General features: G+C 32.3%; 4 protein-coding genes across 5 annotated transcripts in view; 2 read left to right on the top strand and 2 right to left on the bottom strand.

Moving 5' to 3' along the window:
• LOC139483252 (uncharacterized) overlaps positions 1-47,262 on the bottom strand; it is a 63,070-nt gene extending 15,808 nt beyond the window's left edge. The window contains exons 1-6 of the mRNA XM_071267282.1: positions 46,905-47,262; positions 31,385-31,481; positions 19,938-20,068; positions 12,198-12,294; positions 8,732-8,896; positions 6,206-6,413 (exon numbers count right to left, since the gene is read on the bottom strand). Of these exons, the coding sequence (XP_071123383.1) occupies positions 6,206-6,413; positions 8,732-8,896; positions 12,198-12,294; positions 19,938-20,068; positions 31,385-31,481; positions 46,905-47,225 (1,019 nt within the window). The 5' untranslated portion in view covers positions 47,226-47,262. The remainder of the gene's footprint in view (positions 1-6,205; positions 6,414-8,731; positions 8,897-12,197; positions 12,295-19,937; positions 20,069-31,384; positions 31,482-46,904) is intronic.
• On the top strand, positions 39,253-42,474 carry LOC139481871 (uncharacterized). Its single transcript, XM_071265383.1, has 2 exons — positions 39,253-40,140; positions 42,345-42,474. Exon 1 carries the CDS (start codon positions 39,383-39,385, stop codon positions 40,127-40,129), a length of 747 nt encoding a protein of 248 aa, XP_071121484.1. The 5' UTR covers positions 39,253-39,382; the 3' UTR covers positions 40,130-40,140; positions 42,345-42,474.
• Positions 47,263-64,371: 17,109 nt separating the features above from the next.
• On the bottom strand, positions 64,372-76,694 carry LOC139481882 (ATP-dependent RNA helicase DDX55-like). The gene is made up of 5 exons (XM_071265400.1): positions 76,191-76,694; positions 73,066-73,550; positions 68,442-69,016; positions 66,865-67,126; positions 64,372-64,540 (listed from the first exon to the last, which is right to left on the bottom strand). The coding sequence occupies exons 1-5, from the start codon at positions 76,576-76,578 to the stop codon at positions 64,487-64,489; spliced, it is 1,764 nt and encodes a 587-aa protein (XP_071121501.1). The 5' UTR covers positions 76,579-76,694; the 3' UTR covers positions 64,372-64,486.
• Positions 76,654-131,239, top strand: LOC139481879 (histone-lysine N-methyltransferase SETDB1-like). 2 transcript variants are annotated; one of them, XM_071265396.1, is made up of 33 exons: positions 76,654-76,747; positions 81,958-82,142; positions 82,704-82,859; positions 84,910-85,003; positions 86,514-86,717; positions 87,806-88,022; positions 88,914-88,999; positions 89,551-89,653; positions 92,574-92,685; positions 93,628-93,709; positions 98,037-98,110; positions 98,963-99,036; positions 100,405-100,463; positions 101,146-101,266; positions 102,965-103,091; positions 104,711-104,989; positions 105,988-106,089; positions 107,882-107,953; positions 109,303-109,408; positions 110,149-110,332; positions 111,129-111,314; positions 112,496-112,617; positions 114,972-115,076; positions 116,018-116,111; positions 117,348-117,535; positions 118,239-118,298; positions 122,971-123,069; positions 123,984-124,246; positions 124,744-124,815; positions 126,331-126,444; positions 126,874-126,977; positions 128,575-128,663; positions 129,552-131,239. In XM_071265396.1, the coding sequence occupies exons 2-33, from the start codon at positions 81,995-81,997 to the stop codon at positions 129,667-129,669; spliced, it is 4,014 nt and encodes a 1,337-aa protein (XP_071121497.1). In that variant the 5' UTR covers positions 76,654-76,747; positions 81,958-81,994; the 3' UTR covers positions 129,670-131,239. The 2 variants fall into 2 exon arrangements, with proteins under 2 accessions (XP_071121497.1, XP_071121498.1); XM_071265397.1 differs by having other exon boundaries at positions 76,658-76,747; positions 122,971-123,045.
• The last annotated feature ends 12,940 nt before the right edge of the window (positions 131,240-144,179 follow it).

The raw sequence follows: 144,179 nt of genomic DNA, 5'->3' as shown, positions 1-144,179 counted from the left end.
ACCATTATAGGTACAAAAAGCATGTTATTTGTAATTAATTTCATAGACAGGAATTGCGCCTTTTGTGTTTTTTCATAAAGTACTACTAATTTTCTTATGTTATTTCACAGTTATGTTGAGGAATTTTAACAAATTTTGACAGACATATTTTTTTGTTCGGATTTGTTCCGCGTTTTGAAAATTAAGCGATTTTTTCAAAGATTCTGAACTAGAATTTAAATTAAATGTCTTTCACGATCCGTTACCAGAGCTTTCACGATCGTCTCTCAATACTTGACCGCCGTTAGATATTCTTTAACGATCATTTCTCTCGTTAAACCGAATGACGCCCGTGAATGAGATTACACATAGTCCTTAAGATTCTTAAAAGGCAAATTACGAAATTATAATTTTCAAAACAAAGGCTGTTTTCATGCCTTTTTTATGTGTTTGTTATGAACACAAATTAAAGATAAGATAAAGATTTAAGTATAAAATTTCAACACACATTTCACATTTTGAAAGATTTAATCATACTAAACTCATAACATATACATGATATACATCAAAATACATCAAACAGTTCCGAAACTTGTGTACAAATTAAATAATCAATAGAAAAATCCGAACTTATGCAAATAAAGACGTAAAGATGCATTCTGTTTGTTATCAGAGCGTTTCAGGTGAATGTTACAACAATAAACATAAAAAATAACAAAACTACACATTTAAAGATATAAGGGAGAAGATATTGCGCCTCACTGACAACATTGTCTCATTTTGAAATATTCAATATGAAATTTTAAAATGAGCTACTACTTAATCCAAAATGATATTTTGCCACAGGGCGTCAGGTACAAATTTAAAGAGTTATATTATTAAACGCCTGTGCGGTAAAGTTGTTTTCAGGCAAAGCTGTATAGAAGGAAAAAAATATTTGAAAAAAATGTTTTTTATTATTTTTAGGAAATCTATTATAATGACCTTTTCTTGACAAAAGTGACAAGACATTAGATATTAAATCTGCAAAAATAAAAGAGTAAAGAAAAGGTTTCAGAACTTACGATTTCCAAAAAATATATTTCATTATAATACCTTCTTTTAAATATAAAGTTCTTATAAAAACAATCAAATAACTAAACCTTATAAATTGCAATACACATTTCACATTTTAAAAGTTTGAACTATAATAAAATCATTGCAAACACATACAGTTACATTGAATATTTATGTACAAACTAATCAATATAACATTTCCTTAGATTGTTATATCGATGGTTTGCTGTCTTGGTGATGTTGATTCAAAATTTCCTTGTCATTATGGATTCGTCCTTTTAGTGGGACATTGAAGAATACAATTAAAGGCAAATAAAGATGTAATGTTACATCATTATTTTATTATTATAACGACACAGGTGAGTATTAAATCAATGCACATGTAGATGGCACGGTATAATTTGCATTCCAGAATTTAGGTTGCTCTTTTGTGTACCCTATAGCTACCTAAGTCAATGTATCTGAACAGTGTGATTGGTAAACTAACAGTATCAACTAAACACACTTGCCCAAACTGAGGGATGAATCAGGTTTAGAAAAATATGAATAATATTAAACCAGATGAAAATGATTTTTTGAGATTTTTTTTAAATTGTGTATTCACTGCATGATAATAGACATAAAAGCACTAGTGGCCTTAGTTTTTTTTAAATTAACAAAAAAAGGTAAACGGTCATGATATACATTCAAATTCATTCCTGAATAGTAAAATGAAAGTACTTCAGTAAACTGTGGATGTAGATTTTTTTTTGCGGTGTTAGAAAGTGGTAAAAATTCTGAAAAGGCTATCATTATCCCTTATGGACCAGGAAATACTGCCGTGACACCTTAAGGGGTATATATATGTTTACATTAAATCAATGAAGGATTTTTTTTTACCTATGCAATTTGTATGTTTATCAATAAAAAGTTGATTGAGGGCAATTAAAATAAAAATAGCCCTTAAATTCCACCCCTGAGAAGGAAAATTGATGATTGAGCAAATTTTGCCTGATCTGTAGGTACTAATGTAGAAATTCACCTAGAAAGTAGAACTTCATTATTTCTAAGTAACTTGCAGTACTTTTTCAATTACAAATGCTCGCTTTAACTTTTCGCACTGTCTGACACATGTGCAACCTCTGGAATTTGAGACGCCACATATGTTTGCCACCTGTACAATATTTTAACTAAAACCATTAACGGATGTAATGGAGAAGGTATGATTCCACAACTTTGCCATTACGGCCTCATTTACAAATCTTCAATTTGAAATTTAAAATGAGCAGCCTAACCCAAAAAGATATTGTGCCACAAGGAGTCCGATACAAATTTGAAGATGTTGAAGTTATCTAGCTTTATGTCCAATTTTTGTAAAAGCAAACTGTATTTTTTTTTTATTGAAATCTTCGATGACATTTTCGCGTTAAAGTGACAAGTCAATAAATATTAAAAAAAAATGTCGCATAAACTTTAAAAAAAAAAGACATAATCATGACACTATTTTAGAAATTACGATTGACAAATGCAATGAAATACTATCTGTTATCATACCTTTTTTTAACCGTTATAAAAACAAAAAGTACAAAATTGCGTTACACTTTATACATTTAAAAAGTTGGAATAATACATAACTCATTACAATAAAATTAACGGTACCAATTCTTGCACCAGATGCGCATTTCGACAATACATGTCTCTTCAGTGATGCTCGTGGCCAAAATATTTGAAATCCAAAGCTTATATAAACATAAAATACATCAAACAATTTTAACACTTTCGAAAAGATTTATATTTTACGTAAATATCTGACGTATCAAACCTAATGAAGTGGCTTTTTTTTAAAAATAAACCCTTAGTATTAGACCACGTTCAATCCACCATTTTCTACACTGAAAATGCCTGTACCAAGTAAGGAATATGACATTTTTTATCCATTCGTTTGATGTGTTTTATCATTTGATTTTGCAATTTGAAAAGAGACTATTCGTTTTCCCCGGAGTTCAGTATTTTTTTTTGGTTTTACTTTTAAGTAAACGTTATACCATTACCAATCTTTTGCCAAATACAATATGCAATATGTGATGTACTTACGTTAAGTATGATTATGTATACGGTTTTCTGCAAAGTATTATTGTCAGCAACTAACTAATTGCAGTACATATTTTAACGATTCAACATTAGACTAATTGGTTATTCACTTCATATTCAAAGTAGTACATGACCAAATTTTAGCGTCCAATAAGAATGTGGATTCATTTATTTTCGTGGGTACCAATTTTCGTGGAATAAGGAAAACTTACATGTTAGTGGATATTTAATTTTGTTGTTTTGCCATAGTGTGTATACAAGCCTATAAGAAATTTGTAATTCGTTGAATATTTAATTTCGTGGTTTATCTGTAACTATGAAATCCACGAAAATTGCTTACCAACGAATAATCATTATAATGAATCAGCAGTTACTGGGTTTGAACATTGTAAACCGTTGCATTGCATGGCTGGCTTTTAGGTGTCACTATGCTTGATTCGACTATAATATCGACGTCATAGTATTTGAAATGACGTTGACAAGCACAAGCGAGTCGCAAAATATTATTTCCTTGATTTGATGGTAAAATAAAGAAAAGAAACTTTCTATCATTTACATCAAACAAATACAATCTAATAAATCGACTATCAGATTTTAACCATATTGATGTTGTAAGATGTTTGGAACTTTTGGGAAAGTAAACTCAGTCATAGCAAACAGTTTGCAATATCATTATGCAAAAATAAATGATATATACCGGTATAATATATTGTTAATTGTTCATGTCTTTTGATTGTTAGCGTAGATGGATTGTTGTATCTTTGAATTACATTAAAAATATGTGTGTGTTCATCTTTCTAAATTTGAAGGAATTTCTTACCGGAATGTACATTAATAATAAAGGTTTGTCAACACATCTGAAGTACTTTTTTTTTATTTTAGCCAAAATTTAAACAATGCAATTTAGGCAAATATTTATGTAAAAGCAAAACTACATAGATTACTATATATGTGATAGCAATAACGTCAATAAACAAGTAAACGTTTCTATTGAAAACTTTTTAATGGAGAATGTAAAACTGAAAACTAGAAACATTCCCACATTTGTCAAATACACAGATGCATGTTAAAGTTGCTGTTTGTATATAATTCTACCAAAAATATGTAAAAAACAAACTGGGAAAATTATGCAATCTGCATCACTCTTCGTATAAGTTTTCATTTACAGGGCCAATTTATCTCCTTCTTTATCTGGTTAATAAAATGACTACAAATAATGAATTAGTCTTAGAGTAAAACTATACATTTTTAAAGTTTGAATCATACTTAATAAATATTATACACAAGTAATAACATATATACTAAAATTAAGACGCATTTGCAAATACTAAATCTTAGTCAATTCCTGATTTGAACATCACGTTTATCTAACTTTTTAATTTCTGACGTATTTCAAATGCATATGATACATTTGTATTGTAAAGTTGTTTTAAAATTGAGATTTATTCAGGTTATCAAAATCAAAACTCAATCATGTTCAACGCTTTAACAAACGAATTATACGCCCGATACTCATACTATAAATTATGTATAGTTTCATGGCAAGTCCGGAATTCCCTAATTTGTAATAGTATGAACAACAAACTTTTATACAATATTCAGTTTTAATATATAGCATCTTCATATTCCTTGTTGAACGTGACAAATATATTCGGGTAAACCAGCGTTTTGCCTGCACACGGTGACGGTGTTTTTTATGTCAACATGATGTTTTTGTCTTGCTATCAATTAAAATTCAACAGTTTATTATAAATTATCAATAAAAAGTAGTTTATGGCGATTTTTCTTATTGGACCAAAACCACTAAACCGGGGACACCAGGTAGGCTTTCCAATGGAAGATCTTTTTTTCTTTGAGTAAATAATTTACAGTACAAATATTTACTACGTAACGCCAGTTTTACCTTTGTAACCAGAAAAAAAACTTAAGTTATACAAAAGTTGGACAGCTTGTATAACCGAAAAGGTCCAAATCTGGACACCAAATAAGTGATATGCGAGAGGGAGATATATTTCCTAATGAAAATTCTAAAAAGAACAACCGATTTCAATAATACAGCCTCCTTACTTTTAAATAGAATCGTAAATATTTTGTGCTCTTTCGTTTGTTTGGCTTTTTATTTTCATTTCATGTTATCTCCAACAGTAAAATAGATTAAGGGAGGTCTATTTTAGAAAGGTATTTTATTCTTCTTCACATCCGTTTCTTTTTTTTTAAATTCAATATATTGTTTTACTGTACTAAATACCTTCCATTTAAAATATTCAACATTTATATAAAATAAAAATGGGTAAATAGATAAAACATACAAAGGCACCATATGCATTCCATGCACAAATGTTAAATAAAGAAATACACAATAAATGTATAAAGTATATTTAGCTAAAGTTTGTCCGTCTACACAGCAAGACAATTTTATGATTACATAGCAGTACTCATATAACAAGTGAAATATGTTGCATTACATGCGTTTTATCGTGTCAATTTAAAAAAATATGCATTCCATTTTACATGTATAGAAATATTCACTTTAATGATAAAAGAGTTATTTTTAATTCCATCATTATTGCTCTTTACACACAAAATGACAATGGTGCAGTTACCACCTGAACATTAAAGTTTGTTATCTTTAAAAACCGGTTTGTCAGAAAAATATATACTGATACTAATATTTTCATTTCATCTGAATATGTATATCAGTATTGCTGGCTTTTATAATAATGCAACTGCTAAAAGGAGAGGAAATGTAAAAATATCAGAATTTTGTAGTTTTTTGTGTTTATAACAAAACAATAGGACAACAGAACACGGAAATGCTTGAAATATTTTACATGTATATCATAGAATAAATGATAATTTGTGCTGGTTCCGATTATTAACATATTACTATCCTTGATTCTAGTTTTTCACCTGCCTAGTTTAATTTATTGAAATCTATATTGTATGTTTTCTTTGAACAATATTATAGCAAAACATATATATAAGACGTATGGATTTGAAACTACCATTTCATAATTGAATCATGTACTATACGGAACATGTTTGCAGTAATCATTAATCAATGGGTTATCGTGGATGCATTTTGGTGTACATGATTTACATCCTTTGTATCATCATTACTGATTTGACAAAAATTGTGGTACCCCATTGCATATTGTTAAAGTCGTTCTTGTTCAAATCGACATATAAGCATGGGTAGTACCATCCAGCCCCGCTCGATTGCGAGTAATGGACAAAACAATGATGTAAGTATCCATAATTATCACGGTCATAGGTGGAAAAACGATACCCACTGGCCATACAATTTCCTGAAATGATTTTCAATATGCCTATATTAGTCAAACATTTTGCCACTGATCTTTTCAACACCCTTTTTAACATTATATTACCCTTTTAAATATATGATGTGTTCTTTTAGTAGATAGTCTTGTAATGCATATTGTTTTCGTTAGCAATCTAGTATTGCATTACATTGTTTCATTGAATTTCTCATATGAATTGCTACACATTTTAACAGCTTTCTACACGCTCTGGATTTTATCATTGTTGAAGGCCGTACTGTGACCTCTTTTAAATAGATAACTGCATATCATATCATATCTTCTTATTTCTATTTATAGTCTTCTTTGTTGTATGTTATCTTTTGTTTACTGTTGTTTGTCTGTTTGTCTGTTTGTATTCATATTTTTAACCTTGGAAGTGTAAGTTTATTTTCGTCTTATGAATTTGAATGTCTCTTTAGTATATTTCGTCTTTTATAGAAAATCGCAAAAAAAGGGAAATTTAGAAATGTATGGGTACCACTCGCCTGAATAACTCTATAAGCAGTTACATGTTTATATAGATTCTGTTTCAGTATTTTCTGATATTTCAAAACATTACATAAGGAAACATGTATTATATCAGTTTTTAATTTATTCTAATTATTCAAGAATTCACTGCTTGAAATCTGTCTAAATTGTAGTCTTCTGGGACTTCCAAAACTGGATGAGCATATATTGTTATATATGAAAAATTTGATTTTGGATGTAACGCTTCTTCTGATTGGCTGACTTTATTTTGTTATCAGCCCATAAACATAATTAAGTCATGTGACCGTGACGTCATCACCGTTTTTTCATGGTTTTCTAAATTACAAGAAATGACTGTAATATTTATTCTGTCTATTCGAAATACCATAAAAAAAATGTGGTGCACACTGTTAAATAAGCCGGTACGCGCGTTATTCAGTGTGCACCATTTTTTTTTTTGTTATTTCTTCATAGACAAAAAAAATATTACAGTCATTCCTTAAGTAAATTTGCAAACCGCTGATGGTTGATTGTTTCTCCCTGATGCTATCACTTGCATAATAAACCCATGCTCGGGTAAGGCATGATATTTTGAATTTTCCTTGGAGTTCAATATTTCTGCTATTTTACTTTTAACAAAATGGTAAATTTTCAATTTATAAATTATACACGAAATTCTGATTCATTTCCAATGCCAAGATTGCCCGGTCAACTAACCCCTTATGTATTCCTACGTAAAATGATTTGATTTGTTTTAGGCAATCAAGAGTTATAAGTATGTGCGCAAGATGAGGGTCATTTCAGAAAGTTGTGTAATGAGCTAATAACAGTTTCATGCCTTTTAAACAATTTTTAGAATTTAGCTTCATATGTTTGCAAAAAACAAAGGCATATAAGAAAATTAATCATAGCAAAATGAAAAACCGGTGTTATTAAAATATAGTGCAGATAAGGTAGGGTTACCGCTGGCATTTTGCGAGAAAAATATTATTTGTGGCGATTAACTTCCTGATTAACAAAAGGATTAGGGAAAATAAATATAACGCGTTGACTTTGTTCATTCGGCTTCAGATTTCCGGAATTTTTCCCTGAAGAGATAATACGCGGATTTCACATAGAACTAGTCCCCCGTATCGATATTGAAAACAAATAAATACTCAATTGATGGCATTAGATAGCAACCGACAATAATGGACTATTTCATAAAGGAATTAATTGTATTTTCTTTTACGAGTTGGTCGACCGTTTTGGGATATTGTTTTATACAGATAACAACGCATATGTTCTAAAAATCATAACCCCAATTCCATTTGTCTATTCATCAAATTTCGCCTTCCAAATTAGACTTGTGATATGATTTGAACTTATATTAGCAACACAAAGGGTGCAGCATGTGGTGAATTATCTCCTTACCTACTCTGAGTATCTGCGATCACCACCGGTTTTGTTTTGTTCGTACTGCTCAGTCTATATTGTTCTGTGTTGTGTTAAAAAGACTGTTGTTTGGTTTTTTTGTCGTTTTCCGCTTTTTGCAATAGGTATATCAGTCCGTTTTTCACTTATGAGTTTGGTTTGGTATTAGCCCCCTCTCATTTTAAGTTCAAGGTTGGTTGGCTTGAAATATTACAACAACCAATATGACAAAGAGTAAAGCAATTCAAACGCAAATACCAACGACTTGATTTAATATGAAACAATGAACGAAAAACAGATATGCAACCAACGAGTATTGTCCATTTAAATTGTATCTTCTGGCGAAATTCTAGCGTAGAAGGGGTTTTTGTTTTTGTTTTTGTTTTTATTACCAATGTTAACAAGGGAATCAGATAACATACCTGCATTTCCGCTGTAACCAGTAGCTGTTAATCTATAACTTGATGCTGCATCACCCACAACAAAGTTGCTGTACTCAGCATACACGTTTGCGCCGTTGCTGGGAACTAGTTCTACCCTTAGTTTATACGATCCGCTGTTGGTTAGAAGATGTAAGTATTTGTTACCTTGATAAAGAAATATAAACATATACAGGTTGCACAAATGTTTGGTACCATCTTGGGAGTCAGTCATTGTGTAAAAGGAATTGATAAAATTACATTAAACTAATTGTTGTTAGTATGTTGTTAGTTAAACATAATTTTGATATGAATTATGAAATATGTGTGAATTTATCCCCGTCTTTGGTGATCTGTTTACTTTAGGACGAAAATTTTTAAAAGATTTATCTAAATCAAAAATCAAATATATTGTTTAGCGGCGTTTTTTTTGTGTGACAAAATGGACAAGTTCACTTCTTCAATCGGTATTATTTTCGCTTTTTGGGAAAATACACCCACAAAAAAATTACTGTAGGGCATTACGGTGTACGCAACATAAACTTGATTAATATGCATAGACTCGATGGCAAATAAATACGAGTAACAAAAACTAAAACACACATAATTCGGATATTATTCTAGGAAAGTAAATTATGTACAATGAGGCATACCAAAAATGAACGTTTTGATCTTTTTTATGATTGTATGATAGAGCATTTATGCAAATATCTGTATAAATGTGATCATTCTCCATTGTTTTTACATTGTGTGCAAAATGTTGGGATTTGATCACAATCAATTGAAAGTCGTTAACTAACCTCAATGAACAGTCCCTGATTGCTGTGTTGTTATAATGATTTACCAATTTAATTATTATGACAATAGTGAACTTAGTATATGTAAGAGAATGATAATTCCTTTCTTTATGATTAAGTACGAGCGTTGTAAAGGGATTGTTATTCTCATACAAACTTAAAAATTGTAAATTGCTAACGGCTCAAATGACCTCTTAATAAATTTGAATCAAGAATTGATTTAATGGTCAGTTCATGTCGTATATGCATTTCAGTTTACTAACTTGTCTTGGTGATGTAAGGGGTGCATTACTCTTTGGGAAAATATGATAAATTATGTTTTAAACACTTGATGATTTAACAGTACAGATGGGTAGAGAGTGTATATGTTTCTTTATTGTGAGTATGAATGTTAATCGTCTATTCCTTTAACAAGGACTTAACTTTTGTGTATTTACAGTTCAAATCAACAAATTCAAATTTGAGTTGCAGCCATTTTTATGCCATATCCAATGTCCCTCTGTACATCAAATACTTTTCCGTTGTGCGAGGTTGTCTGAGGTAATAAGCTGTTGTTAGAGTATTCATTCAAAAATGAAAATTAAAAGAATAATCTATACCTCGGGAAATTTTTACTTTCAGCAGTCACTGTATTGGCAGATTTGATACTGGTTCTCTTACCAGCTGCGGATTTAGTAAGTTTAGTTTTGGAAACCTATTATCTAGATGTTAAAGTTTTTATGAGATTTATGTCTGTTTTTAAAATTTGAGTCAGAGTATTGCATTTTTTTGTATATTCAATTGAACTTAAATATAGGGAATCATATTTTATAGTTTAAAAATTATTTTAATAGATTTTGATCGAGATCCTGTCATGCTAATAAATTTGCTTCAAGCTAGCTTGTAACTCAGTTACAGAAACTCTTTGTTTTGAACTACAAGTAAACAATAGGAAAAGTATATGTAAAATAATGATAATCCCTTTCTTCGTGATTAAGAATGAGCATTAGCGAGTACTTATCATGAAGAAAGGGATTATCATTCTCTTGCAAACTTGTAATATTGTAAAGTGACCAAGGCGTAAATGATAGCTTCATTTGTTTTCCAGAATTAAATTTCATTGCCAATACAATGTTTATGATTAATGCCTGATTTAATGTAAGACTTTTATTGATTCGTTTAAGTGATGCAAGGACTTTCTTATAAATTTCCAAATTATAATCAATTGCAGTTTAGAAATTAAATAAAACAACAGTAAGATGAAACTGTAGGAATTGTATGAGTTTCCTAATTGTGAGTACGAATGTAAATCATTATAAATTTAAGTGAGGAATTATCTGTTTGTTTATTTACAGTTCAAATCAATAAATTCAAAATTTGAGATACAACTAAATTTTTTTCCACAGCCAATATTGTAGTCCTGCTCTTTACCTCAAATTCTAATTCATTATGTGAGGTAATTAACTAAAGCTAAATGTTCAAATAAAGTGCTTTTTATATATATTCGAAAGTTAAATAAAATTCATGCATTTTTCTTAATGTATCAAAATATTGGAAATTACTGTTCTAAAATTGTATCAACAGTGGATCCAGTTATCTGAGTTTTGGAAAACGTATTAGCTAAATATTTAGGTTATATTAAAATCTAAAACTTTTTTCATTTTATTGCACTGCTTTGATATTGTTTATTTTTTAGTAATTTTGAAGTTATTAATATTCTTATAATAACATAAATGATACCTATTTCACTGCAATTTTTATTTTTTTATTTTCTTGCTTTTTAATTCAACTTTTAGTCATTCTTAATCACTTATACTTTCAAGCTGATAAATGTTCTTCGTGGCATTTGTAACGCATTTATAGAAACTCTTTGTTTTGAACTGTAAGTAGGCTTAAACAGTAGGATAAATCCTTACTAAAAACATAATTTACATTCATTTTTCACAATTAAGATACAACAAATTCTACAATTTCATTGATCGAGAACACTTTGCTATATTCTAAATTAATATGCACATTCTTGTGAAGTGCCGATCAACACAGAAGTCTAATTTTTCAATAGTATGTTAAACCACCTTCAAAATGAAAAGAGTTTAAATATTAATGTTGTGAAAACTCGATAATTCATTGTATGAAATTTTGAAACAACGATAAATCTTGGATTATGCAGATCAATTTACTGTGCGTCAAATTTTCTCGTTTTTTTTTTTATCTGCCGCAAACATAGCAAAAGTTAAACACATGCGAAAAAAAACCGTTGTACGGTATATTTACAGTTTGACGTAATACACAACAAGTTTTATATAAGAAAAGTTATCCTGTCTAACTATGTTCGGAATTTATGCGATTCCCTCTCATTTTATTTCTTTTAAACAGTTTTATGAGTTCTGAAAAAGTTGATAATTTGAATTAAATGAGGGACATTCCCTGCAGTAGAAAACATTCTTCTTTCTTGTGTTGGTCCTCGGTTGCTGATAAGTGGTCTTAGTATTCTATCTACAGTATAACTAGCCTGTAAACCATGAGGATATGAGCTCAAACACCGCACGTAACAGGTACGTTCTAAACTATCTTTGATGAGCAGGTCGTCCTACCAAAGATCGATAATTCTCTCCCGAAGAAACAAATTATCTGCAGTTTCGTAGAATTTGACAAACGTACATAAACATTTATTTGAAGCAAAGAATACTCACCAAGCCAAAACTCATGCTGAAGGTCACCAAAGCCATTTTTATACTCAACCCAGGTCCTATTAAAGTTTTCTTTTCCGTCTATTCTTTTTTGAATAACCTATAAGTATTTATCTTTATAACTAGACATTATATTAATATATTTTATGTAATTAAGAAACAATTAAAACTTGAAATTGAAACATTAATTTCGTGTTATGTAAAGACTAAAATTTGACAGCGGGGTCATTATTTGTTTAACTGTACCGGTATTATTATAACATGTTTATGTTGGATCTCTATAAAAATTACCTTCACATTCCACGTTAATTAAACTTCTTGAAAAGAACGAACGTTCGTTTAGTTAATATAATAAAAAAAAAAACTCATAAGGGGTTCTGCGGAACTTTGTGTCTCGCCTGTGATTGCTGCTGTCAGTGTAAAAGTGTAATACTGACTTAATTAAAAAGTGGGTCCATTTATCAGTAGAATACTGAATTTAAAAAAAAAACAAACATTTTCTTTTGATGCTCTTTCTTGGTCTTTGAGATTAACTCTTGTCCAATTTCATAACAATCTCATACAAATTTATCATGTCACAAATATTTAATCCCAAACTGTCTGTAAATGATAACTGTAAAAAACGAAGTCCATCTATCAGGAAAATACTAAAAGTTAAAAAAAAAAAATAGGTATTCAAAGTTTTGCTTCAGACATTATCTATTAATCATTAAAAAGCTTTCATAAGTTTCATAAACTCTACGAAGGTTCGACAAAGTAATTGCTGTGTAATAAACTTTAAGCCCAGACTATATCTCAATGTTAACTGCAAAAATAAAGTCCATTATCAGAAAAGAATCGGAAAAATAAAAACAATATTTTTAAAACTAAGCTTTGGATACTGTCTTTTGTCATAAACAAGCTCCTGTCCAAATTTGATAAAATTCCGTTATGGTTTGAAAAAGTAATTGATGACTGAAAAACTTTAACCTCAGACTTTATATGGATGTAAACTGTAAAAAAAAACTAAGTTCATTTATCAATAATTACATTAGATGTATATTTTATTATAATACGTTATTCTGGTTGGCTAACTCCACATCACGTGTTATTCCTTAAGCAATTGCATTACACAATAAAAAAAAACTTATCATTCATGATGACACGAGGTCCCATGATAAAATGCACAGGTAAATCAAATAAAAACTTGTTGTAAATCGTGTTTTCATGATCCTAGCTAAATAATGTTATTATAAGTATTGAATGCTTCTTTTTGTAGCTTCATAGGGTTGTAAAAGCGTTGACCGTGCGCGCTTCATACAAAATGTACTTCGGTCAACGCTTTTACACCTCAATAAAGTTACAAAAAGAAGTATTCAATTCTTAAGAAAAATATGGAAAACAAAATAAATATTTTCAAAATTTTGCTTTGTATACGCTTTTGTAGTTATAGACAAGCTTCTGTCCAAATTTCATAAAATTCCATGAAGCTTTGACAAAGTTATTGATGACTAGAACACAGACTGAACCTTAATGTTGACGACACCGACGTCGACGCCGACGCTGACGACGGAATCTGGGAGGCTTTGTCTCGCGTTCGCGAATAAATTTTGCAGGCTCGGAAAAAATTAATTAGGAAATGAAACATGATGAAGTAGAATTATGATACATAGAGAATGTCCTATGGCTTTTTCGATATCACATTGAATTTCGTATCAACCCGAGACACCAAGATGACCCTTTCAATGGTACATGTATTATACCCCAAGTAGATGCTTTTCGCGAGAGTTGTGATTCGACGTAAAGCAGTTTATGGATTTGATAAAGCCTTTGCAAACGTGAATAATATCAATGACGTGACGTCATACAGATTAAAGGTTTGATAAAGTCTTTGCAACTGTGACTGCTATTGATATCATCACGGATAACTGATACAGCACGATTGTCATTGATTGTATTATACATATAATTTTTTTGTTTCTTTCTCTAAAAAATATCTTTATTGCACTTTTCTTTGCTTTAATGACAATTTACTCGACCTACAGCAGTTGGCCGAGTATCCCTGTGAATTAGTCACTGACTAACCAGTGAATACATATATTTAAGTAATTTGTTTTATAACTCATAGTTAATACATACATTTTTGGAAAATATGTAGTCACATGATTACGTAAAATGTACAGTTTTGTCCGATTTTGTTTCTAAAGATAAGAACTTTATGATCATTGACCTTAACCTTTTGCAAAGAACCGTTAATGCCGGTTGATTAGTTGTCCTGATGAATTTATGCATCTAATTGACTGTTCTCGCGAACAGCTTAAACTTTAATTATTGCACCCTCAACGGAGTTAGGGTGACATATTGTTATTTTACGTTTCTTTTTTTTCATATTATGTCACCCCTATGGAAATAGGGGTGATATATTGTTATTGTTCCAAATTTTTCTTCCACACTTTTTGTCCAGCCGAGTTCTCGGAGATGACTTGACATACATTGATAAAACTGTACCATAATGACAATCCCTATGTGCAGATGTGCAATTAGGGTCTGGAATTCTCAAGATGGTCGCCGTTACCATGGAAACGTCAAAAATGTGAAAAACCGAAAAATGGTCCAAATTAAATGAAACTTTCAGACATTATAACTCATCATTCGAAAGCGTGAAATCCATCTTAAAAACTTTCAAAATGGCTACCGTTGCCATGGAAACAGTCCAAACGTGAAAAAACTTAAATCATAATAATTCCTTAATTAATTCATAGTAAATCAACCGTTACAGATACGACTCCAAACCTACCCCGCGTAACAAGAGTATGAACTGTAGAATTCATTGCCGTTAGAATTTTTTAGATTGCTGCTGTTACCATGGAGATAAGGCTAAAAGTGCAACATTGACCCATATGGAAAAAAACGTCAAAGTACCATTTTCCTGCAAGTTTTAAGCTCATTCCCGGTTAAATGATATTGAAACGCCATCTGTCCTTGAAATTTTCACAATGGCCGCCGTTGTCATGGAAACAGCAAAAAAAAATCGCAAATTTCAGGCAAAAATATGTAATCATGAGTATGTGCATACGATCAAATACAAATCTGTACTGCAAAACATCTTCTAGAATATGCTAGAAGAAAACTAATATGAATTTAACGTGCTTCTATTTTATACGAAAATCGTGCTTTGAAGAGAAAATTGCCACTGAGAGAGAGAGAAACACGAGAGTACACACAAGTGACATTTCTGCACTTGCATTAAAGTACACATCCGTAAATCACACACCTGTTAAAATATAGACATTAGCTGAAATCAATCGTTGAACGTGTAATTAAATTGTACACGATAAGATACATGTATTGTGTGATACGCGATCTATTGAAGAATAAAATTAACAGTTAGTATGCCGCTCCGTCAATATATACACATATTGTCTGTCCAAGGTCCCCTCTAAAAAGGATATTAACTTACTAAGTCCACGATAATATACTTCAGTGTCACGTGACACCACCTTTCTTCCTCACGCGTGTGTCTAATTTAAGATTTTAAAGAGTTCCCCAACTATATATAGACATCAATCTTATTCTACGAGAAGAGAAAAAATGGGGGGTCAAAGGCATGTATACAATATACTAGACGTGCCCTGTGACTTTGGTACATTCAAACTGGTTGCTGCTACTGTGACAATGTCCAGAACAGGGTGACATCCTCAGCTATTGCTTGCAATGGCAAATCTAGTTATTTTTATTTTTCTTCCACACATTTTGTCCGCGCGAGTTCTCAGAATTGAACGGACCAATGTTTATGGAACTCAACTATAATGAGGAACCCCATTTGAAGTTGTGCACCTTGCTATGGAATGATAAAAGATGTATCTATGGAAACAGCAAAAATGCGAAAAAAATCAAAGTGTTCCAAAATAAGAAACTCCACAGGAATGGTAACTGGCTTGTGCTGATTTGCAGTTTGACTTTGGAATTTTCAAAATGGCTGCCGTTACCATGGAAACAGCTAAAATATCAAAAATCTAACTCTTTCGTTATATGATCCAACTGGATGAAACTTTATGAAATATTATCCAGTATACCAAGATGTCAAGACAATTTTTGGATAGTTCAAAATGGTTGCCGTTGTCATGGAAACTGGGGGCAAGTTTGGCATTGACCCTATGGAAAAATGCATAAAATCAGCATTTTCTCAGAGAGTATTGCTCCAAAGTCAATGAAACTGTATTGATATATAACATGACATGTGGCAATGAGATGTCTGCTGTTAGAATTTTGGAATTATCTACTCTAACCATGGTTGCAGCAAAAATGTTCAAAATTTCAAAAAAATTTAAAGTGCTGGATGAAACTTTACCGGAATGGTACCTGACATGTGCAGATTTGTATTTTAAAGTTGGAATTTTCAAAATGACCGCCGTAACAATGTCCAAAATTTCAAAATGCTCCAAACTTAATGAAACTTTACAAAAATGATAATTTGCATGTGTAGATGCACTCTTTGACTTTGGAATTTTCAAAATGACTGCCGCTCGCCTGACAATGGGGGACGAGGGTGCCATCCGTTATTGCTAGCAAGTAAAAATATAGTTAAATATTGTAAGTGGTAAGTCTCGACATTCCAGTTGAGCTGTCATTTGATAAATTATGCGTATATGAGTTTGGAGACAACTACTGTACTTTCTTTTTCAGTAAGCATGCTGTGTTAGTATATAATACAATCCGTTCATCCTTTTTTGACTCTTTAAAATTCAAGAGTCTATCCTAAATTGAGGTAAATTAAATGGCCTTCCAAATACTTTTCGATCCCTAACATCACTGAAGAGACATTAATTGTCAAAATCCGGATATGGTGTAAAAAATTTAGCACCTCATGTTGTGGTTTACCATCTTTGCCGCAAGTTTATTGTTTTCTACTTGGTATTAAATATAGGGATTCATTTTGTTATACTTGTGATTAATTTATTTGGCAATCGTCAATGGCAGTCAGCAGGGTTTAAGAACATCAGTCGTTCGACCTGCTTGTCAAATGCGTTTTGTTTAAATATATTTTTTCACTCTTTTGGTCTTTTGGAAAATGTTGTTTGTGCTGTATTTTGACCCTTCTCCATCGAAATTTGTTGCATGCACACGTATTTTCTACAATTTTTTGCTGAAAAGTGACAATTTAAGTAAGCCCTACGTAAATATCGGAGATGACATTATTCTGGGGAATCCTTTTGATACTATCTGTTTATATACATATTCTAAAGGATCATTCAATGTTATGGAAATTAATAGACCAGGAGGGTCTCATGATTATTTAAGCGATCTCCAGTAGGTTTTCAAAATATATTATGAACATCAAACTGTCACTTTGAGCCCTACGTAAACATAGAAGACAAGAAGTTTACCCAAATGCCTTTTGGCCTGAATGTCGACGATTTGTAGCTGAAAAGTGACAATTTAAGCCCTCCGTAGATATTGAAGATGACATTATTTTTGGAAATCCTTTTGACACTATATGTATATAAATATAGTCTAAAAGATCATTCAAATTTAAGAGCAGCCGTTGTGAAAAATAGAACATCAAATTAGTAAACAAACCAAATCAAAACAGCTCACAAAAACAAGATGGCGACCTCAAAATTTTCAACCACCACTCATTCCTGACCGATGGCACAAAATTATTTAAATGCTCACCAATCACCTTCGGGCACCAAGCCGACCGTGCGAGGGCTGTATAGCCAGTCAAGGTCGTTTAACACTTCGGAAACCATATATACATTCAAATTTATGGACATTAATAGACCAGGAGCGATCTCTGGTAGGTTTGCACTATATATTTTTGAATATCAAAATGGCACTTTCAGCCCTCCGTAAACATAGAAAACAAGAAGTTTACCCAAATTCCTTTTTTCTTCATTTGGATCTTTATATTTACTAACTATATGCATAATTTTATGAAGATTGAGGAGAGTTCAGAAGGGTCTAGCCATTGTGCTGTGCCCTAGGATACAACAGATATTTCTGTCTCATATATCCGTTTTCTCGAAATAACTACTGATGGTAGGTTGAATACCAAAATTTATCACAAACGCGATGATTTTAATTTTCCTATAGTCAACTTTCCATTTCTGTGTAGCAACATCCCAGTGAAACCAGCATATGAGTATATGTGTCTCAATTGATACGTTACTCTAAAGCTAGCTCAAAGTACGTTGATTTTGTTGAACGAGGAATACTGCTTTCTCAAATATTGCTAAGACAGGGCTATGAATCAATCAAATTAAGGTCATCACTCAAGAAATTTTACGGTCGCCATCATGAGCTGATTGGCCATTATGACAAAAGTGTGTCAGAAATCATATCTGATAGTCTTCCTCAGTCATAATAACCTTCCATCACTACCGAACTGAACAAAGAAATAACACCACTGGTGCCGTATACGGTGGAGGAAATGCTTACCCTTCCGGAGCACCTGATTTCACTCCCGGTTTTCAGTGGAGTTCGTGTTGTTTCTTAAATATCATTTATAACTGTTGATGTATATGTCCTTTGGTTTTGTGAGTCTTTGTTTGCTCCTTGGTTTTGATTGTTATTGTCTAGAATCGTATCTAGAAATTTACAAAATTACAATCATTTTCATTGCTATGTATTCCAGCAGCGCCTGCATATGAAGTATATATCTCTCACTGTTGATACGATATTTCAGATCAAGTGTTTCCTATCACGAAGTTCGTGGTACACGGCTGTTTCTTGCAAGGAAGAAATTGCACCGAAGGTTTCATATGGTAAAACTTGAAGTAATTCCTTCGAAGATTTTACGGCTGCCATTAACATGGTAGACATTTATGAAATATCTGTGTCAGATATGTCCAAACTGTCGTAACCACAATCCGGTTATCTTGTTCTTAAATATGGCATCACCAAATGACATTGATTTCCTAAATTTTACTTACAAAGAGAAACATGGCATTTGCCACTAGTGGAGCACGATCGGCTGACTCTTCCATAGCATCTTAGATCACATCAAGTTTGCTAGGTTCGTGTTTCTCAGTCATAAGGTTCTATCTAGTTTTTTTGGACTTATTTGTCGTTTCGCTATCTATCGTTTTCTCATCGTGTGGTCATTTTCTCTTTGACTTATACGTTTTAAATGTTCTTTTTATATCTGTAGCCTCTTTTATGCAGTTTTCTATGCATATAAAGGACTTATCGTCATGTCTTGGCTTGACAGTGGATTTATTATTATACAATATCATACATGCTTTTACAGAATTATAAACTCAATAGTTCATGCAGTAGTTGGTTCCTGTTTGTTTCATTTTTTGTAATTTTTTTTTGTTATAAATAAGCCATTAGTTTTCTTAAATGAATTATTTTCATTTTTTTCATGTCGCGGCCTTTTTTGGCCAACTATATTGAATAGATTTTTCTCATTGTTGAAGGCCGTACGGTTGCCTATAATTGCTTACATCAATTTCATTTGAACTTTGGTGGAAAGTTGTCTCATTGGAACTCATACAACATCTCCTTATTTTCATATTCATGGTGAATTGGGTTCATATACGTTTCCTGCTGGGGTTTTTTTCGTTAAGAAGGAAACACAAATGTCATAGCAAATCATGTCCATTCGAAACAAAATCATTGTAACTGTTTTCGATTTATCAACTTATAATAGTGAATGATATTGGGAAGAATACTGAAAAAAATCTGACATGTTTGACTTTCAGAAAAATTATACTGTTTTCATGGGGGTTTTCTAGCACATATTGTTGTATATAATACCGTCCAGCCGCCGTTTGTCATGTTGCAAAACACCTTTACCCCCTCGTCGGACTTGGAAGGATATATTGTATATATTCCACTTTTGCGTTTGAATTCAAACCATTCAGTACAATCTCCTACTTGCATATTTTCTAAAATGTAGAAATTACATTATCAGTATAATTTATGAAACATTCAGTATAGTATTCATTTTTTGCTTCATATGGTTACATACACTATACAATGTTAATTAGACCAATTGGGTCCAATTTTATGGAGATAATAAAACAATGGATAGACATATGTATACGTCAATGGATCATACATATACATCTTATGTTTACAACGGTTGTCTATGAAAACTACGTATCTTATCTTATCGGTCGTCCCTCTGTCTGTATCACTCTGCTCAACTCTTAATAAAGGAGTAGGGGCATAAAGGCCTAGTTTTTGCCCAAGAAAATAAAATGTTTGATAACCATTTCAAATTGGCACATAATGTTTAGAAATGCATCGGGTCAAGAAATATAAATGCAAAAAACATAAAGATTTTTATCTGATGACGTCACAATGACGTCATCATATGTACTGTTTCAACAAAAATGATGAAAAAATACAGAATTTATGCAGTTTTCTATCGTTATTTCCGTTGTGGAAACATCCTGCGAGCCAAGAAACAACAAAATAATTTAACAGAAGCTTTATTATAAATATTGACATAATCTCACCAAATATAAAGTTGTTTCTTGGGTACGCACATACTTTTTCAATCTAAAATATACTTAAAATTTAATGAAAAAACAAGGAAAATCACGAAATTTAACATATAATGCAAATTAAGTCATGATTTGTTGCCATGGTAACTTGTTCAATGTCAAATTTGTTTTGTTTTTCTTAGTACCTCATACCTTAGTCAAATTTTCAGTTATTTAAGAATATGTATGATAACTTTTTAATTTGAAATTATTTTTGGGCCAAATAAGGGTCTTATTGCCCCTACTCCTTTGCATATCACGGCTATGTGACGCCAAATACGTTGACCCGGCCTCAATAACTTTGAACTGGACATATTACCGACGTCATAATATATGAAACGACGTTGATAAGTTTGACACGAACTTATCAAGTTATCTTCCGGTTTGCTGGTAAAACAAAGAAAACACTTGTTTCTATCGTGCAAAATACGCAAATATAACCCGATAAATCGATTATCTGGTTGTATGCATATTGAAATTGTAAAATATCAGCTGCTCGACACAATATGAAGCCTTTTGGATCTTGTTCGCTACGCTCACTCGACAAAAACCGTCATATTATGACTCGCAGCTGATATTTGACGATATTAATGTGCAGACAACCTGATAATCGGTACTAAATAGTATGAAAAATTTATGTGGCTTACATCTAATTCAGCATGATCAGATGTCTATTGTTTTACTGTTAGATGGGAAATGTTTAATGCGTCCTGTTTTTCATATGAAATATACTTATGATTAAATCATTATATAAATTGGAATTGATTTAAAATCACGACCTGACGTCTGTAACAGTTATTTCAACCTACAGAAATATCCCCATACATAGATAATGACGTAACTTTGATACTACGAAGCACTCCGTACCGTTTTCAAACGTTTAAACTTTTAATAAATAACTTTAATGAAAACAATCTATATAAATAAGGTTCGTCGGAAAAACAAGGAAATGGAATAATCAAATTAGAAAGGAGGAACTATTTCAGGGACAGATATGTAAAGACGTTAAATCTTTTAAAGAGCCAATCCGCCAGAAAACCATGCAATATTCAGAAAATCGTCCAAATCAACAATCACAACTTGACAAATTCTGATACATCATTTTAATCTTTGACATTTAATAAAAGAATTTTACCACTTAATTTTTCCAAAAATCGTATCTATTTTTAGTAACCGTCTCATTAGCATAATGCGTAAATTCATAATGACACCATATGGAAAATCCAACCTTTTTATGCCTTTTAAAAATGACCCAGACGCATTTGAAATGGGTAGTTGAGTTTTAAGAGTAAAGTCAGCAGGAACACATCCATTGTTCTATGTTATGATCAATCAAAAATGAAAATTTAAAAGATTTGGCACATTGCAAGGAGCCCGGACATAAAGTCGTGTTTTTTCATACATGAATTTATATGGTTGTCATTTGCTTATATGTTGCAAGACCTGTTCCCGATATGTATGCAACTTATATCAGTTTTAACATTGAATATGGTTTATATCATAACAAAAAATAAAAGTTGGCAAATGGTTACTAGATGTACATTAGTACAAATTGGAGGAATGGTGATTTTAGTCCTAAATTTACACTTTTTATCTTGATTTGAATTAAATTCTAAACACAATTGGAAAAAAAATGGCACATAAAATAATCTAAAAGACTATATAATCAATTTGATAAAAAAAAAATGTAAACACGACATTTATGTACTGCAAGTGCAAAAATCAATCAAATGTCTGAAACCAGTGAGTCCATCTTTTATGCTCTTCCATTGACTTATCTCCCTTGATTAAGATCTCAAAACATGTCAGCTTCCAGTGATGGTTTGGCAGACAACGTCTACAGTGAAGTTTGAGACTTTTTTAAACTTGAGGGGTCATGTGGGCTATCCCAGTATTTTACATCAATATATAACAAACTATTTAAAATATTTGAATGCACTAAAGATCAAAAAAACATTTCCCAAAAAAATAATTACTGCCAATAAATTTGACAATTACCAGACAATAATTTAGTGAATAAATATTGTGGAAAATCAAGTCAAGAACAACATCAAGTGTTTTGAGATTTCAACGACCAAAACATAACAATATTCTAAATCATTCTTAGTTAAAACAGTGATCGAGTTGAATCACCTGGAAGACACTGTATATGGCAATATGCTCGCGCCGAGCATTGAGAGCGTCAAAACTGCTCTAAGGCACCGTCAATAATTCAACGACACTCTCTCTACCGTTGTATTACAACCAGTTTTGGTATCCAAACATATTCATACAGATACAGACTATCGTTCATCTTAGAAGTCCGAGGCTGAATAATACTGAAAACTATGTTGGCGAATTTCCTCCAAGACTACTTATTCTATATAAGACTAGGAGTGGTTTATTTTCCCATGGTTGTTACATCATCTTGTTTTAGAATATGCCCGAAGTACAGGGACTTTTATGGAATTCATTGGCATAACAGTCACGCAAGATGTCAACATCCCGACCAACCCTCTTTCAGCAAAGCCAAGGCTGACCGAGGATCTTCATCCTTCATAACGGGTTGTATACAGGACGAGTTATTCCAGTAGGAACAGGTATAAATCTTACAATCAATTTTTATTTATTCCTGACGGGGGTCAATCTAAAACTAGGGGACTCTCGATTAAAAAAGGGGGTAAAGGGGAATGTGAATATTCATTTACGCCTGTTTCTAAGACTTCTTATTTATTTCCTATGGCAAAGTGCAAACAAAAAATATCACTTTTATATACATTTTTCTGTGTTGGACAGGGTAAAGGGACGACCATTTGAATCTGAGAAAAGGGACGGGGGAAGGGGTAGAATGGTCAAAATCTTTTATATCCTTGCCAGCTAATGACAGAATATTAATTATCAAGCTACATGTATTAACCAGGGTAGAATATTTATGTTCTGCTTAAAAAAATGTTTTAATTGAATTTCTAGACCAGAATAATCAAAATTTATTTCAACATGTTTAACATTTAGCAGGACAGGATTTTATTCCATTTCTCTAATATTTTCAGTTCTGACTTGGCCCTTCTTTGCTAGCCAATGGTAAAGATCCGCTCCCCTCCTCTCCATCCTTGGCGGATTAAGATAGATTTCGGAGACACAAGGTAATGATTTTCATTTTCACGTGTAAATGTAGAAAATGTAGATAAACAATTGGCACGTGCTAATTGTGCAGGGAATCTTATCCCTCGAAACATACGACGATATTAAGTGACAATTTAAATGTTCTTAAGCAACTTATAGAAGTTCCTGTGTATGTTTTTGCACAAATGTTGGAATGTAATCGTATATTTTCGTTTCCTGCTTCACCAAGTTTGTAAACTCTAGACGCTACCATGTTTTCACCTCCACACTGAAGAGAGTTCAAGTGCTACCATTGGTCAAGAATAATGAATTCGGAATGGGCGCGACTTTAATCAACCGAAAGATGGCATAACATTGTTATCACAAATGTTGGCTTAATCTGCCAAGAGTGGGGAGGAAGGGAAGGGATCGTAACCCTTGGCTAGCGAAGATGACTTGGCCAGGATAATCTTGTTCAAAATACATTAAAATCACATGTGAATTAGGGACCTTGTAAAAATTGTAGTGATATATTACTTTAAAATATTGCTTCAGAATGTAAAAAAAATGTACACATTAATTTAGAAATCAATTCAAAACTTCTTTGCATTTGTGAATTTTATCCCTCAGCTTTTGATAAATCTTCAATAAACATGTGAGAATTCATAATCAAAGACACAAAGGTTGTTCAGCTCTTTGTCTACTAAAAAAAATTTAATCTAGTGGAAAATATCCATACTAATACATCCAACAAAACACTAGACAACTTTATCCAGTGAATAATCTTTTCTAATGAACAACTGGGCCATTATTCTATTTTAGGACCCTATAGCTACATGTACATGTACTGATACATGTAGATCCCTTTTAGAAGAAAGAAAATACATTTAAACTACATGCGGTGTTATGCTACACTACCCTACATTTCCTGCTTCATTGACTTTGCTTTGACTTATGTCTTAAATATTTTGTTGCATATATAACAAAATTAAAGAATTGTTTTATAGTTTTACACTTTTTTTATTTGTAGGCCTATGCAAGCAATGATCAATGAAGATGAAAAATTTTGTAAAAGTGACAATAGCCAGGTCAAACTAAATACATGTCTAGAAGAAAAATATAGGTAAGATTTTTTTAACTCATTAATTTTATCTGTTTGTTTAATATGGTTATCATACAAAGTATATGTAATCACTTAATATATAATTACATAATTATACATCAGTTTTACTGAACAGGTTCTTTTTAACTGGTTTTCCCATAGAAAATCACTTTACTAATTTGTGGTACTATAGTGGGCGGCTCCAATAGTGTCCATGCATAAACTGATGAACTTTTCAGACATTCCATTTCAAATATAAAAGGGGGAGCTTTTTATTGGTACTTTTGAAGATATTTCATCTGTTAGATTAAAGTCATACTTGTCCAAATTTAGAAGATTTTTTTTTAAATTATTGGCTTCCCAGACAATAGTTCGCCGACATGTTTTCCGTATGCAGTGAACTCAACGTGACCTTTCTCGTTAAAATCCGATGATCGCAATACGCATTGATCCGTCATTGAAATAAACCATTATCTTATTGAACATATTATACACGTGCTCAATATCCATGCTTCTTGATTGTTGATTGTTTTCTAGGGTGATAATCGGTAAACTTCGGCTTCGAAACACGATTAATTAATTAGCTGCCATATTTTCACATCATAACAGACTGAGTGCAATATTTTTTTGACGATTATACAATATGGATACGTAAAAAATGATAAAATTGTACACATGAGACTTAGTTTACGATGTATTCATGCATTGGTTCAATAATTGGATTAACACAATTTTTCACCAGTCACTCGTTTAATATGACTTTAATTGATTGGTTGTTGGTTGCTTAATGTCCAATGGCTCATATTGCATGCATGTTAAGGACAAGAAGAAATTGAAAATGAATACATTATTGGGGTTCTTTTAATATGCTTAAACTAATCATATATTTAAATTTTAGATGTTGCAATTGGGCCTCATTTTATATTGGTCCACATTGATGTCCAAATGGTCCAAAATAAAACTTTGTTTGATTTCGTCAAAAAATGAATTCTTGAATTCTTTGATATACAATATACAGAATGCAAACGTTTTTTAGATTTTTAATTTTGGTCCGGTTTTCAAATTCGGCCACATTTTAAGGTCCAAATGGTCCAAATTTTAACTTAGTTTGATTTAAACAAAAAATGAACTCTAGGGGTTCTTTTACATATAGAAATATTCTGAATATAAATAGGTATTTATCTTTTTTCATTTTGGACACAGTTTTCAAGTTGGTTCAAAATGGGGCCTAAAATTTAACTGTGTTTGATTTCACCAAAAATTTTATATATATAGGGTTGTTTGATATGCTGAATCTAACCTGTATATGGTTTTTGGATTTTGGGCCCTGTTATGAAATTGGTTCACATTGAGGTCCAAAGGGTCCAAAATTAAACTAAGTCTTGTCAAGTTTGATCAAAATTTAAATTATTGGAGTCTTTTGATATGCTGAATCCATCAAACAATGTCTTTGTACCATTTTCATTCTGTGTCAGAAACCTATACTTTGGCAAATATTTAATCCCAATACAAATTCAGAGCTGTATTATGCTTGAATGTTGTGTCCAAACTTGTAAATTTTCTTCTACTTACATGACATTTGTCCATCTTGTTTCTCTGAGACTGGTCTAATCTTTTAAAATGAAACTTTAATGAAAAGATGAGCACAATGTGTAAATCATTCTCTGATGTCAAACATTTTCAAGATGGCCACCAAAAAGAGTAAAAATTTCAACACTGGTTGATTTCAATGAAAATTGTTATTTAGGGATAGTAATGGTAGTTTGACATGCTAAATAAAGTAAGGTTGTTTTCCCTCCAAAATGGCAAACATTTTCAAGATGACCTTAGAAAGGGTCAAATTGTTATTTTTGTCCAATTTCAATGAAAATTGACATTTAGGAATAGTTAGACATGCCAGCAAAACAAGGACAATTTTTTAAAGATGGCCACAAAAATGGTCAAATTTTCTACTTTTCTGTTTAATTTCGATTTTAAAGAATATTGATATTAAGCTGTATTTTGACATGCCAAACCAAATGGATGCAATTGTTTTGTTGTATAGATCTTATGTTAAGGGGTAGTTGGACATGATGAAAAAGATTGGATAACTATTTTGCAAAAAATGATTCCCCCCTTTTTTCGCATTGTTTGGAAGACTTTTGTAACTGCATCCACTTACAGTAAAAAATCGTCTATTTTATTTCCTGTCAGTGGTATATAAAATTTAAAAAATTTATCGTTTTGTAGATGCGTAATTTGTCAATGCGAGCTATTCCAGCTCCTGGGAGCCTCTAAATTTATAATGAATAATTTGTATCAATGTATGATTATTTTCTTAAAGTATTAAATGAAACATTAATTATTCTTTTCCATTTGCTGTTATATTTATTTATAAGTCCAGCTCCTATCATATATCACCAGTTACAAATGAGGCGGCAAAATTGAGAAAATTTGAATATGCAAGTTATTCCATTATGTTGTGACATCTACATTTTGTACCAGACACCAACATTATTTGCCGAGCTGGGTATTTTTGTCAATTGGGTATATATAGATAAACTTTGCAGATAGATATGTCTTGGAGTATTTTGACTCTGAAAGATTACCAAAATCAGCCATTTTTTACATTTAGCTAATTATAGTTGAGCAGCTTACCACACAAATCATGCAAATGTTGATACAAGCATGAAACTTTGTGAGAACATGCCTTCAGGTGTATGTAGTCATATGAGGGGGTTTAGCCACGACAAAAATTCATCCCATCATGGCGGCCATCTTTGATTTTCAAAACGATACCTATCCAGATAAAAGACATCAAATGCAGGTACCTTTCTGCATACACATTGCTTGGATTTTATTCAAAATGTTACTAGATAGAGTGAATGAAGGCTTATTTGTCTTATTTAAGTTTTAAAACATCACTTCCGGTCATATATCAGTTGATTATTCTTTTCCGGTTATACAAATATCTTACATTTGATCCATACTACAACATGCCAATGTTTAAATCGTAGTTCTTTGATAGTTATTGATTTAAATCGACGGTTGAGGTCAGTATTTGGACCTCATTTCATACCAATTCTTAATGTTTATAAAAAAGAAGATGTGGTATGATTGCCAATGAGACAACTAGCCACAAGAGACCAAAATGACACAGACATTAACAGCTATAGGTCACCGTACGGCCTTCAACAATGAGCAAAGCCCATGCTGCATAGTCAGCTATAAAAGGCCCCGATAAGACAATGTAAAACAATTCAAACGAGAAAACTAACGGCCTTATTTATATAAAAAAATGAACGAAAAACAAATATGTAACACATAAACAAACGACAACCACTGAATTAGTCTTTACTTGGCGTTTGTCCTTAACCATTGCTTGAAATCAGTCCACTTGTGGGGTCCAATATCAGCTTTATAAGATTAAAGTGCTCCCAATTACTCCATGATTGGCCCAATTATTAAGTCTTGGAGTCGTACCTGAATCGACAAGATGTTTTAACGCGAGAGAACTGAGACAAGGAGAGGGGATGTATTCCTCTGAAACGTGTACATATATCACGGGAGTTAAATGATACTGAATGAACGATCGGGCTGACTGTAGGCAAACTTTTAATTGCATGGATTACCCGAATTCAGGTAAATTCAATACAAAAGAGTGCTAAACAGATGGTAAAAGAATAATTCCTGGACCTGAATATCAGAAGTTTTGAGATATTTTATTCAGACAATATTTGCGTTATCGTTCTATCGTTAAATTGTTGATGTTGATTTAGTTTGTTTATATAATAGTTGATTTTTTGAAATGGCGAAAAGAATTCGCTAGTCAGCTTACTCAACAGATAGTAGGGAAACTAATTGGACCAAATGTTGTTTATGTCAGGCAGACACAACTGACCAACTGAAATCGTCAGCTGAAGGATATACAATAAGGGAAAACTAATCCCTCTTTTTCATGAAGTAAATGCACTCTCTATCACTCAAGACATTAAGCGATTAAACGACAGAAAGGGAATTGAATACCTAGTCTGGGCGATTTGGGATGTATTAATGAGACTGCAAATGGGTTGTGGATTCCAAATTGGACACAGTAAGCAGCCATTGCAGAATCCTGCCAGGAGGAAAATGTGGATGCAAGAAAACAAGTTCTGGTAGATGCAAGTCCGCTAAACCAGATCTGTACAACATTGTGATCATGTAGCTGTTAGTATCGGTAAATATGGTAGATTAATACATAAATCGACCTTCCTGTATGTCTCAAATAATTAACTATATACCAAACGGACATTTTTACAGCATATCCTTACCACTATTATTTAACTCGATCGTATGAACTTTTACAACCCTAACCGGAAGTGGTGATTCATTTTTACAAGTATTGTCTGAGTGTTTGAGATATTTTCATGTCATTTTGTTGTATTTGAAATAATTTTCATGGCCAATGTCACATTAAAACGTGTCGATTTGTTAAAAAGTTTCAAATGTTTAGCAAAATGATGTCAATTTTATATTCAAGATGGCCGCCGTGAAAAAATACAAAAATGAGTTGGCTACCCCTCTTATATGCTAAAGTACACCCTAAAGAACGTATGTGCCAAATCCTATGCTTGTATCACCAAATTTCGGTACTAAGCCGCCCCACTATTAAGACATATTTGAACTGAAAGATTATACAATCATACACTTTATAGACATCATTATTAATTATACATATTCTTACACTTAACGTGATGCATTACTAGGAAAAATTATTACTATTATATTTTTGCTGCCATCCTTATTTATTTAAACCAGCAAAATATGCAGAAAATTGCTTATTTGTGCTGTTTTAGAGCTATTTCATCTGTAAAATGATGGCGCCCAAAAAAACCTCAAAATTGGTTCAATGTTTTCAAAAAAAAGTTGTGCTGTTATTTATATTAATACTAAGGTGCACCAATGTGCCAAATATTAACTAACTAGGTAAAAGGGTATGGTTTACTGGCTGATTGGCTCTTAACAGACCTATGGTAAATGATTGTGTATATAGTCCACATTATCGCCGAGTTTCGATTTATACAAATGCAGATTATCACTTAGGCTGGACACAGAACACAACGCCATGAAAATGCAAAACGAACACACAGGTTTTTACTTCACATATAGGCTTCTTTCAAAGGATAAAAGTACTTTGCTCTTGAACTTGATTTGTCGATACAACATTGTACAAATCAGACTACAACACCGATTTATCTTATGTTGATGACAAAATCCCTTGCTCCACACTTAATAATGTATTTTACATCTAATTGATATAAAGGGCTCACTATTACTAAAATAGACTGGTTAGTGTCTATAACAGAGATGCAACCAGTTTATCTGATGTTTAAACTCGTGAATCCATACTGAATGGAAAAAAACAAGATGTATTATCAACACCAAACATTGACATGCTATGCATTCTATACCCGTCGTGCTTAAGGATGTACTTAGGTGAGGTTTATGAATTTTTGTCAGATCTTCGGACAACTTAGTTTTTTCCCTACTATACAGGGTATAATATTTTGACCAAAATCAACCACTTTTCTTTTCATAGAAGACTGCAATAGGTCATAAAAATGTCATTACCAAAATTTTAGCAAATTCTAGATTTTTTCTTACGATTTGATACCCTAATAGTGCCAATGCTAAATATAAGGTAAAAGTCTGAGTAAGAAGTCTATATCTGTAAAGCTTATTTTGTTCTTTTACTAATGCTCTTTTGACTTGAAATATCAATTCTAAATTCTATTTTTTTTTAAATTTCACCTAACTGCATCCTTAAACAGATTGATTTTATAAAAAAAAATCATTATGGAATAAGGCATAATCGGTTATTCACAGATCAGACGAGTGTGCTACTTCTTACGATCTCAGATACACGACAACATATCTTTTTTTAATTGCGATAAAGGCAGATGGTATGGGTCAATTAGTTTGTGTTGTACTACTAGTATAGTGTTGACCTCATAACCCTGTCAGATAATTTTACAATTTGAAAGGAATTTAACTGGTATGAGAAACTTGGTAATAATACAACTCATGAGCAAGCGATTCTGAAGAGTTCTTGCATTGAGTATTTATTTGCAATGTTATCACAAATTGATGTTGTCGTTGGTTCATGTCTGTCATATTTGTTTTTTCGAAAATTGTTTTACTATAAATTAGGCCGTTAGTTTTCTAAATCAAATTCCTTCGTATTTTTCATGTCGGTGCCTTTTATAACCGACAATACGGTATGGAGTTTTCTCATTGTTGAAGGCCGTATTGTTGTCTAAAATTTCTTACATCCGCTTAGTTTGAACTTTCGTGAATAGTTGTCTCATTGTCAGTCATTACACATCTCCTTATGTTATACTAACCAAAAACCTGATACTGGAAGAACGAACTAACGGACGAACGTATGACGGGCGGAGAAATGAACGATATAACGGACGAACGAAGGACAGACAAACGGACAGCCTACTATCGTAGGCAGGGCATACAAATATTAAATGTATTTCTATTTCTTGTATAAGTACTCGTTTTACCTTGATCCTTGACGCAAAACACATTTCTATCCTTTTTGGTTTCACACACTTCTCCAGGATTACAGGGATTTCCAAGGCATGTGTCATACATAGGATCCTGATATTGAAAAGAATAAAACATCAGTAAAGAAGAAAAACTGAATATTGTATTAATTATCAGCAGCATTTCATACATTTTTTTTTAAATCGAACAATATAAAAAGAAATAAGATAAATAGTATATTATAATTACCCACATGTATTGTATTTGGAAAAGTGATAGCCAACTTAACCTATCGATCAAAATAAAACAAAATAAAAGAATCAAGACCAAGTAATGATGTCCGAAAAAGAGAACTCATCAAAACCGACGAAATGCAAGGTTTTCCAAATATAAGAATATAAGAATCACGCAATATAAGATACAAAAAGAAAAAGTCAGATATTTCTAGTTCTAAGGTTGAATTATCAAGACAATACAAAGCTTTAAGAAACAAATATAAATATACATCAACTGGAAATATTAGCATTATTTTGGGAAAAAAACGCCTATCTTAGTGTTAAAATATTCAAACATTTTCCATATAAAGATGAGTATTATTGTCAATGAGACAACTATCCACCAAAGCTCAAATGAGGTGGATGTAAGCAATCATAGGCAATCGTGTGGCCTTCAACAATGATAAAAACACATACCTATAGTCGGCTATACAAGGCCCCGACATGAAAAATATGAAACAATTCAATTGAGAAAAATAACTGCCTAATTTATGACAAAACAATTGACGGAAAACAAATATGACAGACATAAAGCAATGACAACCACTGAACAAATGGTCCTGGCCTGGGGGAAAGGACATAAATAATGTGGCAAGGTTAAACATGTTTTTGAGCGCTCAACCGTCCCCTAAACTGTGATTTTAACAGCAAAAAATAAAACCAAACTATAACAATCAGTTGAAAAAAGCTTTATTAACTCATTAGATTGATACAAAGAAAACAATCAAACAAAAACACAGATAGGACGTGGCAGGGTATATATTGTGACTAAAAAACGCACGAATTGCAAGTGTCTGTTCCTTTGTTACAGACAAAGAAAGAATAATTTTGACATTTAGGTTTTCCATTTTATTATAGATTTCAAAAATGTTATGTGTAACAGTTTTAGGTGTGCCAGTATCATGTTGCACACTGTTGATTGGGTTTGGGGATTGTTAAAATTTCTGACGTCCAATTAAGTGTCTTTTTATCTTTACACGAAGCACATTAGTATATTAAACTGTGATTTATATACCTAAGATAAATGTAAAAGCTGCCGAATTGACACTATTGTTTATCAAATATATATATTCTGCCGTTGTTTCCCAAGTTCACCCAAGATAAGTAGTGATGTCTAGCATTTTGATAGTGGGGGGGAAAAGCCACATGTAATATATTTTTAGGGAATTGCTTCTAATGAAGAACTTCAAGTAGGTATTGATATTGTCACTGATGCAAGACATAGATGTAGTTTGCTTTGGTGCCAGAACGCATAAGGTTTTACATGTTTTAACGATATCTGTAGATTGTACAAGTGCACAAAAACATTAACACTAATTGACACTATTGATTATCAAATATATATAGTCTGCCGTTGTTTCCCAAGTTCACCCAAGATAAGTAGTGATGTCTAGCATTTTGATAGTGGGGAGAAAAGCCACATGTAATATATTTTTAGGGAAAGTTTTCCATAATTGAATTACAAATTACAAATACAAATAGAAGATCAAAAACATTAAACCATGTTCTCAAAACACTCACAAAAATGTAGAGTAACAGATTTCTGTTTTTTTTAATAAAATTCAATTTTCATTTACCTCCCTGCTTTGAGTGAAAATTGAATGTCCAACATCAGTAGCTATCAAATTTTGGAGGGAAATTTAGAAATTGACTTTTTTTCATAATCATGGAAGCACTTAAATATGAATGAAATATTTAACCTTCAGAAAAAACGAAAATAGTTAAAGGATAGAATTGAGAGTGTTACAAGAATGAATGAAACGAGGAAAGAAAAACCAAAACCAATTGAAGGAAAAAAAATCTGGATCTGTTGATGAGGGGAATTTGATATATGAAAGGACCAATGATATTGAAAAATCAATGGGTGGTGGGAATCAAAACAGGACTACAAATAAAGACATGCTATTTGAAGTGATGACATTCTACAGTAAAAACAACATAACACAACCACATGAAGATCAACATACGGCTGCGGAAAACAATGTACCATTCTTGGAATGTTCTTTCTACAACATATAATGAGGAAACATCAATCGAGAACCTTATTCAAAGAGTGATAAGCCATGGAAAAGTTTGTAAAAGTCAATTAGATCTAAAATCAACTGATAATAAGGGTCATGTTGGAGTATGCAAACTTAAATGTGAGGAAAAACATGAACTACTCTGGTCTAGCTCATCGCATATGGGAGACAAAGAGCTCTGTAATTTAAGAATGTCTCATGAATTGTATGTGTCAGGAATACTACCAAACCAATATTCATGATTATGTCAAACATTTAATATTGGTACCATTGTCGAGACGACGCTGAATAGTTATTTCCAGAAGTACTCCCTGGTAGTGTCACAGCTGGTGAAAGAGTCTTATGAAACTGATCGTTTAGAGGAAATTGCGTTATAGATAATGAATATTTTAAGGTTTTTCTTGTCGTAGAACACACCGAGGGGTGTCAGGATTGATCAAATGAAAGACCGACCGGAGGGAGGTCTTTCTTTGGACAATCCTGACACCCTGAGGTGTGTTCTACGACAAGAAAAACCTTGAAATATGCATTATCTGACTTATATACCGTCAACAGAAATTTAATTTTATAAAGATTTGTAAAATTTAGTATCCTATTTTACCGACAACACTAACGTGGGATATTCCTTTCTAATGCGTTCAGGTTTTAATACGCCCTGCGGCTGATTTAGAATGTGAAATAAAACTCACTAAATAATTTAGATATAATAACCTTTTAAAAAATATTATCCATTCACAATTAAAATATTACTTTCACTGCATGAAGTAAGACACAAATGTATTGTAACCATCCGATAACGGTGTATGACAAATACAAGACACATTGTAAGTACTTTATTGTACCACTTAGCTTATGAAAAAGAGGGAGGGGGTATGTTTTTTTTCCTTTTTTTTGTTATGTTATTTCTATCGCGGAGAAGTGGTTTTTTTTTTAAACAATTTTACTTGAATCGAATGAAAAATTTAGAAAGATTGTCTTTTGAATAGCAATACATTTTATTAAAATATAATCAGGATATAATTATATACCCTCCGCACCCGACCCTTTCGTGAGTTAAGTTAATGTTATTCAATAGAATATAAGATTATCTTATTAGTTGATCATTTGATAGAGTAAAAGGTATACATAACTTTTAAAAAGTTAAGAACTGACACGAAGACGAATATAAATACATGTAGGTCACAGTATGATTTCCTATTCAGTGTGTAACGTTCTGAACATGCATGAAATATTTGCCACTGGACGTTTAGTAAGCAACCAAAATTAAAATGCGGGACTACAATGACGGTTTCTTTTACACCTATCATCGATTGAAATTTAAAAAATAAAATTCCAAATAGGCAACAAAAAACTATTAGACGAATAAAGTTTTGAAGTAAATCATAGATTGCATGTTTATCAAGGAAAATAATGACCTCACACAGGTCATTATTTTATGCTTTGGAGCATATATCATTGAAAGATGGTATCGTCCGGGTTGATTCTGAAAAAGAATGACCTGTCGTTCTGAAAGAAAATTACTCCATATAGGTATATAATTTTAATGAAGAACTTCAAGTAGGTATTGATATTGTCACTGATGCAAGACATATATGTAGTTTGCCTTGGTGCCAGAACGCATAAGGTTTTACATGTTTTAACGATATCTTTGGATTGTACAAGTGCACAAACACATTAACTAAATAGAACAAGGGGGATTTACGAATATTTTTAAAATCTCAAAGATGAATACGAGGTAAAAATAAATGCCCCCTAAACATAGACCAAGAAATAAAGACCATTGGCTCTGGACGAATTTATAAGGAAAGACAAACGTGGCACCCTGAGATATCGGACAAAGCGAAAAGAATAAAACCCCATCTGTATTGGGCAATGAAAAATTGCAATAATGATCCAGTGAAACTTAAACTAAGTCTATTAAATATAGTTGAACATTATAAAAACAATCACGAACACTGTAGTGAAGTATCGAAGTGTAAAACTGAAACAAACTGAATATGTAATAAAGATCCCAAAGCAGAGATGTTATTAGGTCGGGCTCTAATGAAAACCTTGGTATACAAATCGCCAACTGATTATGTACATTGTATGGACAGTTATTATGTGGAAAGTTGCAATAATGCTATTCCTCAATAACATGACAAGAGAATTAATTTCTCGAAACAAGTGTATATTCTTCGGACAAACCTAGCTGTATTGGATTGGAATGAACATGTAAATAGGCAAACCCCATCATTACAAATTGTTCAAGATGCAAACAACCCACGTAGAAAGGTACAAGAAAAAGTTTTGAAAAGGAAATCTTACAACATGTGGTCTGAAATCTGGGATCAGTTAGTTCAAATTTACTGGAATTACTGGATTCATGATATTTTTTCACTATTTAAAAGTCAAATCACCTTTTTTTGTAATAATATCTACTACAAACATAACATGCATAACTATTTTGACCACAGTGGATAAGATAACAAAATCGTCAGCTAAAAATTCCTCAAACATGAGCATGAGCATTTGTTTTGTTTACATTTATCAGCTGCTGTTTATATAAAACTTGCACCTCCTACATCACCTTTTTAGTCAAATTGTAATTGCGCATGTCTTCCCGATCACGCTGATCGGATGTTGCTTGTTAAAGGGAAGAATGCCAAAACTTCGTTGACTATATAATGTAAATGCCTTGTCACACATTCAAATGTGTTGTTGTCCCCGAAGATAAAGCCCCAAACAACATCGTTTTTGTGTGTAAAACTCATTACATTAACTGCTTGATAAACGAATTAGGTATTGACAATTCACTTGGAACTCAACATATACCCTCACGACACTTACAAAAGAGGAAATCCTTGATAATCATAGGTCTGTTCTGTGTTCCTTCGGAATTTCAACCAAAGATAAAGAACTGGATCCTCCATCACTGTATTGGATACCTAACTACATAGGTGTCCCTACAGGCAACGGTATATTGCTGGGTATTCCAAGTGCTCCACGAAACTTCTTTCTAAATTATTAACACCTGTTTTATCAGCAATCAAAGACGGGCTTTAAAGTTATTGTGAAACTGCCTATTCTAGAGGGGCGTGAATCAGATGTGGATACTTAAAAATTCCAAAGATACATACATACATACAATCTAACTCTCTTTCATCTTGTAACAGTATTAAAACATTTGACTTTTCTACTCTTTGCACTAGTATTCCACATTCCAAACTAAGAGATAAATTGAAAGAGTTGGTATTGCTTTGCTTCATTAAAAAATGACCAACGTAGATACAAGTATCTTGTCTTAGGGAGGGATAAATCCTACTTTGTAAAGGAACATTCTGATTCAAACAAAAAATTCTCTGAAACTGATATTATCAAGATGCTTGATTTCTTGTTGACAACATATTTGTTACGTTCGGAGGACGTGTTTTTCAACAGACTGTCGGCATTCCAATGGGAACAAACTGTGTCCCTCTACTTGCCAACTTGTTTCTTTATTATTATGAGGCTAACTTCATGCAGGAACTTCTTAGGTAGAAAGATAAGAAGTTAGCAATATCCTTTAACTCTACTTTTCGCTATATAGATGATGTTCTTTCGCTAAATAATTCAACATTTGGTGACTATGTGGAACGCATCTATCCCATCGAGCTAGAGATAAAGGATACTTCAGATACAGTTAAGTCGGCCTCATATCTTGACTTACATCTAGAAATTGACAATGAGGGTCGATTGCAAAAACTTTACGACAAAAGAGATGATTTCAGCTTTCCAATTGAGATCTTTCCATTTCTAAGTAGCAACATTCCAGCAGCACCTGCATACGGGGTATACGTCTCCTAATTGATACGATATTCCCGTGCTTGCATTTCCTATCATGATTTTCTTGATAGAGGGTTGCTGCTCACAAGGAAGCTATTAAACCAAGAGTTCCAAATGGTGAAGTTGGAATCATCCCTTCGTAAATTTTACGGACGCCATCACGAGTTGGTTGACCGTTATGGAATAACCGTTTCACAAATGATATCGGATATGTTCCTTACGTCGTAACTACAATCCCCTTCCCGTTCAGGAATGTGATCTACCAAATTAGACTATTTACCGGATTTGTTATCACATAAGCAACACGACGGGTGCCACATGTAGAGCAGGATCTGCTTACCCTTCCGAAGCACCTGAGATCACCCCTAGTTTTTTGGTGGGGTTCGTGTTGTTTATTCTTTAGTTTTCTATATTGTGTCATGTGTGCTGTTGTTTGTCTTTTTCATATTTAGCCATGGCGTTGTCAGTTTTTTTTAGATTTATGAGTTTGACTGTCCCTTTGGTATCTTTCGTCCCTCTTTCACATATATTGCCAAGTGCTTCTAAAATTACAAAGATTTTACCAATTATCGCTGCAATTTTTTAACACTCAGGAAATACCATGCAAAATATTCTATATTTTCTTTTCGGGTATGCTTTAAAGGAGACGTGACACGATTGTTGTTGATTTTTTTTCATTAAATCAATAAATATTAGTCTTAAAACATGTTTTGTACAATTATGCTGTTCAAACCTGATCAATCGGCATTTTTTAGGTCAAAGAATCCAGCGCGTGTCATAATGAATGATTTTTAATTAAATAACGATCACGTGATTGTGCTTACGTCACTGTCACAAGCTGGGGAAATGTCTCAAACTGGACGATGTCGATCACTTTTCTGCACAATTACACTATGGACGGTATGGACAGCACTTTTCCTGATTACTGACAAACTACAAAGACAATTGACCTCATCAATTTGAGCCATGGGTTGTGGAAAATAACCAAGAAAAAGACATTAATTCTTCATGCGCAGAGTCCAACAACGACGATTTTTTCAGACAATCCGATGGGATTGTTACCATACATATGGGTTCGTTAGATGAATAAATTTAATAAACCGTTTTCTGCATTTTTTTGTTATTTTAAATAAAACTACTTTTATTCAGTATTGAACACATAAAGTTCTAATTAGTGATGATCAAATTGTTCTATTGTTTCTCTTTTACGGTAAAGTTATAATTATGTGTGCGCCAGAAGCAGAAAAAAAGATAGTAAAAGTCAAATAAAGCGCTCGCAAAGGGTACGATTTCTTTTTGTTACGCAGAGACTTTTAAGTCGGCCTCATATCTTGACTTACATCTAGAAACTGACAATGAGGGTCGGTTGAAAACAAAACTTTACGAAAAAAGAGATGATTTCAGCTTTCCAATTGTGAACTTTCCATTTTTAAGTAGCAACATTCCTGCGGCACCTGCATACGGGGTATATATCTCCCAATTGATACGATATTCCCGTGCTTGCATTTCCTATCATGATTTTCTTGAAAGAGGGTTGCTGCTTACAAGGAAGCTATTAAACCAAGAGTTCCAAATGGTGAAGTTGAAATCATCCCTTCGTAAACTTTACGGACGCCATCACGAGTTGGTTGACCGTTATGGAATAAATATATTTATTAATAGTATCGGAAGCACATGTCTGTGTTTGTTTACATTAAACACGTGTTGATGAGCACATGGTTGCATACCTGGTTTTGTTATTGTATGATTTGATTGGCTATTGTATGTCGCAATGCAGGTATTCTACCCGTTTGTACGAGGGTAGGATCGTGATTCTCGTGCAGAATCTCATTATAAATATAAGATATTTTTATAACCAGTTATTCGACGTTCTGCCTTTACCGAGTAGCATACCTTCCGTTTCGTTATACACATAATGACCGAAAACCACTCAGACGACGAGGACACATTGCTTTTGCACGAGCCACCAGTACATTCAGGTGCCAAGTCTAGTTCTGTACCACAGATAAGTGATCAAACTTTTGAACTTTTTACTTCTTATTTTGATAGTAAGATTTCTTCTCTGAAGAACGAGTTAGTCTCCGGGAACGACTCCCTAGCTAAGAAGCTCAAGAAGGAGGTGTCCGTTAAGCTTAAGGGGGAAGGGAATCAGATTCAATACTCCTTCAACTCAGATATTGTTTCCGAATTGCAAAAACTTCAGAAGCGTACATCCGCGGAAGATTCCGTTAGCACCAATTTGATATCGGGCCTTATTCTTAAAATCAACAGGAGGAATAAATTGATTCGAATTGCCGACAAGTCGCCAGCAGGCTGGTCCACAGTCAGAGAATACGAAAGTGATGACCTGGCATCAGACTCAGAAGATGAAAAACGTTTACGGCAAGCAGAAAGCAGGGCCCTCAAGACCATCAAAGAAAAGAAAACCCGTGGAAAACCGTACTCAAAACCGTCCGCCACCGTTTCTAGACCTGCCAACTCTACTGATACTAGTAACAGTTACTATCAGCCTTACAACGCTACTCAGCAGCCCTTTCCGAGGTTCCGTCGCCGCGAGGCGACCCCATACGACACCTGTTACGAGTGTCATCAAACTGGCCACTTCAAGAGGAACTGCCCAAAAGCTGCAAACAAACCAACCTTTGGAAACTTGTCAAAGTGAAAAGATACAAGATGAGTATATTACTTTTGTTGACAATTTAATGCTATTTGGTCATATTAATGTTCTCTTTCAACATGTTAAATATTTTGATAATATAGATTTTTCAAAAATCGCTAAAGGAGTAAAATCAAGCTTATTTAAACATATAGAGTTTTGGAAACACATTGGGGCCAACAGATTTGTGTTGGACACCATTGAAAAGGGTTATATAATTCCATTTATGAAACAACCCCCTCCAATGAAATTTCGGAATAATAAATCTGCCTTAAAAAATAGTTTGTTTGTAAATGAAGCGGTAACTGAGCTAATTAGCAATGGCTGTATTCTAGAAGTACCATTTCAACCATTCGTCGTTAATCCTCTCAGTGTTGCTACACAAAAGACTGGTAAAAAGCGTTTGATTTTAGATTTAAGTGAATTGAATTTCTATGTTTTGAAAAACAAGGTAAAATTTGAAGATTGGAAAATTGCAATGGAATTCTTCCAAAAAGATCATTTTCTAATTAAGTTTGATTTAAAATCAGGATATTTTCATTTGGACATCTGTAAAGAACAACAAACATATTTAGGTTTTTCCTGGAATAACAAGTTTTACTGTTTTTCTGTATTAGCTTTTGATTTAAGTAGCGCCCCCTATATATTCACTAAATGTTTGAGACCAATGGTAAAGTATTGGCGAGAAAATGGTGTTAATATTGTTCTTTATCTTGACGATGGATTAGGCATGGATGAAGGTTATAAAAATTGTAAAGATACTTCTGAATTTGTAAAGTCATCACTTAAACTGGCTGGATTTATTGTCAATGAAGAAAAATCAATTTTTGAACCAGTTCAGTTTTTAGAATGGTTAGGATTGATTTGGGATTCAAAAGATTTTACTTTAAAGGTGCCAGAGCGCAGAATTAAAGACACTAAAGATTCTCTTGATATTATACTAAAATCATTTTCAAATTTGAACGCACGTATGCTGGCTCAATTTGCCGGAAGAATTATAGCAATGTCACCAGTTATGGGTAATGTCACAAATTTAATGACGAGGCATATATATTTCGCGATAGAAAACAGAAAAACGTGGGATTCAAAACTATATTTAGTATATGAAAAATGTGTATTAGCTGAATTGAAATTTTGGCAGGAAAAATTGTTGGAGCTTAATGAGAAACGTTTATTGAATGATTCTTTACCGAGAATTATGATATATTCAGATGCAAGTAATGTAGCTTTAGGTGCATATACTGTTGAATCAAATGAAAAGATTTTTCATTGTATGTTGAATGAAAATGAGAAAAAATTGAGTTCCACTTGGCGTGAACTCAGGGCTATTCAGTTATCGTTGAATTCGTTTGAACCCGATCTGAAATGTAAAATAGTTAAATGGCATACAGACAACCAAAATTGTGTAAATATAATCAATAAAGGCAGTACAAAGTTGCATTTACAACATTTAGCTTATGATATTTTTAGAATATGTACAAGGTCGGGTATCACGTTGTGTCCTACTTGGATACCTCGGTGTGAAAATTTCAAAGCTGATTTCATATTTAAAATGGTTGATATTGATGACTGGCAAACCTCGTTTCAGTTTTTCACTTTCATGAATGAAATTTGGGGTCCTTACACAATCGATTAATTTGCTAATTTTCATAATACAAAACTGAAAAGGTTCAACTCCAAATTTTGGAATCCAGGAAGCACTGCTATTGACGCTTTCGCTCAAAATTGGACAATGGAAAATAATTGGATGGTTTCTCCGATAAGTTTAGTGGCTAAAAGCATTAAACACCTCATTCTCTGTAGAGCTGAGGGAACATTGATCGTTCCAAAATGGCCATCATCGGCATTTTGGTCTTTGATTTTTAATAGAAGATTGGAATTTCAACCTTACGTTTTAGAAGTTCTTGATTTTTCATCAGGTCAAAATATATTTATTCAAGGACAGAATAAAAACTCCATTTTTGGTACCAAGCATTTTAAGTCTGATATACTGGCAATTAAGATGAAAGCGACTTAATGATGTTCGAGTTTATTTGTACATATTGTTAAATGTTTACAATATGTGAAATTTGCATTGTATTGCAAATTTGGTTCTGACACGGCTATGTATGTTGATTGATATAGCAAGGTCTAGTGAATAGTACGATGTATATGAGATATTAAAAAAAAAAAAAAAAAAAAAAAGTTTTATAATATTATTATTTGTTTATTTTATTTATACGTTTTGCAGATGTTTTTAGTACTGGTCGTTGGTCTAAAGATAAAATACCACAGAATGAAGCTCTTAGCAATCTTGCAAAATGTCTTCCAGATTATTGTTTAAATTCTAGAGCTGATAATACTAGAAAGAAATACAGGTATGCATTTAATAGCTTTTGTAAATGGTGTAATTTATTTAATATAAAGCCTTTACCGGCATCAGATTATAATGTCTCATTATATTTGATTCACTTACGAAAAAATAATAATTCTTCTGCAAAGATAGATGAAGCATATTATGCCATTCAATGGACAAACAAATTAGCTGGATATGTAAATCCTTGTGATTCTTTTCTTTGTACTTCCGTAAAAGAAGGTACACAAAGGTCAATCGGTCATCACATTGTAAATAAGAAGGAACCAATAACTCCTCATATTCTTAATCAACTGGTTTTGAAATATGGCAAAACAAATAGTACTTTAAACCATAGAAGAATAGCATGTATGTGTCTCGTTAGCTATGCCGGATTTTTAAGATTTTCAGAATTAGTTAATTTAAAAAGGTCAGATGTTTTATTTCATTCATTATATATGTCTTTATTTATCGAAAAAAGCAAAACGGACCAACAAAGAGCAGGAACTCATGTTTTTATTTCCAAAACATATTCGGTTACCTGTCCAGTCCAAATGTTAGAGACATACTTGAACCAAGCGAACATTAAACACGATTCTATAGAATTCATATTTAGATCAGTTGTATATCGTAAAAAGACTAACACGTACGTGCTAAGGGGTCACGCGCCTTTGTCTTATACAAGAGCCAGAGAAGTACTGTTAGAGGCTTTAGAATCTTTGGGATTAGACAAATCAAAATTTGGTTTGCATAGGCTGCTGCTGGTATTCAAGATAGAATATTTAAGAAACACGGTAGATGGTCTTCAGATACAGCAAAAGACGGATATGTGCGTGAAAACATTTCTGAAAAACTACTCGTTACTAAGAATCTTGGCTTGTAATTTTCATACCCGTTTTTTCTTATCTACTTTGTCATTTCGAAAGTGTGCTACTCACAAGGAGAGCTCATTCCTATTGTATACATGTGTTGAGTTTTATTGACTAAATAATTTATGTTCGGTTAAGCTTGGCGAATTAGAACATAAATATATTTATTAATAGTATCGGAAGCACATGTCTGTGTTTGTTTACGTTAAACACGTGTTGATGAGCACATGGTTGCATACCTGGTTTGTTATTGTATGATTTGATTGGCTATTGTATGTCGCAATGCAGGTATTCTACCCGTTTGTACGAGGGTAGGATCGTGATTCTCGTGCAGAATCTCATTATAAATATAAGATATTTTTATAACCAGTTATTCGACGTTCTGCCTTTACCGAGTAGCATACCTTCCGTTTCGTTATACATATCCCCCACCCACCCCACCCATTTTGATAGATTTGAGTTAGACAGTTTAATGATGGGACAAGATAATTTGTAATAATAATAATTATATTTATTGTGTTTTGTAGATTGTTGTTGATTTTTGATTTTTAGTGGGACGGAGTCCCGATACGGTGTTTTTTGTATTGAGAAAATTGTGTGATTTGCTTGGATGAGCAATTTGGTGCAGATGGACGTTTTATTAACTGTTGAAATATGAATATATATGAAATGATTTTGATGTTTGAAGAAAAATTAAAAAAAAATAAAGTATAAGTGTGCTACTCACAAGGAGAGCTCATTCCTATTGTATACATGTGTTGAGTTTTATTGACTAAATACTTTATGTTCGGTTAAGCTTGGCGAATTAGAACATAACCGCTTCACAAATGATATCGGATATGTTCCTTACGTCGTAACTACAATTCCCTTCCCTTTCATGAAAGAGACCTAGTTTTTGGTTGGGTTCGCGTTGTTTATTCTTTAGTTTTCTCCTGTGTACTATTATTTGTCCGTTTGTCTTTTTTAGCCAAAGCGTTGTCAGTTTATTTTCCATTTATGAGTTTGACTTTCCCTTTGGTATCTTTCGTCCCTCTCTTAATAGATATAAATTATCATCAAAAGTAATGCTTATATTTTTTTTGGTTGGAAACTATACATCATACTATTTCTGCATTAGGAAAATTTTTCAATTCACAATTGTATTACTTTCCCCCCTTTCATGTAAACATTTATTTGAGGATGTTGTTTTAGTAATTAAGTTTTGACACCCATAGCATACTTGACCAGTGGAAAGGTAAGAAGTCAACTGTAGCGTGATTTAGTCACGTGTTATGTTATTTACTGGAAAATATTCACAACACATAATGTTCTTTTTGAAACCATTTCTTCAAATAGGGATAATTTAAAAATGTGTTAAATTTTCAATCGGACTGAGCATGTAACATATTTCAGTCGTGGAGAACATGAGAATCATGTATTAGTTGTACTTGGCTTTGATCTAGCTTACATTATTTGTACTTTGTTTCTATTGTTTTTACGTTAGTGGTTTCTATACTTCGTACCGATCTTTTGAGTTAGACTGACTTTTAAAGGTCTTGTGTACTTTTGTAAAACCTCTGTTACACGTCCGGGGGGAAGCGGGGGGTAGGCTCTCACAAACATGTACCCCCGCCACATTTTGTATGTGCCTGTCTTAAATCAGGAGCATGTAGATCAGTGGTTGTCGTTGTTTCTTGTCTGTCATATTTTTCTTCAGAAATTATTTTGTTATAAATAAGGTAGCGTGGCATCCTGACTCAATCTAATACTTCGTCGATAGTGAGCCCTTTTATAGCCGAATATACGGTATGGGGTTTTCTGATCGTTGAGGCCGTACGGTTATACCAAATATTTGGTTCAAACGATACTTTCTTCATTTATAATTAAGTTTCCATTTAAAAAAGAAATGTTTCTCATCATCTGATTCTTTACCAACTAGATAGTTGTCAATTATTATATTCGATGTACAATATAAGAATTTAAAAGACTTATGATTCACATTGTCGTGTCATTTCCTTATTTGCTTTTTATGCTTTTTATGAAAACAATATGTGTGTATGTGTATGTGTGGTCGGTAAGCAAATGAGAGTGACAAGCTCAAAGCTTTACTTTAGTCCAATATAGTTTAAAAGTAATTTAAACTTTAAAAAAAAAATCATAAACAAGAGCAGCAAACATCTTTATATATGAGTTTCACGACATCGACAAAAAATTAACAAAATGAAACCCATATCAACCATAGCACATTATACGTGTTAAAAATATTGGCTTCTTTATAAAACAGTCATTAGAAGAAATGGCAGAAGTTTTATAACTTTTTCCATGTGTTCATTTCTAATAGAATTGTTATTTCCTTGCTATGTTATGTTTGTTTTTGTTATTGTTTTTTGTCAGAAACTAATTTTGTTTATATAACGATAAAGATACTATTAAAAATTTGTTGTGCTCAAAAGCAGATCTTTTGTGGAGGTTCTTTTTTTTAAACAAAAGAAAGAGATGTATAAATAACTTATAGATGATTAACCAGTATAGGTAGAACTAGGTTTACTTAAGGTCTAAAAACTAATCAAAGATATCAGGCTTATAACTTGGTGTACTTTTTCGATGCATTAAAAATATTATAAATATTATGCACTTTTTTATTTGTTAAACTTTTATAATTTTATCATTTAAAGCTTTGTAAACAAAATACGTAATCGTTATGGTAGCAAATGTATTATAAATTGATTATTTTTAATCTAAATTTGTTTCCGAAAGTGTTTGCTTGAATATTTATATATATTATAAGTTGAACATTGTCAAAATTAATATCACCTGTCAATTAACATACAGCCATACCACAAAACATGACATTTTATATTATAGTTTCAGATATGTCTATAGACTACAATTACAAAATCAGCAATTTATGTAACATGTTGGTGGAACTTTCATAATCCGTCCAAAAATTGATATTTAATACTTTGTTATAAAATGCAATGATGTATAAAATAAATCATTGGTAGACTAATTAATAGACTTGAAAATAAGCACCTTAATGAATTGTGTTAAGGGTACCTCCTTAATTCAACCAGAAATCCCTCAATTACCACAGTTAAACAATAAAATGATACACTGTTAGCAGGAAGGGGTAATATCAAAAACAAAATTCAAATACAATGGAATGAACTTATAAGTTCATAAGTGTTTCTCGTTTCTCGTTTTTTTTTTATATAGATTAGACCGTTGTTTTTCCCGTTTGAATGGTTTTACACTATTCATATTTGGGGCCCTTTATAGCTTACTGTGCTTTGTGAGCCAAGGGTCCATGTTGAAAACCGTACTTTAACCTATAATGGTTTACTTTTATAAATTTGTGACTTGGATGGAAAGTTGTCTCATTGACACTCATACCACATCTTCTTATATCTGTTAATTTGAAATTCGATTTTACATTCTTATCTTTTATAAGAAAATAACCTTAAATGTTCCAGCAGCTGATAGCTACACATAACATAGAAAGTCTCTCACAGATTTTCTTTCTCAAGTTTACTAATGCTGTTGCAAGGTTAACATTTAAAAGTAAATGAATTTACTAAAGATGGATAAAAAAAACACTTACCCCTCTATAATGATTAACATCAACATAAACAAATCCAACCTCGTTATGAAAGTTTTCGACAAAACCAGGTTTAGGTTTGTAGTTCAGTTCACATCGTAATATATGTCTGTTATAGTTGTAAGAATTACATCTTGGTCTCCGGATACATTTGTCGAAACAGATTATCGGGGAAATGTTATCAAATGTACGAATTTTATATCCTGTGAGCCTAGTGTTCATTCTGTCTGGATTCATAATCCTAATTCCGGATTTGCATTCAGCAGAAGCTATTACTAGCAAATCAGCCAATGGTAGTAACAATTGTCCAAGACTAAATATCATGTTGATATCAGGGTTGGAAAACAAATGATACTTTTAAATGGATTTAAATGGTGCTTTATAACAAAGTATGCATTCCAGTATATATAAATAGGATATTGTTCGTTATACGTGTTATACATTGGCTGAAAAATTCGAATATCGGATTCACAATCATTCAATCGAAAAGCATAGCTCTTTCGCTGTAATTGTAATATGATAAATGTAGATTGTAAATCAGACCCTGAGTGGTTATATAATCCGTAACAATATCCGTCTTCACATTGATGACAGTCAATTCATTTAATTCATTTGTTCAATCTTTCCTTTTTTTGAAAATTAAAATGACGTAGGTCAACGAAATATATATTTTTACTGGCAAAAGCAACAACTCTAACACATCAAACGAATGGAAAACAACTGTCATATTCCTGACCTGATACAGGATTTCCTTTTTGTAGAAAATGTTGAATTTCACCTGGTGTTTTTAGCCAGCTCCACTTCTTACGTGTTTGACAGTCGCATACGTTTTCAAGGGGGAGATTCAATCCAAATGTTTGAAGATATAAAGGTGATTTCTATAAATTGTAATCGAAAAAATACACGAAATGAAATAGTCGACAGTGAAAATGGTAAAAAAATAATCATAATATAACAACTCCAAAAATACAAAAATTAACAATAACACCTAGATTGGAAGTCAGGTTGTCCAAAACTGTAAGTTTTATTCTTGTCCTCTAATGTTAAACGTGATTGGCAAAATATAGACAGCCAAACGGTATCATTTAAAACACTAGCTGACTCTTGTTTAAATTCTAGCGAATCTGTTGGTGTAATATTTGGTAGTGATATGTTATTACAGCCAATGGCCCAATACCCCAAAGGCTACTAAAATTACCTCCGTTATGGCATGGAAATACGTATATAATTTAAAGTTATCGTCATTAAGATTACGAAATCCTTTTAAAAAATGTATTTTCCTTCGGATCTAACTTTGATCCCTTGTCCGGTTTTGACTTTCGTAATTATGTTTTATCAACCCTGCAACCTCTGATTGATATATGTACATTGTTTGTCCCATGAAAAACTGGAAAGATACGGACAGGTTGGTTTCATAATGAAAATTAATTGACAATTAATTATATTTGGATTAATGACGAATTCAAAACACGCCATGCACCGATATAAATTCGAGTTACAGTAAAGATGAAAATGGTGACACCACAAATCTGACAAAAGATCATACTGTTGTGACTGCTTCTATACATTTTGGTAGAGCCTGCGTGTTATGTTTTTACTCTCTATGAAAAACTAAATCAAAATCTCTTTTTGTATTAATGGTTGATTAATATTCAAGCTTTCCTTAAGCTCATGTTGCAACTCTTTTACCTCAAAAGTATTAATCTTGTTTTGATTTTCATGCTTTAAATATTGTTAACATATCTTGTCCAAATGAAATTGTTTTAGTAATATGTTTTGACAATATATTTTAAAAGGACCAAGATTGTATATCATTTATTTGGGTTTATTTCTGCAAATGATGATACATCATGCGCAACTAAACAGAAACATAATATATTCATGAGATATGCATTAATAACTGTGTATAAAACAACATGAAAAGTGAATTAAACTGCTATAACAAATAATAATTGTTAACATAATGATAGAAGATCTACACCGATAAAACAAAGTGAAATGTTTTAAAGAAAAAATCGAATGAACTCAATCTAGAATTTGGAACTCACTTGGCGTTGTCAGTTTATTTTCACCATGACGTTGTCAGTTTATTTTCGATTTAAGAGTTTGACTGTCCCTCTGGTATCTTTCGTCCCTCTTTTTGATGTTATAAGTATCATGAAGTCCAGGAAAATCAGTATGTATCGTATGGTTTAAATAACCATTACACAGCGTACAGTTGAAAATTTCCGTTTTGAATCAGTTTACCCTAAATCATTCTTTTGTACCCCAAATGGACTTTTCGTATTTTCATAATTTGATATACCCTTAAGATGCAAAATAAAGGCCGATGTCAATGAGACAATCGAAATGTAGAATTCAGAACACATACACATAGTACGACACATTTTTTAAGTGAGCGAACTGACAGGTACAGGTAAGTATAATTCTAAACTCATAAAAGGTGACACTCTGCAAAACTGTACATTTCGTAGCTTCAGATGTGAGTTTGATCGGCAGAAGTATATATTTTTTTAAATATTTCTTTCTGGCATTTGAAAAATTAATGTCTTTTCTTTTAGATCGTATTATAGATGGTGTTATTACAGAGGGGATGATCTAAAAAGGCTACCCTTATAATAATAGTTAAAGTACAAAAGGCATTTATAGCCACGTTATTTGGAATGTAATTGGTCTCTTGCGAACAGTTTATTCATTGGTAGTCATGCACAATCTACTCATATGTATATCGATAAATGGTGTATTGTCGAATAGAATCAAGATAATCGATGACTATTATGAACAGCTAAAACTAACTTATAAAGTTTTCAAATATTCATGACAATTTCATTGTTTCAGACAACTGCGAGACGGTGCATTATGCACATTATCAAGCGCACTTTAAATTTTAACATGAAAAAAATGTCAAATGACGCAGGTTGCTTAAAACAATATAATTACATCTGCTGCAATGAATTACTGTGCATTCCTAGTGACATACAAACCGATAATTTCATATGTGAAATAAACTCGGATATTTCAGTCCTTTGATATCATACAACAATAGGTGTTGTCTAGACGTTGTCGATGACGTCACATCGAAAACAAATTGTGAACAATAAGATCTTTTAGACTACTCTTTCTCTATATTGATTATCATTAAATAGTTTTAGTTTTTTTTAAATGTTAATAGATAATGCTTAAACGCGGCAGAAGATACCAAAATGCCCAAACAAAAAAGTGTATTACGTTTTGATATTATTTAGGTTGATTAATAAAATACATTGCTGACGACTGCAAATGAATATCCAATAAACATATCAATCTAAGTACCTTAAGGTAGATAGGGTGTCTTCCTCCATCTTGGATTTGGAAATACCAGAAAACAAGGTCTAGATCTTTAATAGAATGTGCAATTTTTTTGAGTAGTAGGTAATTCATGTGTAAGAACTTCCACTTCTGTATAGAAAATTACCTGTTTTATCATATTCATGGTTGTATTTTACAAATAACAGAAAACTTTTGTTTGATCAAAATTTTTCCAACTTTGCCACATAAGGGGAGGCAACTCAAATGCAAGGGCAGATAATTCAGATTAAGGTACTTTTACAATAGAATGTGTTAGGAATTTCTCTATTTTATTATGTAGCAAGAAAACGGGTCCGGTGACCCCATTTTTTCTTTTTCTTAACTGAAAGCATATTATTAAAGCTATCTTCTCATATGTTATCTCAAAATTCTATGGTGTAGTTTATGCTTTATTGCAGAAAATTGGGTTTTCCATGCATAATCTATGCAAAATTTGTCAATTTTGAACACCGTGTAGCATGAAAATAAGCCCGGTGACCCATTCTTTTTATTACTTTTTTTTAAAAAGCATAATATAAACTACATTTTGGCAAATTATTAAAAAATTCTATGGATTATAATTTAGACACCCCACCTACCTTAATATACTATAAAGTTAAACTAGTCAGTTAGCAGTAGTAATGATTGGTTACTGTAATTATATGTCTTAATATACGGACTTCTCTTGAACTGAGTTTTACTGTGCGTATTGTTGTGCGTTTGTTTTTTTACATTGGCTAGAGGTATAGGGGAGGGTTGTCCCAAGTTAGGAGCCTCTGGTCTTTGTTAGTCTGGTATGATTTTCAGGGGCGGATCCAGGATTTTTGAAAGAGGGGTCGTAGTTTTTAAAAAAAAATTGGGCCCTTTTTAGGACTAAAAACATAAAATAAGTGAAATATGCACCGTTTTTAAACGGTTCCTGGCGTGGGGCATGCATGTTTTGTAGTTGCTGTTAAGGTGTAAGGGTTGGACATTTTCGATGCTGTATTCTCCCTATTAATTGTCTATCATAAAATGATAGTATGGATCCAAAGCTATGTACTGATACATTTAATGTGGGATTTGTCTGTAAAACCTAGACATGGAAAATTCTTGAACGTATGTTTAAGTAAAGTTAGAATAACCTCACAGATTTCTTGTTGTAAACAAGATATACGCTGGGCTATTCGATTGAATTTGAAATACGATCGACACGAGTTCAAAAAGACAAACAAGCAATTGTTATCCAAATGTTTGGTTGGTATGTTTCACCAACAACATTAAGGGAATTTAAGGGGTCCAAATCAATCAAAGGCTAAGAATGAGTCTGAAATGACAACTTATTTATGAATGACGGCCGACAAATGGAGACATAAAGGCCACACCCAGCAGGCAGGTTGCAGTCTGGTCTTAAAAAGTATTCCATATATATCAGTTCGGCGAAACAGACATTCCGGTCAGACATGAAAACCCCTGCCACAAAAAAATATGCCCGCCTTTATTCATCATGTTCATTTAATGCTAATTAATGCAGTTGGGAATTTTCGTTTCTAATAGCAAAAAAAAGATTTTTGTTTTGCGTCAAGAATTTTTGTTTAAGGCAAAAATCAGAGTCTATTTTTTTTCTCTCAAATATCTAAGACTGTCTCCTCAAATCAAATGATTCGTACTTACGACTTTTAATCTATATAGAGCTTATACTGACTGGGGATCATTATTCAGCTATATTATATTAAAAAAGGCTGGGGCGTTTGGGGTTAATAGATATAGGAAGATGTGGTGTGGTGCCAATGAGACAACTCCCCATCCAAATAACAATTTAAAAAAAAGTAAACTATTATTGGTCAATGTACGGCCTTCAACACGGAGCCTTGGCTCACACCGAACAACAAGCTATAAAGGGCCCCAAAATTACTAGTGTAAAACCATTCAAACGGGAAAACAAACGGTCTAATCTATATAAAATTAAAAAAAACGAGAAACGAGAAACACGTATAAATTACATAAACAAACGACAACCACTGTACACCAGATTCCTGACTTAGGACAGGTGCAAACATTTGCAGCGGGATTAAACGTTTTAATGAGTCCAAACCTTCTCCCTTTTTTAAATGTTTCTGTAGTTAGAAAATATTGCTGTGGAACTTTTTTTTCATGAGAGTGTAATAGTCTATGGAGCATTACTTTCTGTTTGGTGGAATAGTGAAATCGGTGCATTACGTTTGCGCGCATAACCATAAAATTTGCGCGCAAAACTCATTACGTTTGCGCGCAGCTTTTGATTACATTTGCGCGCATTTTTTTACAGGTAAACTCAGGTAAAATACAGGTAATAATACTTATTTATTAGGAAAAAAGAGATAAAGCGGCATATTTTTTTTTTTGGTTTTCAGATACAATTCAACAGGCAAAGGTGTTTGCAAAATTTTAAGAAAATCTGTGACATAGCCCATTTATTGTAACTTGACCTTTAGCTAAAACGGAGTTTATACTTGTTTTAGAATTCAAAATATGAACAATATCAGACCGTTGGGTTTCCCGTTTGAATGGTTTTACACTAGTAATTTTGGGGCCCTTTATAGCTTGTTGTTCTGTGTGAGCCAAGGATCCGTGTTGAAGGCCGTACATTGACCTATAATGGTTTACTATTATAAATTGTTATTTGGATGGAGAGTTGTCTCATTGGCACTCACACCACATGTTCCTATATCTAATATATAATTTGAATGACAAACTATTTCTAAAATTAATAATTAATAGTCATATCCGTTATGAAAATACAAAAAAAAATATAGTCATTTTTAATTCAATTTAATTTTTATTTTTATTTTTGCCTGAGATTACCTGTAAAATGAATGCGCGCAAATGTAATCAAAAGCTGCGCGCAAACGTACAACATTTTAATCCCAAAATGCGTGCAAACGTAGTGCACCCAGTGAAATAGAAGTCAATATGTTCTCGCTAAATCCTGTGTCGCTTTGAAGGTGTCATGATTGTCATCCTCAGCCTACGCAATGTGTTACTGTATCAAATTTGAATTTCAAATGACTGAGAGACGATTTTATACGACGCACTGCAGGTCAACTCCACCATAGCGAATCACATGACTTTGATAATCAGTAAATTCCAGCTAAAAATATCTTTATAAGTCAAGAATTGTCGTATAAAAAGTAAATAGTATAGTAGTACACGGGAAATGGCAAAGTTCACGAAGTCTAGTCTGATTAATCATTTTACAAAAAAAAAAAAAAAAAAAAACGAGCAAAAAGGGGGGGGGCGTACGCCCTCTACGCCCCCCTCTGGATCCGCCACTGATTTTTAATTTTAGTTTCTTGCGTATAATTCAGAGTTTAGTATGACGTCCGTTATCACTGAACTAGTATATAAAAACGAAGATGTGGTATGATTGCCAATGAGACAACTATCCACAAAAGACCAAAATGACACAAAGATTAACAACTATAGGTCATCGTACGGCCTTCAACAATGAGCAAAACCTATACCGCATAGTCAGCTATAAAAGGCCCCGATAAGACAATGTAAAACATTTCAAACGTGAAAACTAACGGCCTTATTTTATATAAAAAAAATGAACGAAAAAACAAATATGTAACACATAAAACAAACGACAACCACTGAATTACATGCTCACGACTTCGGACAGGCATATACATAAATAATGTGGCGAGATTTTACATGTTGCATATGTGTTTAGAGGCCAGCTGAAGGACGCTTCCGGGTGCGGGAGTTTCTCGCTACATTGAAGACCCATTGGTGGCTTTCGGCTGTTGACTGCTCTATGGTCGGGTTGTTGTCGCTTATTTATTGATATGTTGCCATTAACATCTTTACAAATAAATATTTGAATAAATTAACATTTCTGTTAAAAATATCTTTGTGGTAAAGCGTTTGCTTGTTTCCAAATATTAATATCAATAAAAGAGGGACGAAAGATACGAGAGGGACAATTTAACTCATAAATCGAAAATAAACTGACAATACCATGGCTAAAAATGAAAAAGACAAACAGACAAACAATAGTACACTTGACACAAAATATCAAACTAAAGAATAAGCAAGACGAACCCCACCAAAAACTTTGGGTGATCTCAGGTGCTCAGGAAGGTTAAGCAGATCCTGCTCCACATGTGGCACTCGTAGTGTTGTTCATGTTATAACAAGTTCGGTAAACAGTCTAATTCGGTAGGTATCATTCATGAAAAGGAAGGGGATTGTAGTTACGACGTAAGGAAAATATTCGATAACAATTGTTGTGTAATGTTGAATACAGTATATTGACATTTGCAAGCATAATGTTTCAAGGTAAAATCAATATAATTTAATTTTGGATGTAACGCGTCTTCTGATTGGCTGACGTCGTTTTGTTTATCCGCTCATAGACATAATGAAGTCATGTGACCGTGACGACATCCACGTTTTTTCGTGGTTTATTCAGTGTGCACCACATTTTTTATGTTATTTCTTCATAGACAGAAAAAATATTACAGTCACTCCTTAAATGTATTTATTTATTTTATTTTATAATATATAAGTAAAAGGGGGTACTATTGTCTCGAACTAAAATTGAAGTATATATCTGAATTTGAAATCAAGAACTAAGTAAAATGGGTTTCTTTGCCGTATGGACACATATGTCCATGTTTTCACTTAAGCAAGTTTCTACTCTTGGTGTATCTTTTTCAAGTAAAAGACAAAAGATTTTGAACAGTTTTAATTTTTTTTCAATGGATCCCTTATGTAACGGTAGTTTTGGCGTGACGTCATATATATAATGACGTCATTGTTGGACATCTGACGTCATATACGTCGAGCTGTCGTATTTTCTGGCACACAAAATGCAACCTTGAAAAACAACTGTCGGCAAGAGGGAAAAAAATCAAAATGTGTGAGCTAGACAAATTTAGATAAATCAAATTCTGAAAATTGATTATAACCTCGAATGAAAACATATTTATTTTGGAATAAGATTTGACTATCACTAAAATTTTAGTTATTCTATTTAATTCTGAATAATACAAACACATTTTAAAAAGGCATACTAGTATCACAATATGTAAACGAAAAGGTTTAAGCACACAAACATGTTCTCATAACAATGGTTTCACAATTTAACATACATTATAATTATTGATATATGATTCGTAACTTTACAACCGAATTCAATGAGTGTGTATATAAAGGTAATATCTTCGGTTAGCTTGCTTGCTACTTGAACAATGAAGTCATTGTTAGGTAAGGTATACCACCTTCTTTCTAAGTAGCCTAGTTCTACAGACAGATAGATTGGTTTTCTGTCGGACTAGTCTTCTCTTAAAGGAGGGTAGTTTACCTAACATAGCAATGCCTTCACGGTTTAACTAGCAAGCAAGCTAACCAAATATATTACATTTGCCTACACAATTATTTAAATCGGCTGTAAAATTTGGTAAACATCGGTGTCAGATTCTTGTCATGTCAAACTTGAACCAAACAGTTAAATCCTCATCAATATTTTACCAAATGAAATAATATCGTTAACACAATCTCGTTTAGATTTTTTTACGATAATAAAGAATGCATTAACGTATAAAATGACGCAACACATTTTACAACATACCACCTGCTGTTTATTATTTTCAATATTAATAAATTTCTTCTGAAATTTCCATTTGAAAAAGCACAAAGCGACAAATATGTAAATGCATGGACACAATGTAATAGACCACTTTTGAGTAATGTCCTTCACCGGAAAAGTTCGTCAATTATGCGCGCCTTTATGACGTCATTTTCCAGATATAGGGGATCGGTTTGTATTCCTGCATAATCAAAGTTCACCAAGCGTCTTCGTGATCGTCATTATGTAGGAAAAACTAGAAGTAGGTGCTCAATCACAATGTCATAATGACAGTAGTGCTGATAATCAATTATAAAAATTTCATTTGACGAATAATTCGTGCAATGTAGCATTTGATTTTTTCAACCGCTCGTAAAACATGGGAAGGAAGTGACTATGCCCCTAAACAACGAATAATGTTCACTAAATCCAAAGTTTTTGCTGGTGGACTTTTCGTCCCCGAGGCTATCACCAGCCCAGTCAGTATTCAACATTTCGGTGTTGACATGAATATCAGTCATGTGGTCATTTTTATAAATTTCCTGTTTACAAAACTTTGAATTTTTCGAAAAACTAAGGATTTTCTTATTCCAGGCATAGATTACCTTAGCTGTATTTGGCACAGCTTTTTGGAATTTTGGATCCTCAATGCTGTTCAACTTTGTACTTGTTTGGCTTTATAAATATTTCGAATTGAGCGTCACTGATGAGTCTTAAGTAGACGAAACGCGCGTCTGGCGTACTAAATTATAATCCTGATATTTTTGATAACTATTTAAACCTCTGGGTCGATGCCACTACTGGTGGACGTTTCGTCCCTGATGGTATCACCAGCCCAATAGTCAACACTTCGGTGTTGACATGAATATCATCATGTGGTCATTTTTATGAATTTCCTGTTTACAAAACTTTGAATTTTTCGAAAAAATAAGGATTTTCTTATTCCAGGCATAGATGACCTTAGCCGTATTTGGCACAGCTTTTGGGAATTTTGGATCTTCAATGCTCTTCAACTTTGTACTTGTTTGGCTTTATAAATATTTCGATTTGAGCGTCACTGATGAGTCTTATGTAGACGAAACGCGCGTCTGGCGTACTAAATTTTAATCCTGGTACTTTTGGTAACTATTTGATGGAAATGCATCGGACTCGAAAGTCAAAAGTGGTTTATTAAATGAACAACATTTATATAAGTGTTGTCGAACTAGGGGTTATCTCATCAGATGACAAGAAAGTATGTTACTTATGGTCTGGTGATATTGCATCAATTTTTTCAAAACATTGATAACTTCAATTTAAATATCAGTATCAATAATGTACATGTATATATTTGAGCGTTGATGTTAGTTTCATGTTTCATAGTAAGTCTTGTACTTTGAAAAATATAGTGATAAACCCTTCTAAAACACCACGTAGTCGATGAAAAATGTGAAACAATCGCAAATACATTCTGAAAAATATATAAGCAAATTTTTCTACTTGAATTTGAAAATAACGAGAACCATATAACTTTAAAATGACCTTTTTGAGACGCCTTACTTAGCTCTTCATGATGCATTTAAGGCAACATAATTTTAAATTTTAAAATTTTAAAATCTACTAAGAAGATACAAAACAAAGGGCATGCATGAACTGAAAACCATTTTCAAAAAAGACCGAGACCTGCAGATTCATTTATTAGATGACATGTATGAGATTTGCGTCTAATACAAGGGCTTCTAGAGAAAAATAGAAGAAACTGATTATGATTATTCCAACTTCTTACTGTAGAGAGACTTATCTTCTTATATAAGACGGCAAATCGGATTTTTTTTAATACATTTTAAACATTTAAAATAATATATTGGAGTTGTTTCATTTCAGAATATAAATGATAGTAAATACTTAGGTTGTATCTTTCGAATCAATGAATGTGTTTGTAGATAGATGATCTGTGTTCAGTTAAATTGTTCCTTTTAAAATTGTTATACGATGATGACTGCTGTACCCATATTTTGACTATTTTATTTATGATGTCTGTTTAGCTCACGCATCATAGTAAATATAACGGAATTTGATGCGACTGTCAACAAAGTGAGAGGTTAAGTGCTATAAAACCAGGTTTAATCCACCATTTTCTACATTTGAAAATGCCTGTACTAAGTCAGGAATATGACAGTTCTTGTCCATTCGTTTTTGATGTGTTTTGTCATTTGCTTTTGCCATGTGATTATGGACTTTCCGTTTCAAGAGTTTAGTATTTTTGTGATTTTACTTTTTGTTAAGTAGTATTGAATTGTAACAGCATGAACAAATCAAACTCTAAAATGGTTTAAGTAAAACGTAAAACGAAACGAATTTATGAACTGAAGCTCTTAATGATGTATACTTCTTAGGAGCCAAAAATTTCGAGAATGTTTCCTTAACCTGTTTTTTTGGGTTTATATGATTGTTTAAAAAAATAATTGGTGTAGAAAAAATCATATGGTGGTGCACTTCTTTTTTTGCTACGACCCTTGGAAAAGATGACTTAAGTTTCAAATATCAGTATTGAAAATGAACATGTATATTTTTGAGGTGTTGCTATTAGCCTAATGTTTTAATAAGTGTTGCATTTTGGAGGGGACAAGCAAACAATGTCGAAAATATAGTGCTGAAATTGACCTTTCTTGAATTTACACGTATTCGTTGAGAAATATTGATCAACCGCAGATACATGCTGTAAAATAAGGCAAATTTGTCTTCCTTTTGGAAATGAAGAGGACCACTTTACAATAACGTCTTTCAGATGCTTTACTTAGCTCTTAATGATGCATTTGAGGCAGCTTAATTTTACCGATGCTAAGATATCCGATATATATTGAGAAGATACAAAAGTGAGGGAATGCATGAACTGAAAAAGGAACGAGACCTGCAGAACGACAGAAACGACAGAACAATTCAACATTGGAAATATAGAGCTCAGTTGTTCAACCACAAATGCTTATCTCTATTTGAAAAATATATGGATATGATATATTCTGTCAAACGTCACAAAAAAGGAACATTAAACATTCAAAGAACAAGTTGTTCCTATACCTCGTTTAAGTTTGTTACCAGAATACTGCTTGACAAACTCATTCATTAAATGTCATGTATAAGATTTGTATCTTTTACATGGGCTTCTGGAGAAAATAGAAAGAAACTGGTACTGGTTATGATTATTCCAACTCCTGAATGTAAAGAATCTTATCTACTACTTAGATTCGCCGCCAAAATACTTAGGTTGTATCTTTTGTTTAGGAGTTTTGAAGCGTAACAACATGAGCAAACCTCACTCGTAAAAAAAAACGAATTTATGAATTTAAGCTTTTGTACTCGGCAATCAAAGAAGTTTTACGGGAAACTTCTGAGAGCCCACGATCATGTTTCGAAAGAGATATTTTAGCTGTTCGAAGAATTTTTTATTTTAAAACCTATGAAAATATATCTTTTTTTCTTCAAGCTAGTAACAAACAATGGAACTCTCATGAATACTTCACGAATGAAATTACGCTGGTAACACAATAGCATTTGTTGATTTAGTTACTGAAACATTTATCTTCGTAATCTCAACAAAGTTTGTTAAATACCACATGCTGTCATTTTGATTAATAACGTATGAGATAACCATTTGAAATGGCATACATCGACCATTACCTACGTAAATGCTACCATGAGTACATTGTTATAAATCAAGCAACATGTATTGTGTTGTAGATCTGGGGGTCTCATTTGAAACTACAGCAAAACAACTTAATTCTAGTCTGGTGATTTTGCATCAATGTTTAGTTCATGATTTTTAAATCAAGGGGCCAAACATAATAACCATGATAACGGCCAATAGTGACAGTTTTAAGTCTAGCGTTTAAATTTTGATCTGATTGACTCGATGACAAATTGTACTAGATACAACAATGACAAGCTTGTTTCATAATATCACAAATTAACACTGGTCTTCTGTCAGATACCAGTGTATTTGTCAATTACGAAATTTGGGGTTGATTGCATATATATGATATGTAAAGATGTGAGGTCAAATGCTGATTGTTTAGGACATGCCTTCTTATTTGAATATCTTACCCAGTGCATCATTTTTGTTATCTATAGTTTCTCCCTAGTGTCTGTAAACACACAAAAAGGATGTAAATCGTCATCCAAGGGCCTACCAGCATTAATCGACCTATAGTTTTGATCATGTTTATTTGTTGGTAAATCTTGTCCTCTTTTTTTTTAGTTTAAAGTTTCTTTTCAATCTCTATAAGTTCCGCTAAAAATTGGTAAACTTATTACAACTATCAGGAATCAAGAGATTTTTTGGTAATTTACAGTAAATCTCTATCTAATTGTTCTCTAAGTCAAAGCCATCAAAGTCGTCTTGCACAAAAAATATGCTGTATTGAAATATCTGTGACAAAAGGAAAGTTGGTTGTATTCTGGTAGTAAGCTTTTGACTCAAATAGGGTGTAACGAGTAACATTAAAGTAGGCCTTTTAAATTCAGGAGGGAATTTGTTATTTGAAAATAAGGGTTTTCATCTAGTCCATTGGATTTTAAAATTCAGGACATGGTAGTGTACTTGTGTCTCCTACTCATCCAATCTTCTTTGTAAATGATCACTGACATAGCGTGTCCAAAAAAAAGTAAAATCACAAAAATACTGAACTCCTAGGAAGTTTCAAAACGAAAAATCCCTAATCAAATGGCAAAATCAAATGAAAAAACACATCAAACGAATGGACAACAACTGCCATAATCCTGACTTGGTACAGGCATTTTCAAATGTAGAAAATGGTGGATTGAACCTGGTCGCATCAAATTCTGTTATATTTACAACGATGGGTGAACAAAATAGACATAATAGGTAACATTGTCAAAATATAGGTACAGCAGTCAGCACTGTGTCACAATCTCAAAACAAACAAATATTTAACAAAGAAGCACAAAAAGCATCTATCAAATTTAACAACCACATGCATTGCTTACTTATATATGTATTTTAAATCAACCCATAAAGGATTGAATATTTGAAGTCCTATGACTGCATTCACATCAACTCTAAGTGTCGATTTGCGTGTTTGACGTCAAATGTCTTCTCAATAGTGAATAATGTGCACCCCAATGATATCAGTCAAAACTAAAATTATCTGATGTAAAAATAATGAGCTCTTCCGAAAATATCAAAACAGCACAGTTTACCACATGTACCGGTTTTACCCATCGCTGGCATACTACGTCAGGTAAGTTGTCAATATACGTTTCAACTCTACTAAACTATTCTAAGGGCATATCAATATTAAATTCTACAATTACCTATATAGCCAATAATCCAACAAGACTGTTGGACACCGAATGTTTTTATATAACACACAGTATTTGTAATTACTAATACAACATATTATTCAGTTTCATAATTTATGTACAAAACAATCAAATATAATCTTATGATAATATGTGTTCAAGAAATATGTTGCTTTGTTATCAACAATACCGCCAGACAGGAAAAACTTTTAAAAAAAAAGTTAAATCGGCCAAACTACATTTAAATTTAGTCCCAAATGACTACATTTCAAGTAAAGTGGAAAATGTCGGAATCCAGAACCCAAATGTACTCTGAAGATCGTCTCGAGAATTAAGATGATAGGACAATGTTGACTGCTGTATCCCTATATTTGACATTTTTACCTATTGTGTCTGTTTGTTTTGTTCATGCATCGTTGTAAAAATAATGAAATTTGATGTGAATGTCAAACAAGTGAGAGTTTTAGCTAGCTATAAAACCAGGTTCAATCCTCCATTTTCTACGTAAGAAAATGCCTGTACCACGTTTGGAATATGACAGTTGTTATCCCTTTGAATGTTTGATGTGTTTGAGCTTTTGATTTTGCCATTTGATAAGGGACTTTCCTTTTATAATTTTCATCCGAGTACAGAATTTTTGTGATTTTACTTTATACTTGGACAGTGTGAAAAAATAAATAAAATGTTTGTGTATAAGAATACATATCAAGTAAGTTACAGGTCCGTTTAATAGCAAAATATAGTAAAAGTTATTTAATCATAAATAATATTGAACTTTATTTCATTGTTGCCCAGTCTGATTTTTGGCTAGAAGTGACCAGCAAGGGAAACTATTATAACTTAATCTCTATATCATATGATATAAGATACTTATACCACTAAGAACTGAAGATGTAGCAATATCAATAATATTCACAAGTCACTTAATTACAGTAATTTACCACTATACTATCGAACCGAGGGAAAGTATAAGTATCAACTATACTTAAGTATTCATAGGGTAGTAAATACTACAATATGTATAGCCGATAGACCAACAAGACCAGAAATCACAATAAGAGGCTCTCAAGAGCCTGAATCGCTCACCTGTATTTCAGAGAAGATTTTAAAATGTTAGCAAACTTGATGAACAAATAATTGTGTAAAATTGTTAAAGTTTGAAAGAATTTGGCCCAGTAGTTTCAGAGGAGATTTTTTAAATAGTTTACCACGACAGATGACAACAGACGTCAAGGGATGGCATAAGCTCACATGGAGCCCTACCAGCCTGGTGAGCTAAAAAGGGCAGGTTTAGCTGAGTTGAAAGTCTAAGTTCTTGTGAAACTGGCATTCTCTTTACAAATGTGTCGTCTTTCCGACCATGCAAGGGCTGTATAGCCAGTCAAGGTCGTTAAAACTTCCATTTGTTGTGTCTTCTTTACTGATATCGGGCTAGTCACTTCCACCAGTGGCAGATCCAGGGGGGGGGGGTTCCGGGGGTGCACACCCCCCCCTTTATTTTTGCCGATCAATGCATTTGTATCGGGACATATGTTTTGCACCCCCCCTTTGCCCTGTTTGCCCTGGGTTAGCACCCCCCCTTTCGAAAATTCCTGCATCCGCCCCTGACTTCCACCTCCCATGTCTCTTAATACATCATTGGTTACATCAGAGTGGGCAGAGGAGGAGACAGTTTGATCCCTTTGGTGACATTTTCTTTTGCTGAGAATAACCAATCTTTTTGTTTTTATAAATAAATTTAGCTATGCCCCTGGAGTCTGTGTATATTTGCTTCATTCTTAATATAGCTCTAATAACAAGCTGACCAGGGTAAACATTTAAAGTAGCTAACTGAATGTATTGTCTGTAAATATTAAGAGGACAATCTTCGATATCATATGCTGTTATTGACCTTGTCGGTATTGATCTGTTATACTATGAAAAATATTAATCTCTAAATTATTTTCGAACAATTTGATATCTTTGCATATCAAAAAGCTTAGCTCATCATAAAGCAAAAAACCTGAATACCACAATAAAATCATGGACAGATTCTGAATACTGTAAACCAACTTATTTTCGCGGATACTTTATTTCGCGTTTATACCCAGCTAGTCAACTTCCAGCGATTTAATTTCGCGATTTTCTTATTTATTTAATGTAGTTTGATAGGGAAAGATCCAAGTTATTCCTTTTCGAGAAGATTTAATTTCGAGTTATTTTTCTACTCGCGAAAGTCGCGAAAATAAATCGCTCGCGAAATTTAGTTGGTTTACAGTAACCAAAAAAATCTTCATAATTCCTATAAATAAATATAATACAAGAATATTATTGGTTGAGTATTTTTTTACTACTGATCTACTATTTGACAGTGTAGCAGATTCATTAAGTATGACATGTGAATTTAGAGTAGGATCATTGAAACCATTACCCTCATGTGCCCATCTAGGAGAACGTTGTTTGTCAGTTAAATAAGTCATAAACAGTATGCGCTACATGAACTGAATTACAGGTAGCAGGCATTTCTGGCAACTTGTGTTCGTCAAGCCTTTTATCATTAATTGATATGGTTTCTGTAAAATAGAGATAACTAGCAAAGTTTTCTCTTAATGAAACAATGACTGCATCAATAGACTTTAGGTCTTTATGACTTATATGGTATTTGAGAAAATTCAACCCATAGCTTATGTCAAATATGACAAAAGGGAAACAACTCCATTAAAATACCATTGGATCATTTCAGTCAAACTTTGGGTAAAAAATTATCCTTGAGATTAAACAAACAAATTGAAACAAAAGCCTTATTTCTATCTTTGACAGGATGCAGTAAGTTAACTCCATAGAAGAAAGAGGTCAGTTAACCAGGGTCAATGGTTAAACCCTTATCAATGTACAATATCATGGGCGAAAAATATTTTTTAAAGATATTTTCAAAATTTTGATCTGGACACTAAATTTTGGTCATTAATAAGCTTTTCTGAAGATAAATGTTGGTGTAGCCTACATTGACTCCAACAACAGAATCTAGGATGCCTATGTCTTGCTTTGGCAACATAAATGTTTCAAGCTCGCCAAAAAAAGTGTTTCAGGAGATAATTCTTTCAATAAAACTCATAGACTAACACAAAAGGGAAATAAATTCAACATTAAACATTGATCTTAGCAACATCTTGCGAAACAAATTCCTACTGCAAGAAATGGGTTAAGCTGAGGAAGAATAAAACAGAAAAGTGTTAAGACTTAACAATAATCAAAAACAAGTGGCCTTAAAAGAAAAGTGCAAAGATCAAATCAGCAATACCTCTAATAAGATATATTTTTTCGTTATTCATATATCAAATGCTATAAATAACTTAATTTTTATTTAAACAAATTGTCTTTCTGTCTTTCATTCACCATCTGACAAGTCCATGAATTCTTTATCAAACTGCTCAACAGAAACCTGAAATATAGAAATAATTCTGTTTATTATAAAATTAGTCATAACAAGAATATGTCCATTGTACACAGATGCCTTAATCACACTATCATTATTTTTATATGTTCAGTGTACTGTGAACTTGGGATCAAAGCTCCAATTTTGCATCAAAATTAGAAAGATCATATCATAGGAAACATGTATACTATCATAACTATGTTTCAAGTTGATTGGACTTCAAATTCATCATTGGGGCATAAAAACTTGCCATGTATGGTCGGTATCAATTAAACACATAATTACTTGTAAATTATATATTATTTATCCTGCAATTGGGTGTCCTACTATACAGATACAGCCCTACAGATATCGCTATGCTGTATCTGTATACTATACAGATATCGCTTTAAAGCTCCGCCCACTGCCGGACTGAGTATTGTTTGAACCTATGTGACCTCAGAATGTGTATTCCAGTTGCATTCCAATGACGATGACAATTGTCGATTTCAGAACTTGAATGTGTATAATTGTGTTACAAAATCAACCATGTCAATTTCAGCATGCATGTTTAGTGAATGTCAAATCTGAAGCGTAGGACAACTCGTACACTTCTGTTTCAAATTAAACAATGTTTTGTTATTTGTTTTTACTGTTGAAATAAGTTGTTATGTTAAATTAGATAATTATTCACCTTGAGCGATGTATTATTGTTGACCATTCGAGATTCTTTTTTTGGGAACCCGTCTTCAGCGTAATGTGTAATTTTGATATTACTACGCGGGCCTCAAGGGATTACAAATCGCAAATAAATGCTAAATATGTTAGTTTTTGTGTCTTCTAAAACACAAACAATATACAGAATTAATTGCAGGATAAAGACAATAACTGTTTAGTGTCTTTAAATATCAGCTGTATTTGTACTCGGCTCGAAACAGGTGTAGTAGCTCGCTAAAAGCTCGCATACACCTTGTTTCCTAGCCTCGTACAAATACAGCTGATATTTAAAGACACTAAACAGTTATTGTCTATATATTGTCATTCATAAGTTCAATTGACAGTGTAACAATTAATTTGGTAATTTTACTACAACTTCCAGTTCTACACTTTCTACAATATTTCTTACCTTAAGACAAACATAGCTATATTTTGTTTACATTTCTTAAATTTTAATATCATAAAGTGAACATGTACATGCAAGAAGAGTAACATCAACCTAATTGAGGAGTATCAGTGCAATAACCCTAAATACTTGTGTTCTGTTAATACTTATGTCACTTTGTGTATGCATTTGTTTGCACCTGTCTTGAGCCAGGAACCTGATGTTCAGTGGTTGTTGTTTGTTGATGTGGTTCATAATAGTTTCTTGTTAGAACTCATTTTTTATATAGATTAAATCGCTGGTATTCTCACTTGAATGGTTTAACACAGGTAATTTTTGGGTCCCTTTATAGCTTGTTGTTTGGGTCCCTTTATAGCTTGTTGTTTGGTGTTGAAGGCCACACTTTGACCTATAACAATGGTTTATTTCAAATGTTATGACTTCGATGTAGAGTTGTCTCATTGGCACACATACCACATTTTCTTATATCCATATCCTCATTTTATGTATAATCTCTTAAATATAGCATGAAAGCAATAGTACCAGACAATGATCTGTTAAAACTTGAAACAATTATTTCAACAATTGCTGTTTGGTGTGAGTCAAGGCTCTGTTTTGAAGGCTGAACCTTGACCTATAATAGTTTAATTTTATAAATTGTTCTTTGGATGGAGAGTTGTCTCATTGGCACTCATACCACATCTTCCTATATCTATAGACAAAGTGATGCCCCCACTCCACTCTGAGGTAACTGTATTCTTTTTTATTACAATGTCAATGTAGGACTTTATTTGATATATTATTGTGTCTGGTAGACACAATTGATGTCCTGTCAGATGCAAAGTGCTATTTTAAAAAAACAAATTTCTTCAAAAAAATAAAATAACATTTAACCACTTTTACCCCAAAATTGACAATGTTCAACTATCTCCCAAACATGCCAAAAGAGCAAATGTTAAAAAAAATCAAAACCCTGACCACACCTTCTACATACAGCCAGCAAAGTGAAAACTTCCTAGCATTTAAACTGTCGGACAAGTTATCTGGAAATACTAAAATGCATGTAAATACTTGGAAAATTTACAAATTTCAACTATCTTCCAAAAGAGCAAATATATATATTATTTTATATTGATTAAGAATAAGCTTCTCTTGTTGGTTAACATAGGGGCACATGACATTCTTAATTCTTCATTCTTCGGTAACAATTTTCATCGGTCATTAACAGAAAAAAACTTATAAATTTTACCTTTCCCTTCTTCAGCTTTTTTAGCATTTTGAAATCTTGTTCTAAATCATCATCATCATTATCCTCTTCAACTTCTACAGACTTTTCTAATTTCCTTTTTTTATTTTTTGTTTTTCCATCTTTTCTATCTTTCTTTTTGTCTTTCTGATTCTTCTTGTCTGACCATGCAACTGATCTTGGAGGTCGTGACTTTTGTTTTTTCTTTGAACTTTCTATGCCTTTGGCTATATTCTGCTTTCTTATTTTTTCTCTAGTTTTGTCCCTAAAAATAATTAAAATTGTGAAATAAAATTAAAAGTGCTTGTAAGCAAAAGGTAAAGATTGTCTTATTTTTTATCAGTCATTTATCAGTGGGTGATATAATTGTATAAAGTATTATTAAACATGTTAAAGCATTGGTTGTAGTTGATTCAACTAGAATTCTGAATAAAGGAAGATAACTCCAATTTCTAAAGATGACTTATAAAACAATGCATTACATCATTGATATACAGATATTCAATTCCAGCACCTTTCAAAAGTTAAAAACTTATGAGTATATAAATAACATTGATAAATTTCATGAAATTTTTATGGATAGGATGTAAAAGAGGGATGAAAGATACCAAAGGGACAGTCAAACTCATAAATCTAGTGCAAACTGACAACGCCATGGCTAAAAATGAAAAAGACAAACAAAAACAGCACACATGACACAACATAGATTGATTGACTGTTGGTTGCTTTACGCGGCATGAGCACAAAAAGGCTATATCGCGGCAACACAACATAGAAAACTAAAGAATAAACAATACGAACCCCCCAAAAAACTAGGGGTGATCTCAGGCATTTGTCAGGTGCTCCGGAAGGGTAAGCACATCCTGCTCCACATGTGGCACCTGTTGTGTTGCTTATGTGATAACAAATCCGTTAAAGTATGTTATAATCAATGCACTATACATGCTATATTTTGTATATCTTAAAGGTAATTATATACTTTGGAAGACTTAGATGCACAGTCAGTACCATCATGACCATATGGTTTTGATTGCATAAAATACAATCTTTACCCAATAAAATATGTAAAAAATTTTCAACCTAGTAAAATATTTTACAATTATAGATAACCTTAAGCTTACGACCATTGTTTAACTCTGAATCTTCTAAAATTACCTAATTATAAAAAAAAAAGATGTGGTATGATTGCCAATGAAACAACTCTCCACAAGAGACCAAAATGACACAGAAATTAACATTTATAGGTCACCGTCACTGTAACCTTGTAACCTTATTTGTTTATAAAATAATATGTACAAGTATATATCATGTGTATGTGTATGTGTGAAAAAATAACATTAAAAATAAAACATATTTACAGCCCCCTCCATTATATTATTTAAACCTATGTGTTAAAAATTTTGAAAAAAACTACAAAATCCCAATTTGTGACAAAACTTTGAATTTGCTACTCAAATAAGTGATGAAATAAGTGATTTAAAAATCACTTATTTCAGTAAGTCCCCTGACTGCTTATTGACAAATTGTCAAAACATGTATGGCTTAGACTGAAAACGTAACGTAATATCTTGTATATTTACCTGTAAGGAATTTCAGATAATTCCACTTCAGTAGGTTGAAAATTTTCTACAACTTTTCCCTTCAATTCAGGCATTTTAGGGATTTTCAAAAGTCCAAAACCTGTCGCTAATTTCCCAAAGTCCAATAATTTCACCCGAAAAATCATACTACACTCATGTTTAATGTATGACTGTACAAAAGACACATAAGCTCGAGCACCCTTTTCAAATATAGCTCGGTCTTTTAATGCCAAGTTTTGCAATTTTGGTAAATAGTTATTTACATCGTCCTTCTTTATCAAAGGTCTTAAATACACTTTCTGATTTATTTCAATGAACTTCACATAAGTTTCCTCTGCTGGTAATAAGAAGACAAGAGCAGTTCCTATATTTCCTATTCTAGCAGTTCTTCCACATCGGTGAACGAACGATTCTGCTGACTTCGGAGGATCATACTGTATAACCCAGTTGACATCTGGAATATCTATTCCACGTGCCATAACGTCTGTACATATTAAAAGTCCACTTTCTAATTTTCTGAATTTTTCCATAATTTTGTTTCTTTTTTGTTTCAGTTTACCATGGATACTCAAGACCTGGAAAAAAAACATGATTATTGGTTTTTGTTTGAGTTGTTTTGTCATGTTGGTACATTTTATAGCTGAAAATCAGTAAAAAGTCTCATACAAGTCCTGCATTGTCCGGTTTAATTACTTAATTTTTATTTTTTGTTAATTCAACATATTCTTGACAAAGTAAATAAAAATAGTTATCATGACTATATCTGCACCTATACTATCCAATGCCTATTTTGTATCATCATGACAGGCCCTTAGCTAGGAATTTCCAAGGAGGAGGTATTTGGACTTGCTAACTCAACTCTAACAGTCACAATTCAAACAGAACATTGACTTTGACAGCGCTTATTTGTTTTTCAAAGGTTGATTCATATGAACTCCCCCTGGCTATAGCCAGTCAGGGGACTTACTTAAATGAGTGATTTTCTAAATCACTGATTTAAGTAACATTATTTCCAAACAGATTGGAAGTAAGAGTTGTCTTTCTTTAATAATCACCTATTTAAGTAGTACAAATTAATCACTAGTCTCAGATTGAACCATAACATGTTTATTATAGCTTTAAATATAGAATACTAATGATCCAGGGACTAATCATGTTTCTAAACTTATCAGAACCAACATCTGTGTTGTCTAGGATGACCAGGTCATTTCAGGTGATGACCTTGTACTGAATCTAGGATAATGACATAAAAATCCCTTGTTTAAGTACATGTATCATACCTAATTTCCTTCCCAAAAAACACTTATTTAAGTATCATTATTTTAATAACCCCCACTAATTTCAACACCCCCGAACAGTGAAATTTTTATCGCGAACAGTAGAATTTTATTACATAATCTGAAAGATGAAACCTTGAACTTTACAGGAAAAATACTCCCACTGCTGGGGAAAATCGGTTAAGAAAGTATGAGTTTATTATGTAAAGCCATTATTATAGCTATATTATTAGACAATTTTAGTGACAATAACGAAAAACTTATCCATTTATTAAAAAACTGTCAAATTCAAACTGCAAAATTTGTAAATTTGTAAATTCGGCTTTTATTCATAGAAAAAAACAACTTTACTTCTAATTCTGTATTCTTATTTTGTAAATTTTTACGTTTTCGGATACGATATCATATTGTTTAAAGTGACATATAGGTCCAATGGGCCGGGTGTAAATATAAAATTGCTATGTATATAATTGTATAAATGTATGTTGTGATACACATGTCACTATAATAAATAATTACTTACTTACTATAGCATTTTTTCAAATAAAATAGAATTTGCAGATAAATAATAGCATCAAAGGCATAAACCTTGCTACATAAAAGAAGCAAAAAGTTCATATTTTCCAATTTTATTAATGAAAAGATATTAGGCCAATTAAAATTAATTGATAGATTTTCATCCCCGCCCGCCCCTCTGAAATCGCCCCGCCCTGTTTTTTTTTATTTTTAAAAATTTACGATTTCCGGATTTTGTTCATTTCCGTTTCCGGTAAATGTCAAACATTTCGTTTCATGCAAAACTTCCTGTTTCAAATTTCGGTTTTCGTATTTCTTCCAAGTAATTTAAAATGATTTTGCAGCTCTATGGTGACAAATCATCTACCGAGAATAGAGATTGATTACGAGAAGGGCATGAATTACTCGGGATTCAAGTTATACGCTGTGTCCAAGACTGTGTCCAAGAATGCAAATTGCGGCATGACACACATTTCTGTGATTAGAACCGTTGATTATTTTATTGATAAAATGACTTTGTGTCAGGAATTTTTGAATATGAATTATATCCAAAGAGCAAGAATCGTGGAACACATTGGTACAAATATAATTGGATTAAACCAATTGACACAAGCACGAACTTGTTAGATTTATGACAGTATATTGAGTTCAAAAAGTCGGCAAACATACACTTATATTTACCCATGGCTATTGTTTTTTTGTTTACAAAAAGCAAACACCTTCTGCCCCAATACCCTCATTAGAGTAATTAAACAACTTCTTTTTTGTTTAGTTCATGTTTTACATATTAATTATATTTGCATCAGGCTATAAGAAGAATCCTAAAAGCACCAACCCTATTATTTTCAAAACTGTTCGAGTTTTCATTTTATTCTGTACTCATAATTCTTGTGTTGCATACCAATGCATATTTGTTCCATTTTATGGAGACAAAAAAACATAAATTTGTTGAAGGAAGTCCAACTGAAGAGAGCATTTCTCGTATGTTTATGCCGTTTACTAAAAATAGGTTGCTAAAGCAGCAATTACATGTAGAACCGTGAGTGGTTGTCAACACTAGATTTTTATTTAAGATTTGAAAAATTATGTACGATTCCTTATAAATACATGTATATACATGATATAAGCTTATTATTACACTTGGGTATATGAAGAACACGTCACAAAAGGGTTTCATAAGAAATAAAAAATAAAAAATAAAATCCTCCCACCCGCCCCATTTTTTTCAAAAATTTGGATGAAAATCTACTAATTAATTTTAGTTGGCCTTATTAAATCCTATGTGTTTAAAATTTTGGTAAAACTACAAAATCACAATTTGTGACAAAACTTCAATTTTGCTACTCAAATAAGTGATTTAACAAGAGGCTGTCACAATGACAGCAAACCGGATTTATTAATATTTATTTGTGTCCTGGCAACATCACAAGAACCATTACTGATGAATGGTGAAAGTGAAAATCGTCAATATCAAATTTGACCTCCATTTTGTCATCAGTATCAACATATTAAAATTTGAAAAGCTTAGATTGAATGGTTCATGAGTAAATGCAACAACGTGAATGGAAACACCATTTTACAATCTTTCTAGAACCATAACGCCTGAACGGTAAAAGTCAAAATCGTCATTATTTAACTTGACCTCTATTTGGTCATCAGTTACAACATATTAAAATTTGGGAAGCTTTGGTAGAACAGTTCATGCGTAAATGCACGGACACAACTGGAAACTCCATTTTTCAATCTTTCAAGAACCATAACTCCTGAACGGTAAAAGTCAAAATCGTCGTTATTGAACTTGACCTCCATTTTGTCATCAGTAACAACATATTAAAATTTGGGAAGCTTTGGTAGAACAGTTCATGCGTAAATGCATGGACACGACTGAAAACTCCATTTTTCAATCTTTCAAGAACCATAACTCCTGAACGGTAAAAGTCAAAATCGCCATTATTGAACTTGACCTTCATTTAGTTGTTAGTAACAACATATTAAAATTTTAAAAGCTTTGGCTTAACGGTTCATGAGTTAATGCATGGACAACATTTGATTGCCGCCCGCCTGACCGCCCGACTGCCCCGCCGCCCGACTGCCCGGCCGCCTGACCGCCCGCCGTACATCCCCAAATCAATAACCGACATTTTTGTCACAAAAATCCGGTTAAAAATCACTGATTTCAGTAAGTCCCCTGACTGATAGCATGTATAGGTATGCATGACATGAAAAACAAGTATGCCCCACTCGCACTATCATTTTCGATGTTCAATGGCCCGTGAAATTGGGTAAATAATCTAATTTGGCATTAAAATTAGAAAGATCATGTCATAAGCAACATGTTAACTAACTTTCAAGTTGATTCGACTTCAGCTTCATCAAAAACTACCTTGACCAAAAACTTTAACCTGAAACTTGCACTTTCATTTTCTATGTTCAGTGGACCTTGAAATTGGGGTCAAAAGTCTAATTTGGTCTTAAAATTAGAAAGATCATATTATAATTAGCAACAAGTGTACTAAGTTTCAAGTTGATTGGACTTCAGCTTCATCAAAAACTACCTTGCCCAAAAACTTTAACCTGAAGCGGGACAGACGGACGAACGAACGAACAAACAGGCGGACGGACAGACGAACAGACGCACAGACCAGAAAACATAATGCCCCTCTTCTATCATAGGTGGGGCATAAAAATATATTTTGTTGAACATACTGTAGTATATAATAATTATGTAACATTCAAATATGTCTTGTGTTAAAATAGGGCAACTTGCAAGTGTGACCTTTATAATTTAATAGGTTAAAGTATATTGCAGCTCTATATACAATTGTAGGTACCTGGTGATTTTTCAGGATAGCCTGCAGACACTTTGAGAAATATTCAACACCAGCACAGGTACTGAAAAACACCATTACTTTTTCTTTCCGATGACACTGAATAAAGTTAACGAGTTGATTCAGTTTTTCATCACTGTCTACAATCATGTAAAGATTTTGTAATGAAGATGGTGTCCGTTGATCTACAACATCTTCTGCAGACTTTTTCTCTTTCACGTTTATTCGTACAGGATTTCGAAGACCTGCTCTTATCAACTTTTCAACTTCGTCTGTTTGAGTTGCTGAGAATAACCCTGTTCTTCTTTGCTTTGGAAGATAACGCAATATTGTATTAATACTGGTTTCGAATCCCATATCAAGTAACATGTCAGCTTCGTCCAGTACTAACACCTCTAGGGACTTGACTCTTCCTGCAAGATTGCATTGGTTAATATTCTTCTCTAGCATTGCTTCTAGCCTTCCAGGTGTTGCTATAATTGTGTGTCCTGAAAAAAGTTAGACTTAAATTAATAAGTTGCACACTAATCATGTGCTACACACACTAATCATGTGCTACACACACTAATCTATAGTAAATGACAATTTGATATACAAGCTCTGACACAGGGTTCTCACTAAGGATTTTTGAAGGCGAGTCCAGGGACTCATCATTTTTAGGTATGATGAGTCCAACAGCAAGAAGAAAATATTTTATTGCAATATAAAGTAATATTTTAGTCTCCGTTTCCTATTAGAGCAATGAAATCAAATCAAATGCAGATCACTTTTAAACTTTTGCTATAAAATGATGATATTTGTGTTTAACTGTGTTCAGTTTATACAAAATATTTCAATCTTGATGCATCTGTGGACTCACCAGTTTTGAAAATGGTGAGTCCAGCAGTCAGGGGACTTTCTTAAATGAGTGATTTTTAAATCACTTATTTAAGTAGCAAATTAGAAATTTTGTCATAAATTGTGATTTTGTAGTTATACTAAAATTTTAAACACATAGGTTTAGATAATATCTTTTCATTAGTAAAATTGAAAAAAATGAACTTTTTGCTTCTTTTAAGTAGAAAGGTTTATGCCTTTGGTGCAATAATTTAGCTGCAAATTCTATTTTAGTGGATAAAATGCTATAATAATGGCCTAACTTAATGAACTGATACTCTCTTAACAGATTTTTCCCAGCAGTGGGAGTATTTTTCCTGTAAAGTTCAAGGTTTCATCTGTCAGATTATGTAATAAAATTCTACTGTTCGCGTTAAAAATGTCACTGTTCGGAGGTGTTGAAATTAGTGGGGGTTATAAGAATAATGATACTTAAAGAAGTGATTTTTTTTAAGGAAATTGAGGTATGATACTTAAAGTCATAAGAAACGAGTGACTGGTGAAAAATAATGTTCATCCAATTCTTGAACCAATGCATGTATATATCATAAACTTAGTCCTCTGTGCACGATTTTATCATTTTTAACGCAAATATATTGTATAATTGTCAATTTTTTTTTCTATCTGTCTGTTATGATTTAACAAATATGGCTACTCATTAAATGACGTGTTTTGAAGCCGAAGTTTACCGATTGTCACCTTATAGTAAATAATCAAGAAAAAGCATGGGTATTTAGCACGTGTTTAACATATACAATCAGGTAAGGCCTAAATTAAAATATTGTTTGTTTGCCCTTTTCCGACCCTATGTTTTGAAACAGGGTAGGTAGGTAGGTAAAATATTTTATTTTTTCCCCCAAAAAAATAACTTGGCTCGGTATATTATTTGTCATGGGTAGGCAGTAGGTAAAATATTTTATTTTATAGATACAAAATCTGCATAATGTCATTTTTTTGTCCGTTTTGTTTTTGCAAATAAGTTTTCCGCTGGGACTATTAGTTTTGAAAAAAAAATATATAAGAGATAACTTTGTACTGGTAAGATAATGTCCGGGCAGACATATATTACTAGTAGAAATAGTCCCTAGAGTGTTACAAATTTCGTGTGTGCCTTTTTTTCCAATAAAAATGCTATAAGACTTAAAACTCAATTGTCACGTATTTTGCATCACATTTATAAATGATCTGTATGGAAAACTTGGCGATTTTACTGCCAGATATTCTCCACTTTACAGGGTTTTGTCACTTTTGGTTCATGTCAGATATAAATAATTTAGCGGCATCGTTAACATAATCATTCTGATATGCGGATTACAAAAGGCCATCCCTACATAGAATACAACGTCCGTTTACAAATTAGTTTGTACACACGTTAATACTTTTGTATCAAACGAACTTTTTTGTAAATGAACCCTGCTCTTTAAGTTTAAAGGTACAGAGTAACGTACTTCATATCATGATTTCAGAAAGCGTTCAACATCGATTTCAAACAAATGCTTTGAAACTTCAAATGCAAGTGTTCATGTCAAACGCTCAGGTGATACCAAACGGACTGGACCTTATACGTAAAGATAAAACCCGAGGATTCCGGTAAAAAAGTTTTGAGCGGGAAATACAAATATAAGATTTTTGGTAGGAACGAAAAAATAAAATAAAATAAAATCTTGCTGGTAAATACAAATAAAAGATTTTCAGGCGGAACGAATTGATAGGGTCGGTCGGTAATTATAAAGGGCAAACAAACAATATTTTAATTTAAGCCTAATTGTTTATTTTTAATCATGTTAATGACAGATCCATGCGTATTGCTATCACCGGATTTTTACGAGGAGGGTCACGCTTAGGTCACTATGCATACGGAAAATATGTCGGCCAATTGCTTCCTGGCAGAAAGACAACTCTAGCTTACAACCTTTATGAACATAATGTTACTTGAATCAGTGATTTAATAATCACTCATTTAAGTAAGTCTCCTGACTGTCCAGACAAATTTTGATGAGTCCAGGACTCATGGACTCGCCTTAGTGAGAACCCTGCTCTGACGTCCCACGGCCCCAGCTTGTCTGGAACAACAGGTGTTGGACATCAGAGTAATCTCGGACTAGTGTTAATACCACAATACCAACATGGATCTAAACTGACCGAAACCTAGACTTATTCCGACCTGACTCGGACCACAATGTACATAAACCCCCAAACGTAAAAGATGGCCAACTACATGTATCTTAACTTAAGTACAAAATGTAAATTGCCTCCATTTTTCTTTAAAGCCTCTATCATTTCGTCTTGGTCCTTCCCTCCTATTATGAGAGCAGATGTCATTCCAGGAAACTTTTTTAAAAACTCTGACAAAACTTCATATATCTGGCATGCTAATTCTCTGGTAGGTGTAATTATAATTGCTCCAACTTCATGTTTTGAAAGAGGTTCTTTCTTGTGCAACATTTCAAGAATTGGTATTAGAAAAGCCAATGTTTTGCCACTTCCAGTAACTGCCTCCGCGGCTACATCTTTGTTTTTCATGAACAATGGAATACATGCTGACTGGACAGGGGTTGGCTCTTCGAAATTAAGTTCCTTTAAAATGTTACAGATCGGTAACGAAAGACCGATTGACAAATTTTTCCACGTGCCAGCCATTTTAACTGGTACCTCTGACAACTTAAAAAAGAGCACAACGAATAAAGTTCAAGGATAATAATAAACCAGTCAGGCACGACTCTTTTTAACTTCAATGGAAAGAGTGCCTTTACAAACAATGCAAGACAAGAAAATATGCACGCCGATTTGATTGCTTCATAGTTTAACTGTAAGTTGTGTATGCATACTAATTGAAAGTTAATAAAGGGTTAAACTAACATTAGAAAAAATAATACTACCTACTTAAAACAGAAAAAATGCACAAGCTAATATAAATATATGAATAATATTGCTACTGATTTTTTAATGTAATACTATCAGCAGGGTCTCACTAATTAGCGACAACAAGCGTCAAGAAACGACAACAAGCGTCAACAAGCGACAAGAAGCGACAACAAGAATTATTTTAGCGACAACAAGCGACAAGAAGACTATTTAGCGACAAGAAAACATTTTTTTTAAATTAGATATAAAGAAATTTGTATTTAATGTTTTTTTTTTAAATATACGAGCAGATATGTCTAATTAAAATGTTTTATTATATAGATAGACAAAGAAATGAAACATTTGTGAGGAAGAAAGAGATTTTGAAGTTTATATTAGTATATTGGTAGATGAAGAAATTTAACATTTGTGAAGAAGAAAGAGATTGAGCTTCTTTTTTTTATTTTTAAATATGAAGAATATGTATAAGATAATGTATGTATCTGTTTTCATCAAAGTCAAAGTATGAATAAACGAATGGAGATATATATGGAGCATAATGGAATATAATATTTTGATTCATTTGCTTAATACTATGCTCTAAGTGTACTCTTGTTATGTCAATTCGATGCTTTATTTATAGAACTCTCAGCCACGCTTTGCCATCTTTATCATTTAAGCGTGTTTCCAGACCCCACGACGAGGACGTGGTTCTACCTTGGGGTCTATATATTTTTTTTTTTTTTTTTTTTAAAACTATTTTTAGTCATTATATAGTAATATGTACATTCCTATCTAACATAATATTTATACATTTTGTACATGGTGGTCCCATTTTGATAAGCAAACATGTGGAACATCAAATGAGATTAACGAGTCGCGTGTCCCCTGTTTTATTGCTACAATAACATCCAATTAACACCTTCAACTTTGAACACGCGTCAGACTATACAATTACACGTGCCAGAATATACAATCATTGTAAATAATGAACACCTGTTGAAAACTCAAGATTGTCATTAATTTCCTTTCATCTTCAATCAATATGCATAAACATGAAAGATATCGTTTAATGAGGCAATAAACAAATAAAAAGATGAAAACATTCACATTTCAAATTTCTTTTCCTCCTGTTTGATTTCAGTTCTTTGTATTTCACAATTTGTGTCAATGTTTTCAGGACAATGATGCACAAATAATTCATTCTGCGAGCTTAATATATATTGCACGAAAAGAGTTAAAAAACAAATTATAAGAAATAATATGTTCTAAAACACAAGGAAAAGTAATCTCATAATACAATAATTAAACGTAATACTGGCTGTTATTCATAATAGATGATAAAATATTATGTAAATAATGTTTCATTTTTTTCTATCAATTTTAACTTTCTTGTCGCTAAAATTATTTTCTTTTGCATATTCTTTTAATATTTATTGCAATAATTAATTTTAATTAAAAAAAATGTTTTCTTGTCGCTAAATAGTTTCTTGTCGCTTGTTGTCGCTAAAATAATTCTTGTTGTCGCTTCTTGTCGCTTGTTGACGCTTGTTGTCGCTAAAATTCTTGTTGTCGCTAATTAGTGAGACCGCTATCAGCATGATCAGTTACAGTTGTACTGTTACTAATAGCGTTACGTTACTGTTACAAAATGTAGGCTTGAAGTAAAATCAGGAGATCATATATATATGAGCTACGGTTGCATGAATCATGGTTCTTTCGCGCCCATTCACGTTCACCCCGTTTCACGTTTGCATAGAAAGTGATGCTAGTACTCACCCCAAAATGACAACCATAACAATATCTAGGGATGGTGTTTATAAACTTATTAAAAACATAAACCCTAATAAAGCCACTGGTCCTGATACCATCGCAGGCAAAGTACTGAAACAAAACATTGAGATATGTACAGACATCCTCACATTAATATTCACCAGATCATTAGAAACAGGAAAAGTACCATCTGACTGGAACCATGCTAACGTCACACCTGTATTCAAAAAAGGGGACAAACACAACCCAGGTAATTACAGACCTATATCATTAACATGCATAGCTTGCAAATTACTTGAACACATCTTTGCAAGCAGCATGATGCAACATCTTGAAAACAATAACACACTGTATGAGTTACAACATGGATTTAGGGCAAAGCGATCATGTGAGTCTCAAGTAATCTCACTGATGCATGAATTATTCGAAAACAATGACAAAAACATACAAACAGATCTCATAATCATGGACTTTGCCAAAGCTTTTGACAAGGTACCACACAAAAGATTACTATATAAAATGAAATACTTTGGCATATCAGATCAAATCATAAACTGGGTCGAATCCTTCCTTTCAAATAGAACTCAAACAGTACTTTTAGAAAACATGTCATCTTCAAAAATACCAGTCACTTCAGGCGTGCCACAGGGTACAGTGCTAGGACCCATACTCTTCCTTATTTACATAAATGACCTTCCGGAATACATCAAACACAGCAAAATCAGACTCTTCGCAGACGACAGCATAATTTACAGACAAATTAAATCTCAAAACGACTGCCTCATGCTTCAGGAAGATCTAGAAGCCGCCATACAATGGGAGCAAGACTGGCTCATGTCTTTCCACCCAGACAAATGCAACATAATGAACATAACAACAAAGAGAACTCCCATCCACTTCTATTACAACATGTATGGGCACATATTAGAATCAGTAAAACATGCTAAGTACTTAGGTATCACAATTTCTTCAGATTTAAAATGGAACACCCACATTCAACAAACAGCTGCCAAAGCAAACAAATCTTTATGTTTTATAAGAAGAAATCTCAAAGTCCAGTCACAAAAAATTAAAGAAAGAGCATACCAAACCATCATAAGACCTAAATTAGAATACTGCTGTACTGTATGGGACCCCTATACAAGTGAAAACATACGATCACTAGAAAAAGTACAGAGAAGAGCGGCAAGGTATGCATGTAACAGACATCACAACACCAGCAGTGTGTCTGATATGCTAGACACTATGAAATGGCAAACATTACAAGAACGCCGGCTAAGAACAAGGCTAATAATGTTTCACAAAATTACAAACGAAAATATTGCCATTCCTTCACAAAATTTATTACAGAAGAGTCAGTCCGTCACAAGATCCACCAACAAAGATGCTTACAGACAAATCCAATGTAACAAGGACAGCTACAAATTTTCTTTCTTTTGTCAAACAATTAAAGACTGGAACAAATTGTCCTCAGTCATAACAAAAAACACCACCACAGAAACCTTCAAGGATGCACTCACGCACGATGTGCTCCTTGATACATATCCACACCTGAAGTAATCAGGCAATCATGTTTTTATCTTAAATTGAAAAATAAAAAATAAAAAATGTAATATCTAAAAAAATCTAAATAAAAACGAAAAATCTAAAAACAAAGAAAAAATTGTAAAAATTGATAATAAAAATATAACAAATATATACAAAAATATGGAATACATATATGTTAAACTATATTTATAAATACATAAATTTGAAAAATTATACCAGGCATGCGCCAGAAAGTAAACATCAGTATGTTGATGGTTTTCTGAAACTAAAGAAGAAGAAGAAGAAGAAAGTATGTTTGCACCCTACACGTTCGCGCCCAAATTTTAATTCTACTATCATATACTAATATGAAGCTGAACATGTTTAACCCCGCCACATTATTTATGTTTGTAACTGTCCCAAGTCAGGAGCCTGTAATTCAGTGGTTGTCGTTTGTTTATGGTTCATCATAACAAATGGACAAATATGGCCGTATTTTCACCTCAAAAACTACTCTATGTACAGACTTACCTGTGCTGTTTGGAAAGTTTTAATGCCTAGCATCCACTAGATATATAAAAGTTAAATGCATTTTGTGTTTAAGAAAGATAAAATCTTTCTTGGTATTTGATGGGCATTTTTTTTCCTTTCTGCAGAAGGTGCAAAAATAAACAAACACCTGAATTACTTTGATACTGTCCACTCACTGACTCAGATAAACTCTTTAACTTATCTATAGTTCTGAAGATACCTGGTGTCCATGTCAATTAAGGACAATGAAAACAATACAAACCGGTTTTTTTACCTGAGGGAGCATCTCATAGTTGTCAAATGGTTGTACCACAACTTAGGTAGTCAATTTTCACACCTTTTGCATGAAGGAAAAAAAATGCCCATCAAAATCCAAAAGAGATTTTATCTTTCTGAAACACAAAATGCATTTAACTGTATTATATCTAGTGGATGCTAGGCATTAAAACTTTTCCAACTTAACAGGTAAGTCTGTACTCAGAGTAATTTTTGGCATGTAAATACATCCATATTTGTCCGTTTGTTATGATGAACCTTATGTGTTTAAAACATATTTGTTTTTTTCGTTCATTTTTTTATACTAATAAGGCCGTTAGTTTTCTCCTTTGAATTGTTTAACATTGTCTTATGGGGGCCTTTTATAGCTGACTATGTGGTATTGGCTTTGCTCATTGTTGAAGGCCGCACAGTGACCTATAGTTGTTAATTTCTGTGTCATTTTGGTCTCTTATGGATAGTTGTCTCATTGGCAATCATACCACATCTTCTTTTTTATAATTAGCTATGAAAGGGGACGAAGTCAATATAATTTTTTTTTTTTTTTAATTCAAACATGTTAATTTTTTACAGGTGTAACCATGATGACAAGGACATGTATGAGGCGATTTTTTTTTATATTAAATTATGTAATTTTATTGGCAACGTACAATTGCAGAGGTTGATTTAAAAAAAAAAGAATACATTTCCAATATGAATAAAAGGCAATATTGGTAGTCGGTATCATAACTATCTTGACTTTATTATTAGTAACTAATGCACATTCAAATTAACCTTATTGTTTTATTGGAAGGTTTTACATGCAATGAATGTTTATAAATTAAAAAAAAATGTAAGCCAATACAATAAACATGATAAAGGGGAGGCAACTCACAATTTATCATCAAATTTACAACTCATAGTCCAAAACAATTCTCCATGAGACTGTTATTTTCTATTAAACTGTGACCAGTGTTCAAAAACAGCATGTCTAGTTTGGCAAGTAATTTTCACCTATAGAGTTGTTTTATTATTGAAAACATCAGACTAGCATTCATTTCAGCTTAAGTTTATACTTTGTATTTGTAGGACTATGAATTCCCATAATCCGTAATTTTTCCATGGTATGGGAAAATCGAGAGGAAAAATGGGAAGAAAGAAAGGATGGTTTAAGAAGGGACATCTGCCTGGTGTTCATGATGTTAAGAAAGAAGAAGACACTGAAACTGAAGATTCAGCAAAGAAACTGAAGACTGATTTAGATGAAGAAAGTGGTATATACAGTTTTATTCTGCAACCTTTTTTGTACTTATACATGTTATAGTCATGATAGTCTCTGTTTAATTTCTGATTTAGATTTTTTGTGTCTTATTGTCAGTTTGAATTATACAAATACCGTACTATCACACCGTCTTTATGTTCTTTTACACATGATATTCAAATTTCCGGTGTAAACATAAAAACAAAATTATCTATTGTTTTTTTGTGTGATTTTGACTTATTTTAACAATGTGAAGTTTTCTAGAATTATTAACAAACAGTTTCAACTTCTGTTTGATGATTGAAATACTAGAAAATACACCATATTTCCACACATAATTTGAAATTACTTGAGTTTCATTTGAAACTTTTTACCCGAAATTTTAAGGCTGAGAAGTGGGGTGCGGACAACGTACCAGTGCGAACTGAACAAGTCTGATTACGGTAACAAAAAAAAATCATGGTAATCAGTTTAGTATCATGATTATCAAATAATTCTTCAAGGGTATGTCAATGGCTTCATTTACACCCTAATAAATGTATGCATAAAAAAATTAAAATGGGCTTTTTTGCAGATGTCTCAGATGATACTGTATATAAATTTGACTTCGATTTGGATGATCTGATTGGATCAACCATAACAGACCTAACAGACCTAGATAAAGATGAAGACACAATAAAATATCGACAGACATTAAATAACTTCTCAACTCAGCTTAAAACAGTCGAATGTAAGTATATAAAGTATCAACAGACATTAAATAACTTCTCAACTCAGCTTAAAACAGTCGAATGTAAGTATATAAAGTATCAACAGACATTAAATAACTTCTCAACTCAGCTTAAAACAGTCGAATGTAAGTATATAAAATATCGACAGACATTAAATAACATCTCAACTCAGCTTAAAACAGTCGAATGTAAGTATATAAAGTATCAACAGACATTAAATAACTTCTCAACTCAGCTTAAAACAGTCGAATGTAAGTATATAAAGTATCAACAGACATTAGATAACTTCTCAACTCAGCTTAAAACAGTCGAATGTAAGTATATAAAGTATGAACAGACATTAGATAACTTCTCAACTCAGCTTAAAACAGTCGAATGTAAGTATATAAAGTATCAACAGACATTAAATAACTTCTCAACTCAGCTTAAAACAGTCGAATGTAAGTATTTTGTTTTTCAGTGTAAGAACTATTATGTTTAACCTTTCTAATTATGTAACTCTTCTCTTAATATATGGTAGATTCAGAATTTAATGCATGCATTTTTATATTTGGATCAGTGATTATTGGTAAAAAAAAGCTAGATCTTATTAATGTTAATACAAACGCAAAAATTTGGGAAGAAAAATCAGAACTTATTAATGGAAGTTTTTATTATTGAGAACCTGATACTATTGCATTTTCAAATAACTAAAAACATCACAATAATTTCTGAATTAACAGTTACCTTTCATGTATATTATTATCTTAAGCTTTAAATACTTTTGAATTTGATTGCTTCATATCAAGGTTACAGAAATTACTTTAAATGCAGTAAAATTATAATCAGTTAATGATTTAATGGTTTAAATCTGTTCACATTTTGTCATGTTATGGCCTTTGATAGCTTTCTATTGGGTGCATGTTCTGCTCTTTGTTGAAGGCTTTGTGGTAATCTATATAGCTGGTATAATCTAAATTTGGTCCTTGATGGAGATGTGTCTAATAATTATTGGCAGTCATGTCCATTTTTTTTTTTTCTTGCCTTGCCTCAAAAAGTGAGACATACTCAGTGTGGATTTATTTATTTTCGTGGGTATAAAATTTCGTGGATTGAGGAAAACTTACATTTTCATGGATACATGATTTCGTGGTTTGCCAACCTCGGAAAACAAAAACTATCATAAATTTGTAATTCTTTGAACATTTAAATTCCTGGTTCACCTGTACCCACAAAACCCACGAAAATTGTAGGTATCCAACGAATAATAATGAATCATTAGTAGTTATATATATGCTGTATTACATGAGAAAGTATTGCTATTTAATTTCAACACTTGCATTTATTTTACTATCTAAAATATTCTCTCTTTGTTACATCTCTCTGTGTCATCAGTTTATTTATATGATTCACCTTAATTCATCATATTTGGTCGTTGTCCTTCTAGTTGATTGTTAGTGTCTGATGGTATAAGGATGTACTTAGGTGAGGTATTGGAATTTGTGTAAAATGTTCAGACTCCTTGGTATTTTTCCATACAATACAATGTAAAATATTTTGCCCCATGACACCCATTTATTTTTTCATATAAGGCTTAATAGCTCATGAAAGGTCATTTACCAAAATTTTAGAAGATTCTTGATTTTCTTTCTTCTGTTTTGAGACACAAATAATACCAATGCAAATGTAAGGTAAAAATCCGAGTCAGCCTTTTCCCGCCATATTTTAAATCTCAAATATCTCGAAAAGGAGGTCCATGACCTATCATAATTTTTAGCTTATTTTTATCCTTAATTGATGCTCTACCAGCTTATAGTATCAATTTTAATTTCTTAATTTCTTAATTTTCACCTAACGGTTAACCTCACCTGAGTACATCCATTAGCTTGCAGGAGTTACTGCTTTGACACTAGCCATTTGAAATTTTATTATAAAACATCATTTTTGAAAAGTTTTCAATATTTTGGTGTCAGAGATGACTTTATTCTTTATAAAGTTCTCTAAGCTTTATGGCAGTTGAAACAAAAAACCTACAGATACAAAATTATCATATTTTTATTTTTATTTTAGCCAAACAAAAGCAAGTGACCAAAATTTTAGATGAATGTGATGAAAAGATTCAACAATATAGAGAAGAATTGGAAGATCTTGATAAAGAAGAAGAGTAAGTCTATGTGCCTCCAACTTTTTACCTTGGAGAGGTTTGGTGACCTTGAATCCAGAAGGACCTGTCACCTTCAAAATTTATATCAAGATGTTTTATTTACTTAAAAATTACCTGGTAACCTAAGGCAATTTGTAAACATGACATATTAACTCACTTTGGTACCATTTTGCAGCCCAGTCTATCAAAGAAGAGTTATTTTGGGTTATAAAATGGAAGGCAAGACTCATTGCATATCCACTTCCTGTTTACAGAATACTCATAGTGGCCATGCTTTAAATGTTTGTGGCATTTTTCAAAAGAGTTTCTGAAATTTTGAATCAAATTAGATTGAAAGTTTTATTAATACGGTAAAAGAGGAGGGGTCAGTTCTAAAAGAGTGAAAAGTAAACTTGAAAATCTAAACAAAAACAATATTAAATGTATTGAACACAGTACAATAAAATTGTGAATGGAAATGGGGAATGTGTCAAAGAGACAACAACTTAACCATAGAACAAACAACAGCAGAAGGTCACCAACATGTCTTCAATGCAGCGAGAAATTCCCGCACCCGGGGGCGTCCTTCAGCTGGCCCCCGAACAAATATATATACTAGTTCAGTAATAATGAACGCCATACTAAACTCCAAATTGTACACAAGAAACTAAAATTAAAATTAATACAAGACTAACAAAGGCTAGAGGCTCCTGAATTCGGACAGGCAGAAAAATGCAGCGGGTTAAACATGCTTAAATGTATATTTTCAATATGGTTGGATGAAAAATATGGTAATGATCTAATTTCTTTAGAATTTCTAAAAATTCTCTCCAGCACTTAGGCTTCCTCCATCAGTAAAATCTGACAGTTTCATTATAACAATTAATGGTCAAAGTGGCCTTAAACAGCAACAATTAATCATTCTGATGCAACAACGTTTGTAACGTTCATTTTGATTGGATAATGTCACTTTTTTACTTGGCATCAATTGACAAATGGTGCTATGGGATGTACGCGCAATTGCAGACGGCATATGACAGATTTTAATTTCATGTTTTAACGTTGTTTTCTGTCAGTTTCATTAGAATGGAGATAACAATATTGTATTTTAAGCTCCGACGGCATCAATTGGGGATTTGATGGTCGCAAATACCCATTTACTGTCTCTGCTAACGCGTCGCCAGTAAACTTAATTTGCGACCATCAAATCCCCAATTGATGCTGTCGGACCTTAAAATCCAATACCATGAAAATAAAAATAATTAAATAGTATTTTGTAAAAAATTGTGTTTTTAGTCATGAAAACTTATTTTATTAAAGAAATCGTTATATACATAGCTATAAGGGTAAAGACATAAATATGAAATATACAAAATTTTCAATAATTGGGATAAGAAAACAAGAGCAGTGCTCTTATATAAATCCATCTCCCTAAATTAGAGAATAAAATTACAAGCTATGAATACATGCTGAATAGCAAAGTTACTTATCTAATCAATCTAATTTTGTATATATATATTACATTTTATAGACAGAAAGAAGCTGCTGCAGAATTGGCTGCCAAGGATGCTGCCGAGGCCAACCTCAAGAATGAGGAAACTGACAGTGACGACGATGTGCAGTTTGTATCACAAAGTTTTGATCCAGATGTTGCAGCTAAGAATAAAACAATTGTAGAACAAAGTACAAACTTGATCCAGACACTGAATAACACTTCACCCAGTAAAGGGCCTAGGTATGAGTTTATAGACACTGAATAACACCTCACCTAGTAAAGGGCCTAGGTATGAGTTTATAGACACTGAATAACACCTCACCTAGTAAAGGGCCTAGGTATGAGTTTATAGACACTGAATAACACCTCACCTAGTAAAGGGCCTAGGTATGAGTTTATAGACACTGAATAACACCTCACCTAGTAAAGGGCCTAGGTATGAGTTTATAGACACTGAATAACACCTCACCTAGTAAAGGGCCTAGGTATGAGTTTATAGACACTGAATAACACCTCACCTAGTAAAGGGCCTAGGTATGAGTTTATAGCGTGATGATGGTATAAAATTAAAATAAGATTTATGATTGCCAATGAGACAAATATCCATTGAAAAAGACCAAAACAGGATGTATGCTGAATTGAATAGATTCGCTGAATATGTGGTATAGGTTTTGCTTATTGTTGAAGACCGTAAAATGACCTTGCTAATTTCTGTGCCATTTGGTTTCTTGTTTAGAATTGTCTGATTTGCTATCGTACCATATCTTCTTATTTTTATATTGTTATATTGTTTATACTTAAAGAATTCTGTTATAGAGTTGCAGTTTAACTGAGAAAGATTTACTTGTTATAAGTCTAAGAAATATCCTGTCAATTAAATTACTGAGTGTCTATAAAGTAGCAGCTGATCAACAATTGTTTTACCTAAATTAACAAGTTTTTAAAGTTGTTTAACAAAACTTTTGTTAAATTATCTTCAGCTATTACCTTAAAATTGCTCAAACTTTTAAATATGTAATTTCTATAAATTATTACATTTTTTGCATGGTTTGAACAAAATTACCTGAATATTCTTATCTGATCTGCCGATACGTTCTTATATCTAATATTCGATAACACGATAAACTGAACACTAATCATAAAGGGAAGGGTTTGGTGTTTCGAAATAATTTTACAATAGACGATAAATTGGTTTAGCCAATATCCAATAAGGTGGAGTGTACTGTATTTCAAATTCACCATACACACAGAAAACAAAGATGAGTTAACACACTTAAATGGTTTGTGCTGTAACAGTTCTATTTCTATGTACTTTTTTTATATAACAGAACCATTATCCTCAAAGTACCAGCTAGTCAAGCAGGTGCTTTCAGTGCAAATGCTAGTCCAGAAGTGGGAAAATCTAAACTAGAAAATCTACGGGCAGCTTTAGCAGCTACCATCAACAAACAAGTACACCAAGTTTTAACTCCTGTAACAAGCACGGCTTCGCCACAACAAACAGTACAAATGGCACCACCAGGGGCCACTGTACAAATAATTAAGGTAAGTTTGCTATAACACGTTGATTCGTTCAGTAGAAAATACTTGAAAAGGATAACAAATATTAAAAAAAATATTGAACAGTATTACAGAGTACATTTCTGCTTACAGCCGATTTCATTGAGTGTGTAGCTAAAGGTAATATTTTTGGTTAGCTTGCTTGCTAGCTAAACCGTGAAGTCATTATTAGGTTAGGTAAACTACCCTCCTTTAAGAAAAGACTAGTCCGACTGATAACCAATCTATCTGTCTGTAGGACTAGGCTACTTCGAAAGGAGGGTAGTATACCTTACCTAATAATGACTTCACGGTTCAGCTAGCAAGCAAGCTAACCAAAGATTTTATCTTTAGCTACACGCTCAATGAAATCAGCTGTAACAACTTTCTAAGAAATACCTGTACATGAACCAGCAAAGACAACAAACCACTAGAACAGTACTGTGAATTTTATTTATTTTATTGGTTAACAATTTTCTTGAATTGAGGAATGAATGTATTTTCATGGATATTTGCTATCATGGTTTTGGCGAAGTCATGCTTTCAAGCCTGTAGAAAATTTACACATGTCTAATCTGAACTATATTTTCTGTCCAAAAGTAATCTTTTTGAGTCAGGTTTCACTATATAATTTCATGTATATACTGTGGATTCATCTATTTTCGTGGGTACCAATTTTTCGTGGTTTGAGGAAAACTTGCATATTCTTGAATATTTAATTTCGTGGTTTTGGCAAAGTCTACACTCATTCCTTCAGAAAATTTGTATTTCTTTGAATTTTTGAATTCCTGGTTCTCCTGTACCCACTATGGCACTAAATCCATGAAAATTGGTATCCAATAAATATTATTGAATCCACAGTATAGCGTTATTTGATTAATTTTGTTTTCGTCACAGGGTCCTGAGATGGCCAATGGAAGACAAGTTATTTACGGAAGTCTCACACTAACACAGACAGCATCAGCTTATTTTCCTGCAGTAGAGTAAGTTTAAATTTGTATATCATCATACTGTTAATTAAGTAATTATTGCAATGTTTTTCATTATTGCTAAAAATGTGACAGGGTTATAATGGCAATAATTTAAACTCTTGTTATGAAATATTTTATATGAACTAGACAGGATTTTCTCAAAATCATTAAATTAAAATCATATTTAAGTCTAAAATGAAAATTAGCAAAATTGCCAAAAAAAATGCATGCAATAAATTTTATTATTGCAAAAAAGTGCGATAGAGTTATAGTCGCAATAATTTAAACTCCCATTTTGAAATAATTTATTTGAATTAAACAGGATTTTTCTCAAAATTGTAAAAAATTAAAAATCATAATCGTGACAATCGTGTTAATATAATTGCACATAATTAATTCTGAATTTACAGTAACATGGCATCCTGTAAAACAACTTTCTTTCATGGTAAGCTCTTTTTATTTGTATTTAAAAAAAAAAAAAAAATTTAATTGTCGTTCAAGTAAATATTGTAACACACTTGATTCAATCTATATAACTATGATTAAAAAAAAATCTGTTTTAGAGCTTTAGCTCGAGATTCAAAGGTGTATGGTAAAAAAATAAATGAAGTATGGTATCGTGGATCAATTGAAAATATTCAGAATAGTCAGCAACCTGTCAATGAGGTAAGTCACAATGGCGGATCCAGCCATTTTAAAAAGGGGGGTTCCAACTATATATCCCCATTCAAATGCATTGAATGTCTAAAAAAAAAGGAGGGTTCCAACCCACGGAACCTTCCCCCTGGATCCACCAATGAGTCAATATTTGAATACATGTAGATATCTGCCCCAATTTTAATAATGGAATGAGAATTGCTGATCATGTAAAATATACTATTAATTCAGAAATTATTGCGATTTTTTATTGCGAAAATTGTGACAGGGTTATAATAGCAATAATTTAACCTTGCATTTTGAAATTTTTTTATATGAATTCAACAGGATTTGTCTCAATATTGCAAAAATCGAAATTGTATTTAGGTCTAAAATGAGTTGCAATAATAAATGGACACAATAATTTCTGAATTTACAGTAAACAAAAATATGAATTGACAGATATTCTTAACATCCTGTGGCAAATTACAGACATTATTAGGAAACTTTAACAATTACATGTAAGTGGGACATGTATATACAGATATGCTGTTTTATTAACAGCTGACATACTGGTTCATTTCATTGAGTTTTGTATCTTTCAAGATTTTTTAATTTGGAAGACAGCACTGCATACTGACATGATATTTGAAGTTTTCTTCCACTTCTAAATAATACTTAGTGCTTAGTTAATTATATCAGTATAGCTGTTACCGATTTGAAGACTTTTAAAATAGTATATGTTGAATAAGAGTTTCAATTAAAAAAAAAATTTTGGCCCCGCAATGAAGTTGTCGGTGCCGTATAGTTTTACCCTTGTCTGTCATTCCGTAATTCCGTCATTCCACAACAAACCATTATACAGAGTTTTTTTCTAAACACCTTCAGATATTGGGCAGATTTTTGGTATGTGAGTTAACCATGATGAGTTACAGATCAAGTTCAAGTTTCATTCCGCTTCACTAATTTTTGCCGAAATTACAGGCTTTGGACTTTGAGAAATTGCTTAAAATATGATATTATTACGTAAGTATTTCTGTATTGGCCTTGTTATTGGTCCGAGGCTTGCTGTATTGGCCTGAGGCGAAGCCGAAGGCCAATACAGCTGGCCGAGGACCAATAACAAGGCCAATACAGAAATACTTACGTAATAATATCTTTATTAATTAACTACAGTGTTACAATATTTTTTTAATTTCATTTCAAAAGAGATAAATATTTTTACCTTGAAGTGGAACTATCCAAATCTTCTTTTTATTAGTTGCAATACATAATGATCTGGGGCTGTTTCCAGGTGTCTTCAGCATTTTCTCATCTGATGAATTTTTCTACCCTTTTCAGTTACTATAAAGTGTTACAACTTAAATTTAATTTAGACGCAACACATAAATAGTAATTGGAAAGGTACTGTCATTGCATGTGTAATGCAGAAACTAATTTAAAATCGATGTGTACAATCGTGAAATTATGAGGTCGTCAAGAAATGAACTTTGTGATAATCTACTCGTTCCCCAAACCTGAAATAGTTTTATCGTCACGTCTGCTTTCAAAATACCTTTTAAATGAATGTGACAGTCTTTCGCCTGAAATGTATGCCATACTGACATTTTCAGCATGTTTAAGATAACTAAATGACAACTGCGTCTTCAAAACAACTGTTTACTTTCAGTTTGTGTTTATCGTGACTTTCGATGTAAAACCTAGAGATGTTCCGAAATCCTGCACTTGTGTCAACTCGGCCAATATAGAATAACTGGGCCAATACAGAAAAAATCGGTATTGGCCCAGTTATTCTGTATTGGCCCAGTCTACACATTATATTGCATAGGCAGTTTTCATCATATTGTCCAATAACAGTGTAGTTAATTAAAAAATCACAATTATACATACTTTTTTTCTAAACGCCTTCAGATATTGGGCTGATTTTTGGTATGTGACTTGACCATAATGAGTTACAGATTAAGTAAAAATGTCGTTCCGCTGCACTAATTTTTGCCGAAATACGGGCTTTGGACTTTGAGAAATTGTTGAAAATCACAGTTATACAGACTTTTTTTTCTAAACACCTTCAGATATTGGGCTGATTTTTGGTATGTGAGTTAACCATGATGAGTTACAGATTAAGTTAAAGTTTTGTTTTACTGCACTAAGTTTTGCTGAAGTTATGGGCTTTGGACTTTGAGAAATTGTTGAAAATCACAGTTATACAGACTTTTTTTCTAAAGGCCTTCATATATTGGGCTGATTTTTGGTATGTGAGTTAACCATGATGAGTTACAGATTAAGTTAAAGTTTTGTTTTGCTGCACTAAGTTTTGTCGAAGTCATGGGCTTTGGACTTTGAGAAATTGTTGAAAATCACAGTTATACAGACTTTTTTTCTAAACACCTTCATATATTGGGCTGATTTTTGGTATGTGAGTTAAACATGATGAGTTACAGATTAAGTTTAAGTTTCGTTCAGCTTCACTATTTTTTGCCGAAATTACAGGCTTTGGACTTGGAGAAATTGTTTCCGCTTCACTAATTTTTGCCGAAATAACGGGCTTTGGACTTTGATAAATTATTGAAAATCACTGTTATACAGATTTTTTTTCTATACACCTCCAGATTTTGAGCTGATTTTTGATATGTGAGGCTACCATCATGTTTGTGTCCACATGTGCTTACATTGAAATTGCAGATTTTTCAACTTTTTTGGACGGGGCCATTTGTGTCGCTTTGACATATCTAGTTTTTTTTCATTACAGTAATACTTAATGCATTATTCAAGTTTAAAGCCAGTCGATGAAAACAATGGATCTTTTATACATGTGGAGTACGTTGTTTAACTGTTTTTATGTTTTTACTGATGTTTTAGTCAAATTTAATGTTTTCATTGATGTTTTAGTCAAATTAAATGTTTTTATTGATGTTTTAGTCAAATTTAATTATTATTCTGTTATTTTCAGAGAAAATATATGATCAAGTTTGATGGGAAAGGAAGAAGGCCACTGTCTGCCAGGGAAATAGCTTTCAGAGATCATATTAACATAACTGTAGCTGTGGGTACCAGAATAGTTGGTAAGACAGGGTATCAGTAAAGAGAAGTAATTAACTTCTCCAAGTTTTCAACTTAGAGCTTTCAAACCTTCTAAATTGTTGATTATACATTGAAATTGTACATCCCACTTTGTAATCTCATTGGGGGAAGTTTTGAAGATCTTTAGCAAAAAGATAGGTTGAGTCAAGTTTCCCCCACTTGTGGGCAGAATGTATTTTGGTGTATGTGTCTGTTTGTTCATTCATTTGTTCATCTGTCCCACTTCAAGTTAAAGTTTTTAGTCAAGGCAGTTTTTGATGCAAGTTTAAGTCCAGTATAGTTGAAACCTAGTGCACATGTTCCCTATGATATGATTTTTCTAATTTTAATACTCAGTTAGAGATTTGACCCCAATTTCATGGTCAACCGAACATAGAAAATGATAGTGCCTGTGGGGCATTCATGTACTATGGACGCATTTTTGGTTTCAAGATGTCTGTTATAGCTTATACTACTTTGAGACTGTAGTTACATATAGGCTATCTATTTTATAGAAATTAATTAATATCAGTTTTCAAAACTAGCATTCAAAATGATGTCTCTAATAAAATTCTAGTGACCACTTAAACTTAGTTTACTTACAATAAGACAAATGCATGTCTGAAGAAGACTAATTTAACAACTTTTCTATTTCCCTGGGGTATCAATCAAAAGAAATTGATTCAGTTTCACAAACGCTGATTTTTAAAAGGAAATTAACTTTCAATGGTATTTTCAAATGTTCTGTATTTACAGGTTATGAATTGCTAGCTTCGATTCTTCATTAATGAGATTTGTTTTCACTAAACCTAAATACTGTATTTAGATACTATGTATAAACTTTCTGTAGAAAAAAAAACTAGTATTTTCCCTTGAAATACACTATTATAATTTACTGATTTACATGAAGAATAAAATGATCGATAGTTTTAAAAAAATTTCAGCTTTGTATAGAGACGAAGAGTCAACTGCATCCTTCTATGCAGGGATCATTGCTGAGACACCAAATGGCAGGAACCAGTTCAGGTATTTTATTATGTCCAGCCATCTCATACAAGTGAGAGGTTTAGCTAGCCTTAAATGGTTTAATCCACCATTTGCTACATAAGAAAATTCCTATATCAAGTCAGGAATAGGACACTTGATATCCATTTGTTTAATGTGTTCGAGCTTTTGATTTTGCCATTTGATTACAAACTTTCTGTTTTCAATTTTCCTCATAGTTTGGTATTTTTGTTATTTTACTTCTTTCTAACATGTAATCAGAAAAATATGAAAGTACAATTTGGGGAGAAGATAACACCATGACCAAAAGAAAAATAAAGATATTTCCCAAAATTTACAAAGAAAACTAGATTGAGTAAGATCAAACATGCTTAAAAACTTAAAAGTAATAAAAAAAAATATGCAAGTTTCAGGAATTTGACAAATCTACAATGAGTACAAGCATCACTCAAAATTTGTTTTTTGCTTGTAAATAAATAAGGACAAAAAATAATATTTTCGGCAACGGTTGTTCTTAGGTAATTTTATGCATGTCAAATGATCATTTATGATGTAAAATGAGAAGTCCATTTAAATTTGGATGAATCCAGATTTACTTTCAATTGGAACATCTTACTTAAAATGGTATGTCCCAAAATAATCTTGTCTATAAAAAAAGGTTATATGCACAAATATAGTTGAGAGCTTCAAGGCTGCTCTCCAACACCGCCAATAGGTGTCTCTCTCCCATTGAGTAAAAGCCAGAATTGGTATCTTCAACATATCCATACAAATACAGATAGGTACACCTTACTTAAAATGGTATGTTCCAAAATATGCCAGTCCATTTAAAGATTTAGGGATATTATACTTAAAATGGTATGTTCCAAAATATACCAGTCCATTTAAAGATTTAGGGATATTATACTTAAAATGGTATGTCCCAAAATATACCAGTCCATTTAAAGATTTAGGGATATTATACTTAAAATGGTATGTTCCAAAATATACCAGTCCATTTAAAGATTTAGGGATATTATACTTAAAATGGTATGTTCCAAAATATACCAGTCCATTTAAAGATCTAGGGATATTATACTTAAAATGGTATGTTCCAAAATATACCAGTCCATTTAAAGATTTAGGGATATTATACTTAAAATGGTTTGTCCCAAAATATACCAGTCCATTTAAAGATCTAGGGACATTTTACTTAAAATGGTATGTCCCAAAATAATCCAGTCCATTTTACAATAGGGATGTCTTACTTAAAAACAGTTCAATCCATTTTCATTTTGTAATTGAATACTTTTCTTTTGATCAGTCTATCAGCCAGTGATTAGTTAACAAAAAGAAAGTAAGAGTTTGGTCACTATTTAGTTTGTATTGAACAATGTTCCTATATATTACAGATTCTCTAAAAATGTAGACTTGTGTTCACTTTTAAATTGTGTATTTTTTTCTGAGATCTGTTGAACTATCACATCTAAAGTGAATTAATATCAATGATCTATGCTGAACAGTTTTAAAATGCACAAATTATTTTATTAATAAAACAAATGTGCAGATTTGTTTTAGACATTAAAGCTTCTCAATTTTAGTACACATGGCATTAGTGCACTTTGAAAAAAGGTACATTGTTTTGCTTTATTTGGCCTAATTATTGAATTTGAAAAATAATGATACTATCAACTATCCCATTTTGTGTATGTTTTGACTGTGACCTCAGAAATTTTTGAATGAGAATAAAAAATTATTCCTGAAATTTGCATATATCTTATCAAAACCTAAATGTTATCATTAAAACAATTTGGGTTTTATATAATATATGCAAATTTTAGGAATAATTTTGCTACGTCATAGAGTACATGCACCACCCAAAAATCATGTTTTGCTGGTGAATATGTAAAAAAATACTTTCTAGGTAAAAATTGTTTTGGGCAACAGTTGTTTACTTTATTATTTCTTCTCGTTTCTCATATAATGGGGAAGTCCATATTAAATTGGGTTAATCCAAATGCATGGATCAGTCCATTTAGAAATCTAGGGACATCTTACTTAAATTGGTATATCCCAAAATAACAAGTCCATTTTCCAATAGGGATGTCTTACTAAAGAAAAAGGTTCATTCCATTTTTATTTTGTAATTTATATTTTTTGTTTTATAGTAATCCTTCTATCAGTCAGTGATTAAGAAATAAAAAGCACTATAAAGTGTTTGATTACTAATTAGTTTATATTGAACAATTTTCCTTGATAAAACAGATTTGTGTTCTGACACTTTTAAATACTTAATAGTTTTTTTTCTTTCTGAGATCCATTAAAAAAATTGAAAACAACATGCATACCTGCCAACTTTTGAAAATGGCCATGGGGTTTTTTGTGCGCGGCACCATTTTTGAGGGTAGAAAATTTTCGCGGCATTATTTCGAGTGATGATTTGGCTCTTAAAAGTGGCTGACATACTTCTTTTTTGGATGGTGATAGTTGAAGATAACCCATCTTTTTTTAAATTGTTTGATTGTTGTGTTTTTTTTTGTTGAGATAAACACCAGTAAGATGACTATGTTTGTCTGATACATTGTCAAGAAATAAAAAAAGTAATAATTTTAATAATTTAATAACAAAAAAACAACAATATATTATAAAGATCAATATCACAAGTTGTAATGTCAAACAGTCAAACACAAAAGGCATGTTCTGTGTGTTGAATGACTTCTGGTGAAGAGCAGTACTAGAATGTTTGGAGACATCATTAAGGCCACCCGTGGTCAACTTTAAAGTCTCGGTTGCAAACTTTACAAAAGGCATGTGACAATCCTAACGTTGATTTAGACAACCAGCCCCTGTACTTGACATCATTCTCCCACTTCTCTAAGTATTTGCACGAAACAACACGCTTTTTCTTCTTAGGCGGTAACAGAACCATTTTGCAAGTGATAACTCGCCCATCATGATTTCAATTTTTATAAATTTAACACTCAAGCTAAAAAAAAACAACTCAAAGTACCTAACAATCTTCGATTCTTTGATAGTTTACTATGCCGACATTAATCAACTGGTGAATGCGTGATCACTAAATTTTGATTGGATGAAATTTGTCAGACACGATTTGTCTCCCTTGGGAAAACTTTCAAAAGTTCAATATCGGGAACAAATATATTTTTCGTGTAAATTTTACTAAAATCGTGTTTTTTGGCTATTTTCACGATTACGATCCTGTAATCGGGACAGAGTGTCAAAATCGTGTAGTACACGCCTAAATCGTGAAAGTTGGCAGGTATGAACATGTTTAATAATTTCTTGCGCCCGAAGCGCTTTTCTGGATTTACCTTTATCAGGAACGCTCAAAGCCAAACATTTGAAATCCCAAGATAGATAAGTACCAAAAATTGTTGAAGAGCTATATGTCAAAAATACCTAAAATAAATAGCCAAATTCATCTTAAGCCAACTTTGCCTGAGGGAGTTGAAACCTTAGTTTCATAATAAGTTAAAAATTTATTAATGGTCAATTTTAGTAAAGTTTGTTAAATCATGTCATTAGCGAAGCACTGACTCCTGAGCTGCTGATACCCTCGTGGACTGATAGTCCACCAGCAGAGGTATCGACCCAGGGATGTAAAAAATTGAAAACAACACGTTTAATCATTTCTTGCGTCCGAAGCGTTTTTCTGGGTTTTCCTTTATCAGGAACGCTCAAAGCCGATCATTTGAAATCCCAAGATAGATAAGTACTGAAAATCGTTGAAGAGCTATATGTCAAAAATACCTAAAATAAATAGCCAAATTCATCTAAAGCCAACTTTGCATGTATACAAATTTTATATCATTGATTTATACATCTCTGCTGAAAAAGTTTTCAATTGAAGATATTATTTTAGAATGTACCAAAAAATGTGTTACCGGTATGTATTTCGATATTAAATTTTCTCTGACAATTTAAGTACAAGAACTACACATGACACCCATGGGGCAGGCACTTTAAAAATAGATTTTCTACTTGTGACAGAAATTTTGACATTTATTAAAAATTAAAATATCTCAATTATACATTATTACTCTCAAGATAATATCAGTGTAATTTTTGGATATGATACATCTGAAATTATCTTTTGAAGACCAGTCTCAAAAATGTTTATTTAAAATCCCTTCTTTTTTTTATTTTTAAAGATAAGCAAATCAAATAAACATAGGAATAATTATTTAACATAAATGTTTAAAGTACATATTGTTTATAAGCTGGTATGGAGACTTGGCAAATCACAAAATCATATATTTCATCAAAATATGTATTTTTCTCAAATTCACAAAATAAATAAATCTATAGTTATGGTTAATGTTGTAACAGTTTATTTTTTTTCTTTCAGATACTTGGTATTCTTCGATGATGGCTATGCTCAATATTCTTCTAAAGAAGAAATTCACAAAGTTGTTGATCAAAGTATGTATGTAAGATATTTTCGAGTGTTGGAATCAGAATTTCCGATAAGTGGTGGTCTGAAGGTTTTGATCACAATAATTTTGCAAAGGTCTGACACAATTTTAGCATTATTATGCAATTTAGATATTAGTGAGAACCATTCTCTTCAAGAACCATCATGGAAAATATTTGTGAAACTCTGTGGAATAAGGTGTTTTACTCATTTATGTAGATATGAACTACTGACTTTCAAAAACAGTCATGTGTTATATAATTGATTTTGGTTGATTTTGATTTTTGGAGTTTAACGCCACTTTTAAGCACCACATTTAGGCTGTTTCATTTCAGTGAGTTTTTATTGGTGGCGGAAGGTGGAGTGCCTTGAGAAAACCACATACCTTTGATAGGAAAACTAACAATCTTAGTCCATTAAGATTGGAGTCTTGTGGAGCTGCACAAGTGGGGTTAGAACTCCAACCTCAGTGTTGACTGGCTAGTGATTACAGTCGTAACTTCTTAGACTACTCAGCCATTGAGGCCCCGTTATATGATTGATAAGATTTGAATAAAAGTTAGAGTACCGTAATTTCAGAAATTATTGCATGCATTTGTTTTTGTGAATTTTATCAATCTTATGCTAAACATTATTATCAGCAATGTCTTGGACAAGTTCTATAATGGTGGACAATCCATTTTTTTTTTAGAGTTATGCCCCTTGGAAATATTAGAGAAGTGCAACGCAGAGCACATTGGAACTTTTTCTATTATTAATTTCATACAAGAATTTGTTACTAAATGTGTTTATGAAGGACAATAGAAACAATAAACTTTGAGATAAAATAAATTGTAGATGGAATATTTTTTGTATTTTAGGTATTAACGTATGGGAAGATGTGCATCAAGATTCTCAAGAATTTATTAAAGAATATCTTAAGCAGTATCCTGAGGTATGAAACTTTTTAAGGAAAATGACATAAAAATGATAACTATTTTAAGTTGTTTGAAAAAAATATACAAATACTTTAAATGTAAAAACAAAAATTTCTATTTAGAGACTACATGTACAGCAGCAATAAGAATCGCAGATTTTTTTTATCAAGTCAATTATGATTTACATGAGTTCGTTTCTGTGTGTGTTACATTTTAATGTTGTGTTTCTGTTGTGTCGTAGTTCTCCTCTTATATTTAATGTGTTTCCCTCAGTTTTAGTTTGTAACCTGGACTTGTTTTTTTTTCACAATCGATTTATGAATTTTGAACAGCAGTATACTACTGTTGTCTTTATTTATTACTTTGTGATCTGCTTAATTATTACACAATAAACCATTAGACAGAATAAAGATGCTACAATATGTATTTGGCACAAAATTAGTCTATCGTTTTAAAAAAGAAGCAGCTGAGCTTTTCCATGGTAACATGTATGTTTTAAAGAGAAGGTTCTTTTTGTTGAAGGCTGTATGGTGACCCATATTTGTTTCATTTGCCACTAAAGGTAGTCAGTCTTTTTGATAGCACATTCTCTGGTTACCATAAACAGATAAGTAGATGCGGTTATTGCGTTATGAATTAATACCAATATGACAACTATCCATTAAAGTTAAAATGAGAAGGATGTATGCTTGAATCGAAAAGCCATATTGGATGCAATACAAAATTCGTTTTGCTCTTTGTGCATGATTGAATTAGATTCTAAATATTTTGTGTTTTTTATTTCCCATTTTATTGTGTGGGCACTATATTTGTTGAAATATGGTTTATACCTTTTTCATGAAAAAAAACAAAGAAAAATAATGTTAATCTTTGACACAGCAACCCAACAAAGAACAAATGCAGATACTACAAGATATTTAAGGTGGTACCAAACATCTTGACAAAGATTAATTTGGCTCGTTTAATTTTCATAAAATTTTGACAAAATGATCACTTTGACCCTTTGACAAAAATATAAAATTTCAAAACAATTGAACCAAATACTATCTCAGAAAATGTTCATTGGATACATAACAGTTTGAATAACACTAAATTTGATTATTGAGAAGCTTAAAATTTCATTAACAATACAACGTGATAAAAACGTTTAGCTGATTTTACAGAGTTATCTCCCCCTAGTGTTAGGTACCACCTTAAGCACTTCATCACTTAAACTTTTACATTAGTTCAGTTTGAAATATTAACTTGTTTTATTTGAATATCTACTAATCAGTTATCAAGGTTTATAACAATATATGACCATGATGACTACAATCAGATTTTTTTATCAAAGGAAAGTGTAAGTTACAGGATGTTAATTAAAAAATTATTTTGTAAAATTTCAGCGACCCATGGTTAGACTGCACAAAGGACAACAAGTTAAAACAGAGTGGAATGGGAAATGGTATGTCATTAGGTCAAAGTTCAGGTTACAGACGTACTGTAGATTTATTAGTATGCGTATGATACTAATTTTCTTGATTTTATAAGTTTAACCAAGAATTACAGGGAGATAACTCTGTAAAATCAGCTAAATGTTTTTATTTTCAATAGGATTGTATACACATGTACACTTTGACAAAATATTTTTTTTCCTCCATCCACAGTTATTAATAACCATAAAAATTAATAAATTTGCAGTATCAGAACATAATCTAAACCCAGAAACATATAATATAGGGTTATTGCATGAATATTGGGGAATATTGTCCCGAGTAGAATTTTATATTGCACGAGCTTGCGAGTGCAATATATGTTCTACGAGGGACAATATTCCCCAATATTCATGCAATAACCCTTTTATTGTATAGCAATATAATATTTAAAAGTAAAAATTGGTTTAAACTAAGATTTTGTCGTTGATGACGTCATGAATTTTGAAGATTTATTGCACTAGTGCAATATTAGAATTTATTGCATGCTAACTTTTGGTTACTTTCTGTGGGAAATATTATATTGCTATACAATAAAAATAAATATTGCATAAGCTATTTGCTTTCTATTTTCATCTGAGATTTTTTAACAGATAAATTGTACAATAAGCTATGAATTGTAACCAATATTTTCACAATTTAATGTGTTTCTAGGTGGACAGCAAAAGTTGTTGAAGTGGATGCCAGTCTGGTTAAAATGTTTTTCCTTGCTGACAAAAGAGAAGAACTTATTTACAGAGGATCAACCCGATTGGAACCGCTATATTCAGCACTTGTAAGTTTGAAGTATATTTCTTAGATGAGTCACATCTTCATTTATCAAAGTACAAAGAAAAATCCTGGAATAAATACCATGAAAACTAGAAAAACCCTGGAAATTTGATTCAGTGGTTCAATTTCTTGTCAAGTGCTTGGAAAACCCCTCAAATTTCCTACCTGTGAAATTAGATTCATTTTATTTGACAGGCAAATTGGTAAATCATTGCAACCAATGTAATAAATAAGCTGTGACTGATAGTTATTGAAATCAACCTTATCAAAATGAATATTAATAATTCTGTTAATGTAAAAAAGAAAATGTGGTATGATTGCCATTAAGACAACTCTTCACAACAGACCAAATGACACAAAAAGTTACAATTGTAGGTCAATGTATGGCCTTCAACAATGAGCAAAGCCCATACCACATAGTCAGCTATAAAACACCCTGAAATGGCAATTACAAAACAATTAAAACAAGAAAACTAAGGGCCTCATTTATGTACAAACAAATGAATGATAAACAGAAATGCAACACAGCAACAAAAGACAACCACTGAATTACAGGCTCCTGACTTTGGACAGGCACATACATAAAGAATGTATTTTGGGTTGAACATATTTCTATTGAAAGTCTGTCACTGTTTAAAACTTGAGTTGATCTATATAAGACAAGTCTGTTGCCAGGATTTTGCAAGGAGGGAGAGGAGGGTAATAGCAACTCACATATTAAACAAAATCTGAACTTTAATAGTCACGTTTCAAACAAAACATTGACTTTAATAGTGCTTATTTGTTTTCAAAGGAGGGTTCGTATGAACCCCTCGAACCACCCTGGCTACAGGCTTGTACTTACCCCTACAAAACACACCAAAATTCATCTTTTTCTTACTTCTTAGAAATAGGTGTAATACCACCATTGATTTTCCCCTATTCGTCTTTGTTAAATTTGCACTTTTCAAAAAAATGTGCAGAATTTATCTTTGTTTCAAATAAAGAAATACTTGGCATGAGTCAAGTTTTATCCTGTCCAGTTCTGTAGAAAATAAATCGCATAACATTTCATTGCATATAAGAAAATAACCGTCATTGGAAGTTAACCAATCAAATTCCTCCCCTTAATTTATCTGTGTACAAGGTTTAGTCACCATGTAACCTCAAGATTACAAAATTTTCTATAGAAATCCCAAATAAAAAATAATGGTGTTTTGAAATACCCAAGACATATGTTTATGACGCAGAAATGTTTTTACTGCAATAAAATGTAGGATTAATTACCTACAACTGTCAAATTCAAGGGAATATTTTTTTAGACCTACTTACGTATACAACCGAGGGCCCTCATGGGGTTTTTGATTATGTGATTACTTGGCCGTTTTTTTAATGATTATTTGATTATTAAGCCAAATATTTCATGATTATTTGATTACCTAGGACTGTATTTTTAGTTTATGATTATTTGATTACTAAAGATAAGCAAATATTTAATGATTATGTGATTATATTGGCAAAAAAATGGTGATTATGTGATTACTAGGACCCCCCCATGAGGGGCCTCACAACCGGATGTGACATACCATGATTTGGTGGTATTACACCTTAGAATGTTCCCAAAAACTATCAAAGTCTTATACATGTAAATGCCTACATGTACTTGCATGCCATCTTAACCTTCCGATGCAGCTCAAATATTTGCAAATTTGTATCTTCACAGGCTAATCAGGAACAAACTAAAATGACGGGGAAAGTAAAGAGACATAACTTAGATAGTTCTAAACAGAAAGCAGTGGTGGAGTACACCAGAGGGCAGTCTAGTGATAATACTAACGAGGAAGGTTCAGGTACATTCTAGAGTTAATTTCTGTTTCAAATTATGATTTTAAAATCAAAATATAATTAACTATCAAAGTGTGTACTAAGAACATAAAATTCTTGAAGAATGGACAAAAATAGGAGAATAGCTATTGCAAGTTCTGTAAATGCTGCATATGAATACTGTATTTTTGTGGGTACCAATTTTCATGGATAAAGGAAAACTTATATGTTGGTGGATATTTAATTTTGTGGTTTTGCAAAGGTCTGCATACAAGACTTTAGAAAAGGACAAGGTTCACTTATGGCACAATATGGCCTTAAATATCAACTTTATCATAAAACCCTAAAAAGGTCATAATTTGATTTGTAAATGGGTCTATTTCAAAAGACCTAATGCTAAATAAATCAGTTCTTTTCATAAAAGTACATAATATTCTCCAAAGTAGGCCCATTTTTGGACATTTTGTCAAAATATGGTAAATTTGTTCAATTTTTAGACCTAAAAGCTTTAGGAAAACATTGGCCGCCACCTACGATCCAAAATGTTTTGAAGGCAAAAAATTCAAATTTTGATATAGAATTCATCAATATATAGACTTTTTGGATCGTGGATGGAGGCCAAGGTTAATTATTTCAAATACAATTGAAATTGTGGAAAATTTGACCAAAATTGACCACAAATACAAATAATGTATATTTCAGGGGTCATAGCTTGATAAATTTAAAAGGAAGGTGCCAATAAAATATATTTTTATATTGATAGTATTGTCACAAGTATTTCTATGCAAAATTTGTAATGTATTGGCCCGATTTTAAAAACTTCAAAAATTTAGGGCTAATTTTAACCCTTCGTGAACCTTCTCCTTTGTCATTTGTTGAACAATTTATTTCTTGTTTACCTAGGCCTGTACCCACGGAAATCCAGGAAAATTGGTATCCAAGGAATAATAATGAATCCACAGTAATGCTCTCAAAATTTGTAATGTGAGGTTATATTTCAGATAGCTTTTCTGTGAAAATGTTTGTTGTTGAAAATTTTGAATTTACAGTTATACCCCTTTGGGAAGAGACTTGATATGAAAGATATTAAAAGCATGTTGGTCTTATCATTATTTAAGTTGAATTTACAGTTATACCCCTTTGGGAAGAGACTTGATATGAAAGATATTAAAAGCATGTTGGTCTTATCATTATTTAAGGAATAAAATAATCATTATCATGGATGAAGTTGAACCATGATTTTAAATGTTCAACTAAGTACAAATTTTCTATAGGCGTTGGCAAAACAATAAAATATGATAAAGGAAAGAGGGGGGGTAGGACCTTTATAGGGACTCCAGGATCAGGTCATTTTAAGCTCGGGATTTCAGGATTTACCCCTTCGGGTTCCGGGAATTCTTTTTTTCAAATTTCGGGATCCTGGATTTAACTTTATTTAAATTCGGGACCTCGGGATTTCGTGTTTTTAAGCCCAGGATTTCGGGATCAGGACCCCCTTCTACCCCCCTCAGGAAAGGAACGAAATAATTTGATTCCCATGAAAATAAATAAATTCATACACACAATGGACTGCCACTTAAAATGATAAAGGTTTTCTTGAGATGACAGATGTAGGTATATTACAAAATGCCTTTTTGTTTTGTAGCTCCTATAAAAGTTGAAAGATCACCAAGTCAAGAAGGTATAAAGAAAAGAGCTGTTGCCCGAAAAAGCACTTCAGGTGGATCTAGGACGATGTCCTCATCAGAAGATAGTTCAGGTCCCTGGCAGGCACCTTGGCTGAAAAAGGAACTGCCACAGCAACAGCCTCATCAACAGCCTTATCAACAATCTCTTCAACAGCCGCCGCCACAGAAAAAGAAACCAGAAATTACCCAAATAAAACAAGAAAATAGCTCTGCGGCTAATTTACAGAAATCTACAGGTAAAAATAATGTATGAATGGAATTATATAATAGTTCTTGAAAAGCTCAGTCATTATCACTATCTTAGTCAATACCACTGTCCCGTGGGCAGTCCATATATCACGATAATGACCAGTTTTTTAAGAACTATTATGTTTATTTCATTGAGAAACCATGTTTTAGAAAAGTCTCATATTAAATTCAAAATGCCTTACAGCGAACTTGAGTAGTTGTAGGATTTCTATTGCAAAGAGTGAAGACCAGTCGTAGTAATACTGCCATTCATTTTAGCGCAATTTTTCAGTATATAAATACTTAATCAAGTTACCTTTAATTTTATAGTTAACGAAAACATATAATAAACAATTCAACAACTTTTAAATATAATATTAAAAACAGGAACATGTTTTATAAAAGGTACATCTCTCTAAACAGAGAAACCACGCCCCATCGGTCATTAACAGAGAAATCACGCCCAAACGGTCATTATCATACGGAAACCACGCCCCAACGGTCATTATCAGACGGAAACCACGCCCCAACGGTCATTATTAGACGGAAACCACGCCCCAACGGTCATTATCATGTAAAAGTTCGTTAACGACCGGTTTTCTGGTCCGTTTTTCTGTCAATGACCGATGGAATTTATTACTGAAGAATAATGAATGTCATGTGACCCCTTTTAATCCAATAAGAGAATCTTATTCTCAATTGATATGAAATAAAAATTGATAGATCTTGTTTTCTTACTTTCAAACATTGTTGTCCTTTCTTGGGTTTTCCCTGTTCACCATTATCTTGAGACATTCTCCTATTAACAGGCTTATCTGGATCTGTATCAGTGATAGAATCCACTACAAAGACCAATGTTTTAGTAAAAATAAAAATACTTTATCGAAACTTAGCACTCTAATAAAGTGCAACTTTGCCAGTCCAAAAAAATAGAAAATGATAGTGTGAGTTGGCTAATTCAGAATTTGAAGGGAACAGAGTTTTAAATAATTTGTGAATTTTGCAGACTTTATAGCCAGTAGTATAAGCAGTAACAAAGCTGGGAAGGATATGGCCAGTCTATTACAAGAAAGATTGTCCAAAACGGCAGACCCATCTGATGATATTGGTAAGGAACTTATTATAGTGAATATTCCTCATAGTTATGGGAAGTATTGGATTGAAAAATTAATGACAAAAGCTAAAAAAAGAATTGGATACTTATTTTGGAAAAATTGAACTTAGGAAAATCTATTTTGAACATATGTGTGTTCACTGCCAACATATTTCCGATCCTAGCATCCAAAAAATCAGAAAAAAAGGACAATAAAAGGCTAATGTAATTAATAAGATCCTGTCACTCAAGAGACACATTTTTCAGGATTTAAATTTTACAACTGTCACCCTGTAAACCTTACAGGTTATGATTTTTACTTATTTGATATATAACAAATTCAACTGTATGGATATTGGGTATCATTGGAAGTGTTCTTTTTAAAAAACTTTCCCCCTTATTTTTTTTTTTTAATGCAAATTTAACTCTAAATGATTTTTGTCTTAAAAGCATTACTAAAAAGTAAGTCTAAGAAAAAAAAATAGTGTTATCAGTTCTATTTATGTAGACATTTGACCATAACAAAAACATCCTTTAATTTTTAGATACAATTGCATTTGAGAAATATCAATTCTCCACTACAATAACAAGCAATTATCCTTATATGTTTCATACAAATATACTGATCTTTTATTTTATTTCATTTCAACAAGAAAGCTTGCGTTTTTGTCGAGCCTGCAACTTTTGTTGCAGAAAGCTCGACACATGTGTATTGACCCGGAGGCAGCGGCGGCGGTGTTAGCTAACTTCTTAAAAGCTTTATATTTTAGAAGGTGGAAGACCTGGATGCTTCATACTTTGTATATAGATACCTCATGTTACAAAGTTTCCGTCAGTCACATTTCCAATGTCCTTGACCTCATTTGCATGGTTCAGTGACCACTTGAAAAAAAAGTTTAGATTTCTTGTAATGTTGAATTCTCTCTTATTATAAGTAATAGGATAACTATATTTGATATGTGCGTACCTTGCAAGGTCCTCATGTCTGTCAGACAGTTTTCACTTGACCTCGAGCTCATTTCATGGATCAGTGAACAAGGCTAAGTTTTGGTGGTCAAGTCCATATCTCAGATACTATAAGCAATATGGCTAGTATATTCGGTGTATGTAAGGACTGTAAGGTGTACATATCCAACTGGAAGGTGTCATCTGACCTTGACCTCATTTTTATGGTTCAGTGGTTATAGTTAAATTTTTGTGTTTTGGTCTGTTTTTCTCATACTATATGCAATAGGTCTACTATATTTGTTGTATGGAATGATTGTAAGGTGTACATGTCTAGCGGGCAGATGTCATGTGACCTTAACCTCATTTTCATGGTTCAGTGGTCAAAGTAAAGTTTTTGAGTTTTGGTCTTTTTATCTAATACTATATGCCATAGGTCAACTATATTTGGTGTATGGAAATATTTTATGATCTTTATGTCAGTCCCTCAGGTTTTATATGACCGTGACCTCATTTTCACGGTTCATTGCACAGTGTTAAGTTTTTGTGTTTTGGTCTATTTTTCTTAAACTATAAGTAATAGGTCAACTATATATATATGTTGTATAGAAGCATTGTTAGCTGTACATGTCTGCCTGGCATGGTTCATCTGACCTTGACCTCATTTTCAAGCTTCATTGGTCTTTGTTTTATTATCTTGGTTAATGTTAAGTTTATGTGACAGTTGTAATAAAGCTTAGCTTTATACTTAGGACTATCAACATAATATCAATTATTAGTATAGAAGGCGAGACATTCCAGCTTGTGCACTCTTGTTTATATTTAATAAAAGGTTATATATTTACTTAATTTATTATTGTAGAAGAATGTATGGGGGAGAGAGTTGAATCCAAAGTAAATGTTCCCATCCAGAACAGACAGACACAACAAATGGGTAAGTCCTGTATGTTGCACAGAAAGATATTTTTTATAAAAATAAAGGACATGCAATTGGAAATTATATTGCTCTTAGTGAGAAAGGTTTTTAGTGACGATGAAGTTTAAGTGATTAAAACAAATTGAAAAAAAATAAACGATTATTTGACATTTGTATATTTTCTTTGTGACCAAGACTTTGACTTGCTGTCTATTTTGAAAAAAGTTATTGGATTTAATTAAAACTGATAATTTCTGTAAATAATTTGCAAAGCACCCCTTGAGAGCTGCGAGGGTACAGTGGAATCCATCGTTAAATTTTGGTGCATAATTTTATTAGCAGAAGAAAACATTGAAATTGTGAAAATTACAAGGAAAAATATGTTCCTCTGCATAAAACCTAAAAAAATTGTTATGGGAGATAACCCCTTTTTACCAGAAAGCAGTAATGGTGACAACTGCATGTCTAACAAAAATAGGGCATAAAGATCAAAGTTTACTAGAAATGGCGATACGATTGGGCAAGTGTTGAAACAAAGATTCTTTTAAATCTTGATGGCAGTACGTTATCTGGGCATGTGCAAAAGTAGATAAGACACTTATTGACAATGGTCTATTAGAATTTGAATATTTTTTTGAAAAATTTGTATTTTCTGTGGAAAAAAGATTCTTTCAAAAACAAATTAAGGAAGTACAAAACACTACATTTATACATTATATTACAATATTTCAAACTTTGTATGGTTTCAGAGGAGTTAAGGCTTAATGAAGTCAATCTCTTCCTTTAGTAGTATTTTTATCCCCCACCTACGGTAGTAGAGGGGCATTATGTTTTCTGGTTGGTGCGTTCGTCCGTCTGTTCGTCCGTCTGTCCCGCTTCAGGTTAAAGTTTTTGGTCAAGGTAGTTTTTGATGAAGTTGAAGTTCAATGAACTTGAAACTTAGTACACATGTTCCTTATGAAATGATCTTTCTAATTTTATAGCCAAATTACACTTTAGACCCCAATTTCATGGTCCACTGAACATGGAAAATGAAAGTGCGAGTTTCAAGTTAAAGTTTTTGGTCAAGGTAGTTTTTGATGAAGATGAAGTCCAATCAACTTGAAACTTAGTACACATGTTCCCTATGGTATGATCTTTCTAATTTTAATGCCAAATTAGATTTTTTACCCAATTTCACGGTCCATTGAACATCGAAAATGATAGTGCGAGTGGGGCATCCGTGTACTTTGGACACATTCTTGTTAATATAAATGTAAGTAAGTTTTATGTTTTCCTTCATATATTAATTCATTGTTTGTTTCATTGAGAAAGAGTATATTAATTTTGAAATGTTGTTTATTTTATTTGTCTTTTAATTTTTACAGATCCCCACAGCTGCTGTCATAAGTGTTTGAAAGGTTTAGAAGATGATCCGGTGAAATTCAGGGGAACTAACCCATTACTCATACCACTCTTGTGTGGCTGGGAAAGGTACACTTTTATATTTAATGTTGTGGAAGTGTACAATAGACTGGCTTTGAAAGACTTGCAATACAGTACTGCTTGTATTTCTTCTTCAGTTCTTACTCATAACAAATGACCATTTCAGAAATAGTGTTGCATTATGGGAAATTCACAATTTCTGAAATTCTGATTGGTGCAGACATCATTTACAAGGATTCTGGAACTGTACAAAATAATTTTCAAATAAGATGTTGAATTTGTTCTAGTATAATTTCAAATTCAAGGCTTCATAAATTGTTACAATTAGAGGCATTTAGAATACAACTGAAGCTCTTTTTTAAACATCTACCATAGATTTCATCATTTTGCTAAAGTTTGCATACATTCCTATAGAAAATTGGTAACTCGTTTCAAATTGTAAATTATTGGTTCCTCTATATGTACCCAAGAAATCCACAAAAGTAGGTATCGAACGAAAAATAATGAATCCACATAAAACACAGTATTTAGAATGGGAGATAATAAAATAAAGAGGGATTTATAGTTAGAGATGTTCAAAGCTTACGTTCAGGAAAAAAGAAGCAGATGTTCAAAGCTTGTGTTCATGGAAAAAGAAGCAGATGTTCAAAGCTTGTATTCATGAAAAAAGAAGCAGATGTTCAAAGCTTGTGTTCATGAAAAAAGAAGCAGATGTTCAAAACTTGTGTTCATGAAAAAAGAAACAATCATGCATAACATCTCATATCTCTGTTTTTATTTATTTGTAGACATGTATGTAAAGTAAAACCAGGTGGAAGACGCATGGTTGCCTATAGAGCACCCTGTGGCAGACGGCTACGTAACATGCAGGAGTTAGATAAATATCTGGGGTTGACATCCTCTCAGATGACAATTGATCTCTTTTGTTATGATCCTGTATTACATGTTCACACAGAATTCGTTCCTGTAAAGGTATGGGCATATGTTACTAATTGAGGAATTTTGACATTGAAAATAGAAATAGTTTGAACATTTTTATTACTGTAAATTCATTTATTTTCATGGGTACCAATTTTATTGGATTGAGGAAAACCTGTATATTTGGTTTCTTGATTTTTACAAAAGTTTGCATATAATCATACAGCAAATTTGTAATTTGTTGAACATTTTAATGGATGGTTGCCCTTTACCCAGGAAATCCATGAAATTTGGTATCTTACGAAAAATAATGAATCCAAAGTCCTCTCCTCATTAACAAATTGTTGGTAAAAAAAAAAAAAAAAAAAAAAAAAAAATATTTATTAACAAATTGTTGGTATTTAATAGGATAGAAATATCTCTTGAAGATATGCATGAAAAAAATGATTACAATTTTCAAGGGACTTTTTTAACTTCAATGATAAAAGGTGACTGTGGTTTTCCTTTGGCATTGATTTACAAAAGAATGCACTAAAAAGAAGAAAAAAATATTAGCTATGATCCATTGGTCATTATAAATGGGAGATAACTGCATAGTTCGTAATAATTTATTTGATTTTTGTGGGATTTTAGTATAATAGTAAAAGAAGGAAATAGGGTTTCCATCCATGACACAAAATCAATACATTCACAGCAAAAAAAAAAACACATAAAAAGCAAAGGAACATATTGGACGATTATCTAATAATTGGTGTCTTCAAAAAAAGATTTTGCATAATGTGTTTTATTTAATTTGGCTTAATTTAAACTTGATTTTATCTCATAATTTCTCATTCTTCTATTTTCGTAGACATTCTGTGACATCAAAGATCTGTCATATGGGAAGGAGAGTGTTCCTATCCAGTGTGTCAATGGTATAGATAGACAGTATCCCGACTACGTAGAATACTCAAATGTCCGTATCCCAGCTAAGGGAGTTAATCTAAATCTTAATCCAGAATTCATGGCATGCTGTGATTGTACAGACAATTGTAGAGTGAGTAAAATAGACATCTTATTAGTAGAGTATAAATAGACATTTATTAGTAGAGGATAAATAGACATTTATTACTAGAGTATAAATAGATATTTGTTAGTAGAGTATAAATAGACATTTATTAGTAGAGTATAAATAGACATTTATTAGTAGAGTATAAATAGATATTTAAGTGCAAGTCTGCCTAAGAATCAGGCAGTGGTGAAATCATGACAAATGAAACCCTGCTTATTATTTTACAATTAAGTTCAGAATGTATGATAGTGCACAAATATAACATTCATTTCCTTGTCCTATTCTGGAATAGTTATATAATTTGGTTTACAGGGATTTTCCAACCCACATATTTAGGTCTGAATTTGGGCCCCTGTCCCAAAGAGAAATATGCTCTTTTTTCCCAACATTCAGCTCTAAAATTCCTAATTGTATATAGACATGGTTTGGAGATTTTGTTAGTATTGTAATGTGGTATTTTGTTTACAAATATATTGAATCTTGTTCACAATTCATGCGATTATAACTTATTCCATTTAAAATACAGGTTATTGCACTAATTTTTTTAAAATATTTTCCCCAAAATCAACATTTCACAAAATTGTATTTCCAATTGCATGGGCCCTGGGCCACTTCCCCAAAACACTAAGAAAATCGCTCGTTTAATTTCACTACTAATTAATAATGATGGGGAACAAATCTGTAATTTGCTGTCATTCTTACCAAAAGTTATCTAAATTTTTCTCGAATTACCAGACACGCAGAAACAAAAGATCTACTATTTTTTACTCAGGATAAGGACAACTTCAAAATATAATGGTTTGGGATGCATTTTTGTTTGGCTAATGTTTTGAAATTCTACTAAAATGCCTGACTCTTTACATACATAGACTAATATTTAACCACTTTTCTATTTATGTCCCCCCAATCATGTTGAAAGTTGAAAATATGGATATATGTTTTATGTATATATATTTTATAAATAATAATTTTTTGCTTTTTCGATGTAAGAAGTTAATGGCAGTATCTTATTTTCAATATCATAGATTTTTTTGACATACACAAGACCACTGAGGCAAGTTTGTGCCGTTTGAATAATTATACACAGTAATCAATAAAATGAGGTATCTTTGTAGGATAAATCTAAATGTGCCTGTCTGAGTCAATAAAATAATGTTTCTTTGTAGGATAAATCTAAATGTGCCTGTCAGCAACTAACTGTAGATGCCACAGCAGTCAGTTCATCTGGGAAACCTAATCCTAATGCTGGTATGGAACACAGACGTCTAAAAGAACCTCTAATAACTGGGTAAGGTTTTATAGCTAGTTATTTATCAACTTTTACCTGGTACATATTCAAGTACTGGTTTTTGGCTAATTTCAAATACCGCAAATGTAAAAAACATAAGTAACCTTTAAAAGTAAATTGATTAAGAATTACATTTTGTAATTAGAAAAGAATTAAAAATAAACACCCATGAACATGCAGTAGCTTACTAAAAAGGATTTTGTTATTATTTTAATGAAGAACACTTGTGGAACTCATAAGGATCAAAATTATAGCATAGATCCTCATATGAATAAATACTCATTAGGCTATTGTCTGCTCTATGGTCGGGTTGTTGTCGCTTTGACACATTCCCTCTTTCCTTTCTCAATTTCATCTTAATATATTTTTATCCTTTATTAACAAAATCAATGGTATCAGATTACTGAATCAGTTGCTGAATTTACAGCGTCATTTCATTGTAAAAAACACTTTTAACCCTTTCAACGCTGTACACTGCATATGCCACGATGACATACGCCGCCCGCCACTACTATTCGCGGCATATGCCGCGATGACAACGGATTTTTCATAAGGACTCTTAAACCATTCGGTTTTCATTCGGGTCCTCTCTAATTTTTCCTTGTATGAATCTAGGATATGCAAGGTCTCATTTGCGCTTGAAATCTTGGTAATTTTTATTGTAAAATCATGCAGTAGAAGGAAAATTGAAGGAAAATAAAAACAAATATTTTGACAAATGCAAATGGTGGAAATCGGAAACGAAGCTGTAAATATGGAAATATTTCAGCATTTCTATGGCGAAACTGATGACGAGGATTAGTTAAAAGGTTTCTTGTTATCTCAATGTGTTTATTACATTCAATTCGTATGGGAAATATGATTTGATCGATCATTACGAGACGTAGAAAAAGGGGGGAAAACGGAGGTTGACTGAAAATTTTGAGGACGGAGCCACTGATTTGTGCCATGATTACATAATACGTTGTGTATGGTGCAATACGCTACTGAATCGAGCAATTGGTGTCTTCTTTATTATATGGCAGATAAAAAAACAAAATAGATGAAGACGAAAAGTAGTTTTTATTCAAAATTCAACACAAATGTAACAAATTACACCTTTTACCTGTTAATTACCTGAAAATGCGGGTAACCTGATAAAAATTTTACTGAAAAAACTGCCTAACATTACAGTTCATACTCTCCTGGGCATTTTTCATGCAATAACTTTTTCTGTATCTCTTATAATAAAAAAGATACAGCAGTCTGAAAAGGAATATACTGTTCTAATGAATGAACATAAAAAAATGCAGCAGCAGCAGCCATTTTTCTATTTTTTTGTGTAGTGTTGAAAGGGTCAAGGTGGTACCCAACACTGAAATTTATTTGGCTCGTTTAATTTTCATAAAATTTTGACAAATGATTTACTTTGACCCTATAACAAAAATATTAAAATTTCCAAAAATTTGAACCAACCATTTTATCAGAAAAATTACACTGGTTATATAGCAGTTTGACAAACACTAATTTTGATCATTAAGAAGGTTAATATTCCTTTAACAACACAACGTAATTAAAACGTTTAGCTGATTTACAGAGTTATCTCCCTTTAGTGTTAGGTACCACCTTAAGAAGCTTTCACTTTTGATTTTAGTTGATTTTGAATTCTTTCATCATCTCAACAGTGGGGGCTCGCGGGTGTAAATCAATTTTTTTTTCAAATTATAGGATTTTACTATTTTTTTCTATAAATGAACTTAATCATATATTTGATAGACAAATAAAATTTAAAAATGGGGTCACCGCTCATTTAAGCTCACAATCTGCCTTTCGAAAAAAAGCATGCATTTTTGTTAAGGTACTTTTTTTCTGTTGAACTAACAGCAGAAATAGAGGTAATATCGAAATAAAAAAAGAACTCAACTACAGAAATCACTTAAATTTTACAAAAGTACAGCTTATTTGAAAAAATAATAAATAATATAGGTCACCAATTTCAATGAGCTAAAAAAAAAATATCTCAATTTTCATGCAAAAAATGGCATTTTTTGCACCAAAGGGAAATAATTTGGAGCTTTTTCAACAATATAAACCTTTTAAAAGTCATATGGGGCCAAAACAAATCGATTTTTTTGGTAGATTTTTGTACTATATCATAAAGTAACAACTAATAGTGTAATAGATAAAATTTGTAATGAATAAATGATGTTTAAAATTTTGCTGAAATTTTTGTACCCTCGAGCCTCCTTAACTGAAATCTTGAGATTTCTCATTAGTATGCCCATAGAAACTGTCTTGCCCCTGTATGTTTCTTACCACGTTTGATTCACGTCGGTTTTACTGTACTAATTTGGATGATACCATTATTATTTCAGGGTGTATGAGTGCAATGCAAGCTGTTCTTGTGATCAACGTTGTATCAATAGAGTAGTACAGAATGGCCTTCAAGTCAGACTTCAAGTATTCAAAACAGAGAAAAAGTAAGAAAATACCTTTTTGATTCAATTTACATCAAAGGTGTTTGTATAAAAATTTGGTTTATTCATCTCTGAAACTCTTCCTTTTCCAAATTTTGAAGATATGGCTGTGTTGTTAATAAAAGAACTGTTAAATAAATGTAAGTACATTTTAAATTATACTGATCATCCAGATGATTAATGTTTTTCACTAGATTGCTTGATAATATTAATTGTCACCATGGATATGGATTTTCAGTAGATAAACCAAGATTAGATCATTGTTGAGATTTGTTCACTCATAGGACATGATTTTTTTTCTCTTTGATTATTAATCTTTTTTTCTTAGATTCTGTTGTAAATGAATTCTGCATTGAAGAACAGAGTTCAGATGATTAGTTTTTAATAGATGAACTAATGTATAGGACTGTACCATTTTTGTCCAATATTACAAATTTTAAAATGGACTCAACTTATGTTGAGATGTACATACAACCTGACATACCTATTAAAAATTGGTCTGGTCTGCTATACATATGGATTAAATCATTTTTGTCCAGATTTACCTGTTAAAAAATATGATACCCTAGTCCTATATTGGGATATCCCATTTGTAACTGGATGTCCCTGTTTTAGAAAAAACTGTTTTGGGTCAAACCATTTACTAGATATTCAAGGGTATATCTGTTTTGTAATGGACTAGACTAATATGAAAAAATACATTTCCAATTTTTTAATGGACTTGGGTTCTTATAAATTTAAGGGGCATATAATTCACATCAAAAAGGAAGACAATGAATAAAAACATAGATTTACTATTAGAAATTCCCTTCAAGCTTACCTCATCAAAACCTTTTAACAAATTGTTGACATGCTATCTGATGTTTAGAAGAAAGACATAATGGCATGTGTTTCTTTTAGCTGCATAGCTGTACAATCAAATATTATATTTTGAACTTTTCCAGAGGATGGGGTCTCCGTTGTTTGGATGACTTGGCAAAAGGAAACTTTATATGTATATATGCAGGTCAGCTGCTAACAGAACAAGGTGCAAATGAGGTTTGTTTTATCTCTTGGTTTACTTCAGGCCAAATAAAAATATATGTGTGGTTCCAGTGACCCTACCTTCCCTACTTTTACGTCTCGAAATTAGCCTACTCTAAAGATTTTATTGTCATTTTTCATTAAGCACTGTTAAAGTCAGAATGATGCTCCTATAGACTCAATGTAAAAAAAACATAAAATAAAAAAAAATCCCTACCTACCTACCCTAATTTCTTTTCAGATGTAACTGGAACCACACATACTATTTTATTTGGCCTAAGATGTGGGTGTGTACTGATGAAATTTTCTATTAATGCTCTGAACACAATAGCTCTGAAAAATCTTTTGTTAGTTGAATCCATATTAGATATGTGTATCAGCAGAAAACATTCTAACAAATTTTTTCTCTGAAAAAGGTTTCAGAACTGGTCGGACTATGAATCATCTCTAGGCCCTGTTAAGGTGGTACCCAACACTTTCACTAAAATTAATTTGGCTCGTTTGATTTTCATAAAATTTTGACAAAGTATTTACTTTGACACTTTAACAAAAATATAAAAATTTTAAAAAATTTGAACCAACTGTTTTGTCAGAAAAATAACACTGGTTATATAGCAATTTGACAAACACCAATTTTGATCATTGAGAAGCTTAATATTCCCTTAAAACACAACGTGATTCAAACGTTTAGCTGATTTTACAGAGTTATCTCCCTGTAGTGTTAGATACCACCCTAATTGTGTGTTTTGGCATTCCCTACTTTACACTGTGTTTACTATATTTTTATTTTATTGACAGCTTATGAGAGAACCTTTTTGATTTGTTTATCATAAAACATGAAAAGGATAAAAGGATAAAAAGAAGATGTGGTATGATAGCCAATGAGACAACTATCCACAAAAGACCAAAATGACACAGACATTAACAACTAAAGGCCACCGTACGGCCTTCAGCAATGACTAAAGCCCATACCGCATAGTCAGCTATAAAATGGTACAGATAGCTTGACTTATTAGGACAGGAAATTTTCATAGCATGCTTTTATTTGATATATTGTCCAACAATTGACTCAAGGACTAGTTTAATCATTATGATTTCACACAATACTGCAAACAAATAACGCTACATAACAATGTATTAAGATTTTTAGAAATGCAATTTCTTATTATTTTTGTGTCACCAATGTTTTTCACAATCATAAAATCATTGCAACAATTTTTTGAACTGTCAGTTCTTCATTTTGTGTTTTAGGATGGACAACAGTTTGGTGATGAATATTTAGCAGAATTAGATTACATAGAAGTGGTAGAGAGACAAAAGGAAGGTTATGAAAGTGAGGCTGACATGGACGAAGGACTTGGTGACGGGAGCGATGAAGAGGAAGATGTTGACGATACTGACGATGAAGGGGCCAATCTATCTCATAATGACACGGACAGGTAAATCATGAAATTCAGCAGAATATTTGAATACTGTAAATTCAGAAATTATTGCCAGCATTTATGATTGTAGTTTTGTCATTTGAGATTATAACGCGATTTTAATTTTTGCGATATCCAGAAAATCCTGTTTAATTCTAAAAAAATCAATATGGGAGTTTTAATTATTGCGATGATCACCCTGCTGCATTTTTGACATTAATAAAAACATTGCAATAATTTCTGAATTTACAGAACTGTGGATTCATTATAATTAATGGGATTTCAATTTGTTTATGTTAAACTACACATTCAAATTATCTTTTGAAGTGCAAATCTTCTATAGGCTTGGAAAATCAAATATCAAACAAAAAACAATTGTTCCTCAATCCACAAATATTGGTATACATTAAAAATTAAATGAATCTGTGAAAATTGAAATGAAGAGCTGTGGTATGATTTCCAATGAAACAACTATCCCCCAAAGCTAAAATGATTTGAAAGTAAGAATATAAAAAAAGAAGATGTGGTATGATTGCCAATAAGACTACTCTGTGCAATCATCCAAAATGACACTTAAATTATTCTTGTTATTGACCTGAGAGATAAAAATCTGCCTTGCATCCCCCTCATCATTTTTACCCAAATTTTTTATTCTTTACAAATAGGAAAATCCTTTGCTGACACATTTTGAATGTTCCATGATTTTCATGTTCTATTTTAGCGATTTTTCTGGTGATGATTATAAGAACAGTGGACAATCTGGCACAGTTCAAACCACAAGGTAAATTATCCCAAGTCAGGAGCCTCTGGCCTTTGTTAGTCTTGTATTATTTTAATTTTAGTTTCTTGTGTACAATTTGGAAATTAGTATGGCATTCATTATCACTGCACTAGTATATATTTGTTTTGGGGCCAGCTGAAGGACGCCTCCGGGTGCGGGAATTTCTCGCTACATTGAAGACCTGTTGGTGACCTTCTGCTGTTGTTTTTTTCTATGGTCGGGTTGTTGTCTCTTTGGCACATTCCCCATTTCCATTCTCAATTTTATGTTTTATTTTACTATTTACATATCTGTAGGATTTCATATGTGTGCATAATTTACATGTTAGAAATTGCGATGAATTACATCATTTATCTTCAGTTGGTTTTTTTTTCTCCCTTTTTCCAGTTATTTTTCAGCTTTTTCTCAATTTGGACTATTTGTCATAACATATGCAGAGTGTGCAATTGTCCTAATACAAAAATGTATCTTGTCAATAAAATTCATATTTGGTGAGGCAAAGTCAAACCGTATAGGAATTTTATTGACCCAATAAACTCTTATAAGACAATTGCACACTGTGTAATGAATTTATCGTGATTTTGTTAAATTACAAATTTTTATGTTCAAATTCAAATATTAGGACAATATAAACCAAATATATTGAGATATTTAATCTAAAACTGTGAAAAATAAAAAAAATATTAGGACTGGAGAGCAACTCTCAACACCTTTTTTTTATAAGGTCAATTGCATAAGGGAGATAATTCCAATTCACATTATAAAAAATTGTACTGAAATTTATTAGGACAATATCAGCCAATCTAATTGTGAGAAATTACTCTAAATTAGGATCACTGTATTTGCTTTTACCCCTTAACCCACAGAAGATATATCATATGGTTTCTGACTCTCCCATATATTTTTCCTTGAATATTTCCCATAATCAAAATGGAAATTTTGGTCCTTCGAATTTCTTTAATAATAAATAATAGGATCATGTATTTTTATCTCCCTTCCTCTTGGAACAAAATCCTCAGCGAAATTGATTCATTTAATTGATATTACTAAACAAAATATGAAAATCTATTTCAAAATATCTATTTGATAAACATGCCTCATAACATTGAGCATTATCTTTTGGTTTGAAAATTGGTTTACAATATTTATTACAAAGAGCGCTATACCATTTTGCTGAAGTTGCAATGAAATTCATGTTTTTCTTTCAGAAAATACCATGGGTAAAATTTTATTGGAAAGGTTAAAAACTGTTTAAGCTGAATTTCCATTTTTGTCAAGCCTGCAACTGTCTCAGAAAGCGAGACATAGGGATAGCTATATAGTGATCTGGGGCAGTGGTAGCCGTAACTAACTACTCCAATGCTTAATATTTTTAAAGGTTTAAAACCTGAATGTTATGAAGTTTCAGTCTGTCATGTGTCCATTGTTCTTGACCTCATTTTTATAAGAACTTTAAGTTTTTTGCAATGTTAATTTCACTCTTATTATGAGTAAAAGGATAACTATATTTGGTATGTTTGCACTTTGTAGTGTCCTAATGTCTGCTTGATTTTTTTTTGGTTAACCTCAACCTCATTTCATGGTTAAGTGAACAAGGTTGAGTTTTCATGGTTTACCTTGTTGAATTGTACATAGCATGCCGGACTAAAATTTACTTACTCAGTCCAAGTCTCAGATACCATAACCAATATGTCTACTAGATTTCGACCTCATTTTCGTGGTTCATTGGTCAATGTTTGTGTTTTGGTATGTTTTAATACTAATATATATAGCAATAGGTTATCTTAAATTGGTGTATGGGATGATAATGTCTGTCATGGTTCATCTGACCTTCACCTCATTTCATCTGACCCTGACCTCATTTTCATGGTTGATTGATCAATGTTAAGTTCCTGATTAAGTTTGTTTCTTGGAGGCTATAACCAATGGGTCAACTATATTTAATGCAAGGAATAATTGTAAGATGCACATGTCTGTCTTGCAGGGTTCATCTGACTTTGACCTCATTTTCATGGTTCATTGGTCAATACACAGTTCTCATTTTTTTGGGGTCTGTTTCTTGTCTACTATAAGCAATAGATCAAATTAATTTGGTGTATGAAAAGAATGTAGTGTGAAAATGTATTTCCAGATTGGTTTGTCTGACCTTGACCTCATTTGATTGGATCATGTTTAATTTGGATTGGATTATTTTTATTGGATCAATTATTTTGATCTGATCGTCAATGATGAGTCTTATGTAGACAAACCACGTGTCTGGCGTATTAGATTATAATCCTGGTACCTTTGATAAGTATTTAAAAGTTTATGTGATAATTGTAGTAGATCTTTATATTTATGAATATCAACATAAAATGAATGGTCAGTAAAGCAGGCCAGACAAATCAGTGTGTGCACTCTTGTTTTAAACAGGTTTAGATTTTTGATACATGAAAAATTATGAAACTGTTTTGGATTTTGGATATGAAAAATTGGGAATTAGGTAAAGGCAGATGAGACAGGAACCCAACAAAACACAAAGAGACGGAAATTCAGTTTACACAAATTTATCCTTGCTTTTCAAAATTTCTTGTTCAGTTGTCAGCCTTTATTTTTTGTTATATTTTTTTGAAATTGTTCAGTTGTCAGCTTTTATGATTTTGTTATATTGTTTGAACATGTTATTATAACTGTAGGCACTGAATTATATATATTTTGTCAAGTTTTCACACCTGCCAACTATGGATATTCCCCATTAGAGGTTTTGACCTGCATTTTGAAATTATTTATTATACAAACTGAACATCTCAAAACAGACTTCAAAATGAGTTAAAAGCGTAGTTTACCACATTATACTCTGACATTTAAATAGTATTATAAGATAGATTAAAAACACTTATGACAAAAAAAGAAGAACATTGGGTTCTCTTGCACTTAAAATCCCCTTTGAAGATTTGTAAAGTTGTCAGGTATTAATTGTTATAATAAAAAAAATCCTTTTACTGTAAAAGTAATTCAGCAAAAAATTGAATTGTAAACAACTTCATTTTCAAAACCAATAAAATTTTGATTTTCTATCTTGCATTGAGCAATCAGAAAATGTTGTTCTTATGAATCATTTCAGCAAAAACTAGCTGTGTTTTAGCTATGCTCTAGCTGTGCTTTAGCTGTGCTATTTATAGTTTATGTTTAATAGTTACAACCTACTTTTTACAGAACCAGGAAGTAAGTTTATTGGATGAACTTGCAATGTTAAATCATAATAACATCCTTGCTTACAACTAACTTTAGTATAAGAAGTGAAATTATATTTAGACTTAAAGTATCTACACCATGATCCAAATATTCATCTTACATTTATAATTTTTTGTAAAATTTATGTCAAACTTAGGTTATTTTAACAATGATTAAGGAAAATTCGAGCCTTTCTTTTAAAAAGGTGTGCAGTCAATGCTTTTATAACCCTATAAAATTACTCAAAAAAGTATTCAATACTTATATTTACATGTTTTTGATAGGATTATGAACACGATTTATATCAAGTATTTCTTTTGTTTACCTGTGCGTTTTATTGCAGAATGTGAATCGTCCTGAACATGCATGAAAAATTTGCCACTAGACGTTAAGCAACCAACAATCAATCAATATTGCGGAATCTTTTGTCATCATGATTGTTACATTTCATTTTGAAAGAAGGTTAATTTCAGAATGACGTGAGATTGCTGATAGTCAATCAAAATATAGTATTATAATGAAACATGCACATAATGTAGTTATAAAGTGTTGAAGTTCCAGTACTGATCCCTGCTCACTATACATATGGAATTCAGGCTGGTGGTCCAAATATCTGCTGATAATTGTTCATCTACAACAGAAATTTAATCCAAGGGTTTTTATTTGCAAATAGGACTACAAATTTCAGTAATATTGAATTACACAGTACATGTACAAGATTGGTAGACTCACACAGATAAATTAAAGAATGACACCTTGGCCAAGAAATGCATGTTGGAAATAATGAATTCACATTGACTCTGTGTTAATACATCTAACCCATCATCAGAAACCAATGATAGCATGGTGTAAACAATACTAACTGAACCTGCATCTATGCCTTCTATCTATGTTATGAAATATTAAAATGGTCTCAAACTCACACATTGCTGTTTTACCCATAAGTACATTTACAATATGGTCACAAAATGCATCTTGTTCAGTTGTGTATAAAACATATTAGAAGAAAAATTATAAAAACAAAAATGAGTTTCATGATTCTGTTCCACATTTCAACTAGAAATTGTTTCAAAAACATATTTTTTATCTCCTTTTAAACTAGATCAGACCATGGAAAAGTAGATGTAAAAAAAATGACAGTGTCACCCATCTTTTGCTTACAAATATTGCGATTTGAACATTCCTGATAAAGGTACATTGAGAAAAGCGCTTTGACCTCATGAAATTTATAAAGTGTTGTTTTCAGTTTCTACTAAACACACACAATTTTTTTTTAACATATTTGTATTTTGCTAAGGGATTTTGTGATTTATTTTTTTTTAGCTGTGACTATTTACTTTTAGCTGTTAGTTCTACAGATAACTCAGAAGTATTTCATGGTTTGAAATAGCTTATTTTATTCATCAATTTAAAAGTGTTTAAGATTTAAAAAAATGATTAGTTATTGCTTTTTTCACAGAAGGTCATCAAGAAACAGAACTGACGCGACAGGGAAGCAGTTAGGAAAAATAGTTCTACGAAGAGATTCTTCTAGGTCAGGTGTAAAAGATGAAGAATGGTAATTTTACCATTAAGTATTATTACCATGATTACAGTAGTATATTTTTTTAAGATCTCGCACCCCTGGGGATAAAGTATTAGTCTTAAAAGGACTACACATTTGTTTAAAATACAACAATACTCAGAGTCCATTTAACTATTTTATAGGGAGTTATTCGACATTTACACCAAAATTTGCCAGCAGATTCTTTGCTTTCTAGTTGCACAATTTGTCTTGAATTGCACAGTCAATTAAGAATTTAACTTTGAAGGTGTTTTTGTCATCAAATCTTTACGTGTTTTTGTAAAATTTAATTTAATTTTGATAAAAGTCTATTATAAATATCAAAACTGGGGCTAATTCAAGAAAGGGTGTCACATGACAAAATTATGAGCTGATAGACAAAACTCTGTCAGACTATCAGAAGACTTGTTACTCAAAAATTAAATTATATAGGAAATATAGTTAAATCCTGAAATGTATCTAGAAACGGCAAAATGATTTTTGAACCTCTGTTTAATGCTGATATGTCTAGGAATCAGTAATTGCATGATGTTTTTTACACTCCCAAGCATGACATAGACATTTTAGAAATCCCCCTAATTATTCAAGAGTGGCATTATAATCAGTGTGTAGAATTTATATAACAGTTGTCAAGTATGTTTTGAGATTGTGGTATTTGAGCTGCATCAGATAGAAATCACCCTTATGCATTTGCACATATACATGTACATGTAAAGCCTTTGATATATTTCGAAATATTCCAATATAAAATAAAAGATGAATTTTTATCTGTTTTGTAGGGTTCATTTATCAACTCTATTTTCAAAAAGTGAAATGGTTTGCATAGAGATTTTTCAACTGGTCAATATTTTCTATGTAATTAACTTTGATTTTTTTTCTTTCCAATGGAGACATTTCATCTTTTATAGGAGTGTAAAATCAACCCCAGTGAAACAACAGTCTTCGAGTGAAAGTCCAATAATGATTGATGACGATGAAGATGAGTTAGACCAAGATAAGAAAACATCTTCTCAGGCCGCTGAAGTGAAGCAGTCAGCATCTGCTGATTCTATGGGTGACTCTGATTCCCTGCCAGATTTAGATGCAGAACCAGTTGTTCAGGAAACAGAAAAGCAAAGAGAGAAAGAAAAGAAAGTTGGCACCAAAAATATTACTCAAGAAAGGTCAAGACGTATGTATTAACAGTCTTCATGCTTTACCACAGGAATAGCAGCACAGACTTGTAAAATTGTTTTTTGGGCTTGTAAAAATAATCTATGGATTAAAGACGCCTGTATTTTCGTAGATATTTGATTTTATGGTTTTGACATGACAAAGTCTGCATTCAAACCTATAGAAAATTTGCAATTCGTTGAATATTTTTTAATTCATGGTTCAACTATACCCACAAAATCAAAGAAATTTAGTATCTGACAAAAAATAATGAATCCACAGTACATACATTTATTGTGTGAGCTTGACATAGTGTCCTATTGTGTGACCTTGACATAGTGTCCTATTGTGTGACCTTGACATAGTGTCCTATTGTGTGAGCTTGACATAGTGTCCTATTGTGTGAGCTTGACATAGTGTCCTATTGTGTGACCTTGACATAGTGTCCTATTGTGTGACCTTGACATAGTGTCCTATTGACATTTTATTATACAAATTGTACCTTATCTATTTTAGGTGCTACTCTTGCCCCAGATGAACCTAATTTGGAAGACGTTTATCCAGATGAGGAAGGTGTTAAAAGATTTGGTAAGATTTAATATGTCAAGAGCTGTTCCAGGTAGATTTAAACACATCAGGGGATGGGATCTCAAGGCACACAAATTTAAAAATTGTGTGTGGTTTCATTTTCTTTAGAATTGTGTAAGAATTAAAAGTTAAATCTAAATCCTATATTACAGCTGATTGGAGTCCACAAAAGGTGCTTGAATCAACTGATTTTTAAACTGCCCTAATGTCGTGTTTGATATATACATTATAAGAAGATGAATGCCAATGAGACACCTCTTCATTAATATACCAAAGTCACAATTTGTAAAATTGAACCATTATAGGTCAAAGTTCTATGTTAGTTATACCATAAGATAGAAGAATTCTTCAATTTGTTTACAATTAATTTTCATCTGTCATATTTTATAAAATTCCTTTTGTCAACATCACTGTTGAGATAGTTTATATGTTAAATCCTAATTATAAGAATATCAGCAGCTGATAATTTATTGTGTATCAACTAGTGGCAACAAAAGATAGTTTTCAGTGAGAGCATATCATCATTCATCAACCCAACTATCATTGTGTATCAGTTGGGCACTTGATAAGTTATTTCCTGAGGATATGACAGGGGCGGATCTAGCCCTTTTAAAAAGGGGGGGTTCCCAACTCAGAGTAAAGGGGGGGTTCCAGCTATATGCTCCCATTCAAATGCATTGATCGGCCAAAAAAAAGGGGGGGTTCCAACCCCTGGAACCCCCCCTGGATCCGCCAATGCATATATATTCTACTAAAAAATCAGTGTGAATCCACCAGTAGGCCCCTGGCAATTGATTGGATTTTGTTGGAGAACTAAATATCCTGTAAATATGATCTACAAAACAATCAGTGTGAATCAACCAGTAGATAGATTTGGTGGTTTGAAGAGAAGCAAGAATTTCATTAAAAAAATGCTTAGTTAAGGATCTCCATCATTTTTCAGAATCTATTACTTATGAGCTTGGTTTTTTTTTCATTGGAAATTTGCTTATAATTTTAGCACCCCAAGGGTGACTGGGGTATAGAAATATGGTCACTTGATCTTCTCCCGACCGGCAATAAAACGCTTGCTGAAGTGGGGCGTCCGTTTGGCTGTGCGGGATGTATCAAGTTGGCAGTCACGTCCGTCAGAAGGGGATGTTAAATCCGATGCCTTGTGTAAAGAGAGTGCCACGCTCTTTGCATGTTAAGAACCCTTGCAACAACTCTTTGAGGGGTCCGTAGGTGGCCTGTTGCAAGGCAAAATTTCTGTCCCTATCCAATATACCCTTATTTTCCAGTGGCAGTCCAAATTTCCCCGACCATCATCCTAGATGGCCTCTATTACAACAACCTACCTATTGTATTTATTGCGAACTTGTTCTCGTCCTGAATATGCATGAAATATTTGCCACTGGACGTTAAGCAACCAACAATCAATCAATCAATCTTATAATTTTAGCCATGTATTAAATATCAAGAAGAAGATTAATTCAACAACATTATTAATACTACCGGTACATTTTCTATTTATAGCAAGAAGGAGTACTACAGCAAACAAGACTTCTCGGTTTAAGAACCTCCCTGATCCGAGGAAGAAATTAACAAATGTCAGAATGGAGGATGTTACCAAAGAGGAAGAGGAAGAAGGTAAAGTAACAAAAGAAAAATGAATAAAACTGCATTCTGGGAAATTATACCATTTACTGATTTTTCAAGGAAGAATATATACAAAATTGCATTTTTACATTTTTTTTATGCAACTGGATGCAATCCTTGTCATAATTTTTTTATGGAGTCTTCAAGGTTCTTAGGGGAAGGGTGGAAGGACCTTTATCAAGAATTCAGGATTGAGCCTTTTATTTTGTGGAAACTCAGGAATAACCAGTTTATGTTGTATTTTCATAAGAATTTTAAATGTTGCATTTATTATGTTTGGAATTTGGAATGACCCCTTTTAATCCAATCTTACGATAAGTCATATATAATGTCTCATGAAGTATTAACTATTCATAATTCACTTTTTACAAGCATTGATATGGTTGGATAACAAAGGTTTTTCATTCTTTTTTTTTTCAGAAGAACAAGAAGATATGATATCAACTCGTTCTTATTTTCAAGATGGACAAGAATGTTATATTATGGATGCTAAATCAATGGGTAACATAGGAAGATACCTTAATGTAAGTTGTCATTAATAAATATGATTTTTTATCTGACATAACAATTTTTACAGCACTGGGCCGATAAGTCTGCTGGTGGACTATCCCTGGTCCCTGATGGTATCATTAGCTCAGTGGTCAGTACTTCAGTACTGACATGATTCATAACAAGCCTTTTTTAATTGTTGTTTTTAACTAATGCCAGTTATAATTGCTACTTTTGACTACAGTGTATATTTTAAAAAATCAGATGGGACATTTCACAAACGTTTTTCATTTAGTCTTAGTAGATTAAATAATACTGTTTAATTTCTTGTATAAATTGTTTCTCTTTTTAGCTATTTTGGATATTTTATAGCTAATTACTATATTATTTATAAAGATAGTGTCTCATCAGCCAATCTAGGCTGGGTATTTGTCTTTTTTTACTATTGTGCAATGTATATTATATAATCTGTATAAAAATCTGTAGACAAGTATGTGACACTTCAATAAAATAAATTATAATTATATAATTATTATTATAAAAAAGAAGAGGTGGTATGATTGCCAATCAGACAACTCCTCACAAGAGACAAAATGACACAGAAATTAACAACCATAGATCACTGTACGGCCTTCAATAATGAGCAAAACCCATATCATAGTCAGCTATAAAAGGCCCCTAAATTACAAAATTTAATGTAAAACAAATAGTATGTGCTTTTCCTCATTGTTGAACCATTATGTTGATCTGTAATTTTTAACACCTTTTTTGTTTGTTCTTTGGTGGATAGTTTTTACCTCATTGACAATCACATCACATCTTCTTACCGTATTTCTATTCTGAATAATGTTAAGTTTCAATATTATGATATGTGACTTTAGTTTTTGTATCACTTCCATGTGCAATAAACATGGTTGCTGCCACTAAATTGGTAATTTTATGGAAATTTTGCAGCTTTTGGTTATCATCTTCAAGGTGAGCGATTCAGGCTCTTGAGAGCCTCTTGTTTTCTCCAATTCTTACACGATTTATCCCTTTCCTGACACGTTGATTATTTTAATTTAATCAATGTGTGGTTTGTTTGATCGCAGTTCTTCATTGGTCAAAATTTTGATTATGACGTCGAATTTTCTTGCTTTACATAAAAGTGTCATTTTGTCTCTTGTGAGGAGTTGTCTGATTGGCAATCACACCACCTCTTCTTTTTTATAATAATAATAATATAATTATAATTTATTTTATTAAGGTGTCACATACTTGTCTACAGATTTTTATACAGATTATATAATATACATTACACAATAGTAAATTGCACAATTTCCTATTGTGACGGCATGAAAAAAGGTGACCATGCCTGATGACGTCACATAGAAAGAACACATCTTTTTGCAGATCATTTGAAAAGAAGTATTGAATTTGTCTGCATATTGCTTAAAATCATTAGAGAAACAGATTCCACCACCAAATCTCGTGTAACATGATATTTATCCACTCGACAATTAAATTTTAAATATTTAAATGCTCGAGTGGATAAATATCGTATCACACTTGATGCAGTAGTAGAACCTTTATTTAACTTTATGGCAATAATTGATAAAACAATTATTTATTATCTTCATTTTTTATTTATAGCATAGCTGCACACCAAATGTATTTGTACAGAATATATTTGTTGACACACATGATCTCAGATTCCCCTGGGTCACATTCTGGGCAGGACAGTAAGTATATATTTTAATATAAACTCTTTTTACAAATAGAAATTGCTGTTTCAGTCTAATTATATAATGCATTGTGGGTATTATTTTAAAAATGTACCAAGAATCTTTTGGTTCTGTGAACAATGACCTTAATAGTGGCAAATAAAAACAAATGCAATAAATATATAAACAATGAAATTATCCTCAATGCTTTTAGATCTTGAAACTCCAAATCAAGATTTACTATGGCCACTTTTTGGGGAGGACAGTTAGTATGTTATACAGAGTCAAAAAGCGAGATAAAGGTATGCTTTTTCCGGCGTCAACCCCATCAACAATGTGTTAGTTTGTGATTTGGTCTAGTTTGTGGTGAACCACTAGTGGTAAGTCAAAAGTATTTGGTATGCAGTTGTATTAGCATTGACACTTCTAATTACCATAGAGAGAGTTACGGTTCACTGACTTTGAAATTTTGCTTAGTTTACATGTATTAGTTTGTGTTTAGGTTTGTTTAAAGGGAACTACTTATGAGGGGGAGGACAGGGGTAAGGGAGACAGGGAGAAAGGGGGTAGGAGAAAGGGGTAGGAGAAAGGAGAGGAAGGCTGGGAGAAAGGAGAAAAAAATAAAATATCTCTCCTTTTAAAAAATTATCTAATATTTCAAGAAAAAATATCTCAAAAGGAGATGTTTTATTCTAATGGGAGAAAGGAGAAGAGGGTTGGGAGAAGGGAGAAGGGTACCCCCTTGTCCTCCCCCTCACTTATGATAAGTCAATTGTATTTTGTAAACAGTTGCATTAGCATTGAAGATACATTAACATATAATTTGGTAATACATGTATACACACAACGTAACTTTTGATAGTATTTTTAGACACTTTATTAGATTATTTTATAATTCTATTACAGATATATACGTGCAGGAACAGAATTGACATGGGACTATAACTATGAAGTTGGCAGTGTGCCAGGAAAAGTTCTTTACTGTTATTGTGGTTCATCAGACTGTCGTGGAAGACTGTTATGAAATTATTTTGTAGTTACAACAAGGGACCAGTTCTTAGGTGTTCAGCTTTATTCTTTAAGTTGGAGTGTTTTCTCAAAGTTTACAAGTAATAACTAATTCTTGTAGTTTGTTTATTTTTATAAAGTAATTGTGAACTAAATGAATTATATGTTGTTGCTAAAATATGATAAGAGAATTAAATTGAAAAGTGAAAAATGAATTTTGAAGCCCTTCTTTAGGATGAGTGATTATCGTATTGTACAAAATAAAGTTATAATTTAAGTTTTAAGATGCAACTGTCTTCTTTAATTTCATGGAGTCAAGTACTTTTAGTTTGGTCTTGTTAAATAAAAAATGGTGATTTCCAATTCACACCATATTTTTCTTCCTTTTTTCTCTCTGACGGTTTATTTTTAAAGTACTGTCGAAAACTATCCAAAAAATCTAATTTTTTTTTTTATAGAGGAATGGTGAAAATGTGTTCATATTGCAATTCAAATAATTTATTTGAGAAAGAAATTAAGGAATTTATCTAGTATGTATTTTTTTTTTTTAAATAACTTGTCATTGCTATATTGACGTATCTTCTACTTAGTCAATTTTATGAATGTAATTACTGTAAAATATTTTCAATGAATTGTGTTTTCAATGTTATGATTATGAATGTGAATGTGTTTGACTGCACTAGAAATCATAAGCGTATTCTGAAAACATATTTACTGTAGTGAAGTTTATAGTCAACAGTGGAGTTATAAGTCTTTAAGACAAATCAAGTGTATTTGTATGACTGCCACGCACTTAGCAAGTATTTATTTAGAGTTATGATGGTTATACTTCAATCTGAATTCTTTAATAATATTTTTGGTGTTTTCAAGAGAGGATAGTTTTCTTTCAAATCCTCACCTTTTTCAAAAAAAAATCGTCTGTAAGTCAGGAATTTTAGAAATTACCACTTTTGGACTTTTGGACAAACCCAATGTCCTTATTTGCATTTTATGGAAAAAAACATAAACCCTCCCTTCACATAAAACATTTGTCTGACTATTTATCAATGAACTTTCAACTATTTAGAATCAGTCACATGACATGAAAGATAAATGTGTGAATGTATTGTTAAACACTGAAGCATTTATTGTTTTTAAGCATTTACAGCAAAATGATTTGAGTGTGCGGGTAAATACCTTTGGCTATCTTGCTTGCTAGCTGAAATGTGAAATCATTATAAAGTTAGATATATTACTCTCTTTCGGGAGAAGTCTAGTCCTACATATTGATAGATTGGTTGTCTGTCATACTTTAAGTCTTCTCATAAAGAAGGCCATTATATCTAACCTAATAATGACTTCATTGTTCAGATAGCAACCTTTATCTACACACTCAAGTTATTTGACTGTAAATGTTTTAAAAAGATCTGGTATTGATGTATGTACATGATTCATGAGTGTCTGTTTTTCATTAAACATTTAAATATTTTAAATCATGACATGAAAGCCATAATCATTTCTAAATATACATGTGTTCATTTGTTGTTAATTGTATTATATGTTTATGTATATTTGTGCATAAGTCAATTAAATTTTTACAAACAGTCTGTGGAGTATTTATGAATCTTTCTTTTATTCTTAGTCGATCTATCGTTTTCCTTATCTGTTTATTATTGTAATCAACATGTGGTTCTTTGTTGTTAAAATTCAATTATGATGTCAAATTTTCTTGCTTCCTCTGAGGCTCTGTAATCCTCGTTTTGACATCATTGCCCATCATGCAATCATGCCTGACGGTTTTAAATAGAAAGAACATATCTTTTTGACACCATTGCCCATCATTCAATCATGCCTGACAGTTTTAAATAGAAAGAACATATCTTTTTGCAGATCTTTCAACAAGAATGATAAGTTTGTCAGCAAATCATCTAAAATAATATAGAATAACAAATTCCACTTACAAATCTTGTGCTGTGCAATACAAAAAATATTCACTCTCGATAGTTAATTTTGAATTATACAAGAGTGCACACGCTGAAATGTCGCCTTCTATACTCATCACTGATATTGTGTTGATAGTCTTAAATATAAAGCTTTATAACAACTGTCACATAAACTTAACATAAACCAAGAAAACTAAACATTGATCAATAAACCATGAAAATGAGATCAAGGATAGATGAACCATGTCAGGCAGACATGTACAGCTAACAATTCTTCAATACAACAAATATAGTTGACCTATTGCTTATAAATTAAGAAGAACAGATCAAAACACAAATACTTATCACTTAGCAATGAACCGTGAAAATGAGGTCAAGGTCAAATAAAACCTGCGCAACTGACATATAGATCATAAAATATTTCCATTCACCAAATATAGTTGAACTAATGCATATAGTATTAGAAAAATAGACCAAAACTCAAAAACTTGACTGACCACTGAACCATGAAAATGAGGTCAAGATCAGATGACACCTGTCAGCTAGACATGTACACCTTACAATCATTCCATACACCAAATATAGTAGACCTATTGCATATAGTATTAGAAAATAGACCAAAACTCAAAACTTTTACTTTGACCACTGAACCATGAAAATGAGGTCAAGGTCAGATGACACATGTCAGCTAGACATGTACACCTTACAATAATTCCATACAACAAATATAGTAGACCTATTGCATATAGTATAAGAAAAACAGACCAAAACACAAAAACTTAACTATAACCACTGAACCATGAAAATGAGGTCAAGGTCAGATGACACCTGCCAGTTGGACATGTACACCTTACAGTCCTTCCGTATACCGAATATACTAGACATATTGCTTATAGTATTTGAGATATGGACTTGACCACCCAAACCTTAAGCTTGTTCACTGATCCATGAAATGAGGTCGAGGTCAAGTGAAAACTGTCTGACGGGCATAAGGACCTTGCAAGGTACGGACATACCAAATATAGTTATCCTGTTACTTATAATAAGAGAGAATTTAACATTACAAAAAATGTCAACTTTTTGTCAAGTAGTCACTGAACCATGAAAATGAGGTCAAGGACATTGGACATGTGACTGACGGAAAGTTCGTGACATGAGGCATCTATATAAAAGGAAGAAGCATCCAGGTCTTTTACCTTCTAAAATATAAAGCTTTTAAGAACTTAGCTAACGCCGCCGCCGCCGGATCACTATCCCTATGTCGAGCTTTCTGCAACAAAAGTTGCAGGCTCGACAAAAATGCTCTGCAAGACTCAAGTATTATATTCGAAATTTTAACTGTTTTGAAGCATTGTCTTGACTGGAGGCAGTGGTAGAATCTATATTATCATGATCATTTCTATCTAGTGCATAGAATATGACTTTACCACAAGGAAAGCACCAATGTATAGATTTCTGCTTTTGTACTTTTGTTCTGATGGATGTATCAGCTTGGGGATCGGCTTGTACCGTTGTGTATGTAACTATTCGTTATTACACAAGATGAAAGACTTGTCAGGACCCCAGTCAATAGAAAGAAAGTGATAATTTAATACTGCTCAGCTGATAAATGTTGATGTCTGAATTCTTTTATATACGTTTTAATATAATTATACCCAATAATCTTGAAAACTTGTAATAAAAATCTAGTTCTTTTATACTCATCTAAAGAAAATATTTTTCAAAGGCCTTTTTTTATTTTTTTTTATCGTACACCTTTCACATGTTTCACATTATAATAAAAATCATACACATTTATGAATTACAATTAATATATATCTTTATTTTTGTTCCTTATAAAAATATTTTTATTGGGGCCGGATCGACTTAACATTTGGGCCGGATCGACGTGGGGCCGGATCGACCCGAAAGCTGACTCTAGATTGAATTAGAGTGAGCTGTTTTAAACATCTTGACTTCTTGATTTTTTTGCAACATACATTACATGAATAAATGCTTTCATCTGTATGTTTTTTCTGATGCTCCTTAAAAAGGCTTTTACATTTAAATTCTTTTCTACATGGAAAACAAAAAAAATGTTGTCTTCGTTTGTTTAACTTTTGCCCTTTGCATAGGTTTCCTTTCAGTTTCAGTTTATGTAATTCCAGCCCGGACCTTCTTGAAATTTTTTTTAGGTTCTCTTCTTTTGTGTCTATGTTATTTGCTCTCAAACCAGTCACATTTTCCCCGTCTTCATTCAAATCATTACAAACATTTTCTACTATTTTTGTTAAAATGCAGTTGATTGATTGCTTGTTGTGTTCTCTGTTAATTCACTTCCTTTTCGAACGTCTTTTAAAACAACGTAACATTCTTTGATGTGTGGGTTCACCTTTATGACTTTTGCACTATCTTTCCTACTATATTGAGTGTCTTTTAAAACAACATTACATTCTTTGATTTGTGCGTTTACATTTATGATTTTGCACTATCTTGCCTACTATATATATTGCGTGTCTTTTAGAACAAGTTACATTTCTTTGATTTGTGGATTTATAGTTATGATATTTGCATTTTCTTTCCTACCATATTGACATTTTTGATCACCCTTGTCACATAATGTCCCTTCTTGGTGACAATTAGATTCAGAATCTATCACACTAAATGTATAGTTTTCAGAAGCATCCTGATCATCCAATTGGTCACTTTCATTGTTGTATGGTGTAACAGAGTTCAAGTTATTGAACTGATCTTTCATTAATCTGAATGTTTGCTGTATTTGAGAATCTTCAATATTTTCACTATTGCTTTTGCTTTTTGTTGTTGGATGCATTTTATTGAACTGGTCTTCGGTTAACCTATATGGTAGATTTATTGCAATTTCACTTAATAAATCATTAACAGTGGTGTCTGTTATTCCGGTTGTAGAGTCAGACAACTTATTCCATGACGAATTCTGACTTGTGTCTATCTGGTTTTCTATATATCTTTCTTCTAGGTGTTGAGTATCAGTTGTATTTGTTTGAATTTCGGTGATTTGGGTTTTTTTTCTTTATAAGAGTTGTGATAATTTCAGTTGTACATGTTGTACATTCAGTAAATTCATTACAAGGACAATTCTCACTTGTATCTTTCTGGTTCTCTTTATTTGTATCTCCTAGATGTTGACTCTTGGTTGTGATTGTTTGTTTTTCAATAACTTTAGGTGTTTTCTTAATATGAGAAGTGCTTGTGTCCCACAATGTACTAGCAAATATGTTTTCTACATGTCTCCTTTCACTCGTACGTATCACTTTAATTTCATGTTTATTTACATTTTACTTGTACTTGATGCTGGCCCCAGATGTTTTACATTGTGGTTTCTTATCTGAAACATTGACCTTTTTATTTCCCTTACATTTTTATGTGAACTTATCTGGTCTTCTGTAATATCCTTTTCTTTCCATGTTCTACCTGATGTGTCTTGATTAGTAACACAGTCGTTGTTTATAATAGTGATCTTATTGCTTCATCCCTGATATCAGTAGTTATTTTGGCCTCAGAAAACACACCAACATCGGGTATATCAATAGATGTACCTTTGGTGGTCACTGCAGTTATTTCTTCACCAATGTTCTGGTTATCATTTTGTTTTGGATATTGAGACTTGCATCATCATTTTCTGAAAATGAACAGAACAGTATGTGTTTTTAAAGAACTTAATAACCATTTTGGCCTCTTTAATCTCTATATTTTTCAGGAAATGTTTTACTAGTAAATTATACTAATCAAACAGTTGAAGTTTGCTACTTAATTCTCTTCTCTCTGATCATTGCTTTTTTCTCTTCTCTCTGATTGTTGCTTTAATTGACCTTCTATTGTATTGAATGTTATCAAAAAATCGATGTATTCAATAATAAATATAGTCTATTCCTATAAATATGTGATTATTTCATTCTGGCTTTAAATTTATGGCACCCTGCATATTCTGTCTTTCTAGCATCAATGTTAGTCAACTCTTTTTTGTTTTGCTTTGTTTCCGATTATCCAAGTAAAACACCTGAATTGTTGGAGTTTATTATTTGCTAAGACACAGATATTTTTCAGCATGCTCAGGTAGCTTTATATTCAATGACATTATTAAAACCAGAGACATATAATACAATTATATGTCTCTGTTAAAACTAAGAAACCATTGGATATATTGCACGGAAAGCAATCATTTTCTGATAGAATTCACACTGGTGTGAATATTGGAAATGACTTCGGTTCCACTCAAGAGCTTCTCTTGTCTGTTCATCTGAAATAATAGAAACCAATATTATTGACCAGTTTATAATTCGTTTATGTTGATCTTTGTCATCAATATATATAAAAAAAATGCTGTATGATTGCTAATGAGACAACTATCCACAAAAGACCAAAATGACACAGACATTAACAACTATAGGTCACCGTACGGCCTTCAACAATGAGCAAATCCCATACCACATAGTCAGCTATAAAAGGCCCTGATGAGACAATGTAGAACAATTCAAACGAGAAAACTAACGGCCTTATTTATGTAAAGGCATAAACGAAAAACAAATATGTAACACAAAAACAAACGACAACCACTGAATTTATAGGCTCCTGACTTGGGACAGGCACATACATAAATAATGTGGCGGGTTAAACATGATAGCGGGATCCCAACCCTCCCCCTCACCTGGGACAGTGGTATAACAGTACAACATACGAACGGACTATAACAATCAGTTGAAAAAGGCTTAACTCATCAGATGGACAAAAATACAAGTTAAACCATTTTGTGTTTCGAAAAAATACTGCATTGCCTTAATTGTCAGGAGTGCACACAAAAATTGGTACAACTGGGGAATAGAATAATTTTTTGAGCAAATGACTTAATTATACCATTTTCTACAAAAAAAATGCCCTTTATGCATACCAAGTATTTTTTTCCCTTTCAATCATTGATAAAAGTGAACTTTAAATAATTCATCATCAATGTTTCTTAGCTTATTTTGTCAATATTGAACCATGCAATCTGCTAAAAGCGAATAATTATTTCAATTTTTCACTTTTATTAATGATTGAACAAAAAAAAACATATTTTATTTTTTATATATCTCGTAGCTTGTGTCCCTTTAACATGTTTAACATATTTAGATTGTACAATTTTATAACAATGTCATATATTTTAAAATCTTAGATTTATTTTCTGATGCATTCAAGTAGACTGACTGATTTTAGTAGTAATTTGTTATAAATTCTTATTTTCACCTGAGACTACTTTAACACATGTGTTATAGTAGTCTCAGTTTTCACTTTGGCTAATAAATGATTATTTGTATCTCAAATACTGTTGGCTGTTTTCTTATTTAAAAACTCGTATATTAGTAGGAGAGACGAAAACATCACGTTTTATACTCCCTTTTTATATAATCCACCAACTTAAATGCAGTTCCAATTCCAGAATACTTGATGACACTATCAAGAATGACGTGTCAGTTCCATCAACGACGATTTGTCAGATTAGTATCAAGTTCTGAACAGTTAAGAACCATAACATACTGGAATGAACTACTGCCTACTAGTATCCTATTGGACATTGACTATGAGACATTCAAGACTAAACTCATAGCACATAGATATGGAACGCCATGACTGTCTTCTGATGTTGATTGTTTAATATGTTCGGTGCTTTATGCATTATGTTCAGTAGTGTGTATATTATGTTCAGTAGATGTCCTATTATGTTTAGTAGATATCCTATTATGTTCAGTAGTATGTATATTATGTTCAGTAGATATCCTATTATGTTCAGTAGTTATTACATTATGTTCAGTAGTTATTACATTATGTTCAGTAGTTATTACATTATGTTTAGTAGTTTTTACATTATATTCGGTGCTTTGGTTATTATGTTCAGTAGTTTCATTATTATATGCAGTGGTATTTAAATTATGTTCGGTACTTCTGACGTTATATTCAGTACATTTTTCATTAAGTTCAGTCTTTCGACATTATGTTCAGTAGATTCAATATTATTTGCAGTACATTATGTAATACCTTCAGTACTCCCGCTTTCTTTATATTCAGTAGATTATTCATTATGTTGAGTAAAAGCATTGGTATTATATTCGGATCGTTCAACTTTATGTTCAGTGGTTATATCATTATGATGATGTAGTAAAAGTCGGAAAGTCAATAACGGAAATTGTCGGAAAAAAACGAACGCGGATATTTTTAACGGACGTTTTATTCATGAACACCTTTACGTGATTGAATTAAAATGGAAGAAATTGAAGCAGTTTTAAATCGGTGTGGTTTACGTTCCCAAGTTGGCATTTTTCACAAGGAAAAAATAACTCCTGACTTAATTTGAAAGTTGTCGCTACAAGATTTCGCATATTTAGGTATGAATGACAGGAGAAAAATAATGGAATTAAGAATAGCTTGTGTTCATGTCAGCAGCAATATTTTGACTAAGATTAATAACAAGTTTTTCATTCCCAAGGAAGCACTGGAATCCCTGCTTGAAATCGATTTAACTGTTTTAAAAATATTCCCTGTGGACTACCCCCCCCCCCTTCCCCCCCCCCTCTTTTTTTTGTGCTCTCTATTTTCAACCCTCGAATTAAGCTTTCCAATCTAATTAAAATTAAAACCTTGCTTTCTAACCAATCTGTTCATGCACCAGACCGGCAACTTTCTTTATTTAATACGAAAATCTAAAGTGCCGTTATACACATGCATTTTGTTTGCTTGGAGTATACGCCCGCAAAGAAAGAAATAGCCTAATAAAATTGAGAATGGAAATGGGGAATGTGCGAAAGAGACAACAACCCGACCATAGAAAAAAACAACAGCAGAAGGTCACCAACAGGTCTTCAATGTAGCGAATAATTCCCGCACCCGGAGGCGTCCTTCATCTGCCCCCTAAACAAATATATACTAGTTCAGTGATAATGAACGCCATACTATTTTTTTTTTTTTGCACTCGGGCACCTGTACATATTATGATTTTAATATGGCACATTTTGGATGACACAACTTTAATTTTAACATATTCGTGTGGTGAGCCAATCGACTCTTTACTGATTACCCATGTAGATGTAGATGTAGATGTAGTAGTTATTTAATTCTTTTATGTTGACCATATGCATAGATCAGGGACTTTTATACTAACGAAGTAGTATAGAAAGTCCCTGCATAGATTTATTACATCTATGTGTTGACCGTGAGTGGACATTTTCCGGGATGATAATAGAACGTTTCAAAAGTGAAAATCAATTTTCCTCTTTACAAAAGAACCGGCAAAATAAATAAAAATCACTATGTTACTAGTGCCGGTAAAATAGCCATTTCTATACTAGATATATGAAGTTTTGTCGGCTAGAATTAAGATATGTCCAATCAGTGGCGGCAAAATAGCCACAGCCTTATTTGTATCTTTAGACATGATGATTTTAAATCAGCTCAATTTCTGATGATTCATCTAGCCAAGGATTTGTATACTACGGAAATTTAAGATATTACTGTATTTCCCTTGATCTAGCTAGATCCTGATTAACTAATTATTTCAAAATTTGACTATTACATTGTATTAGGTGAAAAAGATATTTATGATGCTACAATTAACATCGTGTAGGCGACATTTTATATTCAGTTTGTCAACTTGTCAACCTGTCGAACTGGTTTCTAGCTTTTCCAATGTAATGTTATCAAATTGTCGAACAGTAGTTTTCATGTCAAAAGTGTTTCACATTTTTCATATCGGAGCCTTCTTTATCTGACTATATATACCATGTATACGGTATGGGCTTTTTTTATCGCTTTTTTTCTGATACCATATTTTGTAATAACTACATACTGATGCGTACTATAGTATATATCCTTTTGCAGATACCTAAAGCTTATAATCGCTAACAAAACATAAAAAATATATATAGAATACCGAATGCTTAAAGTTTTTATATAAAAAAAGAAGATGTGGTATGATTGCTAATGAGACAACTCTCCACAAGAGACCAAAATGACACAGAAATTAACAACAATACGTCACCATACGGCCTTCAACAATGAGCAAAGTTTATTCCCCTTAATCAGCTATAAAGAGCCCCGAATGAAAATGTAAAACAATTCAAACGAGAAAATTAACGCCTTATTAATATAAAAAAAAATGAACGAAAAACAAAGATGTTACACATAAACAAACAACAACCACTGACTTACAGGCTCATAGCCGGGGTTAAACATGTTAGCGGGATCCCAAACATCCCCTAACCTGGGACAGTGGTATACCAACTTATACAATATAAGAACGAACTATAAAAATCAGTTGAAAAAGGCTTATGCCAATTTAATAATTCGTGTCAGTAATTTAAGACTTATATTCATGTGTATGCCAACGTAGACTTTTTCATTGTATAATGCCGATTTGTTTCCAAACAAGTAAGCATGAAAACCAACGCAACCAGTGTCCCTCCCAAGCTAACAGAGTTGAGGACATGTGTTTGAAATATAGTATAGATGATAGATATAGGGAAATTGGGAAAGGTGGTTACCTTAGGCCAATAATTGCATAATTCACGTTTGCTTTTTGTTTCAATCAGTAATCGATGTGAAAGGGAAAAATGTTCAGTATCTCTTGCCGAAAAATAAAAAGCGAGGCCCTGTGGCGAACATTAACGCAAGCTTGCAGCAAACATTTGATGCAAACTTGCCGCAACCATTTTACCATGCAAATGAAGGTTACGACAAGCTTGCTGCAAACATAATTATGCAAATTAGATTTGCCACAAGCTTGCAGCAATTGTTTGCTGCAAACTTGCGGCAATTGTTTGTTTCAAACTTGCCGCAAACTTGCAGGAACCACACATATACCAATGTCATGTGTGTAGACACGTTCAATTTGTCTCTTTCAAATTATACATCAACATTTTTAAAATTAATTCCTGCCTGTATACAAACAGTCATTGAAACATTGTGAAAGAATTCGTGCGAACTTAAAGATTTAAGGAAATACATACATGCATTTGAGTTATGAAAAAGGGGGCAGAGGTCATTCTCAAATGACATCACCTACCACATATTAAGAAATGAAAAAGGATAAATCTCAAATGTGTATTATTGGGTATAAAGCTAGGTAATGATTGCATTACAGACTTGCACTTAAATTTAATGAACATGGTACAGTACATCAGTTACAAAATTAAAACTTATAATAGCTAAAGTTTTTCAAACACACATAATATATAGTTGCTGTCACTTAATTATGTATGATGTGACATTAATCATTGTATTAAACATGCAGTTCTATGAATTATTTGTACTTACAAAATACATATTCAATTTGAATATCCTACATATCAAACCAAAATACCTCCTTGATCTCTTACATGTGAAATGCATTTTCCAAACACAACATATCCAGAAATCAACGCCACTTTGCTTATTTGAATATTATACTAAAGAAATCGGATACGGGTCACGGAAATTACATTAAAATGATAGGGAATTTTTAAAAAATGTCTGTTTTAATTTTAAAAAAATGTCTGTTTTAATTTTAATTTAAGTGATAGACAGGTTGCCGGGGCAGAAAATGAATATACACAACAATATACACCATTTAAACGAAACATAATGACTTTTGTTGCAAAAATACAGGTTCCTGAGCTATTTTAAAAATCGAAGCGAGAGGCTTTTAACATTGCAGTGTAAAATACAGGCTAAAATGGCTGAAACGTCAAATTTGCAATCTTCGTGTTGAAAATTGGCTTACAAGGTCATTACTAAAACAGGTTGCCGGGGTGAAATATTGTAATGATCCTGTATGGGGGTGCGAGAGGCAAAATATCAACAGCTAATAAAATTACGTCCTTTAATGGCACTTGCAAAACGAAAAAGAGACAGTACATGTGATTACGATTACATACATGTATATAACAAAATCATATACGGACTGAACAGTATTTCCGGAAACGCGGATTCAACCCCCTATATATATTACATCCCCCCGACAAAAGAAAAATGTAAATTTTGCTCAGGGTTGAATTCGCTTTACAATATATATGCACCAACTCATATACCATCTCAAAACACAGCATGAAAAATTACAATTATCTGACGTTGCGAAATCTCAACTTTTGAAAGTTAGTAGTTAAATATATTTTTACAGATCCGAAATTGTTTCGTGATACATGTATCATTGAGTAATAAATTCAACAGAGCCCCTAACTCTTACAATATTGTGAAGATGTCCTATAATGATCACATTTCATAAGTTGCAAGTTTCAAAAAAATATATCAACTGTCTCTCACAGAATCATGGTGCACCAAACCCATTTACGCACACACACTCTCATAAAAAATATAAAATTGCTAACAGATAAAACATATCAGAAAGATACAATTCACGGGGTTTATTTATGAAATTATTTCGATATCACTAACATAGATCCTAGATAATACACTTCTCATAAAAGTTCCAAAAGGACGTTAACTACAGATTTCCGTCTTTATACCATGCAAAAAAAACAAAAAACAAAAAAAAACTCTCTACATTTTCCTTAATTTGTTTGCTAAAAAAATCGCTAATGAAACTGTATATCACTATCGTGTTTCCTTAAAAATCCACTAAATACAAAATGAACCATATTCATACGATCTCATCAACATATTTCAAAAATAGTAAAGATCGATGTTCAATATAAAGATACAAAATTCGGCATTCTTCATAGAAAATAATTATTGAATTACAAATCTGAAAACGCAGTACCAACTTTCTGCTATTATGTTACAAAATTAAATAAATCAAATATTAATGACTAGATAATTAAAACTTGATACTCATGTGAATGAAATTGAAATAAAAATCTACATGTATAAAAATGTGTTTAGCATAATGTCATGTATACGCAATATCAACAATCGTTCATTATTTTCCTCAGAATAATAGAAAAAATCAAGCAAATTAAACATACATAATACGAATTGTTCAAGTATTTCAAAAAGATAAGTAATATCAACATATGCAAAAACAATCTTAAGCAGTTAATAATCAGTTTCCATGTACATGTATATTATATATGCAAACAAACTAATGTCCGTATATTTAAAAAAAAAGTTCTTTTTGAATAACATTGAAATAGGGCTCCGCTCTGTACTGAATTTCATCTGATATCATAGTAACGGATTGTCATGAGATAAATCCCACGGACAAAAACATGAAAAGTTCGCCAGAAAAAGTCGTTGTACCATCATCAAAGGGCATTGTCAGGAGATAAATCTCACGGACAATAAGTTCAAGAAAAACATCGCTGTACACAGATTAATAAATTGTCATGAGATAAATCTCACGGACAAAAAGGTTCAAAATAAACATCCTCGTCAAGCATTGGCAATTGTCTTGAATTTTACAACAAATATGTACAATATGAGCGTTCCATAAAATTAAACGATCACGTCTGAATAAAACATTAAAAAAACGGTGTATCATGAGGTAAACCTCACGGACACAAAACGACTTAAAGAATTTGTGGAGGTGGTCGGTGGTTTATCAAATCACGGGTTTTCTTGTCAAAATCGGACTCCTTTAGCCAACGGGCATTTTGAGCCGGTTCTCCAATGAAATGAACTAAATAACTCATTGTTCCGTCCACAATTTTCCTAGCAAGTATTCGTTTAACTTTGTAAAAACGATTTTCATCACTCGAAACAGTTTTGTCTCCTGGATCGGTGAAACTTTCATCTTCAAACCGAGCTGGTTTCTTTTTTAATCGGGTTGATTTCCGGATTGGGGACTGAATACTTTTCCCTTTGCACTTTTTTGTTTGTTCGTCTGTCGCATTGTTTGAATTGTTATTCATCACAATTTTTCCTGTGTCGTTCTCTGTATCATTTGAATCATTGTCATTTATTTCAGAATGTGACACTGTCGTATTCGATAATTCACTTGTTTCAGAGAAGTCCGATGCAGTATTTTGGTCCGTGGTTGTATTTACATGCATTTTTGTTTCAACTTGATCCATGAAGTATTGTGCAGGATTTGGTTGACGCACGTACGCCGGTTTTATCCGATTAATGTGAATAGGATTCGGAAGGCATTTTTGTGAAATCTGGGTCCTTCAAAACTACCATATGAGGATGTGAATTTTATGAATGATATATGGCCCAGCATAACGGTATTTCAGTTTTTGTCCCTGTCCTGTAGGATTTTTGCTGAGATAAACATAATCATGTTCTGCGTACTGTAGAGGGTTCAAACTGTCATTTACACGTTCCACCATTTTTATTTGAGAAGTTAATGCATGTTCTTTCACTTCTGATCGAATTATTTCTAATCTTGCGCACAAATTTTGAACATATTCATGACAATCGTTTGGAAGCGTGTTTATATCCTGTCTAAAATGTCCGGTTAATGGAAAATTAGGCCTCCTGCCGTAAACTATCTCAAATGGAGAATATCCTAGACTGGCGTTAACGGTATTGTTCATTGAGAAAAGAATACAAGGTAATAAATCTTGCCAGTTCTTACCATCTGCAATGTATGGAGTCATGCGTTCGGCTAAAGTTCTATGCGAACGTTCGCACGCACCCAGACAGTGATGTGCAAAACTCGGGGTGTATTCATGATTTATGT

This window comes from Mytilus edulis, chromosome 7 (genome assembly GCF_963676685.1).
Source record: "Mytilus edulis chromosome 7, xbMytEdul2.2, whole genome shotgun sequence".
NCBI classification, from domain to species: Eukaryota; Metazoa; Mollusca; class Bivalvia; order Mytilida; family Mytilidae; genus Mytilus; species Mytilus edulis.
Note: the sequence above shows the minus strand (reverse complement) of the source record. Positions and strands in the feature narration are given on the sequence as shown.

What these genes read in the sequence shown, in the direction of transcription:
- LOC139481871 (XM_071265383.1), top strand. Translation starts at nt 39,383, where the DNA reads ATGACCGAAAACCACTCAGACGACGAGGACACATTGCTTTTGCACGAG.
- LOC139481882 (XM_071265400.1), bottom strand. Translation starts at nt 76,578, where the DNA reads ATGGCTGGCACGTGGAAAAATTTGTCAATCGGTCTTTCGTTACCGATC. An exon ending in CTATCCTGAAAAATCACCAG is followed by an intron (nt 69,017 to 73,065) that starts GTACCTACAATT and finishes TTTTTTTTCCAG; the next exon opens with GTCTTGAGTATCCATGGTAA. An exon ending in TTATCTGAAATTCCTTACAG is followed by an intron (nt 67,127 to 68,441) that starts GTAAATATACAA and finishes AATTATTTTTAG; the next exon opens with GGACAAAACTAGAGAAAAAA.
- LOC139481879 (XM_071265396.1), top strand. Translation starts at nt 81,995, where the DNA reads ATGGGAAAATCGAGAGGAAAAATGGGAAGAAAGAAAGGATGGTTTAAG. An exon ending in TCAGCTTAAAACAGTCGAAT is followed by an intron (nt 82,860 to 84,909) that starts GTAAGTATATAA and finishes TTTTTATTTTAG; the next exon opens with CCAAACAAAAGCAAGTGACC. An exon ending in CAAAGAGGAAGAGGAAGAAG is followed by an intron (nt 126,445 to 126,873) that starts GTAAAGTAACAA and finishes TTTTTTTTTCAG; the next exon opens with AAGAACAAGAAGATATGATA.